Source organism: Oncorhynchus mykiss, chromosome 3 (assembly GCF_057628025.1).
Source record: "Oncorhynchus mykiss isolate SJ-2025 chromosome 3, ASM5762802v1, whole genome shotgun sequence".
Lineage (NCBI taxonomy): Eukaryota > Metazoa > Chordata > Actinopteri > Salmoniformes > Salmonidae > Oncorhynchus > Oncorhynchus mykiss.
Window position 1 is genome coordinate 67,623,317 of NC_143024.1, and position 111,237 is coordinate 67,734,553.

At 44.0% G+C, this 111,237-nt stretch overlaps 3 protein-coding genes, 2 long non-coding RNA genes and 2 other non-coding genes across 35 annotated transcripts; 6 read left to right on the forward strand and 1 right to left on the reverse strand.

Moving 5' to 3' along the window:
* Nucleotides 1-8,325: 8,325 nt before the first annotated feature.
* LOC110520240 (splicing factor 3B subunit 1) lies at nucleotides 8,326-23,894 on the forward strand. 4 transcript variants are annotated; one of them, XM_021597410.3, is made up of 23 exons: nucleotides 8,326-8,569; nucleotides 9,578-9,753; nucleotides 10,001-10,102; nucleotides 10,334-10,448; nucleotides 13,125-13,204; nucleotides 13,447-13,659; nucleotides 13,802-14,270; nucleotides 14,489-14,610; nucleotides 14,921-15,220; nucleotides 15,458-15,637; nucleotides 15,746-15,832; nucleotides 16,131-16,401; nucleotides 16,664-16,809; nucleotides 17,112-17,258; nucleotides 17,525-17,650; nucleotides 17,974-18,195; nucleotides 18,695-18,877; nucleotides 18,999-19,110; nucleotides 19,599-19,719; nucleotides 19,954-20,085; nucleotides 20,326-20,598; nucleotides 22,587-22,803; nucleotides 23,246-23,894. In XM_021597410.3, the coding sequence occupies exons 1-23, from the start codon at nucleotides 8,542-8,544 to the stop codon at nucleotides 23,402-23,404; spliced, it is 3,981 nt and encodes a 1,326-aa protein (XP_021453085.3). In that variant the 5' UTR covers nucleotides 8,326-8,541; the 3' UTR covers nucleotides 23,405-23,894. The 4 variants fall into 4 exon arrangements, with proteins under 4 accessions (XP_021453085.3, XP_021453086.3, XP_021453087.3 ...); XM_021597411.3 differs by having other exon boundaries at nucleotides 8,463-8,569; nucleotides 13,805-14,270; XM_021597412.3 differs by lacking the exons at nucleotides 8,326-8,569; nucleotides 9,578-9,753; nucleotides 10,001-10,102; nucleotides 10,334-10,448 and adding an exon at nucleotides 11,996-12,767.
* On the forward strand, nucleotides 16,869-17,007 carry LOC118964367 (small nucleolar RNA SNORA72). The gene has a single exon (XR_005051417.1). It is a non-coding gene; the product is annotated as a small nucleolar RNA SNORA72 (small nucleolar RNA).
* On the forward strand, nucleotides 18,419-18,488 carry LOC118964369 (small nucleolar RNA R38). Its single transcript, XR_005051418.1, has one exon. It is a non-coding gene; the product is annotated as a small nucleolar RNA R38 (small nucleolar RNA).
* Nucleotides 23,895-31,036: 7,142 nt separating the features above from the next.
* On the forward strand, nucleotides 31,037-62,081 carry ankrd44 (ankyrin repeat domain 44). 4 transcript variants are annotated; one of them, XM_090229975.1, is made up of 27 exons: nucleotides 31,037-31,564; nucleotides 38,814-38,897; nucleotides 40,875-40,953; nucleotides 41,198-41,268; nucleotides 41,910-42,110; nucleotides 43,832-43,919; nucleotides 44,208-44,350; nucleotides 46,147-46,359; nucleotides 47,128-47,206; nucleotides 47,294-47,408; nucleotides 48,548-48,630; nucleotides 50,058-50,121; nucleotides 50,334-50,402; nucleotides 50,926-51,066; nucleotides 52,143-52,208; nucleotides 52,493-52,604; nucleotides 52,861-52,932; nucleotides 53,180-53,381; nucleotides 53,702-53,789; nucleotides 55,517-55,634; nucleotides 55,781-56,000; nucleotides 56,720-56,807; nucleotides 56,919-57,002; nucleotides 57,685-57,913; nucleotides 59,443-59,525; nucleotides 59,668-59,759; nucleotides 60,360-62,081. In XM_090229975.1, exons 1-27 carry the CDS (start codon nucleotides 31,538-31,540, stop codon nucleotides 60,389-60,391), a joined length of 2,943 nt encoding a protein of 980 aa, XP_090086101.1. In that variant the 5' UTR covers nucleotides 31,037-31,537; the 3' UTR covers nucleotides 60,392-62,081. The 4 variants fall into 4 exon arrangements, with proteins under 4 accessions (XP_090086101.1, XP_090086098.1, XP_090086100.1 ...); XM_090229972.1 differs by having other exon boundaries at nucleotides 31,041-31,564; nucleotides 49,995-50,121; nucleotides 60,263-62,081; XM_090229974.1 differs by having other exon boundaries at nucleotides 31,041-31,564; nucleotides 49,995-50,121.
* A 284-nt stretch (nucleotides 62,082-62,365) lies between these two features.
* LOC110520241 (1-phosphatidylinositol 3-phosphate 5-kinase) lies at nucleotides 62,366-107,385 on the reverse strand. 23 transcript variants are annotated; one of them, XR_016494783.1, is made up of 47 exons: nucleotides 94,675-95,071; nucleotides 92,943-93,133; nucleotides 89,601-89,762; nucleotides 89,087-89,113; nucleotides 88,325-88,434; nucleotides 87,816-87,987; nucleotides 87,068-87,278; nucleotides 86,598-86,744; nucleotides 86,192-86,218; nucleotides 85,878-85,967; nucleotides 83,937-84,075; nucleotides 83,073-83,230; nucleotides 82,798-82,909; nucleotides 81,130-81,277; nucleotides 80,680-80,847; nucleotides 80,029-80,088; nucleotides 77,941-78,070; nucleotides 77,027-77,207; nucleotides 76,608-76,682; nucleotides 76,382-76,489; nucleotides 73,911-74,051; nucleotides 72,951-73,077; nucleotides 72,024-72,727; nucleotides 71,769-71,930; nucleotides 71,120-71,497; nucleotides 70,680-70,780; nucleotides 70,456-70,527; nucleotides 70,109-70,280; nucleotides 69,690-69,868; nucleotides 69,407-69,520; nucleotides 68,878-68,986; nucleotides 68,542-68,696; nucleotides 68,299-68,389; nucleotides 68,126-68,186; nucleotides 67,889-68,026; nucleotides 67,632-67,752; nucleotides 67,444-67,485; nucleotides 65,406-65,501; nucleotides 65,187-65,270; nucleotides 65,011-65,111; nucleotides 64,825-64,884; nucleotides 64,520-64,662; nucleotides 64,241-64,344; nucleotides 63,854-64,051; nucleotides 63,448-63,640; nucleotides 63,212-63,286; nucleotides 62,366-63,026 (listed from the first exon to the last, which is right to left on the reverse strand). XR_016494783.1 is itself a non-coding variant. In XM_090229959.1 (47 exons), exons 2-47 carry the CDS (start codon nucleotides 93,121-93,123, stop codon nucleotides 62,911-62,913), a joined length of 6,477 nt encoding a protein of 2,158 aa, XP_090086085.1. In that variant the 5' UTR covers nucleotides 93,124-93,133; nucleotides 106,548-107,385; the 3' UTR covers nucleotides 62,366-62,910. The 23 variants fall into 23 exon arrangements, 17 of the variants coding, with proteins under 17 accessions (XP_090086085.1, XP_090086084.1, XP_090086087.1 ...); XM_090229959.1 differs by lacking the exon at nucleotides 94,675-95,071 and adding an exon at nucleotides 106,548-107,385 and having other exon boundaries at nucleotides 64,520-64,696; XM_090229958.1 differs by having other exon boundaries at nucleotides 64,520-64,696.
* On the forward strand, nucleotides 98,536-104,105 carry LOC149984660 (uncharacterized). The gene is made up of 2 exons (XR_016494791.1): nucleotides 98,536-100,896; nucleotides 101,157-104,105. It is a non-coding gene; the product is annotated as an uncharacterized LOC149984660 (long non-coding RNA).
* Nucleotides 105,126-105,875, forward strand: LOC118962850 (uncharacterized). Its single transcript, XR_005050118.2, has 2 exons — nucleotides 105,126-105,231; nucleotides 105,338-105,875. It is a non-coding gene; the product is annotated as an uncharacterized LOC118962850 (long non-coding RNA).
* Nucleotides 107,386-111,237: the final 3,852 nt, after the last annotated feature.

Sequence of the window (111,237 nt, forward strand, 5' to 3'; positions counted from 1 at the left end):
CAGACCAGGTAGTCCTGAGGCATGGTCCTTCGGCGTGAAAGAGAGAGAGAGAATTAGAGAGAGCATACTTAAATTCACACAGGACACCAGATAAGACAGGAGAAATACGGGAGGAGTGATCCTGTGGTACATGTGATCTGAAGTCATCTGCATCCACAGTCATCTGCACCCAATACAGCTAGCTTTCAACGTATTCTTATAGCCTACATATTCTTACCTCTTTCTTGATTGATATCCATTAAATTGTGTCCATTTTCTGTTTTATAAAGATTTTCACAAATATGAAAAGATAGATGGTATCATCGCAAAACAATATAAATTTAGATCATACAAGGGACAAACCTTACCTTAAATTGAGGAGATCTTATCATTTTTCAGTTAAGTGCCTGCACCTGCTGTCATTTCAAATTCAAATCCAAATGTTTCAGTTGAGCAGTTAGGTTTCTGCGAGAACCCACACCATTCCTTGATGAACCCCACCTCCTGAGTGGATCTTGAAAGGGCCATTTTCAGTGCCAATAACCCTAAGGTTCTTCGAAGAACTTTGAGGATCTTAGAAGAACCCTTGTTGAACCCCTAATTTTTTTGGAGTGTACTCAGGTATGCACAACATGGAAAAGAGAAGGAACTTAGGCCGCCACATGCCATCACAAACACTGAACACGTGGGGAGATTCTCATTACGGCAAAAGTCCCCTATCCTCTGTGACCCAGAAACTGATAAATGTTGGAGGAGAGCGTCAGGAGTATGGTTACATGCACACAATGCAAATATTGTGGGTAGTCAAATGTATATAATATTTCGATTAAAACGTTTACATGTTTTGCAAGATCAACAATTTCCATATAATCCTGTTTACATGGACACATCTGAAATCAGGCTACCTAATTTTACGAGAATTTTGTTCTCAATGTTCTTAAATTGAACTTCAATTAAACTACTCAGTCTGCTACCCAGAGTTTGTAAGATTTTGGTTGAATGAAAAAGACAAGAGTCCCAGCTTACAATAGTCAGAATGTTTATTCACGAGAGCACTCTAAAATCATAAATGCAAACCCAGTCTTTATAACACACACAAACAAGTTAAAATCTTAAGCGACGTCTTGCTCAGACAGTCTGTGTTTTTCCACTACACAGATACATTGTTTCTTTAATCTGCAACATATTTCATAATCTTCTGCAAGCCTAACAGCTTCTCCACTCCACGGGTGGAGACAGAATGTCCTTTAAGGAACACAGTAGTACAACTTGTCTGTCGATAGCTCCTCTTATCATTTGTTTCACACTTGTTTCACCCTGCTTACATACTAAAAAGGAACAAAAAGTCTTTGTTCTAATTCTGACTAAACTACACACATCATCAGATTATAGTTTTATGATTCTAATACATTTCATACAATTATATGGTTTCAGGGTGGAATACTTTAATCATTACCATTAAGCATATCATTTCCTTATCACTTAATGGCACTCAGATAAAATCAGAAAATCGCCAATCAAAATAAACATTCTCCCACTGCATGTTATTTTGAGGGAGCATTTTTGATTCAGAGTTTGGACAAACATTTTGTAGGCTATGTGAAAACTGCTTATAAGGGAGCTTTCACAATGAAATGGTTTCGTGCGATTTTTCCAAACTGGTGCTTTTACCCCCTTAGTTCAGTTTGGACTAATGTGAACATTCTATCCGCACTCAGGAGCTCACTAAACGCACAGCGGTTTGCTCAAAAAGGGTGGTCTCGGTCAGATTCAAATTTGTAGTGGTGTGTTTGCTGCTGGTAAGAACACAGTCCAGACCAAACTCAGGAAAATAACCAGAGTCGCGCATTATTATTGTTTTGACTGCGAGTACTTGATGAAATGCAAGCACCATCATAACTTGATATCTCTGAAATATTGTGAGTTGCAGCACATTTATGAGTGCATCCAATGCAAAGGCCTTGTATGGTCAAGCCGACTACTCCATTGGCCATGCAGCATTTACGGTGATATGGCCTCTGCAGAAGTCAGGGCATTCATACTTCTTGCTCTTCGTGGAGCTGTTGTGAAGAAAGTGAGTTTGCATTTATACAGGACTTCCACCCTCACCTTCCGTCAACCAATCATGTCAATGCAGAGTTATACAGAGCCCTCCACATTGTTAAACAATTGGAGAGGTGCATGGGAATGCGGTATGGAGCTCAATTTGGCTTCTGCATGCCTCAAGAGGCACCGCAATTGTGCCACACCATCCATTAGGCACCCTAGACCACATTTTGGGTCAAACATATGTTGTCTTTTAGGGAGCTGGGCTATTGTACGCTATTTCCTCCCGGCTCCCGCATGTTGTTGGAAGTCCAAAGCCAAAGTAATATGAAGATTGATGATTCATGATAATAATAAATTGATTTCAAGTGAGTATTTTGTCCAATAAACAAATGCAGTGGTGATTTTAGCATGTAAATCTTGGAGGGACAAACAAAAAAAAAAATGTTTTAGTTGCATATCAGCAAAGTCACTCGTACTATGGAGTGAATCCTTACTACTGCTACATCTGGCTATCAGCAGAGCCTTGTCTGGCAGCGAAACAGTTAATTCAGCCTCATTTCCTGCCTCATTTACATGCTTTAAAAAAACTAAGCTGATATGGCTGACTTGCTTAAACCTCTTTGGGCTGAGATCCCGCTAACGGGATCGATATGACAACAGCCAGTGAAAGTGCAGGGCGCCAAATTCAAACAATCAGAAATCTCATAATTAAAATTCCTCAAACATGCAAGTATTTCACATCATTTTAAAAATACCCTTCTTGTTAATCCCACCACAGTGTCCGATTTCAAATAGGCTTTACGGCGAAAGCACCACAAATGATTGTTAGGTCAGAGCCAAGTCACAGAAAAACACAGCTATTTTTCCAGCCAAAGAGAGGAGTCACAAAAATCAGAAATAGAGATAGAATTAATCACTAACCTTTGATGATCTTCATCAGATGATACTCATAGGACTTCATGTTACACAATACATGTATGTTTTGTTCGATAAAGTTCATATTTATATAAATAAATCTCAGTATACATTGGCGCGTTATGTTCAGTAGTTCCAAAAACATCTGGTGATTTTGCAGAGAGCCACATCAATTTACAGAAATACTCATCATAAATGTTGATAAAAATACAAGTGTTTTACATGAAACTTTAGATACACTTCTCCTTAATGCAACCGCTGTGTCAGATTTAAAAAAAAACTTTACGGAAAAAGCACACCATGCAATAATCTGAGTATGGCGCTCAGAGACCAAAACAACCCAAGCAGGTATCCGCCATGTTGTGTAGTCAACAGAAGTCAGAAATAGCATTATAAATATTCACTTATCTTTGATTATGTTCATCAGAATGCACTCCCAGGAATCCCAGTTCCACATTAAATGTTTGGTTTGTTCGATAAAGTTAATCTTTATGTCCAAATACCTCTTTGTTGAGTTTATTGAGTTTATTTTATTTTTACAGGGAAAAACACAGCTATTAATTAATGAACGTTTCAGAAAAAAGTGCTGGTTTTAGCCAGCCAGCAGGTTATTAAAAACAATTACAATATAGACAATCACTGAGCAGTGAGCACACGCAGAGCAACATAGGACAAGCAAGACATAGCATACAGGCAGAGCAACATAGGACAAGCAAGACGTAGCATACAGACAGAGCAACATAGAACAAAAAGCAGAAAGACAACATTCATAAAAGCAACAAAGTGTTTCCACACCTCACAAGCTACAGAAAACAAACATGGAAAGCGGTAATACACAGCTAGGGATTATGATCACAAATCTGATTGACCTTTAGCCATGTATTCATACATTTTGTGAAAGTGTGATAGGTGGTGCAGTTATGTGTCTCTGGTGGTAGTGTATTCCATACATGGGAAGCTCTCACAGAGAAAGCGGATTTACTAAAGGTGCTTTTCCTATACAGTCACCTCTCATGGCAGACCTTGTGGATCTGCTGCCATATGTTTGGGTTTTCTGTTTAACAAAAATACTGAGTGGAGGGGGAGCCAGGCTATTTAGGATCTTGAATACAAGACATGCGTCGGTGTATTGCACAAGATTTTCCCAACTCAGGAGCTCATGCTTTCTGAGGATGTAACAGTGATGATGGCTATTGGGCTTCCTATCAAGCACTTTGAGAGCCTGTTTGTAGACAGACTGAATAGGTTTTAATGTTGTACAGCAAGCTTGGGCCCAACTAGTCAAGCAGTATGTTAAGTGGGGGAGTATCATAGATTTGAAGTACAGTTTTGCTACCTCTGTTGTCAAACAATTTCGTATAAATCAGAAATTAGCTAGGTTGAATTTGGCTATCTGAATGACCTTTTTCACATGCTTTTTAAAAGAGAAGTTGGAATGAAGTATGATGCCAAGGTACTTCAAATCAGATACCACCTGGAGCTTCTCCCCTGACACATAGACATCTGGTTCAGTAGCATCTGTTGCCCTCTTTGTGAAGAACATGCAAACAGTTTTTTTCACATTGAGATGCAAACACGAGTCACTGAGCCACTTTGTAACCTGGAGCATTACAGTACTGAGGTCTTGTGCAGCTTGTTGTTTGCTCTATGCATGCACATATATCACTGTATCATCTGCATACATTTGAATTTCAGACCCAGTACAGACAGAAGGCAGATCATTAATGTACAGGCTGAACAGGAGGGGCCCCAGTATTGATCCTTGGGGCACGCCCACATCATAGCTAAGAGTGGGCGACAGCTCATTGCTCACTCTGACACACTGAGTTCTGCCTTCAAGGTATGATTTCAGTTGAACTTGAACAATTTTGTGATGAGAATCTCATGGAGTCTCATCTCTGTTGTTAGCGCGTTCAGCCCAGTAATCCAAATTCATGACACACGAGCAGACGAAAAGTCAAAAAGTTCCTTTACAGTCCGTAGAAACATGTCAAACGAAGTATAGAATCAATCTTTAGGGTGTTTTTAACATGAATCTTCAATAATGTTCCAACCTGAGAATTCCTTTGTCTGTAGAAATGCAATGGAACAGAGCTCGCTCTCACGTGAACGAGCGTCACAAGCTCATGGCACTCTGCCAGACCACTGACTCAAACAGCCCTTATGAGCCCCCACTTCACAGTAGAAACATCAAACAAGGTTCTAAAGACTGTTGACATCTAGTGGAAGCCTTGGCAAGTGCAACATGACCAATATCCCACTGTATCTTCAATAGGGAATGAGTTGAAAAATGACAAACCTCAGATTTCCCACTTCCTGACTGGATTTTTTTTCTCAGGTTTTTGCCAGCGATATGAGTTCTGTTATACTCACAGACATCATTCAAACAGTTTTATAAACTTCAGAGTGTTTTCTATCCAAATATTCTAATAATATGCATATATTAGCAACTGGTACTGAGTAGCAGGCAGTTCACTCTGGGCACCTCTGGGCACCGTATTCATCCAAGCTTCTCAATACTGCCCACAGCCATAAGAAGTTTTAAACAAATGTGGTTTCTACTTACAATTGAGATGTACAAACTATGGCATAAGGTGATGGCGAGGGCAATCCGTAATTTTGTTGAAGATGTTAACGAGCGAGCTAGGACAGTCAGGACTATAACTATTTGTTCAGCACTTAGCGACAGTATCCAGAACATGGGCCGATCTTACAGTATTATCCCTGTACACCAAGTCAGTACCGTAGGATAAATAAAGGGGGCATATAAGTAGAAAATGAAAGCTCTTACAATATTCAATGATGACATTTCTCTAAACAGGCTATAGGCTACATGTGCACCACCAACAGCTAACCGCTTACTGCTCAACATACACTTAGTATTACTTTCTTAACTGCACTATACATATCTCCCTGGCACATTACATAATTTATGCAGCAGCCTACAAGACATTTTTGGACTCACCTTGTTGTGCTGTGCTCACTTGAAATGGAAGGTGGTGCGGCGGTCCTTCGTGGGCAAATTTTGTCATCAGACATTGTCATCAAAGTCTGGCATTCTCTGAATTTATGGTGCTTTCCAGAAATCTGGGAACTCTGAAAAAAACAAGGTTGAATCATGACGTCAGTGATCTTCAGGTCGGAGCTCTAGAAAGAGGCCCAAGTTCCTTACTTGGAATTCAGAGTTGGATGACCATTCAAAACGTATTTTCCCAGTCTGAGCTCATTTTTTTTACGACTTTCCAGTTGTCTTGAACTCAATGAAGTCTGAGATTTCCCAGTTTCCAGTTGTTTTGAACGCGGCAGAAGTCATGCTGGATTGACAGCATGGCCAATGTTGAATATTTATCCTTTTAAGCTTGGAAAAGAGACCCTTAAACCCAGATTTGGACCATACAACGACTCCATTGAATAGCAGGCTAGTGGTTGCTTTGCAAACCATTCACTGTTGAATTTGCAATTTAAAACTGGTTGTGTAATGTTGATGTCCAATGGCCGATGAGCACCGATATGATTTATCTATAATTTCTCTTCATATGACAAGAATTGAAAAGGATTTGCCAGTAGATTGTTGATTTGATTCATGATGATGACTGCTTGCTACAGTGGATATATCTGTGGCCAATGACCTTGAGCCTTCTTGGATGGGCACTTCTAATGTAAATCTATGGCAGCACCCAAGGAGCTTGAATTTTTAATCTCTCCCCGTAGATCTTGCGGCAACATAGTGTCCCCATGAGTGACAAAACACTGAGCCAATCACTGCGCAATTAGAGAACATTACCAACCCCTGCGTTCCTTATTTTCCGCTGGCTGCCCCACCACCACAGAAAGCACTGAGCTAGGCTGAAACACCTGCATTTTGGAACTCCCTTACTCAAGAAAGCAAAAAAAGAGACCATGTTTGTATGTGGCTTTATTAACTCAATAATTTTTTTAACATTGTTTGCAAACTGATATGTGACATGTATTAATGCCAAAATAACATGCAAAACAGGCAAAAAATAATTTTAAAAAAGAAACTAGGGACTGTAATGTTTACATGTGTGCATTTATTTATTTTTCTTCTTCTGTGCATTTTCTATGGGAGTTAGCAACCAACTTTAAGGTGCATTACCGACACCAAATGGACTGGAGTGTAGATCAGAGACAAGGAAGGTTTAAATCCTACCTATTGTGCTCATTTCCCTAAGAAAACAAAATACATAATGAAATACTACATCCAGGGCCGGATTAATGCAGAGGTTTAACGCAGTGGCGGTTCTAGACGATTTCAACTGGGGGGGGGGGGGGGGGGGAAGCTGGGGCCAGTTGTACTGTTAGAGGGGCCAGTTACATTAGACGTTATTGTTGTCATATCGTTTTCTTCACGGCATTGCAGGCATTAGCAGGCAAAAGACCATGTTCATAATACTTAAACAATGTTTTGCATTTTCTGTCTAATAATGGATGTAAAAAAAGAACAATAGCAAAACATTAGTTATGTAAAAATGATTTCATACTCCACATTTAGGGGGGCCAAAATGGTTTTCACAGGGCTTGTGTATGTGTGCAATTCAAAGGGTGAATGGGCAAGACAAAATATTTAAGTACCTTTGAGCGGGGTATGGTAGAGGTGCCAGGTGCACCAGTTTGTGTCAAGAACTGCAATGGTGCTGGGTTTTCCACAGTCAACATTTTCCTGTGTGTATCAAGAATGGTCCACCACCCAAAGGACATCTAGCCAACTTGACACAACTGTGGGAAGCATTGGAGTCAGCATGGGCCAGCATCCCTGTGGAATGCTTTCAACACCTAGAGTCTATGCCCCAATAAATTGAGGCTGTGTTGAGGGCAAAAGGGGGGTGTAACTCAATATTAGGAAGGTGTTCTTAATGTTTTGTACACTCAGTGTATACTGTATATATTATGTATGTAGTGTATATTTTGTATTTTTTTTTACAGCAACCACCAACCACAGGAGGACTTAGGAGCTCACTCTCAATGAGTGTCATAGGTAGTCAGCCTGCCACTCTGCTAAACATCCGCTCTGCTCTCAATGTTCAAAATACACCGGAGATCATAATTTAGTCACAGAAGATCAATAGTTTATAAAAAATTATATGAGTGGACCTAAACGATGGGGTGACCAGGGATGTTCTCTTGAAAAGTGAGTGAATTTGACCATTTTCCTGTTCTACTAAGCATAAAAAGTACTTTTGGGTGTCAGGGAAAACATATGGAGTAAAAAGTACATTATTTTCTTTAGGAATATAGGGAAGTAAAATATGTTAAAAATAGAATGAGTAAAGTGCAGATAACCCCCCAAAAACGACTTAAGTAGTACTTTAAAATATGTTTACTTTACACACCACTGTTGAACTCGAGATCAGAGTAATATTCAGAGCATATTCATTTCCAGTTTATTACTGGGTCAATCCTGGTTTCCTGACCGTTATTAAGCACCCAAGACCTTTCTCGTCCAGGACCACTGAGCTAAAGATTTGTACAACTCTCATTGTTCTATCTGTGACTAAACTGTCCAGGATTTATCAATTTTTTGCTGAACGGATATGAATTAGTTCGGACTTCCGGTTTCAGTCTTACCGAACCACCAAAATGGCGAAAGTCGCCAAAACACACGAAGGTAAGACTATTTATTTAGAAAATGTTGTAAATTGGTATTATAATTTAACTTGACGTACGTCGGGTTCCTATTAAAAAGAGGATCAATATGCATCCATTGTTTAGAAGCTAGCTACATGTTTTAGCAATATTTTCATTCGTGACAACCTAACGTTAAACGCAACGAGGACAGATAGCTAATGCCCCCCCTCCCCCCCACCTGCTAGGCTAGCTAGACAATACAACATTTCTACAACCATGATTTCCTTGATCAGTATGCTCTTCAATTATACTATTTGTGTAGGTGTTGCTATAAGAAACTTGCTATGGTATAGATATGGCTAGATTTATTTAACAGCGTCAGTGTTGTTGTAGAAACTAAAATGGCGTTGGAAGTATGGCATGATGTCGGACGGACACCGCACTGATCCTAGTATCATAACGTTTGACGTGTTCCAGATTACACGTATCATGAATACATTTTGTAGCTAAATAGCTATGATAGCCAACGTTATTTGGATAATCTAATCTTTGTCCAACCAGTACGGTCTGATTGCGCTCAAATTGAAACTAATTTACCAGGCCCTAGGTCAGCGTTTTCCAAACTCGGTCCTGGGGAAACCAAGCAAGGGTTAAGGTTTTATCCCTAGCGCTACACATCTGATTCACAAAATCAAATAATCATTAAGATTTGATTATTTGAATCGGCTGTGTAGTCCTAGGGCAAAAACGTGCCCCCCTTGGGGTCCCCAGAACCGAATTTGGGAAATGCTGCTTACTTTGTCAACACGGCGATCGATTTGAGCACAGATGAGAGCAAATGCGTGCTATACAAGCATACTAATTGATTACAATACAACAGCAGATTTTTAAAAATGAAATATGTAGCTTATCACTACTGCTGATGCTGTTTGAGTTTTTGTTAATTATCATTTGGAAATATGCTTTATCTTAGGTGATGCGTTTGTCCATATTTTTCAACACCCTGAAAGTCAATGGCTGTTGTGTTATTCTTCCCCCCTGTCCCCAGACATTGAGGCCCAGATCCTGGAGATCCAGGGTATGAAGGCTGCCCTGGTGGAGGAGGGAGCAGATCAGGGTGTGGGCCTGGACTCAACTGGATATTACGACCAGGAGATCTATGGTGGCAGTGACAGCCGCTTCGCTGGATATGTCACCTCCATTGCTGCCAATGAACAGGAGGATGTAAGTGTTGCATGTCAAATCCTGTGTTTTGATGTATGTATTCTTGTTTGTTTTCTTTTTTACTTTGAAAATGGTCAAATAAAAGTGTTTTATGTTGTCTGCAACACTGACATCCTCCTTCTTTTCCTAGGGGTGAGGCGTCATATTTTTAATGGTGTTGACTACTCCATTATGTCTTGTTTGCGAGCTGGGAGAGTCTGCCTTAAGTGGCTAGGCTTGACCAGACTCTTCTCTCTCTTATTTTCAGGATGACGAGGAGGACTCTTCAACAAGTCTACTTGGACAGAAGAAACCGGGGTATCATGCTCCGGTGGCTATACTCAATGCGATACCACAGTCAGATGAACAGGTTAGCCCCAGTAACACCATCTCCAGCTTTTGCAATAAGTGTAGAATTCTACTTTTGAGTTCAAACCTGACAGAGAACCTATTACCGAACCTTATTGCACAAGTTTTGGATTTGCTTAATTTTCCTGCTACTATCTTGTCATATACATTTTATTATGGCTAGTTCTCACATTAAATGTATGTTTACCACGATGACATGTATAATAAAATGCTGTGTTCTCTCTCCTCTCAGTACGACCCGTTCGCCGAGCACAGGCCCGCCAAGATTGCAGAGCGTGAGGACGAGTACAAGGCCAGACGACGACAGATGATCATCTCTCCGGAGCGACTCGACCCCTTTGCAGACGGTAAATTTCACCCCTCCATCCTCCCTCCATAGTGTCCTCCCCTGTTCATGTTATACCCTCTCTCCCTTATCCCATGGCTGCCTTTCAAGAGTTTCAACCCACCTCTTGTTGCTTAGCCCTTCGAGCACTGTGCAACGGCTTGCTCCCCAGACTAAGACCTTCCCGTGGTAATCTTTCCTGGCCCGAGGGCGGTTGGTTCTCTTGTCACTGCGCCTTTTATCACTCATCATTTTCTCTCAATAAAATCTCTTTGCTTTGAGGCAAACGGTCTGCGATGCAGATACAAGGTTTTTTTCTTCTTGGAAAATGACAATAATTGTAAACAGGATTTAAGTAGTATAAAATAAATGTCTGCCAGTGAGGGGTTCCATTTTGTTTTAGGGAGAGGTGGTTTGCGGTTGTCTTGGTTAGACTTTCGTACCGAACACTACATGGGTGGCAGGTAGCTTGTGTGTGTCTCGAAGGGTTAACATACCCATGTGGCTATCTCATGTACTGATGGTGGAAAGAACTGTCTTACTCTTAAGAAAGGTATTAAGTAATGTGAGTAGCAAAGAAAATAAACTTCTATATGGGGTTGATGGTCAACTTTGGGGTAATTCACCTGCTCGTGCAATATGCTGCACCCTACTGTGCCCAGTAGGCGGGAACACAATGACCCCATACACACCACCCCAGAAACGTGCTGGCTGTATGAAGCTTGGCTCCAAGTCACTGAAAGCCCCTAGATGGCAGACCACCTGGGTACAGATCTGAAGTATTTCTGTGTAGAACAAGAACACATAAAATGAGCAATGCAATCAGACCACCCCTTTTCTTCCAAGTGGCCCTTCCTTCACTACAGTATCATTGTGCAGGCTTATGGTCAGTTACCACCACTGTTGGCTTGTCAGATTTCTAGGGGTTGGGGAACTTCCATTAGAAAAGGACAGGACGTCACAAATTATGTGTATGTCATCAACATTACTGAGTTATGGTCTCAGATTTCAACACACATTTAATTGGCTTTTGGTCCAAGTCGGTTCAGGCGTCGTAACTTGGACTCCAAGTGTGTGATTTAATAGAGTGAATTACAATTGCGGTTTAATCTTTGGCAATGGGCTTGTCTTGCCCCTTACCCCTCACAGGGGCAAGGAGCCGTCAACTAGCTATATTCACATTCCTCAAAGCCTAAATGAACTGAATAGTCCATCAGTTAACAAGGAGGGCCTGTCTCTCAAAATACGGCTTGACTAGCCATTGAGCATTTGATTAACTAAGCACACACATTCTAGAATAGGATTAAGGTATTTATCTACACAATGCAACAATTTGTTTGTAGCGACTGAAGCACCCATGTCTCTTTTCTGAGATGAAGTGGCCTCAGTGCCTCTATGTAGTCTGGGTAGGCCTGTATCAAGCCTGCATGTAGACAGCTCTGTCATATACAAAGATGTTGTGTAAATATATTTCTATTTTACATCTTTGTAAAATAGAAACATATCAAGAAATCTGTGTGCCGCAATTCCACAGGCCCATACTAACTGTCCTTAATTTCTCTCCTACAGCAGTACTGCTTTGCCAGTCCTGTACTGCACTCTCTTAAGGGTGCAGCAACTCATCCTGTGTAGGTTATGGTGAACAGACAGAAGCGTGTGCTTGTCAGTTTTGTCAGGGTCCGCTGGTGGTCTGTCTGGGTGGGGGGCAGCTCTTACTCAATAAACCTCTACCATAAGAACCTTTTTAATTTTGTCTTCTACCCTAGACTTTATATCATTACATTTAAATTACATGGTAGTCTTTTGCTTTAGATTGATTTTGTAATTCGTAATGAATTTAAAGAATATATATTTTTCTAAAAAGGAAGCCAAGATCTACGTTTACGAAGTTGAAATAGTAATCGACTGATGTCAAACTACCAGCTGCTTAGTAGCAGGCAGCCTGTCCCCCCCCCCCCCCTCCTGGAACTAATCGTAGCCTTCACGGCCCCTGATGTAAACGTGTAACTACATATAGATGCTCTCCCTACCCTGGGTTACATAAAGTAGCTACACATTTATCTCACAAGAAGATTCCTAGATTTGGGAACAATTTAGATTTTAATTTTATTAATCAATACTTCACAATCTAGAGGGTATTTTACATATTTTCATTTATTTAAGGTTTGAGCCCCAGGAGGATTTTTCTTTTGAGTGACGTAAAAAGAAATCACAGGTGGTATGCTTATGTGTGTGAGTTCCAACCCTTTTCCAAAGTGTTACTAATGGTAAAGAGACATTTTCTAGGCTTCTTTTCTGCCGGTTGAAGTCTGACTGCAGAAGGACCCTTGGCACTGAAAGTGTACGTATTCTGGAGAGCACAGCCCAGGACCCCTGCATCAGTGATGGCTTTATCCTCGCCTGTTATCTCCTTAAAAGAAAGAAAAAACCCACCTCAGCTCTTTCTCAATGTATCTGCCTGTTGTTTTTTATTCAGCTATGTTTGTATGTAACGCAAGCAAGAGAGGACTGCCTGTATGTTGTGTATCTAGGGTTGTCTTGTTGTGATTCAGCTTAAGGAACTAATACAGTAAAAGTTTCTAAAGAAGTGAGGGCCTAGCTGAGCTGGCTGTGTTTTACTTGCTGTGTTTTATGAATCCGGGTCCTGGGGCGTGTTCTAATCGGCTGCCCTGTGTCTTGTTGGTGCTCTCTCGCGCAGGGGGCAAAACGCCGGACCCAAAGCTGCAGTCCAGGTCGTACATGGATGTCATGAAGGAGCAGCACCTGACCAAAGAGGAGGTAAGACAGACCAGATATACCTCCTTTGTGGTTTAGCTCAAGGGCATAACTTTGTCTTCAGGTAATGTGTCTATTAGTGGTGTATCCATAGAGGGTTATAAATATTTCATTATGTGGGTCTGTTCAGTGTGGGGTTTTGTTGCCTTCAATACACTTCTGTCCTACAAACCTCACGGGAAACTTTTCCCTGTTGTGGTTAGTCTCTGGTTCGTGTTCTCACTCTCTCTTCTCCCTTTATGCAGAAAGAGATCCGTCAGCAGATGGCAGAAAAGGCCAAGACGGGAGACCTGAAGGCTGTCAACGGCTCTGCTGCCTCCCAGGCTGCCGCTGCCGCCGCCAAGCGCAAACGTCGCTGGGACCAGACGGCCGAGAAACAGGACCAATCAGGAACCCCCAGCAACACCGGCACACCCAAGAAGATGTCTAGCTGGGACCAGGCTGACCAGGCTGCTGAGGTAAAACATTATCTTAGCTGATCAGATCAATCAAGTTTATGCTAGTGGAACTAAGGACATCAACCTGGCTTCATTTCTGGTCTGTAAGAATTCATTGATCCCTTTATCCCCTGACTCTTTCTCTCTCGCGCACTCTCCACAGCAGACCCCAGGACACACCCCTGGCCACACCCCCTCCAACAGCCGCTGGGACGAGACCCCTGGCAGGAATAAGGGCAGCGAGACCCCAGGGGCCACTCCCAGCTCCCGGATGTGGGACCCAACCCCCAGCCACACCCCGGCCGGAGCAGCCACCCCAGGCAGGGGGGACACACCGGGACACACCACCCCCGGACATGGGGGAGCCACAGGCAGCGTGCGCAAAAACCGTTGGGATGAGACCCCCAAGACTGAGAGGGAGACCCCTGGTCATGGTAGTGGTTGGGCTGAGACTCCCCGTACAGACAGAGGAGACGAGTCTGTGGGAGAGACCCCCACCCCCGGGGCCAGTAAGAGGAAGTCCCGTTGGGACGAGACCCCTGCCAGCCAGATGGGCTCTTCCACTCCACTGATGACCCCTGGGAAGACCCCCATTGGAACCCCTGCCATGAATATGGCCACTCCCTCTCCAGGTACTGTCAATCACCTAACCTGCATTTCAACCCATTTTCAATATAGAGGTAGAATATCATTTAAAACTGATAACTGTTGGCAAATCATGTTTGTTATTAGGTACTTGTTGTTCATTTATTAGTAATATAAATGACTAGTAATAGAAGTAGTAGAATGTCCCACTAAGACGTGATACTAGGTTGAGGCGTGTTTTACATTGTGTTTCCTATCCTGTCAGGTCACCTGATGAGCATGACCCCAGAGCAGCTGCAGGCGTGGCGTTGGGAGAGGGAGATCGATGAGAGAAACCGACCTCTCACAGACGATGAGCTGGACGCCATGTTCCCAGAGGGATACAAGGTAGAGTAGACTCTCTCGCACTCACCAGCACAATGGAGAAATCACATCATATCTATATTAAATGAGTGAATAGTCTTCAGTAATGATATGATAATGAGTTGGAACAGGACAGTTTGTCTCTGGTCAGTGTCACGTTCTGTCTCTCTGGGTTCAGTTCCCCACAACGGCGTGTCTCTTACTGAAGACATCAAGGCGTTTGTCTGAGAAGACCTCAATCCTGTACACACAAAGAGTAAACCGTACTGTAAAATAAGTTACCTGTATAGTAAGTGAACAGTACTGATGTTTCATCTTCCACCTCCCTCCACAGGTCCTTCCCCCACCAGCAGGCTATGTGCCCATCCGTACCCCGGCCCGGAAGCTGTCTGCCACACCCACCCCCATGGGGGGCATGACGGGCTTCCACATGCAGCAGGAGGACCGCTCCATGAAGCAGATCAACGACCAGCCCAGTGGGAACCTGCCCTTCCTCAAACCAGACGACATCCAGTACTTTGATAAACTGCTGGTTGAGGTAGATGAGTCCACTCTGAGCCCAGAGGAACAGAAGGAGCGTAAGATCATGAAACTGCTGCTGAAGATCAAGAACGGAACACCTCCCATGAGAAAGGTGAGACCAGCTGCCAACTGTCCTCATAGTTGACCACAGAATAAAAAAAATTGAACTTTCCCTGACCAAGATGACTGCCATTATCCGCACATTCTACGAGCTATGAAGGTTTATGACATAGGCTACTCTAGTGTCATATTGTATCTCTATGGTCTTTACTCCATCTTCCTTTTGGTATGGAACTCTCACCACTGAAAAGTCAACTGTCCAGTCTAACCCCATTGCGTCTCTCCTCAGGCTGCCCTGCGTCAGATCACAGACAAGGCGAGGGAGTTTGGAGCAGGGCCCCTGTTCAACCAGATCCTGCCCCTGCTCATGTCTCCTACTCTGGAGGACCAGGAGCGTCACCTACTGGTCAAGGTCATTGACCGCATCCTCTACAAGCTGGACGATCTCGTCCGCCCATACGTACACAAGGTGGGTCAGTGTGTGTGTGTGAGTGGCAGTACTCTGACTCTGTTACACTATGTCTCCTGTGCTGAGATTGGCACTGTGTGTGGTTCACTAATTGACTCTGTTCCCCAGATCCTGGTGGTGATTGAGCCCCTGCTGATTGATGAAGATTACTACGCCCGAGTGGAGGGCAGAGAGATCATCTCTAACTTGGCCAAGGTGAGCCCCACTCCCAGACCTAGTTAGGTAACATGCCTGTTGGACCTGTCCGTGGTCAGATCAGGGCTAGTACTTCGCTAGCTGAAAAACCAGCACGAGAACTAGCCAATTTGACATCCATTTCTGTTCTCACCCTGCACCCGTTGGTTACATTCCTACAGCGAGTAGAGAATATTTTTTTCTCTCTCCAGAAATCACATTAGAAAAAGACACTTATGCTGTCTATGCAAGCAGTGTCATGAACACCAATTAATCTGTTGATCTCTTTCCATGTCTCTCTCCTTCCCTCCCTTTCTAGGCTGCCGGCCTGGCCACTATGATCTCCACCATGAGGCCTGATATTGACAACATGGACGAGTATGTCAGAAATACAACAGCCAGAGCTTTCGCTGTCGTAGCGTCCGCTCTGGGTATCCCATCCCTGCTGCCCTTCCTCAAGGCTGTGTGTAAGAGCAAGAAGTCATGGCAGGCCCGCCACACGGGCATCAAGATTGTCCAGCAGATCGCCATCCTCATGGGTTGTGCCATCCTGCCCCATCTGAGGAGTCTGGTGGAGATCATCGAGCATGGTGAGCTGAGGGAGCAACGCAGATAGTATGTGACTTGAAGGGGTAGTTTAGTTCTACTATCTAGTAATAGTCATTTTGTTATTTTTGGGTGTTACTATCTAGTAAATGTGATTCGTAGTTTAGCTTTTTTATTTAAAAACAATGTGTGCTTTTTCAAGTTAATTGGCTTTTTAAGTGCATTTCACACATGGTCACAAAACACACTACCAGGAAGGATAAAATATGATCTCTTACTGACCTTAACTGTTTGCGCCCCCCTCAGGTCTGGTGGATGAGCAGCAGAAGGTGCGGACCATCAGTGCCCTTGCCATTGCTGCCCTGGCGGAGGCTGCCACTCCCTACGGTATCGAGTCCTTTGACTCCGTACTCAAACCCCTGTGGAAGGGTATCAGACAGCACAGAGGAAAGGTGAGGACAAAACACTAGAGGACCAAACTGTTGAGGACTCATTGCCTTCGGTTACATGTCTGCGAATCATTCTCGCCTGTTTGACCTATCAGTGGTCAGATCAGGGCTAGTACTTCGCTAGATTGACACCAACATGAGAACTGGCAGATGTGACATCATTTCACTTCTGTTCTCACCCTGCACTTGTTGGTTACATTCTTAAAACAAGTAGTTAATACAAGTTTACCTGAAATCACATTCAACTTTATCAGAGTATCTTGGCTGTGTCGACCTGGTAACTGAGTTAAACATCTGGGTTCCAGGGTCTGGCTGCGTTCCTGAAGGCCATTGGCTACCTGATCCCTCTAATGGATGCTGAGTATGCTAACTACTACACCAGAGAGGTCATGCTGATCCTCATCAGAGAGTTCCAGTCCCCTGACGAGGAGATGAAGAAGATCGTGCTCAAGGTGAGGGAGCCTAACTTTGTGTGTGTGTTTGTGCGCGAATCATTCTCGCCTGTTCGACCTATCAGTGGTCAGATCAGGGCTAGTACTTCGCTAGATGGACACCAACATGAGATCTGGCAGATGTGACATCATTTCACTTCTGTTCTCACCCTGCACCCGTTGGTTACATTTCCAAAATGGAAAGAAATTGCTAGCTAGTACACTTCAAACAGAATTGGTGTATGTGTGGCCTGTTTCTAACCCCCATTGTTCCCCCTCTCTTCCAGGTGGTGAAACAGTGTTGTGGTACTGACGGTGTGGAGGCCAACTACATCAAGACAGAGATCCTGCCCCCCTTCTTCAAGCACTTCTGGCAGCACAGGATGGCCCTGGACAGACGCAACTACAGACAGGTAGGTACGCACAACTCACACACACACATGACTCCATACACTAACGACATGTTGAATTTGTTTGGTCAAGTAGGCAGTTATGTATCAAGTATAAATAGAAAAGCAGAAATGAAGGTCTGTGCCAAGGCTTGTAGCAGAAGATGACTGGTGATTTAAGAGTTAGATTTACTAAGTAAAGTTCGACATTAAGTTGAACTATACCAAGCAACGATAAGCAGAAGATTTTATGGTTGGATTTCAATGTTTAGTTCAACGTTAATTAATCACTGCCGTGTTTCCCCCGAGGCTTGAACTGACCAAATTCCCCCCCCATCTCTCTCCAGCTGGTGGACACCACAGTAGAGCTGGCCAACAAGGTGGGAGCAGCAGAGATCATCTCTCGTATAGTAGATGACCTGAAGGACGAGGCAGAGCAGTACAGGAAGATGGTGATGGAGACCATAGAGAAGATCATGGGGAACCTGGGAGCTGCTGACATCGACCACAAGCTGGAGGAGCAGCTGATCGACGGCATCCTGTACGCCTTCCAGGAACAGACCACTGAGGTGAGACCTGGGGGCACGTTCAGCGAGGAACAGTGTTGTGGAGCGTTCAGATAGAAATGGTTTATGTAGAACAAATATGGCTTTATGACCTGTAGAATAAGGAATCGTGTCAGCTCTATTCATCACATTTCTATCTACAAGGTTCCAGAATGTTTGCCGACAACCTGGCTCAGGGTATAACTTTAGGGACATAACGTTGGGGAATGTTCAGATAGACATTTTGTAAAGCCTGTGATGAAACAAGTTATCCCTGTCTGAACAGCAGTGTGGACTTCTGGTAGTCTGAGGTTTGATGGGAGATTCATATTGATTGGAATGGGCAAGCGTCTGTGTCTGAAATGGCATACTATTCCATTTAAACCAGAGCCCTATGGGCTTTGGTCAAATGTAGTGCAGTATATCGGGAATAGGATGCCATTTTGAAAGCAGACACTGTCCATTAGCCTACCTGTGTAGACTGTAGACTAAGACTAACTAGTTGACCTCTGACCCTGTGTAGGACTCTGTAATGCTGAACGGGTTTGGCACGGTGGTGAATGCCCTGGGGAAGAGGGTGAAGCCCTACCTGCCTCAGATCTGTGGTACGGTACTGTGGCGTCTCAACAACAAGTCTGCCAAGGTCCGCCAGCAGGCAGCTGACCTCATCTCTCGTACCGCCGTGGTCATGAAGACCTGCCAGGAGGTTAGACTGACTCAAACAGACACACACTCGTACTCTCTCACTCATAAACTTCGCCACGAACGTCACTAAAGATGTGCAGGGTTTCTCTTCCTTTCTAAACCTCTCTTTCTCCCCTCAACAGGAGAAGCTGATGGGTCACCTGGGAGTGGTGTTATATGAGTACCTAGGAGAGGAGTATCCTGAAGTACTGGGAAGCATCCTCGGTGCTCTCAAGGCCATCGTCAACGTCATCGGTACGTAAACATCACCCTCTCACTACGACACCGGTCTTCTCTCTGCGAATCAATCTCGCCTGTTCGACCTATCCGTGGTCAGATCAGGGCTAGTACTTCGCTAGATTGACACCAACACGAGAACTGGCAGATGTGACATCATTTCACTTCTGTTCTCACCCTGCACCTGTTGGTTACAAATGAAAAGTCAATTGGCATATAGTGTCTTCCAAAACACAATTTATTCTCCTTGTTATATAGCGTAGGACACCATTCCTCTCGCTTCCTGAAACATACGCTGCAATTATTTATGAGAAAGCACTCAAGTTGGAAGAGAAATGCCTATGAATGAATTGGGTTAGTTCAGTGAAGAACATGGATTGGTCTGTACAGAGGGTTCAACACTATTAACATTAGAAGCGTGGTTATGGTAGTAGTAGTGGTGGTAGTAGTAAGACTGGTTGATATGCATCAGACATCTGATTGGTTGTCTGTCCTGTCATTCATAGGCATGCATAAGATGACTCCACCAATCAAAGACCTGCTGCCGCGCCTGACGCCAATCTTGAAGAACAGACATGAGAAGGTGCAGGAGAACTGTATTGACCTGGTGGGCAGGATTGCTGACAGGTATGTGTGTGGTGATGGCCTTGTATATTTCAATCTTTGACTCTCAATTCGACTTTCCTCGACATCCTGTCTCTTCCTTCTCAACCGTATTGGAGAAGGTTCCAGTTCCCTCTGGGAGAGGAGGAAAGATGAATTGAGAGAGCCTCTGATGCCTACTCATATGTGCAGAAATTGATACACTAGTAGATGTTTCATCAACCATGTTATAACTCCTACCCTGCTCTGTCTGTGTAGGGGTGCTGAGTACGTGTCGGCCAGGGAGTGGATGCGGATCTGTTTTGAGCTGCTGGAGCTCCTCAAGGCCCACAAGAAGGCCATCCGCAGAGCCACTGTCAACACCTTTGGATACATCGCCAAGGCTATCGGGTGAGTGCTCCAGTCTCTGGCTAATTCATGACCATACCATCCTCACAGTTTGTCATCTATTAGGGATTCGGTTTGGAAATTAAATGTCTGCTCAAGGACGTTGTGTTCAATTGAATGTTTTCCCCTCCCAAATGTGAGCATTTTCATTTGTGCTTGGTCATATTCCTTTTGCTGTTGTGTTTTTTAATGTGCACTGATTTAGCATGTGGGTGACCTCCTGACCCCTCTCTCCCCCTCCAGACCCCATGACGTGCTGGCCACACTACTAAACAACCTGAAGGTTCAGGAGCGTCAGAACAGAGTGTGTACCACTGTAGCCATCGCCATCGTGGCTGAGACCTGTTCTCCCTTCACCGTGCTCCCCGCGCTCATGAATGAGTACCGCGTGCCAGAGCTCAACGTGCAGAACGGCGTGCTCAAGTCCCTCTCCTTCCTGTTTGAGTACATTGGGGAGATGGGCAAGGACTACATTTACGCTGTCACGCCCCTGCTGGAGGATGCACTGATGGACAGGTGAAAGGATTGCAGCATTGTGATGTTTTGGCTTCAGTTCTAGTAACGCAATGAACTCCTTCACTACCCAGATAAACATAACATTTCCCTCCTAATAAGTATTCATTATATCTACAAGCAGTACATTTAACAACTAGCCGTGGTGAGTTTCAGCCCTGTATGTCAACAGTGTTGGCAGGCAGTTGACTTGGTGGTATTATGCCTGCGAATCATTCTCGCCTGTTTGACCTATCAGTGGTCAGATCAGGGCTAGTACTTCGCTAGATGGACACCAACATGAGAACTGGCAGATGTGACATCATTTCACTTCTGTTCTCACCCTGCACCCGTTGGTTACAAAGTAAAGTGTAATTCATTGTCAATGAGGATTTCACCCTCAGCCTTAGAATATACAGTGCATTTGGAAAGTATTCAGACCCCTTGACTTTCCACATGTTATGTTACAGCCTTATTCCAAAATTGATTAAATCGTCCCCCCCCTCAATCTACACACAGTACCTCATAATGACAAAGCAAAAACAAGTTTAGACATTTTTGCTAACTAATAAAAAAAACTGAAATCACATTTACATAAGTATTCAGACCCTTTACTCAGTACTTTGTTGAAGTACCTTTGGCAGTGATTTCAGCCTTGAGTCTTCTTGGGTATGACGCTACAAGCTTGGCACACATGTATTTGGTGAGTTTCTCCCATTCCTCTCTGCAGATCCTCTGAAGTTCTGTTGGATTAGGAGTGTTGCTGCACAGCTATTTTCCGGTCTCTCCAGAGATGTTGGATCAGGTTCAAGTCTGGGTTCTGGCTGGGCCACTCGAGGACAATTAGAAACTTTTCCTGAAGTCACTCCTGCGTTGTCTTGGCTGTGTGCTCAGGGTCGTTGTCCTGTTGGAAGGTGAACCTTTGCCCCCAGTCTGTGCTCTGGAGCAGGTTTTCATCAAGGATCACTGTACTTTGCTCCATTCATCTTTCCCTTGATCCTGACTAGTCTCCCAGTCCCAGCTGCTGAAAAACATCCCCACAGCATGATGCTGCCACCACCATGCTTCATTGTAGGGATGGTGCCAGGTTTCTTCCAGACGTGACGCTGAGCATTCAGGCCAAAGAGTTCAAACTTGGTTTCATCAGGCCAGAGAATCTTGTTTCTCATCTTTAGGTGCCTTTTGGCGAACTCCAAGCAGGTTGTCATGTGCCTTTTACTGAGGAGTGGCTTCTGTCTGGCCAGTCTACCGTAAAGGCCTGATTAGTGGGAGTGCACCAGAGATGGTTGTCCTTCTGGAAGGTTCTCCCATCTCCACAAGCGAACTCTAGAGCTCTGTCTGAGTGACCATCGGGTTCTTGGTCACCTTTCTGACTAAGGCCCTTCTCCCCCGGTTGCTCAGTTTGGCCGTGCGGCCGGCTCTAGGAAGAGTCTTGGTGGTTCCAAACTTCTTCCATTTAAGAATGATGGAGGCCACTGTGTTCTTGGACCTTCAATACTGCAGAATTTTTTGGTACCTGTGCCTCGACAAAATCATGTCTGGTAGTTCTACGGACAATTCCTTTGACCTCATGGCTTGGTTTTTGCTCTGACATGCACTGTCAACTGTGGGACCTTATATAGACAAGTGTGTGCCTTTCCAAATCATGTCCAATCAATTGAATTTACCACAGGATGACTCCAAGTTGTAGAAACATCTCAAGGATGATCAATGGAAACAGGGTGCACCAGAGCTCAATTTAGAGTTTCATAGCAAAGGGCCTGAATACTTATCTAAAGGTATTTGTTTTTTATTTTTAAAACATTTGCAAAAAATTCTAAAACCATTTTCGCTTCGGTATGGGGTATTGTGTAGAGATTGCTGACAAAACATTTATTTAATACAATTTATAATAAGGCTGTAATGTAACATTTTGAAAAGGTGAAGGGGTCTGAATACTTTCCAAAGGCCCTTTCCACCTTTTGATTGGACCCATGTTAACCCTGTTTCCCCACTTTCTCTCCTCCTTACAGAGACTTGGTCCACAGACAGACAGCCAGTGCCGTGGTGCAGCACATGTCCCTGGGCGTCTACGGCTTCGGCTGTGAAGACTCGCTCAACCACCTGCTCAACTATGTGTGGCCCAACGTGTTTGAGACGTCGCCCCACGTCATCCAGGCTGTGATGGGGGCCTTGGAAGGCCTCAGGGTGGCTATCGGCCCCTGCCGCATGCTGCAGTATTGCCTACAGGTAACTACTATCACTACTGCCTACATCAAGGGTGGGTGAGCTACGACCCGTGAGCCTCGTCCGCCGCCCAGATTTAAATGGCCGCTCCCTAAAAAAATCTGTGGACCTCCGACTTTCGAAATCCAGATATGGCCTGCAAGCCACAAGGTTTTCCCACCCCTGACCTACATCACTGTTCTTCTTGCTTTGGTACAGGTAGCAGACTACTAAATATGTATGTCTAAGCTAGTTCCAGAATAGCCCAGTGTTGAATCAATATCAAATGTCCAGAAAAGGATGTAAATGTGAACTTATATTTCTATCAACCGAAACCTACCCTTTATGACGTCCATGAAAGAACTGCTGTGGATATTTAGCAAAAATAACAAACGTAATGAAAATATAGTAGCACTGTAAGTACAGCCATTGAGTGTGATGCTCTAACACAGTCTCCTCTCCCCAGGGTCTGTTCCACCCAGCCAGGAAGGTGCGAGACGTCTACTGGAAGATCTACAACTCTATCTACATCGGCTCCCAGGATGCTCTCATTGCTCATTACCCACACGTCTACAACGATGAGAAGAACCCTTACCTCCGCTATGAGCTGGAGTACTTCTTGTGATTCTGCTCTTCTCACTCTGACGATTTCTCTCCCTCTTCTCTTTGTCCTATCTCTCTTTGTGTATAGGACTTGGTCCATTTTTTATATTATTTATCTCCTCTGTCTTTGTAGTGGTTGTATCCAACACAGCTACAGTGGCTGTGGCCTGAGATTGATTTTTAATACAATAAAAACTGTGTATGATAGGGAAATGGAGTATAAAATGGAACAACTTCTTAGAGCTTGTATGTATTGTTTTGTTTTCTCCTTTTCTAATCATTTCTATAAGGAATGACAGACAGTACAGTAGATGGAGTGCAGGCTCTAAGTTAGCCTTGTTATGGAATGGAAAAGCAACTCAGTGAAACTCTTTAAAATATTGTCATGGTTTCTTTTTACCGGCCTTGACCATTCCTTCTCAATGCTTTGCTCGCTTATCAGTGATCACCCCCCTGTTCTTATCAGAATGTTGCTTTATTTGACTGAATAAACGTTTGTGTATAAAATAAAACCTCTGCTTTATTGAGTTGGTCAAAGTAAAGCATGAGACATGACTACTCATAGGAGTAATAATATGGAAAGCGGTCTATGAAAAGTACCATCTTCCTTTCCCTATGTCTATGGTCATAACCTTGGAGGGAAAATAACTCCTTGGTGGAATATGTGAGAACATACCAGCATTCTCCAGATTCAAATTCCACACAGATCACCTTTGCCACCTTGTGTCACATCCTCATGTTCCACAGGCACTACTAGTCTTAGATGAATGATAAAAATTTAAAAAATGTAGTTAAATGTACACAAGCTGGGGTAGAACATCGACCATACCAAATTAGCTATATTTCACCAAGAAATGCCACAAGATTACATTACAAAGGCTACAGTTTGTTCAGAAATCAACCCTCTATAATGCCTTTTGTTCCCTTATCAGGCCCTGTCATCCTGCTGAGACATAACAGACCAAGGTGAAGGAGTGCTCCGGGTAGCTAGCCCTGTGGTTTTGACGTGGAAGCGAATGCTTGCGTGCCTCTAAGGCTATATGGGGATTCTGGGAAAGGACGTGTGTGTTTGGGCTACAGTCAGTGGGTGGGAGAGAATCAAGGGCAAGGCCCCAATAGGCCTATAGGTAAAGACTGCTGACACTTTAAATTGAGAATTTCTATTACCCATGCTTTTTAGTTCAGGACTGCTTAATCTGTCCAGGAAACAGGCCCTTTACGTTTGTGGGACACCCTCAGGTTTATGCCAGAAGCAACACTTACTCATGTATCTGTTAACAGAACCACTCTAAAGGTCTGATGATGTCATGCAAGAAGGTGCAAAGGCACCATCCTTCATAATAGATCAGTGGTACGTATGTTACTCGTCGTGTGGGTTAAGGCCAGTGGAGCGAGGCAGTGGACCTAGTTCTGTCCCCATGCTGTAACATGGCTATAGTCAACCTATCACCAAGGAAGAGCTCCAATTCTTAATGGAGACCATTTCATAGTGTGGTCCTTGAACTGGGCAACCAGCGCACAGACAGGCACCCAGGCAGTCTCCCAATCAGCCCTGATAAGAGGAACTCAGAGCTCAGCTCTCTCAACACACACACTGTCCTCAAGAGACTCAGACTATATCATAGAGCTGAGTGAGCAATGAGCTTGGTGGAGTCTGAGTCTGCCTGGAAACTGGGTCAAAGGCAGCGCATGCATGGTTCTCTATGCAGAGTAGTGAAAGGGGGGATACTGCTGAAGTGTAAAGATATAAGTGGTGGGGGAGGGTTTCCATTGTAGGGGGGATGAGGGAGATGAGAAAGAGGCCCTGGATCGAGTAGTAATCATTTGTATCAGTAATGTGAATCGTGCTCGCTTTCGAGAATCCGACTTGATATGGCACCATAAATTAGGAAGATGTACGAAGGAAGAGTTTGATTCTCTCCCTCAAGTCAAAAGTCAGCCATTCTGGCGACCATGGCAGGGGGTAGGGACATTTAGTCATGACTTTGTACTAGTGGGGCCTTTGCCAGGTCAGATGTCCCCTGAAGGGTTTAGTGTAGTCGTTGGTTAGTGTGACTGGTGTGGTGTGGCTGGCTGGCTACTAGTTTAGGGGTGGAGGTGGGTTTTATGATTTTGTCAACAGGAAATAGATCAGAGATGCAGGAGAGAACAGTAACCCCAACAATAATTGACTGTAGTGGACAAGCTACATTTGTGCTCCATAGTTCTGTGCCAAATGTCCATTCTCGTGTAACTATATAAAGAGCTATTTGATTCTCTCTAACAATCCAGAACTAGGTATGGTAATGACTGAGACATTTCCTGTTTGGTCTCCAAAACACAATAGACTCAGGAATGCATCTTCCTGAACACATGCAGTATCCTACCTGCTGACTGCACAAAAGGTGGTGTGTGTGTGTTGAGATAGGCAACAGTAAACATCTCTGTTGCTACTGTACACAGAGACTTAAGGCATAAGGAAAAGAGCATTTCAGATTGATGATGAGAAATAACCCTGTTTGTTAAAAAAAATCATATTAAATCAAATTGTATTTGTCACATGCTTTGTAGAAAACAGGTGTAGACTAACAGTGAAATGCTTATTTATGGATCCATTTTCAACAATGCAGATTTAAAGATAAAAAATAGAAATATTGACATGAGGAATAAATATAGTGAAAAACAAATAACAATAACGAGTCAAAATAACATGTCTATATACAGAGAGTACCAGTACCTAGTCAATGTGCAGGTGTACGAGGTAATAACATGTCTATATACAGGGAGTACCAGTACCTAGTCAATGTGCAGGTGTACGAGGTAATAACATGGCCATATACAGAGAGTACCAGTACCTAGTCAATGTGCAGGGGTACGAGGTAATAACATGGCCATATACAGAGAGTACCAGTACCTAGTCAATGTGCAGGGGTACGAGGTAATAACATGGCTATATACAGAGAGTACCAGTACCTAGTCAATGTGCAGGGGTACGAGGTAATAACATGGCTATATACAGAGAGTACCAGTACCTAGTCAATGTGCAGGGGTACGAGGTAATAACATGGCCATATACAGAGAGTACCAGTACCTAGTCAATGTGCAGGGGTACGAGGTAATAACATGGCTATATACAGAGAGTACCAGTACCTAGTCAATGTGCAGGGGTACGAGGTAATAACATGGCCATATACAGAGAGTACCAGTACCTAGTCAATGTGCAGGGGTACGAGGTAATAACATGGCTATATACAGAGAGTACCAGTACCTAGTCAATGTGCAGGGGTACGAGGTAATAACATGGCCATATAAAGGGAGTACCAGTACCGGGTCAATGTGCAGGGGTACGAGGTAATAACACGGCTATATACAGGGAGTACCAGTACCGAGTCAATGTGCAGGGGTACGAGGTAATAACATGTCTATATACAGAGAGTACCAGTACCGAGTCAATGTGCAGGGGTACGAGGTGATAACATGTCTATATACAGAGAGTACCAGTACCAAGTCAATGTGCAGGGCTACGAGGTAATAACATGTCTATATACAGAGAGTACCAGTACCAAGTCAATGTGCAGGGGTACGAGGTAATAACATGTCTATATACAGAGAGTACCAGTACCAAGTCAATGTGCAGGGGTACGAGGTGATAACATGTCTATATACAGAGAGTACCAGTACCAAGTCAATGTGCAGGGGTACGAGGTAATAACATGTCTATATACAGGGAGTACCAGTACCAAGTCAATGTGCAGGGGTACGAGGTAATAACATGTCTATATACAGGGAGTACCAGTACCGGGTCAATGTGCAGGGGTACGAGGTAATAACATGGCTATATACAGAGAGTACCAGTACCAAGTCAATGTGCAGGAGTATGAGGTAATAACATGGCTATATACAGAGAGTACCAGTACCTAGTCAATGTGCAGGGGTACGAAGTAATAACATGTCTATATACAGAGAGTACCAGTACCAAGTCAATGTGCAGGGGTACGAGGTAATAACATGTCTATATACAGAGAGTACCAGTACCAAGTCAATGTGCAGGGGTACGAGGTAATAACATGTCTATATACAGAGAGTACCAGTACCAAATCAATGTGCAGGGGTACGAGGTGATAACATGTAAATATACAGAGAGTACCAGTACCAAGTCAATGTGCAGGGGTACGAGGTAATAACATGTCTATATACAGGGAGTACCAGTACCAAGTCAATGTGCAGGGGTACGAGGTAATAACATGGCTATATACAGGGAGTACCAGTACCGGGTCAATGTGCAGGGGTACGAGGTAATAACATGGCTATATACAGAGAGTACCAGTACCAAGTCAATGTGCAGGAGTACGAGGTAATAACATGGCTATATACAGAGAGTACCAGTACCAAGTCAATGTGCAGGGGTACGAAGTAATAACATGTCTATATACAGAGAGTACCAGTACCGGGTCAATGTGCAGGGGTACGAGGTAATAACATGTCTATATACAGAGAGTACCAGTACCAAGTCAATGTGCAGGGGTACGAGGTAATAACATGGCTATATACAGGGAGTACCAGTACCGGGTCAATGTGCAGGGGTATGAGGTAATAACATGTCTATATACAGAGAGTACCAGTACCAAGTCAATGTGCAGGGGTACGAGGTAATAACATGTCTATATACAGAGAGTACCAGTACCAAGTCAATGTGCAGCGGTACGAGGTAATAACATGGCTATATACAGGGAGTACCAGTACCGGGTCAATGTGCAGGGGTACGAGGTAATAACATGTCTATATACAGAGAGTACCAGTACCGAGTCAATGTGCAGGGGTACGAGGTAATAACATGTCTATTAACAGAGATTACCAGTACCAAGTCAATGTGCAGGGGTACGAGGTATTGAGGTAACTATGTATTGTATACTGAACAAAAATATGAATGCAACATTTTTTTTATTTCACCTTTATTTAACCAGGTAGGCAAGTTGAGAACAAGTTCTCATTTACAATTGCGACCTGGCCAAGATAAAGCAAAGCAGTTCGACACATACAACGACACAGAGTTACACATGGAGTAAAACAAACATACAGTCAATAATACAGTATAAACAAGTCTACATACGATGTGAGCAAATGAGGTGAGATAAGGGAGGTAAAGGCAAAAAGGCCATGGTGGCAAAGTAAATACAATATAGCAAGTAAAACACTGGAATGGTAGATTTGCAATGGGAGAATGTGGAAAGTAGAAATAAAAATAATGGGGTGCAAAGGAGCAAAATAAATAAATCAATTAAATACAGTAGGGAAAGAGGTAGTTGTTTGGACTAAATTATAGGTGGACTATGTACAGGTGCAGTAATCTGTGAGCTGCTCTGACAGTTGGTGCTTAAAGCTAGTGAGGGAGATAAGTGTTTCATGCAACAATTTCAAAGATTTTACTGAGTTACAGTTCATAAGGAAATTAGTGAATTGAAATAAATGCATTAGGCCCTAAATCTATGGATTTCAAAAGACTGGGAATAGAGATATGCATCTGTTGGTCACAGATACCTTAAAAAAAATGTAGGGCTCTAGATCAGAAAACCAGCCAGTATCTGGTGTGACCACCATTTGCCTCATGCAGCACGACACCTTTGCATAGAATTGATCAGGCTGTTGATTGTGGACTATGGAATGTTGTCCTCTTCAATGGCTGTGCAAAGTTTCTCGATATTGGCGGGACCTGGAACACGCTGTCATACACGTCAATCCAGAGCATCCCAAACATGCTCAATTGGTGACACGTCTGTGAGTATGCATGCCATGGAAGAACTGGGACATTTCCAGCTTCCAGGAATTGTGTACAGATCCTTGTGACATGGGGCCATGCATTATCATGCTGAAACATGAGGTGATGGCGGCGGATGAATGGCACGACAATCTCATCACGGTTTCACGGGATCTCGTCACGGTTTCTCTGTGCATTCAAATTGCCATCGATAAAATGCAATTGTGTTCGTTGTCCATAGCTTATGACTGCCCATACCATAACCCCACTGCCACCATGGGGCACTCTGTTCACAACGTTGACATCAGCAAGCCGCTCGCCCACACGGCACCATACACGCTGTCTGCGGTTGGATTTACTGCCAAATTCTCTAAAACGACGTTGGATGCGGCTTATGGCAGAGAAATTCATATTCAATTTTTTGGCAACAGGCTTGGTGGAAATTCCTGCAGCCAATTGCACGCTACATCAAAACAGCTTGTTTATATTTTTGTTCAGTGTACATATAGGTTGAGATACAGTGACTAGACAACAGGATAGATAATAGACAGTAGCCGCAGCATATGTGGTAAGTGTGAAAGTGTGTGTGTACAGTGCCTTGCAAAAGATTTCATCCCCCTTGGTGTTTTTCCTATTTTGTTGCATTACAACCTGTAATTTAAATTGATTTCACAATAAAACATATTTTGCATCTTCAAAGTGGTAGGCATGTTGTTAAATCAAATGATACAAACCCCCCAAAAACCTTTTAATTACAGGTTGTAAGACAACAAAGTAGGAAAAATGCCAAGGGGGGTGAATACTTTTGCAAGCATGTGTGTGTATATGTATAGAGTCCAGTGAGTGTGCATAGGGTCAGTGCAGGTAGTCCGGGTAGCCATTTGATTACAGTATTTAGTAGTCTTGTTTAGAAGTCTTATGGCTTGGGGGTTGAAGCTTTTCAGGGTCCTGTTGGCTCCAGACTTGGTGCATTGGTACTGCTTGCCGTGCGGTAGCAAAGAGAACAGTCTGTGGCTTGGGTGGCTGGAGTCTTTTTGAACATTTGTTGGCTCTTCCTCTGACACCGCCTGGTATAGAGGTCTTACAGTTTAAAAATAAAAGGTTCCTGGAGTATCCTTTAGGGGTTCTTCAAATTGAAATTGTGGGGGAACCCCTATATGTTCTTAGAAGAACCCTTTTAAAGGGTTTTTCAAATAACCCCTTTTTAATTTATTTTATACATTTTACCTCCCTTTTTCTCCCCAATTTTGTGATTATGATCTTGTCTCATCGTTGCACCTCTCCAACGGGCTCCGGAGAGGCAAAGGTCGATTCATGCGTCCTCCGAAACATGACCCACCAAACCGCGCTTCTTAACACCTGCTCGCTTCACCCGGAAACCAGCCGCACCAAAGTGTCGGAGGAAACAATGTTCAACTGAAGACTGAAGTCAGCCTGCAGGCACCCGGCCCGCCACAAGGAGTCGCTAGAGCGTGATGATCCAAGTAACTCTTTCTTGGTAATTCACCTGTAGTGTAGCTAGCTGTAGGCCACTGAACATTACCAAAGCAATTTACAATTTTAGGCTCCCTAGTGGTGCAGCGGTTTAAGGCACTGCATCTATGCTAGAGGCATCACTACAGACCCTGGTTCGATCCTTGGTTCAATCGTGGGCTGAATCACAACCGGCCGTGATCGGGAGTGCCATGGGGCGGTGCACAACTGGCACAGCGTTGTCCGGGTTAGGGGAGGGTTTGGCCGGGGTAGGTTGTCATTGTAAAATAAGAATTTGTTCTTAACTGACTTGCCTAGTGAAATAAAGGTTCAATATAAAAAAATATTTTAAAAAACTATCTCTGCCATGACTAAGAATAGTTGTTTTTCCTATTCTAGCCACTGGAGGGGAGCATAGGGAGAGATCTACCGAGCGTTGCTGCTGACAATCGGCGATGACTCTCCTCAAATTCTGCATCTGAGTGGAGGAGAGAGCGAGAGGCTGGAACTTCCTGTGTGCAATCTCTGTTCACCCGTTTTACATACAGTACATATGAATATTTCCGGAGCTGTAAAGTGAGAGAGAGGGAGTGTATGGCGATTTAGAGAGAAAGTCCCCAGTGCAGAAGCAGTAAATGCAGATTGTTTACATTAGTCGGATAAGCTTTTCCTTCTTCTGCTCACTGTGGCGGCGGTTGCCTCGACTCACCTTCGCCGCAGATAGCGCCAGTGGAGCTGGCCATGGGGCCGTGATACAGCCCGGGCCCTGACCGAGGATCTGCGTTGCATGAGAAAACTAACATTATTTACTTCCCTGACTGCTGCATCAAACAAGAGCGATAAAGGAAAAAACGTTTTTTTTTTACTGAAATATTGTTCCAAGACAATTGCATGATCTGATGTTTGAGGGAGTGTGTTGATGTGCGGACCAAGCTGACCGAGATTATTATGGCTGTTCTTAAACTCGTCGAGCAGGTAGCTATGCCAATTCGACTAATAATTTATATTTCGTTTTTCATAGATGGTCTATAAGCATTACCATTGTGGTTACTCTCTAAAGAAATGCCTAAGTAAGTCCTGGGCAAGCAGAATGTTTTTGGGAACGTATTTGAGAAATTATTCTTAATGCATCGCATGCAAGCGAGAGGAAATGGATTTTCTGGTGCCTATAAGGAACAGATGTGGTCCGTTACGCGAGCGAGCGGTGTGTTATCGCATTTTATAGAGGCATTTGTAGTAGTTCTTTAGTTCTTTGTTCCGCTCACCTTTTTAAAATTAGGACAACGGATTCGGGGTGACTTCCTGCTTGCTCTTCTGATTAAGAATATGTACCCTGGTTGTATCACCGCCATCGGAATTCCGCTGTGAATTCCTTAATCGTCTCTAATGACAATGTTGCTGTCTGCCCCTGTTTGTGATATTTAAAGTTATCTCAAGTTGACTCTCTTTATGGCTACTTTTAACTCTCCATTCTTTTTCAAAAGACAGTGTTCTGCATTTTGGGCTTGCCTAATCAAGTTCCCCATTTCTTTCTTCCTCCTAAATTATATTTAGCAAGTGCGGCCAGAAACATTGCATTGTGGCCAATGGCTGTAAAAAATATTGTATATGCTCCCATGGTGAAGTTTGAAGTAACAGAAGTAGGCAATTTTTCTCAACATCCTACTCTTCTGTAGGATGTTGACAAAAATTGCCTACTTCTGTTACTTCAAACTTCACCATGGGAGCATATACAATATGTTTTACAGCCATTGGCCACAATGCAATGTTTCTGGCACCACTGGCATATTTGATTGGTTGTTCACCATGTAAGGGTCTGTTTTGGTTCTAGAGGTGCTGAGTGACAGGGTCAAAGGGATAATAATGACAACATCTACAGAGGTCAAACAAAAAAACACTGATTTCAAAGTTTAAAGGTCTAATGCAACTATTTTTTTAAATATTAAAAAAAAATCTCAAATCAAATAATTTTGGGGTAACAATGAAGTACCTTACTGTGATTGTCTTAAATTAAAATGGTAAAAAAAAATAGCTTCTTACCAAAGGGCAATTTCTCAAACAAGAATTTAGAATGTGGTCTGAGTGGGGAGGTTTGGAATCCTCTTTCTTATTGGTCTTTTAACTAATTTACTGCATGGTGATGTCACCATGGAAGGCCATAACTCCATCCCACCAAAACTTTTCAACCAGCTCTTACACTAAAAGGGTGTTATAATAATTTTCACAGTATTATTCTAACCTCAGTGTGTATATACAGTGGGGCAAAAAAGTATTTAGTCAGCCACCAATTGTGCAAGATCTCCCTCTTAAAAATATGAGAGAGGCCTGTAATTTTTATCATAGGTACACTTCAACTATGACAGACAAAATTAGAAAAAAAATCCAGAAAATCACATTGTAGGATTTTTTATGAATTTATTTGCAATTTATGGTGGATAATAAGTATTTGGTCAATAGCAAAAGTTTATCTCAATACTTTGTTATATACCCTTTGTTGGCAATGACAGAGGTCAAACGTTTTCTGTAAGTCTTCACAAGGGTTTCACACACTGTTGCTGGTATTTTGGCCCATTCCTCCATGCAGATCTCCTCTAGAGCAGTGATGTTTTGGGGCTGTTGCGGGGCAGCACGGACTTTCAACTCCCTCCAAAGATTCTCTATGGGGTTGAGATCTGGAGACTGGCTAGGCCACTGCAGGACCTTGAAATGCTTCTTACGAAGCCACTCCTTTGTTGCACGGGCGGTGTGTTTGGGATCATTGTCATGCTGAAAGACCCAGCCACGTTTCATCTTCAATGCCCTTGCTGATGGAAGGAGGTTTTCACTCAAAATCTCACGATACATGGCCCCATTCATTCTTTCCTTTACACGGATCAGTCGTCCTGGTCCCTTTGCAGAAAAACAGCCCCAAAGCATGATGTTTCCACCCCATGCTTCACAGTAGGTATGGTGTTCTTTGGATGCAACTCAGCATTCTTTGTCCTCCAAACACGACAAGGTGAGTTTTTACCAAAAAGTTATATTTTGGTTTCATCTGACCATATGACATCTTCTTCTGGATCATCCAAAAGCTCTCTAGCAAACTTCAGACGGGCCTGGACATGTTCTGGCTTAAGCAGGGGGACACGTCTGGCACTGCAGGATTTGAGTCCCTGGCGGCGTAGTGTGTTACTGATGGTAGGCTTTATTACTTTGGTCCCAGCTCTCTGCAGGTCATTCACTAGGTCCCCCCGTGTGGTTCTGGGATTTTTGCTCACCGTTCTTGTGATCATTTTGACCCCACGGGGTGAGATCTTGCGTGGAGCCCCAGATCGAGGGAGATTATCAGTGGTCTTGTATGTCTTCCATTTCCTAATAATTGCTCCCACAGTTGATTTCTTCAATCCAAGCTGCTTACCTATTGCAGATTCAGGATTCCCAGCCTGGTGCAGGTCTACAATTTTGTTTCTGGTGTCCTTTGACAGCTCTTTGGTCTTGGCCATAGTGGAGTTTGGAGTGTGACTGTTTGAGGTTGTGGACAGGTGTCTTTTTATACTGATAAGTTCAAACAGGTTCCATTAATACAGGTAACGAGTGGAGGACAGAGGAGCCTCTTAAAGAAGAAGTTACAGGTCTGTGAGAGCCAGAAATCTTGCTTGTTTGTAGGTGACCAAATACTTATTTTCCACCATAATTTGCAAATAAATGAATTAAAAATCCTACAATGTGATTTTCTGGATTTTTTCTTCTTATTTTGTCTGTCATAGTTGAAGTGTACCTATGATGAAAATTACAGGCCTCTCATCTTTTTAAGTGGGAGAACTTGCACAATTGGTGGCTGACTAAATACTTTTTTGCCCCACTGTATACAACACAGGAAATCATGTATTTGACTGTACTGGGCCTTTAACAAACCATACAACTCTATGCTCAATGACCACTTTGAACAATTTACACAGTAAAACATGTTTTACTTAAACTGTGCAGATGCAAAGTTTGGTAACAGAATTACAGTAAAGGCTCCCTCAGTTGTATTCTGTTACCGAACTTTGTATCTGCGTAGTTCTTCCTATGAATGTGTTTCTGTAACATTTTTGAAATTGTTAAAAGTAGTAATTTTGCATAGAGTTCTATGGTTTGTGAAACTTTCAAATCAATGGTTTTTGTTTGGTATACATTCTAAAGTGAAAATGTGGACTCTTGTGTAGTTCTGTTAACATGGAATTGCCCGTATGCATAATGAGTCAACTTTGAGCACTTCTATCTCCTGATTGTTCTAGTATTTAGGTCCAAAATATCACTTTCTGACCACTTCTATGTGGACAAACATGTATGCAAGGTTTTGTTCAAAACAAAAGGGGTGCAGTCCAAAAGTGGTTGAAATCATATGGAACCACCCAACGGATGTGTATGTTTGCAGAGAGACTATACAAGCATATGGCTCTGTCGTCTGTGTGTGTGTACTGTCCAGTGAGTGTTGTGTCCAGTGTAATCCCTCTTCTGTGTTAAAGGAAAGGGACAGGACGTTATTGGGTCTTATCATCCCCCTCCCCCTTTCTTCATTTTTCTTCTTCCTTGATCCCATGGGTTGTTCATCTGGGTATGTATGTGTGTGTGTGTGTGGGATCTGTGTGTGTGTGTGGGATCTGTGTGTGTGTGTGTGTGGGTGCTCATGAGATATTGTCTTGTTTTTTTCCCTTTTCCTTGTTTTGAATGCTGCTGGGCTTCCAGATAGAAATATCTCCTTAACAGGAGAAACGCCTACACAACCCATATATGTGCGTTTACTGTCATAGACAGACGCACGCACACACAGACTTATCTTTCCCCTCTCTTTCTGTGACGCTGCCAGCAGTGAGCGAAGGAGAGGGAAACACTGTCGTGCGCAGCATGGTTTTAATTCTGCAATTCATTTTTAGTGGGACATCATCGGCATCAGCAGCATTTCATTTTGGAGCTGTGCTGTGGGAGTGGATATTCAGATCTGTTCTGTACCCTTGGGCACCAATTACAATGCGGCTCTGATTATTCACCATTCTTATGTTATGGAAGAACAATCGCAGAAAAGCCCAGAAAGTGCTTTGTGTGTGTCAGTGTGGTCATGCATGGACGAACCAGATTGCATGTGTGTTGTTTGCAGATTAAAGAATGAAAACAAAGTTTTTATCAGATGCAGGAAGTTTGTGTAGGATGAGGTGAACATGGAGAGAGAGATGGAGAGCGATTTGAAGGGGAAACATCCATTTGTTTTGTCAAATGCCGGGGACCGCTATTGATTCCATTGGGAATCTTTGAGACAGGACTAGTTGATTTAAGAGGCTGGCTCTACGGCTGTTCTAAATGTAGACAAGGAAGATGCCACTCTCCTATTGGACAAAGGGGTAGTTTTGAGAACATTCGTTGGCCCTTGGAGTCAGGAGGAGGGAGGAGGATGAGGGTAGTGTGCTGTGCCGTGGCAACAATGGGCTCAGTGTTAGAGGCTTTTGGTTTGCCTGGAGGGGTGGTGGTTTGGGGAATGTCCTCATTCAGGACGGCTGCTTGCTTTCAGCCAGGACCTCCCCTCTCCCCAGCGCTTGGTAGCCCTGTCCCCCAAATCCCCAGTGCAATTACAAAAAGTGACAGACACCAGCTTTGTGACCAGTAGGTGATGCCAGCTGTTTGTGTGAGTGTGTGAGTACTTGAAAGAGACAGCAAAACATAAGGCAACATGCTGCCAAGTGCTCTCTCATCTCTGTTTTAAAGGCACAGCTCTTCTTTGCCTCAACTTCTTGTGTGATTGTGAACCATATCTAGCCAAACTATTCTCTTTAAGGACTTGTCGCCCACATGGCCACACAGATCCTGCTATTAGTTGCATTTCCTGTCTTAGTAGAGTGAAATGAATTATGGGTGTGGGGGTGTGAGAAAAGGCAGGAAAATGTTCCAAATCAATCCATAAGGAGGAGAGGCCCATTCCAATAAAACACTCCTCTGGCAGAGTGGCCCCTGTGGTTGTTTAGATCACCATGGGAAAGCTGGGATGTGGGGAGGCTGTAGAGTATTATGCTGTGGCCTGCCCGCCTCTGTCTCTCTACCTGCTGTTTCATATAGGCCTACACATTTTCTGTGCAGGTCCTTGCAGATTATAGGATCAGTAGGCTAGTGTGGGTGTGTGTGGTCTAGAAGCGGAACTGAAAATGCAGAGTTAGCTAGGCTTCCTCTCTGCGTGTCGATTCTGAGAAGGTGACAGAGTTTAACAGGAAGTCAGGCGGCGAGGTGGAGGAGGGACAGCAAGTCAAGATGCAGCAACATGGTCAGGTCTGACTGTAGTACATAGGGCTCAGTCAGTCAGGGCTCCAACTCAATCCTCTTCCTGTCTCTCTTCATGAACCTTTATGTTGTATGTAACTAACAAGCTGTGGAAACAATTTCCCGCTCAGTCATCATCACGTGACGAGGGCCTACTCTGCAGCACCCAGAAACAGCATCAATATGGAACCAGTCTGTCTCGCCCTCTGAACCATGGCTCCCCTTGTCTGTCACAAAGACTTAGAGCTAGGAAGGTCCTGTTGGGGTACTTTAAAAACTGGGCGCTCTTCTTTCCTCCCTTCCTTGAGGGTAATCGCATATCTGTGTGTTCTTGGATAAAAGAAAGGCAGAGTTTATATTACTTTGCTTTCACCAATCAAACCTGGTCAGATCAGTGACTATTGACTTTCAAAGGGGAGGGGTAGGTAGGGGTATCTCAACATTTTGGGGCCTTCCTTGAAGGAATGATTTGTAAGGAATGAATCTATTCTACAGCCTACATGTATTAGAACATAGCCAGTCCCCATCATGCCGTGACCAGTCCCCATCATGCCGTGACCAGTCCCCATCATGTCGTGGCCACATGCCGTGACCAGTCCCCATCATGCCTTGGCCAGTCAGTTAGCCCTTTCCACTGTGTTACTCAGAAAGCTGACTGAGCACGCTGATCTAAGGCCAAGTATTGATTGACACTCTGATAATTTGTGTCTGCATGCCGGCGATGTCTGGGACATTAATTTAGGTTGGGGAGAGAGAGGCAGGAGGCACTGTGACCTCATTCACCAGACTAAGATAATGGCCTCTACATGCTGCTGTACTGTTCTCTTGTTGAGTTTGAGGCCTTTTATATCCCTCTTTGTAAATAACTACATACAGTTGTCTTATAAAACCCACCACAGTCTTAACTACACCACTAGGCCTATACCAAATGTAGGCCTACAGTGAGTCTCAGTCACTAAATTCTCCAGCTTTTTAAAAACAGATTGAAGCGTCACACTGCTGCTCCTTTACAAGCATTTCGCTACATCCGTAGTAACATCTGCTAAATAAACTTTGAGGTGGAGGCTCCGTCATGATCTGGGGCGGTGTGTCACAGCATCATCGGACTGAGCTTGTCATTGCAGGCAATCTGTGCATTACAGGGAAGACATCCTCCTCCCTCATGTGGTACCCTTCCTGCAGGCTCATCCTGACATGACCCTTCAGCATAACAATGCCACCAGCCATACTTCTCGTTCTGTGCGTGATTTCTTGCAAGACAGGAATGTCAGTGTACTGCCATGGCCAGCGAAGAGCCCGGATCTCAATCCCATTGAGCACGTCTGGGACCTGTTGGATCGGAGGGTGAGGGCTAGGGCCATTCCCCCCAGAAATGTCCGGGAACTTGCAGGTGCCTTGGTGGAAGAGTGGGGTAACGTCTCACAGCAAGTACGGGCAAAGATGCACTGCAGTACTTAATGCAGCTGGTGGCCACATCAGATACTGGCCATTACTTTTGATTTTGACCCCCCCCCCCTTTGTTCAGGGACACATTATTCAATTTATGTTAGTGACATGCCTGTGGAACTTGTTCAGTTTATGTCTCAGTTGTTGAATCTTGTTATATTCCTACAAATATTTGCACATGTTAAGTTTGGGAAAGGACCACTCCCCCTCTTCCCTTGTTTACACTCACAGCTGATAAATCTGATATCTTGAGATTTATTGTAGGATCAATGTTTAAACACGTATTGGAGAAAGACCTGGTCAGTATTTGGGGAGACTTGCATTGGCCCTGCTTGTGTTTTGGACATGTATCCACGTGTGTTGATGTTTGAATGTCATACGAGGGCAGTGCAGGTTTCCTCTACTGTTCTATTATTAGGCTAAGTAGGATCGGTGAACGACCAAGGATCTATAGAGGAGGATTAGTGAATGACTTCAATCTGACCCCTTCTTCTTTCTCCCTTCAACTCAGCCTCCGCTGGTTCAGGCCATCTTCAATGGAGACCCTGAGGAGATACGCATGCTTATCTACAAATCGGAAGACATCAACGCTCTGGTAAGACCACTAGACATTGAGGCTCTACAATGAGAACGCTGTCAGTAACCAGGTTGCCTACCTTTTTATGCGATTTAAAATACATGTCGGATAGAAAATGTCAAGACCGGCCTGATGGTAAACTTTCCAAATGTCGACAAAACAAAATATGCTAAATAAGGTGTGATCTTTTTGTTTCTGTAAAATTAATTATGTTGAGAAATGGCGTTGGAAATGTTTTTATTCGCAAATATTGATGTAATAATCATAATATTGAAGTAAACTTGGAGTCACGCGATAATACGTTGTGTGGTCCTCCCACTACGACTCAGGAAAGCTTGCAGCAACAGACGAAATAAGTTATGATGAACTTCACAGGGTGGTGAAAGTGCACAGTGATGAGCTTGATACTTCTTTCCAATAAATATCAAGGTTCTGATTCTGGTGACATGATGATCGATTCTTGGCTGCCGTTTGACAAGTAAAATTACTCTTTTTCTCTTTTGTCATTAATAGTCTCATCATGTAGGCTATACACTCGCTGTATCTTCCAGCTGTTGGCTGGAGCGCACGTGCCAAGACCACAGTGAGCACATTCGCTATTCAGTATAACACGGAACCCAAACTGTGCGTGCGCCATCGTGCATAAATGTATTTTGTCCCCCCACACCAAACACGATCACGACACGCAGGTTAAAATCAATATCAAATATTCAAATATCAAAATCAAAACAGACTTTGAACCAATTATATTAATTTGGGGACAGGTCGAAAAGCATTAAACATTTATGGCAATTTAGCTAGCTAGATTGCACTTGCTAGCTAATTTGTCCTATTTAGCTAGCTTGCTGTTGCTAGCTAATTTGCCCAGGGATATAAACATTGAGTTGTTACTTTACCTGAAATGCACAAGGTCCTCTACTCCGACAATTAATCCACACATAAAACGGTCAACCGAATCGTTTCTAGTCATCTCTCCTCCTTCCAGGCTTTTTCTTCTCTTGACTTTATTGCAATTGGCAACTTTCATAAATTAGGTGCATTACCACCACTGACCTTGTTCGTATTTTAGTCTCCCACGTGGGTATAACCAATGAGGCACCAATCAAGATGGCACGTGGGTACCTGCTTCTATAAACCAATGAGGAGATGGGAGAGGCAGGACTTGCAGCGGGATCTGCGTCACAAATAGAATTTACTTCTATTTTAGCCCTTGGCAACGCAGACGCTCGTTGGCGCGCACGAGCAGTGTGGGTGCAATAATTGAATAATATAGATTTCTACATCTATTTTGCGACGCGAGCGGTGTAGTCAGCCTGTTACGCAACATGTTTTGTGACAAAACTATCAGTGGAGTTGAAAATGCGATGTAAACCCATTTACCTCTTATGTTTTATCCTGTACATGGGAATTTAACCACACAAGTTATTTTATGTGTTCTCCGTCACCACACACAGCCTTTAATCTGCAACAAGTCAATTTGATGCAAACACATCTCTGGTGGGAAAATGCACATATTGTTTTTATGTGTATTTTAGAATATTTGCATGAAAATATGTTGCCAATTTGATGGAAGCCTAGCCAGTGTCCAGTTTTAGATGTGTTTTTTTGTTTGAGAGGCAGTGGAGTGCCGGGCCAGCTGGATTTGAGGGGTTGTTTTGTGTGCTAAATGGCCAGTGGCCACCAGGATAATGGATATTTTGACACAGCGCGCAGTAACCATTTGCTTAGCTCATCGCATATATTAACTGTTAGAATTAGCCTAGCACAGAAGAGGCTCGAACTCCACACCAAGCTAACTGTCATACCCATGGGCTCTGAAAATGTTTCCCTTGCCATTGTAGATGGAGTTGGGCTCTTTGGCCTAACTCTGCCTAAAATGTCTGACTTCAGTTGGGTTAAACTGTACAAAAAATTGTACCAGTGCTCCTGGATGTTGTACACACAATATATATATATATCTCCTAATAAATCTCCCTCCCTACCACTCTCATCCAGGATGCAGACAAGCGTACCCCGCTCCATGCTGCAGCCTTTCTGGGTGATGCTGAGATCACTGAGCTTCTCATCCTCTCCGGTAAACCAACTTCGTTCCACGGTCTTTCTCCTCCTCTCTCTCGCTCTCCCTCTCCCCTCACACAATATCCCCTGTTTTACAGCCTTAGCAACAAAAAAATAAGAATTTATATGGTTACAGTGTGTGGAGTAGAAAGTATCTTTTATCACATTGTTTGGAGAATGTGGCTCTACGATCTTTCGTTTTCCCTCCCTGCTAATGCTAGATTGCTTCTCTTTATATTTCTCTCTGTCTCCATCTGTAGGGGCGCGGGTCAACGCCAAAGACAACATGTGGCTCACCCCTCTACACCGCGCGGTGGCATCCCGTAGCGAGGTGGGTCGGTGGATACACACACACACACACACACACACACCCACCCACCCACACTGCATGGGGTCTACTCAGTGTACTGTGGCCCTGACACACACACACACATTTCTCATGACATACAGTGACAGGCCAAACAGCATGGCGACACATTCTCAGGGCCCCATGCTGAGACTCAGGTGGTAAGATGCTAAACTAAGCCAAAGCTGCCAAGCAGGATCTGTGGTGGAGAGGAGAGGACACTCGACTACCGTCACCAGTCTGACCATCGTCGAACACTCTCTGCACATTCAGCATAAAAACTAGAACCAGACCGATAGCAGAGCCGTATCAATTTATCAACACAGCCAACACAATACTCTTGTGTCAGTCCCCTGGAGTGAAAGTGGTAGTTCAACATGGCTAGGATAGCTTAGGATCGACTGAATCACTAATGTGTGTGCCTGTGTATGAACTATGAATATGTGCATCTTGGTTTATGTCTATAAATGAATGCATAGGTTTATTAAATGCCTAGTTGTTGAATGTTTGCATGTTTTTAAAGGCATTTCCTGTATACATGTTCGTCTCTCTATGCTGCTTACAGAATAAACACATTGTACCATCTCTCCTCACACGTCATGTTGTTCTATCATGCTGGTCTACAGGAGGCCGTTCGCGTGCTGATCCGTCACTCTGCTGATGTGAATGCCCGGGATAAGAACTGGCAGACGCCGCTTCACGTTGCCGCGGCCAACAATGCCCTGCGCTGCGCTGAGGTCATCATCCCCCTGCTGAGCAGCGTCAATGTGTCGGACCGCGGGGGGCGCACCGCCCTGCACCACGCTGCCCTCAACGGGCACACTGAGGTACTACAGACTGGGGGATATTTTTTTTTTTTACATCTCTTATGTACAGCCATACAAATGCTCACAGTTAGGCTCAGGCCCAATGCATTTCACTTCCTGAAATCAACCTCCAGTGAGACTATCACCTAGGGCCTAGGCACTCCATGTACACTGAGCAGAAATATAAATGCAACATGCAACAATTTCTAAGATTTTACAGAGTTACAGTTCATATCAGGATATGAATCATTTGAAATGAATTTATTAGGCCCTAATCTGTAGGGGTTTTACATGACTGGGAATACCGATGCATCTGTTGGTCAGAAATACCTTACAAAAGGTAGGGTAGTGGATCAGCAAACCAGTCAGTATCTGGTGTGACCACCATTTGCCTCATGCAGCGCGACACATCTCCTTCACATAAAGTTAATGAGACTGATGATTTGTGGAATGTTGTCCCACTCCTCTTCAATGGCTGTGCGAAGTTGCTGGATATTGACGGGAACTGGGACACGCTGTCGTACACGATCCAGAGCATCCCAAACATGCTCAATGGGTGACGTCTGGTGAGTTTGCAGGCCATGGAAGAACAGGGACATTTTGAGCCTCCAGGAATTGTGTACAGATCCTTGTGACATGGGGCCATGCATTATCAGGCTGAAACATGAGATGATGGTGGCGGATGAATGACACGACAATGGGCCTCAGGACCTTGTCACGGTTTCTCTGTGCATTCAAATTGCCATCGATAAAATGCAATTGTGTTCGTTGTCCATAGCTTATGACTGCCCATACCATAACCCCACTGCCACCATGGGGCACTCTGTTCACAACGTTGACATCAGCAAGCCGCTCGCCCACACGACGCCATACACGCTGTCTGCGGTTGGACGCACTCCCAAATTCTCTAAAATGACTTTGGATGTGACTTATGGCAGAGAAATGAACATTAAATTCTTTGGCAACTGCCTTGGTGTACATTCCTGCAGTCAGCATGCCAATTGCGCGCTACCTCAACTTGAGACTTCTGTGGCATTGTGTTGTGTGCCAAAACTACACATTTTTAGAATGGCCTTTTATTGTCCCCAGTACAAGGTGCACCTGTTAATGATCATGCTGTTTAATCAGCTTGTTGATATGCCACACCTGTCAGGTGAATGGATTATCTTGGCAAAGGAAAAATGCTCACTAACAGGGATGTAAACAAATTTGTGCAAACAATTTAAGGGAAATACGCTTTTTGTGCTTAGAAAATCACCAAAAATGTCCATATTTATTTATTTCAGCTCATGAAACATGGGACCAACACTTTACATGTTGCGTTTATATTTTCATTCATTGTAGATCTGAAAGACTTGGATAGAGGTGTAGGCAATGTGGTAATGGTGCCATCTTGCCCTCGGAATGGCTAGTGAGTGACAACAACTGTATTAAAATATTTTTGTGTCCAGAAAAAAACAGTCCCACACAAGCATCATAGTAGGTAGTAAAGGTAAAGTCACACAGGCACATATTTGAATTGCTGTTTTTGCTTAAACACTAGTCTGATTGACGTATTTAGAATGCTTACATAAAGAGCCTCGTCCACTCTTGGCCCTCTGAGGCACACACACACACACATACACATACACATACACATACACACACACAGACCTGACTCACCACTGAAAAACAAACCGCTCACACTCCCTCCTTTCCACTCTCTTTCTGTCTCTCACTATCTTTTCCCCTCTCCATTTCAGATGGTTAACCTGCTACTGGCTAAGGGAGCCAACATTAATGCCTTCGATAAGAAAGATGGCCGCGCCCTGCACTGGGCAGCATATATGGGTGAGACATATATGCCTCTTTGTACCAAGTCAGCCTCAGGCATTCATATCTTCATTCGTGAAACGGAAATGATATGTATGAGTCATCTAATAGTCAGAAAACAGAGCCAAACAACATTGGTTGCTTTCTTGTGGGATTGCTCTTATCCCTGAACAGTTGATGGAGACATTATGATTTTGAATGGTTACTTTCTTGTAAGATTCCTCATATTGCTGAACATATGATGGTAATATGAGTTTTTTAAACGGAGGACTGTACAGTGAGTGTGCTGTGGTGTGCCCCCTGCAGGTCATCTGGATGTAGTGTGTCTGCTGGTCAGCCAGGGGGCAGAGGTCAGCTGTAAGGATAAACGTGGTTACACCTCTCTACACACGGCCGCTTCTAACGGTCAGATCGCTGTGGTCAAACACCTGCTCAACCTGGCCGTGGAGGTATGGGGAAATGGACACACACACATGCATACACACACACATACACACACACACATGCAGACACACACACATGCACACATACATACATACATACATACATACATACATACATACATACATACAGTGCCTTGCGAAAGTATTCGGCCCCCGTGAACTTTGTGACCTTTTGCCACATTTCAGGCTTCAAACATAAAGATATAAAACTTTATTTTTTTGTGAAGAATCAACAACAAGTGGGACACAATCATGAAGTGGAACGACATTTGTTGGATATTTCAAACTTTTTTAACAAATCAAAAACAGAAAAATTGGGCGTGCAAAATTATTCAGCCCCCTTAAGTTAATACTTTGTAGCGCCACCTTTTTCTGCGATTACAGCTGTAAGTCGCTTGGGGTATGTCTCTATCAGTTTTGCACATCGAGAGACTGACATTTTTTCCCATTCCTCCTTGCAAAACAGCTCGAGCTCAGTGAGGTTGGATGGAGAGCATTTGTGAACAGCAGTTTTCAGTTCTTTCCACAGATTCTCGATTGGATTCAGGTCTGGACTTTGACTTGGCCATTCTAACACCTGGATATGTTTATTTTTGAACCATTCCATTGTAGATTTTGCTTTATGTTTTGGATCATTATCTTGTTGGAAGACAAATCTCCGTCCCAGTCTCAGGTCTTTTGCAGACTCCATCAGGTTTTCTTCCAGAATGGTCCTGTATTTGGCTCCATCCATCTTCCCATCAATTTTAACCATCTTCCCTGTCCCTGCTGAAGAAAAGCAGGCCCAAACCATGATGCTGCCACCACCATGTTTGACAGTGGGGATGGTGTGTTCAGCTGTGTTGCTTTTACGCCAAACATAACGTTTTGCATTGTTGCCAAAAAGTTCAATTTTGGTTTCATCTGACCAGAGCACCTTCTTCCACATGTTTGGTGTGTCTCCCAGGTGGCTTGTGGCAAACTTTAAACTACACTTTTTATGGATATCTTTAAGAAATGGCTTTCTTCTTGCCACTCTTCCATAAAGGCCAGATTTGTGCAATATACGACTGATTGTTGTCCTATGGACAGAGTCTCCCACCTCAGCTGTAGATCTCTGCAGTTCATCCAGAGTGATCATGGGCCTCTTGGCTGCATCTCTGATCAGTCTTCTCCTTTTATGAGCTGAAAGTTTAGAGGGACGGCCAGGTCTTGGTAGATTTGCAGTGGTCTGATACTCCTTCCATTTCAATATTATCGCTTGCACAGTGCCCCTTGGGATGTTTAAAGCTTGGGAAATCTTTTTGTATCCAAATCCGGCTTTAAACTTCTTCACAATAGTATCTCGGACCTGCCTGGTGTGTTCCTTGTTCTTCTTGATGCTCTCTGCGCTTTTAACGGACCTCTGAGACTATCACAGTGCAGGTGCATTTATACGGAGACTTGATTACACACAGGTGGATTGTATTTATCATCATTAGTCATTTAGGTCAACATTGGATCATTCAGAGATCCTCACTGAACTTCTGGAGAGAGTTGCAGCACTGAAAGTAAAGGGGCTGAATAATTTTGCACGCCCAATTTTTCAGTTTTTGATTTGTTAAAAAAGTTTGAAAAATCCAATAAATGTCGTTCCACTTCATGATTGTGTCCCACTTGTTGTTGATTCTTCACAAAAAATACAGTTTGAAGCCTGAAATGTGGCAAAAGGTCGCAAAGTTCAAGGGGGCCGAATACTTTCGCAAGGCACTGTACGTACATACATACATAAATACATAAATCATGTGGATGTTGACTTGCTCTCCGCTCCTCTGTGACTGCAGATAGATGAGACCAATGCGTTTGGTAACACAGCTCTGCACTTGGCCTGTTTCAACGGTCAGGATGCTGTGGTCAGTGAGCTGATAGACTACGGGGCTAACGTCAGCCAGCCCAACAACAAGGGTTTCACCCCCCTGCACTTCGCTGCAGCCTCCACCCACGGAGCCCTCTGTCTGGAGTTCCTGGTCAACAACGGGGCTGACGTCAACGTCCAGGTGAGGACAGACACTGTTTCTATCTTGGAGAGAATGGATGGTCAGACTAGCTAGGTTTCCATCAATTTGTGGAAAGATTTTCAAGTGAATATTGTAATATTCGCACCAAAAAATGGGGATTTTACCAGCGGAGGTGTGTTTCCATCAAACTGGCTTCTTGTAGTGCACATAAAAAGCACTTTGTCGTGTAACTGTTCATTGACCAAATAAAAAGCAGAAGTTCTATCAGACTTTTTAACTCTATCAGTGGTTATAACTCTATCAGTGGTTATAACTCTATCAGTGGTTATAACTCTTATCAAAATGTCTGTGATAAACAGCAAATGTGGCCACTGGTCTTGCCACATGCGCTCCAGCCAACAGCTGGTAGATACAGTGCAGACGTACATGATGAGATTATGTATAAGAGCAGGATCATTTGTATTTGTCAATTGGGAGCCAAGCACCGATCATGTCACCAGCATACAAATGAAGACCCTCAATATTTATTGGAAAGCAGCATCAAGCTCATCACTGTGCACTTTCACCACCTGTGAAGTTCATCATAACTTATTTCATCTGTAGCCTAAGGAAGTGTGCATGCTTTTCCAAGTCGTAGCAGGAGGACCAGACATTATAGCATTGTGGGTCGGCAAGTTTACTGCGTCATGGTTATTCTATCAACTGCCATTTGTCGGGTGATGGATCGGTCTTTCTGTGACTGACTCTCCTGTTAGTCTTTATGTCAGTCTATTCCACTGTGGGTATCACTCCCATATTTTCTCTTAGAGTCGGGATGGGAAGAGCCCCCTCCACATGACAGCGGTCCATGGCCGCTTCACTCGCTCCCAGACACTCATCCAGAATGGTAAGACCTGTGTGTGTGTGTGTGTGTGAGATCAGTAGTATTATTATAAGTATCCTTATTAACCAAACTGTGCTGTCTGTACTGTAGGTGGGGAGATTGACAGTGTGGACAAGGATGGAAACACTCCTCTTCACATCGCTGCTCGCTATGGTCACGAGCTCCTCATTAACACACTCATCACCAGTGGAGCCGACTGCACAAGGTGTGTGTGGAATGGATACTTGGATCCCTTTTCCTTCACTTGTTTTGGTGTATTTAATATAGCAGTACAGCATGTATGTATAGTAAAGACCTCACCTCGCTCTCTGTCTCGCTCTCTCTCTGTCTCGCTCTCTCTCTGTCTCGCTCTCTCTCTGTCTCGCTCTCTCTCTGTCTCGCTCTCTCTCTGTCTCGCTCTCTCTCTGTCTCGCTCTCTCTCTGTCTCGCTCTCTCTCTGTCTCGCTCTCTCTCTCTGTCTCGCTCTCTCTCTGTCTCGCTCTCTCTCTGTCTCGCTCTCTCTGTCTCGCTCTCTCTCTGTCTCGCTCTCTCTCTCTGTCTCGCTCTCTCTCTGGCTCGCTCTCGCTCTCTCTCTGGCTCGCTCTCGCTCTCTCTCTGGCTCGCTCTCGCTCTCTCTCTGGCTTGCTCTCGCTCTCTCTCTGGCTCGTTCTCGCTCTCTCTCTGGCTCGCTCTCGCTCTCTCTCTGGCTCGTTCTCTGGCTCGCTCTCTGTCTCGCTCTCTGGCTCGCTCTCTGGCTCGCTCTCTCTCTGGCTCGCTCTCTCTCTGGCTCGCTCTCGCTCTCTCTCTGGCTCGCTCTCGCTCTCTCTGGCTCGCTCTCTCTCTCTCTCTCTCTCTCTCTCTGGCTCGCTCGCTCTCTCTCTCTCTGGCTCGCTCGCTCTCTCTCTCTCTCTCTGGCTCGCTCGCTCGCTCTCTCTCTCTCTGGCTCGCTCGCTCTCTCTCTGGCTCTCTCTCTCTCTCTGGCTCTCTCTCTCTCTCTGGTTCGCTCTCTCTCTCTGGTTCGCTCTCTCTCTCTGGTTCGCTCTCTCTCTCTGGTTCGCTCTCTCTCTCTGGTTCGCTCTCTCTCTGGTTCGCTCTCTCTCTGGTTCGCGCTCTCTCTCTCTGGTTCGCTCTCTCTCTCTGGTTCGCTCTCTCTCTGGTTCGCGCTCTCTCTCTCTGGTTCGCTCTCTCTCTCTGGTTTGCGCTCTCTCTCTGGTTCGCGCTCTCTCTCTGGTTCGCGCTCTCTCTCTGGTTCGCGCTCTCTCTCTGGTTCGCTCTCTCTCTCTGGTTCGCTCTCTCTCTCTTTCTCTCTGGCTCGCTCTCTCTCTGGCTCGCTCTCTCTCTCTCTCTGCCTCTGTCTCTCTGCAGACGAGGAGTCCATGGTATGTTCCCTCTGCACCTGGCGGCAATGAACGCCCACTCAGACTGCTGCCGGAAGCTGCTCTCCTCAGGTAACCTACCAGCACCAGCACAAAGCCATTGGCTGTGTGTACCCTGTTTTACCCTCTTCCTTGGACGAAGAACAGGAATGTCTTATTGCTGCTTTCCAGTCCTGAATTCCTCTACAGGGGGAACTATTCAGCCTGGGTCAGATTGAAGTCACATTGTTCCTCTAACAGCAATACAAGGCAATGGGCATACAAACACAGGCAGGCATTGGGCCAGCATACAGAGATGGTCTGATCAGGCATTGGGCCAGCATACAGAGATGGTCTGATCAGGCATTGGGCCAGCATACAGAGATGGTCTGATCAGGCATTGGGCCAGCATACAGAGATGGTCTGATCAGGCATTGGGCCAGCATACAGAGATGGTCTGATCATGCATTGGGCCAGCATACAGAGATGGTCTGATCAGGCATTGGGCCAGCATACAGAGATGGTCTGATCATGCATTGGGCCAGCATACAGAGATGGTCTGATCAGGCATTGGGCCAGCATACAGAGATTGTATGATCAGGCATTGGGCCAGCATACAGAGATGGTCTGATCAGGCATTTCTAGTGGTTTCTCTCCTTGCAGACAAGACTTTGGCTAAGCCAGTGCTCCTCTTGAAATAAGAGACCTGATTGTTTGATAGATACTGGCAAACCTCTATCTAGAGACAATTTTGGCTCCAGTCTGGAAGTCTCAGGCTCTGTTTGAAAGGAGCTGTGCAGTTTCATTTGACTGTGGGGTCAGACACATACGGTAGGAGGAAATTGAGCTCTGTGAGGGCTCTGAGGCCTCTACTGTAGGAAATCAACAAAGGAAGGCCTTTGATGTTGAGTGATTTACATGAGCTGGAGCACTCTGTGCAGCTGCACAGTTTTATTTGTGCTGAGGAGACAGCTGGCTTGAACCTCAGGGTTAGAGGGGTGGTTTAAGGGCAATATTCATAGCCTTCAGTATCCATAGCTGTTAACCCCCCTCCCCCTTAATTGACTAGAATGGTTTGACCCAGCATACTCAGATTCTAGGTAAGACCAAAGTGTGACAGCGTGATGGGGATGCAAATAGAACTCTGCACGAACACTCCTTAACTTATAGCATGCTTCCCCTGCCTACAGTCTTTCTCTCTTTTTCTGTTTTGTGTGCTTTCAGAGTATAAGTACGTGTAGAAGTAAGAGTATTAGACTATCTCAGCATGTGTGTTTTCTAGCCTGCCTTTCTCTCACCTTACCTCACCTTGTAATCCTGTGTGTTTTCCTGCGTTAACAGCCGTCTCTTTCTCCACCTCCCTGTCCTGTGTGTCTCTCCCACTTTCTTCCTCTGTCTGTTTTCCCTGCTATGTGGCTGTATGTTGCCTCTCTCTCTGTGTACATCACCCCCTGTAGGAAGGAGGTATAGCATAATGTGTCCCCTCAGTAACGACCCCTCGTCCTCGGCTCTGTCTGCAGGCTTCCAGATCCACACCCCAGACGCACTGGGGAGGACATGTCTACACGCTGCCGCCGCCGGGGGGTGAGTGTGTGTGTGTGTGTGTCTGAGTAAGATAAATACCTGCACACTAGTGTGTATGCTCCTGTACATTATTTCAACATTTCTGTCAGAAGGGCTTCATCGGGTGTTTGTGTCTGTACATTTTGCTTCATGTCACTGTACTCTTCAAAACAGAATTTGTCATGATTCTGAAATGTCTTCTCCTCTTCCTCTCCCTCTGTTTCGTTCTGCAGTAATGTGGAGTGTGTGAAGTTGCTTCTGAGCAGCGGTGGGGACCATAACCGGAGGGACAAGTGTGGCAGGTGGGTTCTCTTAGAGGGCAGGTAGAAGGGTGGGGGAGGTCTGAGGTAGGGCCAGATGAACGGGGCCTTAGTGGGGACAGTGAATTGGTGTGTATGGACGACAGTTGTTGAAAGCTGTTTCTTACTGAGCTGAAGACCCTGCTGAAAGGAGATCTTGGAGAAAGAGAACAGAGCTTAGAGTGGGGGCTGCATCCGTTTGTGGTCTTTTTCTGTCAGTTCCTCTCTCCAGTTCCTGTGTAGGTGTGTTTGTGTGGTCACAGCCATTTCCTCAGTCCTCTGACTCAACACTTTAGTTAACTCTCTTCAACCTTTTTAGATCTCTAAAGTGTGACTCAAATCAATGTGCAGACATTTACGCTGTCCTTCTGTGTGTGTCTGACCATCTCTCTGTGTGTGTCTGGCCATCTCTCTGTGTGTGTCTGGCCATCTCTCTGTGTGTGTCTGGCCATCTCTCTGTGTGTGTCTGGCCATCTCTCTGTGTGTGTCTGGCCATCTCTCTGTGTGTGTCTCTCTCTCTCTCCAGGACCCCTCTCCACTATGCGGCTGCCAGTCGTCACTATCAGTGCCTGGAGACCCTGGTGTCGTGTGGGACCTGCATTAATGCCACTGACCAGTGGGGGCGCTCTGCCCTGCACTACGCAGCTGCCTCCGACCTGGACAGAAGGTGAAGCTCCCTGACCAGACTTAGTGACGAATCCTAACTTCCGCATTAGAGTTAAATTCCCACTTAGTCTCCCATTTACAGCAATGCATGACTAAGTGAACATTTGCCTTACATGCACACCTCACAAAGCGTGCACGAGCTTTGCAAAATAAACGTACACTTGTTATTCAATAGTTTCACCCACACCGCTCGCTCATGTGAACGAGTGTCTGCGTAGCCAAGTGCTAAAACATGGTTCTAATTGAGAGGCTCGATGCGCTGAAAGTCCCCTCATTGGTTATCAGGAAGATACAAACCCACGTGGATGCTTGAAAGACCAATGAGGAGAGATTCATTAAAGATGACTAACTATGAACTAACTAGGTGTCTGTACGTACTCGGGATGGGCACAGTTATTCGAATATCCGAATGGGCGTTAGTATTCGATCGCGTGTGATTATACATTTTTATAGTTAGCACTGTCAACAGCCTACAGTTCTGAGGACGCACAAAGTAATTGTTTTATTTTCAAGTTAATTGTCTCTCCTGTTGCGCTTTAGATGAAAAGGCATTCAGTGCATTTCACCCTCCAGTCAGCCCTGACAACGGTAGTCTGTTGTATTTTCTTCAAATAGCCTAGTGATAACAGGCACACATCGAACGGAGATTTCACAATACCTGACACAGATCAATGCAGAACGTTTTTGGAAAGGGACTCTATCACAGTGGACATCAGACATCTCTGTCACTGTTGCTGACTGTTAGCTGAAAACTGCCAGAGGATACAAGTCAAAAACCTATCTGGATATCCAAAGAAATGTTATAATATTATTTGAATTGTGAAGTCATTTCAAATGTCCATCCCAAGTCTGCTGCATAGTCTGTCCAGTGTTCACACCCCTGAGTAGTCTTAATACCAGGACATTTAGCACAGCTGTAAACGCCTGATGACCCTGAATACGAACCCTGAATTCTAGATGGAGGGTCCATCTAAACCCCACTTTTCTCATAGGTTTTATTTTTGCATAAGCTATTGTCAGAAAAAATGGTAAATGCAGAATGTCTTAATATTTTTCTGCTGTGTGTGTCTTGTGAAGGCGACGTCAGGCTCTGGAGCCAGAGAGTGAAGGGGTGCAGGCAGAGAAGGAGAAGGAGGCTGCACTGTGAGTACACAATTTTATTTCTACGAGTATTATTCTATCTCGATTTGAGAACGACCCTATCTCTCTCTTTCTCTACTCTGTGTACACAGACCAGTTCAGACAGACAATACCTTCTGTCATTGTCTCTCAGCTTGTTTGAATAGCTTTTGCATGTGTCTGTTGAACATGTCTGACTCTCTCTCTCTCTCTCCCGCATATCACCTCCCAGTCTGAGGCTTTTTTCACTTTTGAAGGAACCTTTTATTTTAGTGTTTGCGTCTGACGATGTTGTCTTTTTCTACTAGATGTCTGGAGTTCCTGTTGCAAAGTGGTGCTACTGCCTCTCTGAAAGACAAGCAGGGCTATAGTCCTGTCCACTATGCTGCAGCCTATGGCCACAGACACTGTCTAGAGCTGGTGAGCACACACACACTCTCACGCTTATGCAAAATCTGCGCAAGCCACACATGAAGAAAATCTATTTTTTGAGGGTTATATAATCTAGAGATGGCTCTTGTCATTTGCCCCATCCGCTAGTTAATGGAATCTGTGTGTAGAGCTTCAACTACAGTTTCACAAGATATCGCCAATACACGCAGCTCACAAATACCACTTAGGGAATTTAAATGATTTGTTTTGATGTGAACTGTGTAGTCTGTGGTTGTGGTTTCAGCTGTTGGACCGAGACGAGAGTCACCAGGAGCACCCAGAATCTCTGTGTGCCAGGAGCCCCCTGCACCTCGCTGTGAGTCATTATCATACGCAGGCATACATTATCACATATCCACTCTAGCCATGCATTATAAAGGGGGTGAAGAGGGTTTTCTTCCTGGTCTTTTGACCTGAGCAGGAGAAAGACTAGTTATTTGGTCAATGGATAACTGGCGTTATCACTTACATACAGTACCACAGATTATACATTGCAAGGACTGTGTCTTTGAAAGCCAACAGCTGGCATGTGTGTAATCTGTCTGTGTCTCTCCATCCTCCAGGCGTACCACGGCCATGCCCAGGCTCTGGAGGTGTTGCTGCAGGGGGAGAGGGAAGTGGACCAGGGGGACGAGGCTGGTCGTACTCCTCTGGCCCTAGCGGCCCTCAGGGGCCACACGGACTGTGTCCACACCCTCCTCAGCCAGGGGGCCTCGCCACGCACCACAGATACCAACAGGGGACGCACCCCTGTACACCTAGCAGGTAATGGAGACCAGTGTGTGCGTGTTTGTGAGAATTTGAAATACTCTTTTTTTTTTTTTGTGGTCCTGTCACAGGAGGTTGGTGGCACCTACATTTGGGAGGATGGGCACGTGGTAATGACTGGAGCTAGAGTGGAATGGTATCAAATACATCAGACATATGGTTTCCATGTGCCATTCCATTTGCTCCATTCTGGACATTATTATGAGCCGTTCTCCCCTCAGCAGCCTCCACAGGTCCGTGTGCACTAGATCTGTACTCAGTTTCCTCTGTCTGACTTTCTCTCTCTCTCTCTCTCTCTCCCTCCTCTCTGTCCTTAGTGATGAATGGCCATACCTCGTGTGTACGCCTCCTGCTGGATGACCAAGACAGTGCAGACCTGGTGGATGCTGCAGACTCTCGGGGACAGTGAGTTGACCAATCCATTCTTCTATTCATCTATTGTACATCTATTGGATTGGTTTTAGAAACATGTTAACCATTCATGTACAATGAACAAAAATATAAACACTACTTCTGAAGTGTTGGTCCCATGTTTCATCAGCTGAAATTAAACATCCCAGAAATGTTCCATACACACAAAGCTTATTTCTCTCAAAGTTTGTGCACAAATTTGTTTACATCATTGTTAGTGAGCATTTTTCCTTTGCCACACCTGTCATTCACAAGTGTGGCATATCAAGAAGCTGATTAGACCGCATGATTATTACACAAGTGCACCTTGTGCTGGGGACAATAAAAGGACATTCTAAAATGTGCTGTTTTGTCACACAACACAAGGCCACAGATGTCTCATGTTTTGAGGTAGCGTGCAATTGGCATGCTGACTGCAGGAATGTCTACCAGAACTATTGCCAGATAATGTAATGTTAATTTCTCTGCCATAAGCTGCATCCAACTTCCTTTTAGAGAATTTGGCAGTACATCCAACCACATGTAACCACGCCAGCCCAGGACCGCCAGATCCGGCTTCTTCACCTGCGGGATCGTTTGAGACCAGCCACTGGGACAGCTGATGAGACTGGGTTTCCACAACCAGTCAGAAACATCTCAGGAAAGCTCATCTGCGTGCTCGTTGTCTTCACCAGGGTCTTCGATGTCCACTGGCACACTGGAGAAGTCTGCTCTTCACGGATGAATCCCAATTTCAACTCTACTGGGCAGATGGCAGACAGCGTGTACGGCATCGTGTGGGCGAGCGGCTTGCTGATGTCAACGTTGTGAACAGAGTGCCCCATGGTGGCAGTGGGGTTATGGTATGGGCAGGAATAAGCTACGGACAACGAACACAATTGCATTTAATCGATGGCAATTCGAATGCACAGAGAAACCGTGATGAGATTCTAATGTCGTGCCATTAATCCTCCGCCATCACTTCATGTTTCAGCATGATAATGCATGGCCCCATGTCACAAGGATCTGTACACAATTCTTGGAAGCTAAAAATGTCCCAGTTCTTGAAAAAACAGCATACTCACCATTCATGTCACCCATTGAGCATGTTTGGGATGCCCTGGATCGACGTGTACAACAGCGTGTTCCAGTTCCCGCCAACATCTAGCAACTTCGCACAGCCATTGAAGAGGAGTGGGACAACATTCCACAAGCCACAATCAACAGCCCGATGAACTCTATGCGAAGATGTCGTGCTGCATGAGGCAAATGGTGGTCACACCAGATACTGACTTGTTTTCTGATCCACGCCTTACCTTTTTTTAATGTATCTGTGACCAACAGATGCATATCTGTATTCCCAGTCGTGAAATCCATAGATTTGGGCCTAATTAATTCATTTCAATTGACTGATTTCCTCATGTGAACTGTAACTCAGTAAAATCTTAGAAATTGTTGCATGTTGCGTTTTTATATTTTTATTTAGTATAGTTATAAAGGGACTGGATAGGTATATATTATATGGTAATATCTTGCGCTCACCTTTCTCTCCTGATAAGCGAGGTAAAACGTGGGCTGTATGGCTTACACTCATCTAATCCTTTCAGATCTGATTGGATGGATGGAAGTAATATGATAAATTCCACCGAACCTACAATACTAGTACATGGGCTTTGATTTGGGATTGTGTGTGTCTACCGATCCGTTTGTCCTACTCTGAATGTCCCCTCTGTCCCTGTCAGGACTCCTCTGATGCTGGCGGTGGCAGGGGGACATGTGGACGCTGTGTCTCTGCTGCTGGAGAGAGAGGCTGCTGTAGACACAGCAGACAGCCATGGCCTGACTGCCCTGCACCTTGGGGTGAGTGTGTGTGTATGGCTGTGTGTGTGATTGTACTGAATTCTGGGTAGCTTGTAACAACATGATCTCTTTGTCCAGTCTAAAAGTTTAAAGGTGATCTCTGTCTCGTACCCATTTTCTCCTCTTTCTTCCTCCTCCTCTCCCAGCTGCTGTGTGGTCAGGAGGAGTGTGTCCAGTGTCTGTTGGAGCAGGAGGCCTCTGTGTTGCTGGGGGACTCCAGGGGCCGAACAGCCCTCCATCTGGCTGCAGCGAGGGGCCACGCATCCTGGCTTGCTGAGCTGCTGAGTATCGCTTTTTCTGAACCGCCCACGCCCCGCCTCCGAGACCACCAGGGGTACACCCCCCTGCACTGGGCCTGCTACTATGGTCAGTCACTAGACCTACCTACTACACTGGGCCTGCTACTATGGTCAGTCACTAGACCACCCCCCTGTACTGGGCCTGCTACTATGGTCAGTCACTAGACCTACCTACTACACTGGGCCTGCTACTATGGTCAGTCACTAGACCACCCCCCTGCACTGGGCCTGCTACTATGGTCAGTCACTAGACCTACTTACTACACTGGACCTGCTACTATGGTCAGTCACTAGACCTACCTACTACACTGGGCCTGCTACTATGGTCAGTCACTAGACCTACCTACTACACTGGGCCTGCTACTATGGTCAGTCACTAGACCACTCCCCTGGACTGGGCCTGCTACTATGGTCAGTCACTAGACCACCCCCCTGCGCTGGGCCTGCTACTATGGTCAGTCACTAGACCACCCCCCCGCGCTTGGCCTGCTACTATGGTCAGTCACTAGACCTACCTACTACACTGGGCCTGCTACTATGGTCAGTCACTAGACCACCCCACCGCGCTGGGCCTGCTACTATGGTCAGTCACTAGACCTACCTCCTGCAGGCCTGCCTCAAACCATTCATTTTTAGTCTGAATCTCCAATCAGTGTGCCTGAGGATTTTGTCTCTACGTGTATATTTTATGTGAAATACCTTTTATGTTGGCATGTTCTAATAATATTGTGGGTGTGTGTGTGTGTGTGTGTGTGTGTGTGTGTGTGGGTGTGTGTGTGTGTCCAGGTCACGAGGGCTGTGTGGAGGTACTGCTGGAGCAGAAAGGTTGTCGCTGTATCGATGGGAACCCCTTCACTCCCCTGCACTGTGCTGTGTAAGTCTTCACATACATGTACAAATTGCACAGTATTGCCCATAGATGTCAGTGTTGACTGTGTTTTGCCTCATGGACAACAGTGTTTACATTCTGTGTTTCGCTTCCCAGGGTGAATGATCATGAATCCTGTGCCGCACTACTGCTGGAGGCCATGGGATCAGACATCGCCAGCTGTAAGGATACTAAAGATAGGTAGGTCGTCACCAGTGGTGGAAAAAGTACCCGATTTGTCATACTTGAGTAAAAGTAAAGAAAGATACCTTAACAGAAAAGTGAGTCACCCATTAAAATTCTACTTGAGGAAAAGTCTAAAAGTATTTGGTTTTAAATATACTTAAGTATCAAAAGTAAAAGTATAAATAATTTCAAAGTCCTTATATTAAGCAAACCAGACCGCATCATTTTTTATTTTTTATTTTGTATTCACAGATTTCCAGGGGCACGCTCCAACACTCAGACATAATTTACAAATGAAGCATGTGTGTTTAGTCAATCTGCCAGATCAGAGGCAGTAGGGATAACCAGGGATGTTCTCTTGATAAGTGTGTGAATTGGACCATTTTACTGTCCTGTTAAGCATTCAAAATGTAACGATTACTTTTGTGTGTCAGGGGAATATGCATGGAGTAAAAAGTACATTATTTTATTTAGGAATGTAGTGGAGTAAAAACTGTAAAAACTGTAAAAAATATAAATAGTAAAGTACAGATGCACCAAAAACGACTTAAGTACTTTACACCACTGGTCGTCACACACCCGATTCAGATACATATTGGAGTTGCCCTGGATCAGATGGAGCTGTATCTAACACAGCCTCAATCTCTAACTTCTGTGTTCTCTTCCTCCTTCTGCTTTCCTCCCCTTTCTCTCCCAGGACTCCACTCCATGCTGCAGCATTCTCTGGTCATGTGGACTGTGTCCAGCTGCTTCTGTCCCATGATGCACCTGTGGATGCTGTGGATCAATCAGGGCGCAGTGCGCTGATGATGGCTGCAGAGAAGGGAGGAGTGGGGGCTGTAGAGGTGCTGTTGACCAGTGCTAACGCCAGCCTGGGTTTGGTCGACCAGAATGGCAACACAGCCCTCCACCTGGCCTGCAGTAGCGTGAGTGTCCTCTAGGGAGATTTCTCTCCCCATTTCTTTGACATGACATTTGTACATACCACATACAAATACTAAACTCAGCAAAAAAAGAAACTCACTCACTGTCAACTGCGTTTATTTTCAGCAAACTTAACATGTGTAAATATTTGTAGGAACATAAGATTCAACAACTGAGACATAAACTGAACAAGTTCCACAGACATGTGACTAACAGAAATTGAATAATGTGTCCCGGGAACAAAAATCAAAAGTAACAGTCAGTATCTGATGTGGCCACCAGCTGCATTAAGTACTGCAGTGCATCTCCTCATGGACTGCACCAGATTTGCCCGTTCTTGCTGTGAGACGTTACCCCACTCTTCCACCAAGGCACCTGCAAGTTCCTGGATATTTCTGGGGGGAATGGCCCTAGCCCTCACCCTCCGATCCAACAGGTTCCAGACGTGCTCAATTGGATTGAGATCCGGGCTCTTTGCTGGCCATGGCAGTACACTGACATTCCTGTCTTGCAAGAAATCACGCACAGAACGAGCAGTATGGCTGGTGGCATTGTCATGCTGGAGGGTCATGTCAGGATGAGCCTGCAAGAAGGGTACCACATGAGGGAGGAGGATGTCTTCCCTGTAACGCTGAGATTGCCTGCAATGACAACAAGCTCAGTCCGATGATGAACATGACGGACCGTCCACCTCCAAATCGATCCCGCTCCAGAGTACAGGCCTCGGTGTAACGCTCATTCCTTCGATGATAAACGCGAATCCGACCATCACCCCTGGTGAGACAAAACCGCGACTCGTTAGTGAAGAGCACTTTTTGCCAGTCCTGTATGGTCCAGCAACGGTGGGTTTTGTGCCCAAAGGTGACGTTGTCTCCGGTGATGTCTGGTGAGGACCTGCCTTACAACAGGCCTACAAGCCCTCAGTCCAGCCTCTCCAGCCTATTGCGAACAGTCTGATTAATGATGGAGGGATTGTGCGTTCCTGGTATAACTCGGGCAGTTGCTGTTGTGATGTTTGGATATACCGATCCTGTGCAGGTGTTGTTACACGTGGTCCGCCACTGCGAGGACGATCAGCTGTCTGTTCTGTAGCGCTGTCTGAGGCGTCTCACAGTACAGACATTGCAATTTATTGCCCTGGCCACATCTGCAGTCTTCATGCCTCCTTGCAGCATGCCTAAGGCACGTTCACGCAGATGAGCAGGGACCCTAGGCATCTTTCAGAGTCCGTAGAAAGGCCTCTTTAGTGTCCTAAGTTTTCATAACTGTGACTTTAATTACCTACCATCTGTAAGCTGTTAGTGTCTTAACGACCGTTCCACAGGTTCATGTTCATTAATTGTTAATGGCTCTTTGAACAAGCATGGGAAACCGTGTTTAAACCCTTTACAATGAAGATCTGTGAAGTTATTGAGTTTTTAAAAAATTATCTTTGAAAGACAGGGTCCTGAAAAGGGGCCATTTCTTTTTTTGCTGAGTTTATATTTACAATCAGTGCATAATATATTCATTTGGCTTCACCCCCCTTCAGGGAAAAGAGGATTGTGTTCTGTTCATCCTGGAGAGGCTAAAGGATACTGTTCTCATAGGTGCCACAAACGCAGCACTGCAGACGTAAGTGTTCGTCAGATAGCCCATGGTTAGTCTTGGAACCGAGAACCAAATATTATGTCCGCTAGCAACCTGAATTTATTCTGGGGTGGATATGTCTAGCCCCTCCCCACTACAAACCTTCTGATTGGTTTGTCCCTCCCAGGCCGCTCCACCTAGCAGCTCGTAGCGGTCTGAAACAGGCTGTCCAGGACCTGCTGTCCAGGGGGGCAAGTGTTCAGATGTTGGATGAGAATGGTAGGTCTTAAGGTCTGGTCTGGGCATGAATCAGTACCAGTGTGTTAAAGGGATCTAACTGCATGCTGCTATTATATCAGCTGCCTGTGGTGTTGGCATGTCTATGTACATTAGCTAGCTACAGCGGTCTCTTTCTCTTTGCTCTGGTAGGCTCGAGAGTGTGTGTGTGTGCATCTAACTGGTTTGTAGCTCTCTGTCCCAGTTCCACCTGTCAAGTATTGTTATTAGGGCCAGGAGTTTTTCCTTATCTCTATAATGAATTAGGTTTAGGTTGTACGCATTCCCTGTCTGCTTGTCTGTGTACTGTCTGCGCTGGCTGTGTACTAATGGAATGCTGCTTTCTCCCGTTGTCCTCTCTTCCCTTGTCGCTTTGCCCTCCCCGCTTCTTCCATGTTTACTCCCCCCTCTTTCTCTCTGTCCATCTTCCCTTCCTCTTCCCTACTTATTTCTCCCCACCCTATCCTCTTCTCCCTATTTCTCTGCCCTCCTCTCTCTTCCCCCAGGTCTGACGCCTGCTCTAGCTTGCGCTCCTAGCAGGGAGGTGGCTGACTGTCTGGCTCTCATTCTGGCTACCATGATGCCTTTCTGCTCCCCTTGCAGCTCCGGAGTCCCCTCCCCAGGTTCCCTCCTGAGGGCCCTATCCAGGCAGAAGGGTTCGCGGGACCCTCGTAGCCCCAAGGCCCCCTCTGGCCCCTCCAGCGAGGGAAGTGCCAGTCAGGGCACCACTGAAAACGACTCAGACTCAGAAACCTTTTGACCCCTATGACTTTTAAAAGACTACCAGGATGTCTGCAGAGCCGCAGTTTCCCACCACCACGAATCCCTCGCTTGTGTCCCAAGAGTAGAACCTGTGTGGGGGCTTGTACAGGACTTTGTCCCCCCCTAATGGCTGGAGCTCAATCATGTGATCCTAGCTGCTGGTGTTTCTTATCCAGATCAATCTAGGTACTCCGTCTCAGCTTGGCTATCTATGACAGCAGCTGAGACTTTTCTAATTAAAGCCATTTTGTTTGTATGAAAGAGGACCTTTTAAAAAAAAAAGTTTATTTTGGTTGATTGATGTACCAAATATTGACATATACCGGTAGTTAACACAAGTATATGTATATTTTTGTGTCAGCGTTCATACTTATCTGCCCAGAGATGTGAGTATAGCACAAACCAACTAAAGCACAATTCTACAATTGACTTAAATCTATTATAAAGAAACATGATGGCATGAGGCGGATAGAAGTGGTACCCTTTCAACTTCTTGTTTCCACACCAATAGAAATCACCCACGTCAACTAACCTGGAAAAGCTCTGGGCTGTAGTTATTGGCTATAGGTGACTAGGACTGTTCCTGATCCTGTCCCTAGTGTTACAGGACCACAGTGCTTCAGTAGTTTACATGATCAGGTCTCCAGTGAAGAGGTTGACACCTGTATGGTATTTATTAACGCTTATATTATGGTACAGAATACTGCTTGCACTTAAACTGTAAAGGAGAGCAGGACCTTGACCTCTCTCCATCCCCCTTTCCCATCTAGTTTGTCTACCTACCAGCAATGTGCCAGTCTAACTTGTCCAGTGCCTTGTTAAACCTTTGTATTCCTTTTTTAATTTACATTTTCCAAAAAAAGTGTACGCATTCTTCTGGTGCGTGTGGTGTCTATTCAATCCGTATCGCAGAAGTTCAGCTTTACATTTAAAGGCAATGTTCCTGCTTGAGCGGAGACGACCGTAACATTTCTATAGCGGAATCTGTCACGCTTCAACTGTACAGATTGAATAGAGCCCTAGATTGTGTATTATGGATGTATGTGACTGAGATGAGTTGATTAACTCTTGGGGTCATGTCACTTCTAACCCTGAAGAAAAAAAACCACACCAATGTTTTTACACTCCTATGATCAGAGACGTGTGTGTATGTCTGCAACAATATGTCGTTCTGCATGTCATTGTAAAGCACAGCCTTGTCTGTAATAACTCTACCCCATAGCACACACTTTTTAAAAAGCACAGTGTTAGTTTAAACACCTCAAGGCTTGTTGATAATGAAAGTAACAAGAGATTGGGTCTGTGTCCCAAATGGACCCCTATTCCCTACATAGTGTAATACTTTTGAGAAGAACCCTATGTAGTGCACTATAGGGAATATAGCCATTTAGGATGCTGCCATGGATCAGTATTATGCCAGAAGGAGCATCACACCACCAGTCAGTTGTGACAATCGGATCAGATTGATTTTCATACCAGTTCCTGATGCAGTATGAAATGCTCAAGGCTGTTTGTCTTTTTATGAATGAATTGTACAATAATATAAACATCTGTTTTAATTTAGTGCTGTGTGTCATGTCCGTACTTTCCTATTTGATATCAAGTTAAAACATAACTTCTTAGTAATGCCAAAAACATGAGAATGGATCCTCCATTTCGGCCTTAGAACCCTCAAATGCCTCTACATAGATTGCAAGGAGTCAACATACCAGTAAAACAATTCCCCCTTCATGTGAGCATTTCATGGTGAAGTCTAGTCGGGACATCTGAGCTGATGAACAATGACTATCCTCATCTATGTAGTTTCACAAGATGGGACAAAACAAAACATCTCATTGACACGGAGGTTTAAAACATTTGTGAAATCAGTGTTAATCTTTAATTACATACTCTCTGTACATTTACATCACATTTGTTCACCAAACTAGGACCACCAAGTAAGATTTTTTTTTTTCAGTGCCATCTCACTGTGCCCGCGTGAAACAGTTTGACACGTCAAGATTAGGGAATTAAGTTCTTTCCATGTCAGGATAAATTAGGGCCCAGCTTTTACTGGACAGTCATGACTTCCAATAATACTCTAGAGTCACTCGTTTACAGTCTAGTAGATCATAATAATACTATGGAATGATTGAGTCGTTGTATACTGGCCTTGCATTACTCTTCATCAATCCTTCCAGTATGCTTTTATGGTTCCTTATTGGGCAAAGGGTTTTTCTGCATTGTAATCTCCTGTCCCCCCTGGTAACTGATGCCCATGTTGTGTTCTGCAGCTAGCAGCGGAGTCCCAGATCCGTTTATGCTGTGTTGCCAAACATGCCGTGACAATGACAAAGGAATTGGCTAGACGACACAAACAGATCTGGAACTCAGGCTAGCTCCCTGGTGTCAGTTAGCAGTTGACCCCTAGACCTGTCCAGTGGTCAGGCACCATGAGGAAGTATTTGTCCATGGCCTCACAGAAACGCGATCGGTACAGCTCCGGAGACACCACTGTGGGCATCTTACCTGTGAGTGAGACACAAAACACCACAATAGCAATTTTCATTTACAGGAAGAAATCAAAAGGTCTTTGTATAATAAAAAAACTAACTACTAGAGATCTCAAAGCTAAATGTGAAAGGGCACAACCTAAAAATAGACTTCAAGGACTAATGTAGGGGGAAGGTGACATCTGACAGATGATGAATTACCTTGCCCTCCCAGGATCCCTGTGGATTTCACCACCATCTCCAGCTTCTTATCCCATGTGAATGTCCGAATGTAATCTGACACAATGGAAGGAACGTTTCTTTTATAAATACAGCAGAGTACAAATTAATTTGCATGCATGGAGAAATTAGATGTTTTTTCTGTAAGCACCAGCAAACAGTTATCAATGTTATAGCCAATGAAAATACATTTTCAAGTTTGAAAGCTTTTCTCGCACCTATGATTCCCACCACCAGCTGGTCTGTGGTGTCATCTCGTCCAACCAGCAGAGAGTAGTCTATGATCAGGTGACTAGACAGGAAGTAGGCATCACTGTGTATGGCCGCCCTCAGGATGGCCTTGCAGTGGGCTCTGATGTACAGAGGGTTGTCATGGACCAGCTTCAGTAGGTTCTCATCCAGCAGAACCACCTAATATAGAATGATGCCATTTAGCTGATGCTTTTATCCAAAGGTTATTTCAAAAGAGAATGTGTTCTCAATGACATACCTGGTCAAGTAAAGATACATGCATAAATAAACAAAGCTACTGACTGTACAGTGAGTGCATACATTTATGTTGTATGTGGCCTCAGCGGGAATCAAACCCACAACCCGGTGTTGCTGGCCTTGTGCCATGCTCACCTCACAGCTCTCCTTCCCAGAGTCTGTCTTAACGTTGCGGTTCCTCAGAGAACCCTTGAGGTCGAACACCTGGGCCATCTTCCTGCCATAGAACAGGTTCTCCATGACCAGCAGATCCAGCTTCTTCTCTGAGTTGTTCTGGGAGTTCTTGTAGCCGATCCGGTACACACCCAGGATCTTAGCCAGGGCAGTGGGTCGCTGTGGGACAGACAGGGGGGTTTAGGATAGGAATGTGTTCTAATCTCAGAAAATAAACATCCATCACACAGACAATAGGACAACTCCTTGAAAAAAAATGTATAAAGTAATTTATTTGAGGAAATTCGATCACCAAAATAGTTCATATTTATCTAAGTCAAATGTAATTATATGGGTAGTGTAGTTTACCTTCTGCTGCACAGCTCCGGTGATGTAGGTGAAGTAGTGAGGGGCAAAGTCCAGGAAGGACTGAACCTCTAGTCTGGGCATCTGCTTCAGGATGAACCGGTCATCTGAGTGAGGGAAGGAGGGAGAGAGAGTGATAGGTATAACCACTACAAATAAATAGCACTACAGGTGGGTGACATGGACAGCACATATTTAAAGGAGTTATCTTGCCCCCAAATAGGACTTCCTGGTAAATACAAGTTAAATAAAACAATATGACTCTGGTGTTGAGGGTCACACCTTCGGTGGCGTAGAAGACGGCCCCAGACTTGCCGCCACGGGCCTGCCAGTTGACGCAGTGGGAGAGCGAGCGGACAAAGTCATCCTCCGTACTGTCCATGATCTCCTCTCTCATCTTGTGGAACTCCTCTGCATAGTAGATCCTGCAGTAGAACTTAGCATTGGCATCAGAGAACTCTACGAATGAGAGAGAGAGAGATTACTGACTAGGCCTTATTGTTGTTATTGAGAGAACGTTTGCGGGCTAAGCACTTCACAGGTAACGCCATCCCAAAGGGCACATAAATCAAATGAGAAACACTCACGTAATTCGATATGAGGGTTTCCGGCTGACTTCTTGTGCTTGTCTCCTATGTCTGCATCTTCTGTTCAAATAAAAATAAAAAGGATGATAGGAATGCCATTAGAACAGAAGTGAACTGAGGTACAAAATACTTTCTAGCACCCCCCTCCCATGTTTCCCGTTTACCCTGAGAGGATCCACTACTCACTGAGAGGGTCAGCGTCCATGCTGCTGCGGCCCGGACCCATCTGGGAGGAGGCCGTCTCATTGGGCTTGGCTGGGCTGTTCTTGGCCCGGCTCTCTCCGGAGCTACACACCGACAAGATGAGACATTATACATCAGGTAACATACACACAGTCAACATCAGCAGAGTTTGTGTGTACCTGATGGTTTGGGTGGTGTCCTCGCCTCCAGCCTTCACCGTTGTCTTTGACAGCTCATCCAGAGCGGTCTTATACTCCTTACAGCTAGAGGTCAGGCCGAGGTCATTCAAATAACATTAGAACACTATAACAACAATAACTTCAGAACAACAAGACAACATAACACATCAGTGAGTAAGACGTGCAGAGAATGGAGAAGAAATAGAGCGGAGTGGTTACCTGAGAGCGAATGCAATGATGGAGCTGGGTTCTCTCTCACACACGGCTATGGGCACTCTCTCATGCTCATACATCAGGTAATGCTTGTCTGGGTCACTGACAAACAAAGATCACAACAACGTCAGAAAACACACAGGGCTCAATAATACAGCACACTACTTATCTGTCCATTATACAGAGGATACAACCTGGGGTTGGAACAGATTCAGGGAACAGAACCGAAAACTGTAAAAGAACGTTTTTCGAAGAACAGAACCGAGAACAACAGGGATCTATACTGTTCTGAAACAGAACTGTTATTTCAGAAGCACAGGAACTGGTTAAGAGCGTTCTTTTACATTCCAGGAAATTTTTTCAAGTCCCACAAAAAACACAAAGCAACTCTGCATAGCCCTCACTGTCACTCAGAAATTATTCCAGTGTCTGCCTGCTGAAAATCCTTCCCAGTGTTTGTAGGCTACCTGCCCCTCCCTCCGAAGCATGCATAGTTTAATGTAGCCTACTGACGTTACGGCAAGCGGTACCGGAGCGCCAAGTCTAGGTCCAAAAGGCTCCTTAACAGCTTCTAACCCCAAGCCATAAGACTGCTGAACAATTAACCAAATGGCCACCCAAACTATTTACATTGACACCCCCCTTGGTTTTTACACTGCTGCTACTCGCTGTTTATTATCTATGAATAGTCACTTTACCCCTACCTACATGTATAAATGACCTCAACTAACCTGTACCCCCGCACATTGACTCTGTACCGGTACCGCCTGTATATTGCCTCCGTATTGATAAGGTCTACACACCTGTTGTATTCAGCACATGTGACAAATAAAATTTGATTCGATTTAAAAAAAAAAAAAAAATAGATAACAGATTCACTTTTCCAATGCTAGTTAAGGCTATTATAGTTATGACGTTTCACATTGATTTATTAGCTACAAAAATACCTTTTTAATTCTGGTGCCGCTCTGAACACACAAGCTTGTTCGCTAGCTCTGGTCTAGCTCTCAAACTCTAGATGGCATTATGTGTAATGGAACTGAGAGTCATCATCAAGGGCTAGCTCTGGTCCAACGTTAGTTAAGCCAACTCTCTGAAGTTCAAAGGCTTTCAGAGATCCTTCATAGAAGCCGCTCCTTCGTGGGTATAATTTTGTGGACCTAAATTCAGATAATGCATGTCATAACAACAAGATTCCCAGCGATTCATGCCCAGCGCTCTCCTCACCTGCAAAAATTCAGTCGCATATCACACCCTACACTACACTTGTCTGTCCAAAGCATGTACCTAGAGCAGCTTGCTATGGAGCAGGCAAGCTATCTACTGGTGAAGAAGTGTCATGTTGAGCTAGATGTAGAAAAATATATATAAAAAAATTAAAAGAGGTTTAAAAAGGAACAGAAAGGAATGATATAAACTATTACTTTTTTGGTGTTCGAACTGGTTCACAAACCATCTTTTAAATTTGTTTTCGTTCCACAGTTCCGACCAGCAAAATAATTGTGAACCAGTTCGAAACCCAAAAAAGTAATGGTTTATCATTCCTTTCTGTTCCTTTTTACACCTTGTTTTAAATGTATTTTTCTACATCTAGCTCAACATGACACTTCTTCACCAAGCAGCTCTAGGTACATGCATTGGACAGACAAGTGTAGTGTAGGGTGTGATATGCGACTGAATTTTTGCAGGTGAGGAGAGCGCTGGGCATGAATCGCTGGGCATCTTGTTGTTATGACATGCATTATCTGAATTAGTTCCACAAATTATACCCACGAAGGAGCGGCTTCTATGAAGGATCTCTGAAAGTCTTTGAACTTTAGAGAGTTGGCTTAACTAACGTTGGACCAGAGAATGAAGACAATTGGAAAATAATTTTGGTTCCGGTCCCTGGATACAATGGACATTTGTTATTTTGGCTTTCACAGTGCTCAGCCCCACCACAAAACAACAGCACAGGGTCAGCGGCAGAGCAGCGCAGAGCTCTCTCTGGAGCAGGTTAGAGGTTACGTGCTTTGCTCAAGGGCACATCGGCAGTAGGTGGCACCTGATATAGTGGTGATTTTTCCCGTCAACACCGGGATTCAAGCTAAACATTACAACAAAGTAAGAAAATGAACAGGGCTCAATATAGCATTGGCATTATATCAAATGCTATCTTATATGGCTGATCATGAATTAATTTATACTACAGGCAAAAAGCTTATTCAGATGTGAAGGGCATACTGTACTCACAATGGGAATGGGATGGGGTTGTAACTGTTGCCTGGCAGCAAGTTGGCTAGAATGGCCTTCATAGTGGACTTCTCTTTCACCTGGCTGTCATTGGAGCCCAACAGGTGTCCATCAAACACATCTAGAAGACAACAAGAATGGAGTTAGACCAGAGAGGTCTGTATTTAGATACACACTGTAGCTCTAGAGAAAGTGAATGGTAAGCGTACGTGGGGGGTTGTGTTTGTGATTCTACAGGTGTGTGTGTGTGTGTTCACCCTCTGGGATGCTGACAGAGTCCTGGTCAGGAAAGGATGGTCCAGACGAGAGGGGTTCTGAGCCTGGTTCCCCTGGTGACGGTAACGTTAGCAATGACGACCCCGAGCTCGAGGGCAGGGTAGTGAGGTGACGGTCCTCTGTCAATTGAAAAACAGACACGCCCATCAACTACTGTCAACCAATGAGAGAAGTACTATAGCATTCTGACTGAAAGCTGGGGAAAAAAATCCCCTCACCTTTGTCACCATTTTGTACCACAGGGGAGGGGTTGCGTGGAGAAGACTCCAGAACACTGGTCTGTTAAACAAAATAAATACGTAACATTCCATCCTTTATGATACACTAAGTCCTTATCATATACTGAGCTCATCCTATCATCTGAATCATATCAGGTATATATTGCACTGACCTTGCTGTCGTCTGTCGGTCTGTGTCTCCCAGGGCTGGCTGGGACAGACAGACGCTTCCTGCCCTTCTCCTGCTGGAATAGGTCCTGCAGCCTGGAGGTTAAATGGTTCAACAAATTAATTATATGAGATCAAAAATGAAGCCTAGTACTAGACTAAAAACGCGTGTTTATTGGAGATTCATTTATCTGTGTCTAGGAAACCACCCCTAACATTAAAAGCTGCTCCGATATCAGTGTTCTCACCTGCTGTTCCAGGATTGCAGTGTTTCACACAGGCTCTGTTTCTTCACTACCACTGATTCCAGTACAGTCTGGAGCTGCTGGGGGGAGTCACTACCACAAGCCTGGAGACGAGCCTGCAGCTTCTCTATCCAGCTACGCAGCTCTGCCTCCTCCATCTGAACACACACAAAGAAAACTGATGGGAACCATGTGTTTGATACCTTTCCATTCAATCATTATAATGAGCCCGTCCTCCGATTTACAGTGACAACACTGATGAAAAGTCAGCCTCCACTGCACTATACATACACCAGACATATTTGGAGTGTAGCTCCCACCCTTCGAGGGGGAACCTACGTCTTTCTGTGCAAACAGGTCCTCCATCTTCTCTTCGCGTGTCTTGCTGAAGGTGTCCGTCTTCAGGGAGGTGAGGCGGTCCTCTATGGCCAGGTACACCTGATTCACCCTGACAAGAGGGAGAGAATGGAAAAGGACTGGTCAGAACTAGAAAGAAGGTAAAAACCTAGTCAAACTAGATTATTCCGATTCGTCAGTTGGAGCCTGGTCCCAGATCTGTTTGTACTGTCTTGTCAACTCAGAGGACAATAACCATAGGACTCAGTTATACAGCACAAATGGCACAAATGGCAGGTAGCCTAGTGTTTAGAGTAGTAACCGGAAGGTTGCAAGATCGAATCCCCGAGCTGACAAGGTAAAAATCTGTCGTTCTGCCCCTGAACAAGGCAGTTAACCCACTGTTCCCAGGCCGTCATTGAAAATAAGAATTTGTTCTTCACTGACTTGCCTAGTTAAATAAAAGGTCAAATAAAAAATACAAATCTGGGACCAGGCTACTTAAGGCCATGGTAGACAGGTAGACAGTTACTTCTGTGAGAAGTCCTTGAGGTCCTGCTGCATGCTTGCCTTGGAGGGCCCCTGGTTCCTGATGAAGATCTTAGGAGGAGGGAGGCAGATCTCCAGCAGTCTCACTGAGATGTAGCTGGGGGTTAGACAAGTGGAATGGCATGGGCATATACAGGTTGAAGATGTTTTGAATTGATGCAAAAATGATAAGAAAAAAATTGTAGGAATGATAAATGATGGATAGATGTATGAATGGATGGCAGGTTGGATGGATGAAAATAAAAGCCTTGGCCTGTGTTTCCCACCTGAATGAGGCCACCATCTGGTTGTAGGAGAAGTACTGGTGGTAGTCTTTGTGGATGGAGTGGCCACAGGGCTCAGCATTAGCCCTCCTGGTATACTGGTGACCATAGAACCTCAGCTCCAGGTACTTAGCAAAGGACATGGACCACGAGTCATTGGACAGGGGCACCACAGGAGTCACCTACAGAGACCGCAGAATACAAGGATCAAAGCTCTGTGAGCGATAGAAACTAAGCAGACCTGGACAGCAGCTAGTTGCTCGAGCCAAAAACTGGCAATTCTGATTAGCAAGAATTTGATTAGTTGAACTAGGTTATCTCGCTATTAACTAAAACAAACAGTTAGGTGTGATAGCTATAGAGCAAGTCCTGGGGTTAGTCATGGAACAGATAAGGAAACGCAGATGAACAAGTTACTGTACCTGTTTGCATATGCGGCACCAGGAGTAGTTGAGGATGGTGTGTTGGTATCCAGGCACAGGAGAGTCCAGCTCCTTCAGTACGATCTGAACACAGCCACTGCCATGGACAAATCGCCGCACATGGTGCACCATGGGAGTCTCACAGAACATACTAGGGCACTGATAGGATGGCCTTTATCATGCATTCACAGACACACGCACGCACACAGACAGACAGACACGTCAGGGCAAAGAAGAGGGGTTTCATTGAATGACATTTTATTACATGTCAATGACACACTTCATGGTCAAATATTTTATCGGAAATTCAATAAATAATTTGTCAGGTTCTGATATTTCTCCCTCACCTGAAACAGTATCTCTCCAAGAATATTCCTAGTGTCAGGTCATTCTTTCCGTAGAACTCCATCGTGACAATCCTGTTGAGAACAAATAAGTCTTTGTGAATAGCTGACCTTTCAGAGTTCAGTCAGCTGGTCTTTCACAGCGGGTTCACAAGATTTCTATTGCTCCTAAGGGGATAAATAAAGCTGTACTGAATTGAAGACCACCAGGGTTGAGTGGGGTTTACCAGGGACTGACGCAGGGGTTGGGGGAGTTGTTGGACTGGGCTGAGGAGCTGCTGAACAGAACACACAGTCTCTGGTGGTTCACCGGGTTCAGGCAGTCCAGCTAAAAACACAGAAGTAATGGTGGTCAACAACAACAAGCACATATGCTTTACAATTCAAGAGCGCACTTCGCCTCTTCAGACCTCCCCTAATCTCTCTGGAGAGTGAGTGAGGTGGTGTGCTCATCAATGGAACACACTGAGCAGTAAACTAGCACTGACCAAGGGAGATGTTAACATAGGTTGTCTGTAATGGAAAAACCCTCAATATACATCAGAACAATATCTAACGCCACAGATACATCAGTGAGACTGTTGGAGATCTGTCTCCCTCCTCTGCCTATCTGTCCCATCCATCTCCTATTATTGTGGTGTGTGGATGTGCTAACTAGCTGGCTCACCTTGGAGGCCCAGGTCATGTCGTTCTGTCCTGCTGGTTTCTCTTCCTCACTATCAGCCTTGACGGGGTGCTTGGGCGGTGGAGCCTCCCGGACTGGTGGCTGAGGCAGGGGCTGGGTGAAGGGGTCTGCCTCCTGCCGGAGGCGGCCCCCCTGGGCACGGTAGTCTGCCAGCATCTTGGCCAGGTCCTGGCTGCTGCCCAGCTGCTCTGCGATGCGGGCGCTGGTAAGGTGGTGGGAGGGTAACACCTGGAAGGGGCGGGGGGGAGGGACTCCGTTGGCGATGCCTCCACCTGACGGAGCGGAATCTTTGAGGAGTTGTCGCTTACGTCGACAGTCCAGTTCTTTGAAGTCCTTGTTGAGCAGCGGGGAGAGGTACACCTGCACGAGGAACTAGTTTGTTACATCTCAAATACGAAAATAGCATATCGGCTCATTCGCCTAGCACTTAAGTGTTATGAGATGTGTGTAATGCATACGCATGACAACAACTATTTTGGTAGACATCTCCACTATAACTAACAACTGAGTGCAGAGGAATTAACGGTCACGTGAACAGATGACCTGATATTTATTGTACATTACTGAACTACATTGAGCGAATTGATATAAAGCAGGTTGAAAAACCTTCAGTGAATGTAAACCAACAGACCTTTTCAGGAAAGTAGTCTCTGCTGGGGCAGCGTAGGCCAGCAGGCGTGAGGAGGAAGGGCTCTCTAAAGGTGATAAAGGGGGAGATACAAAGGATGATGTCCTTCAGCTCCTGTTTGAAGCCTGCCGTAAGCGTCTTGAGACGGTCGTCCGTTGAGGCCACCTGCTCGGTGGCAAAACAGAAGAGGATATTGTAGGGCAATGGAAACCAACATGTTTCTGTCTGTATCCTTAATCAGTTTTTTTTCTCCCTCACCTGCTCTGTGACAAACAGCCCTGTGTCATCCTGAAGGGGGTCTCTGAACAGCCTGGGGGGCGTCTCTGAACCCGAGCTCTCCTCCCGCGACTCACCCCTCCCCAGAACCCCCGACCCGCTCCCCCCCTCAGTCTCCCCCTTCCCCGACCCAATCTCATCTACCAACTCCTCCAGGTCATCAATAAGATAGGGTGGGGACACTGGAGGTGGCAGCACCTGGCGATTGGACAACGGCGTGGAGGTCATGACCTCTGCTGACTCCACCCCCTCAGCCCCCAAGGAGGAAGAAGAGGACAGGAAGTGTTTTTTGTTGACTTTTGCACCATGGACATCTTTAGGCGAGGATGACTCTGATACAGATTTCCCAAGGGAAGACTTCTCCTCCTCCTCCCCCAGCACAGTCTCTCCTCCCTGCGAGAGGGTGCTCTGGTCGGTCCCATTTTCCTGGCTCTCCTCCTCCTCCTCCTCAACAGTAGTGCTCTCCAGGAGACAGGGGAAGGAGTTGGTCTTGGCCAGGCTGGGAGGCATGGCAAACTCATCCATGAGGAAGGATATCTCTAGCTGGGAGTGGTAGGCCACACACACCATGAGGATGATGATCTCTTTAACCCTGGCCAGCTCATACTCAGATGCCCCGCGAAGCTTTATGGTACAGCCCAGCTGGGGAGAGCAGCCCTCAAAGAACATGAGAGTCTTCAACTCATCTGTCACAGAGAGAGAAGGGAAGAGAGGAGAACACATTACATAGTTGTGCTGTGGAACACAGGGGAGTCAGAAGGAGGAGCCTGGAGATAATCTAGACTGGGCGGGAGGAACTTGTGAATGAACGCACCTGGTTGCAGTAGGTTTCATGTGTTGGATTATTTAAGTGAATTAAGTTTTATGAACGGCTTACAATATCTAACAGACAGAGTAGTTTCCACTCACTATTGGCCAGCTGGAAAGAGTGTAGGTAGAACTTTTGGCAGGTTCCCAGTCGAGGCTTGGTGAGCAGCTGGTCCATGGACATGACTAGGTCCCCCTGGGTCATACGACTCACCCTGTCCAAGACTTGCTGCAGAGAACCAGAGGTGGGAAAGAGAGACTGAGGGCAGGTACGGCTAATAGACAGTTGAATGGGTTAAGCAGAAGAACAGGCTAACATGGCTAAAGACACCATCAAAAGAGTTAAAAACAAAAAGCTAACAGCTACATGAAGGTAACTGCCAAAATAATGGGAACACTTGAGTGAATGAGGGACACAAAGTATATTGAAAGCAGGTGCTTCCACACAGGTGTGGTTCCTGAGTTAGTTAAGCAATCCCATCATGTTTAGGGTACAGAAATGCTGGGCAGACTCACAGGGCATGAGAGGTCACTGAATGGTTTGGAGCATGAAAATGACGTAAACCATATGTAATGGCCATCTCAGTCACCAGATCTCAACCCAATTGAACACTTATGGGAGATTCTGGAGTGGCGCAGGAGACAGAGTTTTCCACCACCATCAACAAAACACCAAATTATGGAACTTCTTGTTTACGAATGGTGTTGCATCCCTCCAATAGAGTTCCAGAAACATATAATCTATGCCAAGGTGTATTCTGGCTCGTGGTGGCCCTATGTTGGTGTTTCCTTTATTTTGGAAGTTACCTGTATGTAACATGTTCTAAAGCTAATTAAGGTGTGTTTGGAAACATAACCCATGCTAGTACGGTAACTAGTACAGAGAGCTAGAAAGACTGGCTGACTGGTTTGAGGTCAATAACCAGCAGTAATGTAAGTAGTGACAGAGGGCAGAACAGAGGGCTAGAGAAAGCTAGTGAGATATCAGTAATGACTGGTTTGACATTGATAACCACAGCTAATAAGGTAACTAGCAGTACAGAGAGCTAGAGAGGTACTGACTGGTTTGACGTTGATGACCAATGTGATCCCGTGCTCCAGCAGCATGTCCTGAGCGATACGAGACACAGTCTTCTCTACCAGCACCAGGTTGGGACGCACGTCCGCTATACGCTGAACATAGTTCTTCAGAAACTCACGCTCCTGGGGAACAAAGACAGACAAAGATTTGTTTCCTTTTCTTAATTTCTAGAAATTATGGATGGGTGTCAGCAAATTAGGAATTAGTGAAATATACAGTGCCTTGCGAAAGTATTCGGCCCCCTTGAACTTTGCAACCTTTTGCCACATTTCAGGCTTCAAACATAAAGATATAAAACTGTATTTTTTTGTGAAGAATCAACAACAAGTGGGACACAATCATGAAGTGGAACGACATTTGTTGGATATTTCAAACTTTTTTAACAAATCAAAAACTGAAAAATTGGGCGTGCAAAATTATTCAGCCCCCTTAAGTTAATACTTTGTAGCGCCACCTTTTGCTGCGATTACAGCTGTAAGTCGCTTGGGGTTTGTCTCTATCAGTTTTGCACATCGAGAGACTGACATTTTTTCCCATTCCTCCTTGTAAAACAGCTCGAGCTCAGTGAGGTTGGATGGAGAGCATTTGTGAACAGCAGTTTTCAGTTCTTTCCACAGATTATCGATTGGATTCAGGTCTGGACTTTGACTTGGCCATTCTAACACCTGGATATGTTTATTTTTGAACCATTCCATTGTAGATTTTGCTTTATGTTTTGGATCATTGTCTTGTTGGAAGACAAATCTCCGTCCCAGTCTCAGGTCTTTTGCAGACTCCATCAGGTTTTCTTCCAGAATGGTCCTGTATTTGGCTCCATCCATCTTCCCATCAATTTTAACCATCTTCCCTGTCCCTGCTGAAGAAAAGCAGGCCCAAACCATGATGCTGCCACCACCATGTTTGACAGTGGGGATGGTGTGTTCAGCTGTGTTGCTTTTACGCCAAACATAACGTTTTGCATTGTTGCCAAAAAGTTCAATTTTGGTTTCATCTGACCAGAGCACCTTCTTCCACATGTTTGGTGTGTCTCCCAGGTGGCTTGTGGCAAACTTTAAACAACACTTTTTATGGATATCTTTAAGAAATGTCTTTCTTCTTGCCACTCTTCCATAAAGGCCAGATTTGTGCAATATACGACTGATTGTTGTCCTATGGACAGAGTCTCCCACCTCAGCTGTAGATCTCTGCAGTTCATCCAGAGTGATCATGGGCCTCTTGGCTGCATCTCTGATCAGTCTTCTCCTTTTATGAGCTGAAAGTTTAGAGGGATGGCCAGGTCTTGGTAGATTTGCAGTGGTCTGATACTCCTTCCATTTCAATATTATCGCATGCACAGTGCCCCTTGGGATGTTTAAAGCTTGGGAAATCTTTTTGTATCCAAATCCGGCTTTAAACTTCTTCACAACAGTATCTCGGACCTGCCTGGTGTGTTCCTTGTTCTTCATGATGCTCTCTGCGCTTTTAACGGACCTCTGAGACTATCACAGTGCATGTGCATTTATACGGAGACTTGATTACACACAGGTGGATTGTATTTATCATCATTAGTCATTTAGGTCAACATTGGATCATTCAGAGATCCTCACTGAACTTCTGGAGAGAGTTTGCTGCACTGAAAGTAAAGGGGCTGAATAATTTTGCACGCCCAATTTTTCAGTTTTTGATTTGTTAAAAAAGTTTGAAATATCCAATAAATGTCGTTCCACTTCATGATTGTGTCCCACTTGTTGTTGATTCTTCACAAAAAAATACAGTTTTATATCTTTATGTTTGAAGCCTGAAATGTGGCAAAAGGTCACAAAGTTCAAGGGGGCCGAATACTTTCGCAAGGCACTGTATACATTTTTTTTTACCCCGTTTTCTCCCCAATTTCGTGGTATCCAATTGGTAGTTACAGTCTTGTCCCATCGCTGCAACTCCCGTACGGACTCGGGCGAGGCGAAGGTCGAGAGCCGTGCGTCCTCCAAAACACATCCCAGACAAGCCGCACTGCCTCTTGACACAATGCCCACTTAACCCGGAAGCCAGCCGCACCAATGGAAAACATTGTTCACCTGGCGACCGTGTCAGCATGCACTGCGCCCAGGCCGCCACAGGACTCGCAAGTGCGCGATGGGACAAGGACATCCATGCCGGCCAAACCCTCCCCTAACCTGGACGATGCTGGGCCAATTGTGCACCGCCCCATGGGTCTCCCGGTCGCAGCTGGCTGCGACAGAGCCTGGACTCGAACCCAGAATCTCCAGTGGCACTGAGATGCAGAGCCTTAGACCACTGCGCCACTCAGGAGTCCAGGAATTAGTGAAATATGTATTCTAAATGTGTTTGTCTTAATGCCTAGCTCTTGATTAGGTTATTTGACATTATACTTGTCATCTTGTTAATTTAGCTACATAAATCATTCATGCTTTAAATCAACAGGACAGCACAACCCACTGAGTGTCTGACTGACCTGAAGCACAATGGGGTCAATGCAGGTGAATTTGGTCTCCTCTCTATAGAGATACTCTATGGAACACTTCAGCAGCAGGATCTTGGGGTTCTTGATGTACGAGTTCATCTAAGACAAAATGATACTTTATTGAGTTCATCTGCACATAGACAAGCAATAAACAGTGTCGTTCTGGCTCGGTTTACAGTGAGAGATGGTGCTTATTTTTACAGGAGAGGGAACCTACCTTTTTGTGGGCAATGTTCTTGGTACAGACAAAGCCATTCACTACGGCAGAGTCAAACTTCTTCCCTCCAGGAATCTAAAAAAATAAATAATAATAAAATAGCCATTTTGGTCACGTTAAATTACTCAAAATTCAACCCCTACAGTGGGTGCAGTATAAGTACAGATACATGACAAATAACCTGATTCAGAGTTGAGATAAGTGCAGGCAACTCGGACTTTAGCGTAAATCTTTGATTAAATTCAATATGGAGACTTGCACAGAAAGTCAAGTTAATCACCCAAATCCCAAGTCAGAATACCTCCCTGAAAGCACTGTGAGTGTAGCCTCTTAATTACCTGACTAATTACAGCTGTGCTACAGAATGTAAGCTTGTGAGACTTCTGGATGGTTGTATGAGGTTACTGTCAGTGAGCTACCTTCTTGATGTGGACCAGTTGTCTGATGTCCATGTCATCATCACAGCTGCGAACGTCTGGCCGCACCGTCTGCACCACTTGCCTCACCACGGGAACAATGATGTCACGCCAGGAGAGGGACAGGGACTCACTGTACAGCAGCTGCTGCAGCAGCGCCATCATGTGACTGTGGTTGGCAGAGCTGGGTAAGGGAGGGAAGAAAACAGCAGTTTAAGGCCAGTACACCATGTGGATTCACCAGCTAAATATTTTACATTTTTATGTAACTAGGCAAGTCCGTTAAGAACAAATTCGTATTTACAATGACAGCCTACCCCGGCCAAACCCTAACCTGGACGATACTGGGCCAATTGTGCGCCGCCCTATGGGACTCCCAGCCTGGAATTGAACCAGGGTCTGAAGTGACGCCTCTAGCACTAAGATGCAGTGCCTTAGACCGCTGCGTCACTCTGGAGTCCAAAATAACACCATAGTATGCTCCAATTCATACTGAGATGTTGTTTCATCTAAAAGAATGACTCAAATATGTTCCACTTCAGTTCCAGTTTTACTTCACTTCACTAAGCTAAAGACTAGTCTTTAGTTTCCAAACATCCAACATACCAGTTTTACTTCACTTCAGTAAGCTAAAGACTAGTCTTTAGTTTCCAAACATCCAACATACCAGTTTTACTTCACTTCAGTAAGCTAAAGACTAGTCTTTAGTTTCCAAACATCCAACATACCAGTTTTACTTCACTAAGCTAAAGACTAGTCTTTAGTTTCCAAACATCCAACATACCAGTTTTACTTCACTAAGCTAAAGACTAGTCTTTAGTTTCCAAACATCCAACATACCTATAACAAATAAAGAAATGGAATGACAAAAACATTTGAGCAACTTTGAAACCTCTAAGTTATCGGACTGTACTCACAGTAGCCTCTCCATGGCCTTCTTCTCTCCATTCTCCTCTCTGAGCTGGTCCAGGGAGCTGTGGTGCCAGCCCAGAGGAGTGAACAGCATCTCTTTAGGCTTCTCCTCCACACGACGGTTAAACAGGGACTCTACAGCACACACACAGACAGAGAGAAGAGTGAGAGAGCACGATATAGAGAGAATGTTAGCTTGGCTTACAGCTACAATACATTAGGTTCAGTACCAACTTCTTGTTCAACAGAAAGAATACACAGCTGCAAAAGAGTTGAAAAGGAAGCAACACTTGAACTAAATAAGGAAGTGGGGAATTCCTGGGTCATTCCATGAAAATAGTGCCTTTTGCGTGCATCCCATTGATATTTTAAGTAGAAATTGTGCACAAATATTGAATTTTAAATGCCTGTTATATTAAATGAAGTGCCCTTTAACATAGATCACATGGAGAATTCAATAAAATAAAAAAATATGATTAAAGGCTCTCTTCATCGACCCCATGGCATCACTTCTAGGAAGGTTTCAACCCACTTAATTCCAACATTCTCCAAGTTTCAACATCATTGTAAAGCCCTAATTATTTTGTTGCTTTGACGAAGTCATTTCTGATGATGATTATCTATATGTGATTAATTTATGTCTGTCCCTCATTTTAAGGTCAACCCTGTTATGTGAACTGAACTGTCGTTTTAATATGGCGAACAGTGGCGGCCCGTCCATTAGGGCATTAGGGGTAGTGCCCCACCTTTGGTTGGTTTAAACAAGTGAAAAATAATAAATAGAAAAAAATAAAAAGTTATCAACTGCTCTGCCATCAGCAGCACTGGGCATCCGGCCTGCCGCACATCACTCGGATTACATTGCCAGCTCTTACATTGCTTGGTATTGAGTCTGCTCACTCTGCAAATGACCTAGTAAATAAATAATCATGATAGTCATTGGGAGCCTGGGACCTAAACCGGACATCCACATCCATCACCAGTTGAAGGACAAAGGGATAAACTTGCTAAGACCTTCTCATGGATCTGATAGGACAAAAAAAACATGGTTCTATGCCCAATTCGCAACACTATTTTGTGTTTCCTGCTGTTAGATGCTAGCTAGTGGGTACTAGCTACCGTAAAGCACGCACACCGGTAGCTAGCTAGCTTGCTCGCACACCGCTAGCTAGCTAGCTAGCTAGCTCGCACACCGGTAGCTAGCTAGCTCGTTCGCACATACACCGGTAAATAGCTAGCTCGCTCGCACACCGGTAGCTAGCTAGCTCGCTCGCACACACACCGGTAAATAGCTAGCTCGCTCGCACACACACCGGTAAATAGCTAGCTCGCTCGCACAACGGTAGCTAGCTAGCTCGCTCGCACACCGGTAGCTAGCTTGCTCGCACACCGGTAGCTAGTTAGCTCGCACACCGGTAGCTAGTTAGCTCGCACACCGGTAGCTAGTTAGCTCGCACACCGGTAGCTAGTTAGCTCGCACACCGGTAGCTAGTTAGCTCGCACACCGGTAGCTAGTTAGCTCGCACACCGGTAGCTAGTTAGCTCGCACACCGGTAGCTAGTTAGCTCGCACACCGGTAGCTAGTTAGCTCGCACACCGGTAGCTAGTTAGCTCGCACACCGGTAGCTAGTTAGCTCACACACCGGTAGCTAGTTAGCTCGCATACCGGTAGCTAGTTAGCTCGCATGGCATCAACTCCAACTAAAGTTACTGGTGAGTTCATCATGCTATCTAGCTATCCCCAGTTAGACAATTTGTTTTCACTTGTCGCATGTGCTTTTTGTTGCGTTTTCCCTTCGATGCACTCGTGAGCTGGCTGCAAGCTGCTTGTTCTAAAAATAACTTTGTTATTCAAAACAGTGGCAGCATGTGCAGCAGAGATGATTCAGTTTTTACATCCAAAAATAAATTGGTGTATTTATGCTGTTGTTCAAATGCACAGATCACTTTATACATCTTCCCAAAGAAACAAGTGGTAATTTGAAAACTTGTGTTAATAATTCTGTCATGCTCCTTTTGTGACAGTATGACAACTCCCCAGTTGACAGTAACACTTCTCAAAAGGCACCGAATTTGTGGAACGGCCCTCCTACCTTTGATGAAAGCGTCGCTAATGGAGATATTCTGTCCTCCTTCCTCTGAGACCAGGTACTCTGATAGGAGAAAGCGGAGAAATGCATCAACACACGCACAACTCCACCTTCCAAAAACATATACCCATTATGGAAACTGTCTACGCAAACTTTGTGTGCTATCCTATATTTCTTTCTGAACGCCACACTCATTTATATGCATAGCTCATTTCCTGTCACTGTTCCTTTAAATGTTGGGGTGGTTGTTGTTGTAACAACAGGTCATGTGCAAAATTCCCACTTTAGAGCAAAACAAATCTGAATTGAGCTTTCACACTTAGGTCGCATATGAAACATCGGAATTGTATCAGGATTGCGTTTACAGAGGCAGGCCCAATTCTGATCTTTTGCCCAATTATTGGCAAAAGAGCTGATCTGATTGGTCAGAAGACCAATTAGTCAAAAAAAGAACCGAAATGGACTGACTGTTAACACAGCCATACAAATGTGAACTCAACAGAACAAATTCTAGAAAAGATAAGGAACAGATATGCCAATACATCACATTTTGGGTGATTGTGTAAACACAGCCTTAGTATAAAGGTGTTTGCCTACAGCAAGACAACAGCAACTAATCATTATTTTTGTGTGTTTGTGTGTGTGGCTCAGTACCTTTCTGCTCCGTAGGGTGCGGGGGTACATGGGGGTACTTGGACTGTTTCTTGATGTGGAAGTTGACATTGTCCTGCTCCATATTGAGATTGATGGAGGCAGCAGAGTCACTGTCCACCGCTGACTGGAAACTGCTGACTGACGTCCTCTTACTAGGACTGGACGAATCTGATGGGGGGGCATTAATTGATTGATCTTTATTAGTCATGTAAAAAAATAATAATATTTGTCTTCTTGATGCATAGCAGCATGGAGGGGGATACACATGAAGGGACATCAGAGCCAATACAAAAGGGATCTTAGACTCCTTTATTAGTTCAAGATAAACACAAAGAAACATCTCAGACATTACAGAAGGACTCAACTACCTATTATTTAGGAAAGCAACAGACATGGACATGAGGCTAGTTGTTGTAATGCAAGAGTCACAAGGCATGCAGGGATACTTACTGGGCATGACATAGTCATTCTCGTCAGCCACCTGGTCTGTGTCACTGTCGTCAAACTTGATGTCTTTAAACCAGGAAGGTTCTGAGTGTCCCTCCAGAGAGTTGACACTGTCACTGTCAGGAGACGGGGTCTCAGAGAAGTCTGTGCTCTGTGAGGATAGAAGACACCTTCATCAGTCATGAGCAACAGCGTCACCAACATCATTATTATCGTCATCAAAAAAATGATCAACACTATCATCAACTACACAATCATCATAATCTTCACATCATCGTCATAGCATCACCATCTTCACCACTATCGTCATGATCATCACCCTCACCATTATGACCATCATTGCAAAAATCATTGCAAAAATCAGAAACGTTCTGTCCAAAAATGATGCAGAAAAATTAATCCATGCTTTTGTTACTTCTAGGTTAGACTACTGCAATGCTCTACTTTCCGGCTACCCGGATAAAGCACTAAATAAACTTCAGTTAGTGCTAAATATGGCTGCTAGAATCCTGACTAGAACCAAACAATTTGATCATATTACTCCAGTGCTAGCCTCCCTACACACTGGCTTCCTGTCAAGGGAAGGGCTGATTTCAAGGTTTTACTGCTAACCTACAAAGCATTACATGGGCTTGCTCCTACCCGTCTTTCTGATTTGGTCCTGCCGTACATACCTACACGTACGCTACGGTCACAAGATGCAGGCCTCCTAATTGTCCCTAGAATTTCTAAGCAAACAGCTGGAGGAAGGGCTTTCTCCTATAGAGCTCCATTTTTATGGAATGGTCTGCCTACCCATGTGAGAGACGCAAACTCGGTCTCAACCTTTTAAGTCTTTACTGAAGACTCATCTCTTCAGTGGGTCATATGATTAGAGTGTTGTCTGGCCCAGGAGTGTGAAGGTGAATGGAAGGACTCTGGAGCAACGAACCGCCCTTGCTGTCTCTGCCTGGCCGGTTCCCGGCTCCACTGGGATTCTCTGCCTCTAACCCTATTACAGGGGCTGAGTCACTGGCTTACTGGTTGCTGGTACATGCCGTCTTACTGGTACGTGCCGTCCCTTGGAGGGGTGCGTCACTTGAGTGGGCTGAGTCACTGATGTGATCTTCCTGTCTGGGTTGGCTGGGTTATGCTCTCTCTAATTCTCTCTTTCTTTCTCTCTCTCGGAGGACCTGAGCCGTAGGACCATGCCTCAGGACTACCTGGCATGATGACTCCTTGCTGTCCCCAGTCCACCTGGCCGTGCTGCTGCTCCAGTTTCAACTGTTCTGCCTGCGGCTATGGAATCCTGACTTGTTCACCTGACGTGCTACCTGTCCCAGACCTATTATTTGACCATGCTGGTCATTTATGAACATTTGAACATCTTGGCCATGTTCTGCTATAATCTCCACCCGGCACAGCAAGAAGAGGACTGGCCACCCCTCATAGCCTGGTTCCTCTCTAGGTTTCTACCTAGGTTTTGGCCTTTCTAGGGAGTTTTTCCTAGCCAACGTGCGTCAACATCTGCATTGCTTGCTGTTTGGGGTTTTAGGCTGGGTTTCTGTACAGCACTTTGAGATATCAGCTGATGTACAAAGGGCTATATAAATACATTTGATTTGATCAACACCACCCCCATCAGCATTGTTAATGTACTCTTCCCCTTATTCCCACAAAACAGTATCTCACCTGGAGGGGGCGATAGAGAGCGTACTCATCTCTGAACAGCTGGTCGTGGTGAGTGACACAGTCCAACCAACGACCATCTACCAGAGCCTGACCAATGGCTATCGCCTGTGCCCTGCAAGAGTGTGCAAGAGTGTGAATGAGCGATAGAGAGACAGAGAAAGAGGATGGATGAGGGAAAAATAACATTAGTAACTCATGTAATCTCTGCTTAATACAACAGGATGCTTACTCAGACATCCAGAATGGTTTTCACTCAGCATGATGTCTGTCTTTACCTTGTGGAGATAGTTCCATTCCTTAACAGCCAGTTGACCAACTCCTTCCCCACAATGCAGTTGGGGTATGTACGGAGCCAGTAGCGGTGGTCCTGGAACTCCATACCAGTAGTGTTGTGACAAATCTTCTTCCACAGGTCTTTGAGCTGGGATGAGTCCTACATGTCATCACAGTCAGTCAAAAATGACTTATGTTTGCTTTGTCAAGAATGGATTGTAAATTGGACAGAACAAATTATACAGACAGAGATATAGGGAAAGATTGAGGATAGAGGGAAGCAAGAGAGAGAGAAAGCGAAAGAGTAATTGCGAGATGGAGAGAGAGGGCGAGCAAGTGAGCGAGAAAGAGTGTCAGAGTGAGAGAGCAGGATACAGAGTGAGATAGAATAAGGTGAAAGGGGCCCTCGAGTGGCGTAACTGTCTAAGGCATTGCATCGAAGTGTTGCGGCGTCACTACAGCCTGGGGTTCGATCCCAGGCTGTGTCATAACCGGCCGTGACCGGGAGTCCCATAGGGCGCACACAATTGTCCCAGCATCTTCCAGGTTAGGGGAGGGTCTGGCCGGGGGGGCTTTACTTGGCTCATCACGCTCTAGCGGCTGACCTCGGTGGTCAGTTGAACAGTGTTTCCTCCGACACATTGGTGCGGCTGGCTTCCGGGTTACGCGAGCAGGTGTCAAGAAGCGCGGTTTGGGGGGGTCATGTTTCGGAGGATGCATGAATCGACCTTCGCCTCTCCCGAGCCCGTTGGGGAGTTGCAGCGATGAGACAAGATCGTAATCACGAAATTGGGGAGAAAAAGGGGGTAAAAATGAACAGAGAGAATAAGGGGAAAGAGGGAGTGAAAGTAAGAGAGCATCATTACCAACAGTATCTTCCTCTCCTCTTCGCTGTGGTCAGGTTTTGGCATGGCCCTGCTGGTCTGGGGGCTCACTGAGCTGTCATAGGAGGGCACCATGGAGGAGCCAGACCGGTCCAGGGACAGGTTGGTCACACTGGCTGACCTAGATAAGACAGGGCTGGCATTACAGGGCCATCACTCAATAGATGCAGCAACACATTTTCATTCTGTACCTTACTTCTCATTCTATACTATATTTCTCTAACTTGTGTGTGTGTGTGTCTGTGTCTCTGTGTAATAGGGATTAGAAATTATTTCACTATTCAAATAATATTACTTTTTTTCTGAATAATTGAAATACATGTTTTTTTTTTTTTTTTACTTCAATGGGGACTTGCTTGTGCAACCCTTGAGAGCCGGCGCGATGAGCTCTGCTTGTTCCAGCAGAAGGGTGGGGGAGGTGCGAGAGAGAAGCAGGGGCCAGTGTGTAACACAGAGGGAGAGAGAGATAAAGTAGCCAAAACGATTCACGCAAGTTGGACAAACTTGTTGCTGCCATAGGTTATCTACCATACCATCTGGTAGTGTCTGTCTTGGCTGCGTCAAAGCATTGTAAAGTAGCAAGGCTAGCTAATGGAGGCTATTTTGCTGCGCTCCCCATCCCTGTCTACAACAACTCCATTTATATTAAACAACAGCCTACATGTTGGTGGAACATTGTAGCCTACTCCATCAGCCAATTGAATTCCGTCATTTTAATTCCATTATGCATTCATTACGATTCTCCCACTACACTTGCTACACATGACCTCTGACCTTGATGACAATAACAAGCTACACGTGCGAAACGTGTGTAGGCTACCAGTGATTTTTTTGTTAATGGGAGGCACTCGTAAAAAATGTCATAAAACTATTGTTTTAATAAAATTGGAATGTAATGGTCCATCCTTGAAGGCTATGTAGCAATATCACATAAATAATTATACTTAATTTCAGACAAAGTCTTTTCATTGTTAAAATAGGTCTATATTTTTTTTGTTTCTCAAAAATGAATACTCTCCCAAGTAATCTAATACTAACGTCCTGTCGGATATTACAATAACTGTGCCAAACCCCTAGAGTGGAAAGGGAGGGAACTAATAGATGTCAAAAAGGGTCCAACAGAAATAGAATGAACACACTATTATAACTATTCTAGATTTTATTTAACCTTTATTTTGACAGGGACACTAGGCTGTCTTTCACAGACGAACCCTGCATAAATACATCAAACATATACAATATACAAAATTACAAGGCAGATAGACACATTTATCAACGTAGAAGTCTCTGATCATGACTCTCAACTGACCAACTGGGACCAGAACATCTCATTTCAGAGAGCTCTGGAAGTTGTTCCACATAAAGGGCCCAAAAAAACTAAAAAAATCAGCTTTACCCAACTATGTAGAGACCGAAGGGGCCTCCAGGGTTATCCAAGCCTGAGACCGGGTTTGGTCATTTGGAAGTCTAAATGTAATTAATGATAGGATGTTTCTGCATGAGTGCTTTGTAAATAAACAAGAAAATGCTGCTCTCTCCTTACATACAATGAGGTACAATCCACTTTTTAATACAAAACACAATAGTGAATTCTAGAACCATGACCAGTAATAAACCCGAGGGCATAATGGAAAACAGCATCTAGTGGTTTAAGTGTAAATGCTGCTGCATGCATATAGATAATGTCCCCATAATCTAAGAGACAAAAATGGCTTGGACAATTTCCTTCCTATTAACTAAAGTCAGACATGCTTTGTTTCTGTAAAAGAAACCAACCTTGAACTTCATAGAAATATCTCTCTGTGGGATGCACTATCAGAAAATAGGGCACCAAAATACAAACCCTAAACATAGCTGGAAGAATGTAAAAGAAGCTGTAAAAGGGTTCTATATAAAGATGTTGGACCAAAAGCAGACACTCACCGCTTCCTTATTGGGGACTTGCCTCCATCCTCTTGTAGCGTGCTCCGTCTAGAATTCATGCCACTGTTCTGAGAGTCCTGGTGAATCAAACTGACACACAGACATACATACAAACAAATTCATTCTTGAACTAAATCATTTCACATCCATCTTTGATGTCAATAGAACACTACCGGAACTTGCTATGGTAGACGCATGCAGAAGTCTCAATATGGTAGGGCTCGAATGGTAAAGCTCAAGTCAAAAATAAAAAATAAACTGTTACAAGCTGTCAGAGAAGTTGGAACGTTAGTAAAAGTAACAGCAGGACTCACTTCTTTCTCATCCCAATGGGAGTTTTTCTATGCCAGGAGAGAAAGGGGAAAATATTTCATTTGAGCAAGAGCGGAACACTGAAAATGGGATCAAAGCTGGTTATATAGTTCAAAGGGATGGCATTTTATTAGAGCTAAACAAAATATAAAAGCATGCTTCCCTGTCAAAATCAAACAAAGGGATGTATTTGAAAAATAATAGGAAAAGTATGTTCAATCGAATAATAATACCTCTTGGTATTCTTTGTTTTTAAAGTCAAACATTTATTTGAAATCCCTTTTGCTGAGAAATGTACGTTTTTCAAAGGCACCCCTCTCAAAGGTAATATGATTGATTGATTGGTTAAGAGGAAGTAGAGCGCCAATAAAACCATGCACGTGGACCAAGCAGGGATAAGGAACCCACCCAGTATACAGGGGAAGAAAAGGAGGGCAGACAGAGGAGACAGGAGAAGGATGGAGTGGGCAGGGAGGGAGAGGAGAGGACATGGAGGGGAGAGGATATAGGGGATGAAGAGTGCTGAATGTTTCTCTCTTCTCTGTCTCTTCAACTCTGCATTTGAAGGAAAAAACAAAGATATGAGAGTAGGGATACACAGAAAATCATGCAGGATATACACAGACAGAAATAAATACACTGTGGACAAGAGAGGTGAAGAGAAGACAACAAAAGACTAGAGGTCAATGCGAAGGAGAAGTGCATGCATTGTTCGTAGGACAGGAAGGGGACAAAATTACTAGAGTAAGGATGCAAAAGACTGGAGAGTGCATGCATGGTTCCTTCCACAGACTTAAACCTATGATTTATCTCTATGGTTCCTCCTCTCGGTCTGTGTTCTTAGGGTTGGGGCCATTTGGGATGCACCCTTATTTTACCTCTGCCAGGCCAGGTCCTCCTCCAGGAAGATGTTGCGGCTGGCCTTCCGTCCACCGACCGGGGTGCGAGGCTCACTGGGCTCCAGGACGCAGGTGGAGCAGGGTGAGGAGTCAGACAGAGCAGACAGGTCCTCCCCTATGGAGCCAGAGTCTGCAGAGTGGGAGTAGCTCAGAGCAATCTTACGGCAGTAGGTGCAGGCCCGCAGGTCTCCTAGACAGACAGACAGACAATGGCGGGAGGGAGGGAGACAGCGAGACGGGTAGGAGTCAGTGAGAGGAAGAGCAGGTCCTGCTATGATCTAGGATGGAGGCAGTATCGTGGTTACTGTGGTGTTGTCACTGCATGGCATGGTTAGGTCACAGCACATCATCATCAAAGGACAAACATGCTATTGAATAGATATCTTGGTCTCAGATTCTCACATCACAGCAATGTTAGCTCAAAGGTCACTGGTCAACTTACCCAAGTCCAACTTTAGTAACACACACAACCACAGCAGAAAAAACACCATGCTGAGCACCCATAGACCTCTGTACATACACGTGATCTCAGCAGTGGCTCAACTAGATCTCTTCCATTGGACCTCTCTAACACATTGTGACCCTGCTTTGGGATCATTCTTTAGGGGCTGTCTTCCCTCTCCTCAGGAGGTCACTAGGGATAATGATGATGATGATGCAGGCAAAGGGTAGGCATGGTCTTGAGGTCATGCCCCCACCCCCTCCTGTGAGTCCCCAATGCACTCACCCGTGTAGCCCATGAACTTGCCAGGGATTTCCTGGTTGCAGCAGCGGCTGCAGAAGATCTGGCCACAGAGCCGGCAGTGGTGGCGGCGGCGGAAGGTGGTGAACTTCTCATTGCAGTCGTAGCACTCCTTACATTGGCTGTCTGGCATCCAGTACTGCTTCAGGTCACTGTCCTGCAATATGCCTTCTTTATTTAGTGGACCAATTAACACTGAGGTATAAAGTAATGCTGAAGCAATCTTTTCAAAGTATATGAAAACTATATTTCACTGAAATTAAACAGTTAGATGAAACAATAACAGCCTACTTTGAAATAAATAAGAGGTGTCTTTACATGTTGTCCCATATTTGGAACAGTTGCCTGTGTGTGATTGTGATAGTAAGCTAAGTTATATTTCTCCAAGTAAAAACAAGCAGCACTAGAGTAACGGTGTGTAAAACAACAGCAGTGTAATGTGAAGTACAATAAACAACAGCAGCAGTGTGATTGTGAAATGGTATGGTAGATACCTGGCTCTTTCCCTCCATGATCTCCTTGAGTCTCTTCAGAGCAGTGCGGAGCTGAACAGCCGTACGAGGATCGTGAGTGCCCAGGGGGGTTTCCGATTTCCTACGGCCCTCTAGGAGCGCACACACACAAAAAGAAACACACATGGTGCAGCCATTCAACACACACGTCATAGCAGATTTCGTCTAACCATTCACGTCATGCAAATGCTCCCTTTTCATGCAAATAAAATGCAGAAAGGTAAAGGAGGGAGACTGGGAGAGACATTTTTTTTTATACCTCTCTTAGGTAGGTTATAGCCCAAAACGGGCATGGAAATTGACAATCTCTACAAGGATTTGCTTTGATAATGGCAGGTTAAGTTAAAAAAGGATTGCACAATAACACAACAGAAGCTTACCAGTATATCAGTAGCCATAAACTAGGCTCTAGTGAACAATTATGGTTATGAATAAAATTATACAGATAACGCAAATTGGACAAATGCCATTGAATGAGAAACAAAAAAAAAGGTAGTATGATGTTAGTTCTTATACCATTATGCAAACACATACAACTGATCAAATATCAGTGTTGGCAACAAAATAACATCAGAAGGCACTTTATCCATACATGCCAAAAGTAGCTAGATCAACCACACTCACACCAAAACCACTCAGGTGCTTGGGTTAGCCGCCCACTCTATGAAACCAGGTTGTTAAAAAAATCAAGCGCAAAAAACATTTCAGAATTCTTAGCAAACACACAGTATAGAAGGCCCTCACCCTCACCAGGCCATAATGGCCAGTCCACTGCAAAAAGAAAAGACATACATCAGCTTTTTTGAATAGACGTCATGTTACTCACACTGTGCATCCATTCTTATCTGCACGTCGCTAACTTAAAACTAGAAAATGTCAAAATGGATAGCCCTCCCAAAAAGAGCACTAGTTCAATACGTATTCTAGCCCATGGTAGAAACACAGCAGCTCTCCTTTAAGCTTGCCTAGTGGATATAACGCCTCCAGTGACTCGGATCTCTGACTGATGAGTAATCCTATCAGCATGAAACGTTCATCACCATTATCAGGTCGAGCCAGAGAGACAGTTAATGCAATCACTCCAAATATAAATGAAAGCACAAAGAATCACTCAAGTTATTTTTGTCACATGCCTAAGTACAGTGAAATGCTTAACTTGCAAGCCCTACCGAACAGCGCAGTATTCAACCCCCCACTGTATAAGTATACTGTACATCTGATGTATTAGAATAAATGTGTGTGTGTGTGTGTGTGGTACCTGAAGCAGTAGAAGTCCTGCGTAAAAGATCGTGGTGTTGTTTCCTATGCGCCCCAGAGCCGTGGATTGAGTGTGCTGGTATGGTCCAGTTCCTACGCTCCCCAGTGGGTGACGCCACAACCACATCCGGTTTCTCTGTCACTGAGGGTGGCCGCCCCTCCTCTGTACACATAGATTAATTAGAACAGGTCATTTAAAGTGACACTCCAGTCTCTTTTTTACCTAATTGAACACCTGATTTACTTAACAAAAGTAACATCTTTAGATGGCACAGTTATCCTCATGACATGGGGGGGGGGGGGGGTTATGGCATTTAAAAAAGCACATAAAGGCTACATAATTCAGAAAGGTCATGTTAACTGACTGAAATCTCATAGAACAAAATGTTCTAAGCCTGTGTCAACCTCGGACCTTATTTTCGGTATTTATCCCAAAACCCTATTCTTTCCCCATTCATTTTCCCCGTATGAATAGCTGAACAAACCAGAGGCAACTAATTTCCGTTTTTTAGGACAACACGCTCTATTGTTCCCACAAGCAAAGGGGAAGTCGATACCATCAAAGGGTACCATCAGACCAACTCCTTGAATGTCCTACTCCTTGAAGTTTGCCTTTGCGTCTAAAAAAAACACTACTTTACCCTTAAAGGTGCACTATGCAGAAATTCTAATAGTTCTAATATACACTACCGTTGAAAGGTTTGGGGTCACTTAGAAATGTCCTTGTTTTTGAAAGAAAAGCACATATTATTTTTTGTCCATTAAAATAACATCAAATTGATCAGAAATACAGTGTAGACAATGTTAATGTTGTAAATGACTATTGTACATCAGTCTCAACTTCAACAGTGACGAGGCGACTACGGGATGCTGGCCTTTTAGGCAGAGTTCCTCTGTCCAGTATCTGTGTTATTTTGCCCATCTTAATCTTTTCTTTTTATTGGCCAGTCTGAGATATGTCTTTTTCTTTGCAACTCTGCCTAGAAGGCCAGCATGCCGGAGTCGCCTCTTCACTGTTGACGATGAGACTGGTCTTTTGTGGGTACAATTTAATGAGGCTGCCAGTTGAGGACTTGTCCTCTTGCTCAGTTGTGCACCGGGGCCTCCCACTCCTCTTTCTAGTCTGGTTAGGCCAGTTTGCGCTGTTCTGTGAAGGGAGTAGTACACAGCGTTGTACGAGATCTTTGGTTTCTTGGCAATTTCTCGCACGGAATAGTCTTCATTTCTCAGAACAGGACTAGACTGACGAGTTTCGTTCTTTGTTTCTGGTCATTTTGAGCCTGTAATCGAACCCACAAAACCTGATGCTCCAGAAACTTAACGAGCCTAAAGGCCAGTTTTATTGCTTCTTTAATCACAACCACAGTTTTCAGCTGTGCTAACAGAATTTAAAAATGGTTCTATTGATCAATTAGCCCTTTAAAATGATAAACTTGGATTAGCTAACACAACGTGCCATTGGAACACAGGAGTGATGGTTGCTGATAATGGGTCTCTGTACACCTATGTAGATATCCCATTAAAAATCTGCCGTTTCCAGCTACAATAGTCATTTACAACATTAACAATGTCTACACTGTGTTTCTGATCAATTTGATGTTATTTTAATGGACAAAAAAAGCAAGTATAATCCTTGTACCATCTCAACCGCTGTGAAATATATTTTCCATACCCCAAAATATTGTATTTTCAGCTGGTGTACAAAACCGAAACTTAAGAACAGGAAGCATAGAAATAGTGCACAAAGAAAGTTAAGCTATACCGCAGATTTACAAATCAGATTTCTATGTGAATTTGGTTGAGTCACCCAAAAAGTTACATATTGCAGCTTTAAGTGTGTGTACATGAATGTACTTATATGTGTATGCATTGCTGGTGTCCATAATTGTTCCCTTGCTCTCTCTAGATCTAATCTTATCAGCGTAAAGTGATTCACCATCCCTCTAATGATTCCATTAAATAAAAAAATATATTAAAAAAATAATTAAAAAAATGTGAAATAGAATGTTAAAGCTCCATGCTACAGTATATGAGCAGAGCCCTGCTGCCTTGGTGAGGGGCCTGCCAGTAAGGACGTGGCCTGGAGAGAGGGAGACATGATGGACCATGTGGTTGGCCGGCCCCTTCCTTGCACCTAGCCAACAGGCAGTGTCACATCACATGACCTCATGGGACATGGGCTCTGCTCTGAGTTGCATTCTGTTCCATTCTGCTTCCTGTTAATCTTAAACTGACTGTAAACTCAGCTGGTGGTCAAGGCTACAGTACCTTTCCCTGCATCCTAGGGTACAGTACAGTAGCTTAGACTGTACAGTACTGCATAGACTGCTATAGGGCAATGGACGAATCTGGGTTTGGTGGATGCCAGGACAGCGCTACCTGCCCTAATGCATAGTGCCAAGTGCAAAGTTTGGTGGAGGTATAATGGTCTGGGGCTGTTTTTTATGGTTCTTAATGCTATTGAATACAATGACATTCTAGACGATTCTGTGCTTTGTGGCAACAGTTTAGGGAAGGCCCTTTCCTGTTTCAGCATGACAATGCCCCCGTGCACAAAGCGAGGTGCATACAGAAATTGTTTGTTGAGATCGGTGTGGAAGAACTTGACTGGCCTGCACAGAGCCTCAACCCCATCGAACACCTTTGGGATGAAATGGAATGCTGACTGCGAGCCAGGCCTAATCGCCCAACATCCCTAATGCTCTTGTGGCTGAATGGAAGCAAGTCCCCGCAGCAATGTTCCAATGGACAGCCTTGCCAGAAGAGTGGAGGCTGTTATATCAGCAAATGGGGGACAAACTCCATATTCATGTTGATGATGACTTTGGAATGAGATGTTCGACAAGCAGTTGTCCACATACTTTTGGTCATGTAGTATAGTTGCCACAAAGTTGGAAGCACAGAATCGTCTAGAATGTCATTGTATGCTGTAGCGTTAATATTTCCCTTCAATGGAACTAAGGGGCCTAGCCTGAACCATGAAAAACGGCCCCAGACCATTAAACTGACTGACTGTAAACCCGGCTGGTGGTCAATGCTACAGTACCTTTCCCTGCATCCTAGGGTACAGTACAGTAGCCTAGACTGTACAGTACTGCATAGTATTGACTGCTATAGGGCACTCCACAGAATAAGAAATAACAGTGTGACAAAACAACGACTCAATTATTCCACTTTTTTGTCTTGTCTCCTCATCTTAATGCACAGGTCTACTAGATGACTGTCAACCATCTCAAAACAATTACAAATAGTGTCATTTAAGTAAGTTTGTGTGAATGTCTGCAATCCCTGAAATCTTGTCTGCTTTCATCATGCGTATCACGTGTGTTATCTTAGTAATGACCTTTGTTAAAGCGGAACAGGTTGACAAAGGAGCTGTATGCTGATCGGAGCGGGGGCTCGTCCTGCTCTGGAGTCAGGGGTTTGAAGTGTGTCAGGTGAGATGGGCTGCCAGGGGAAATAGGAGGCGCCACACTCCAATCCAGCGTAGAGGATGAGGAGGAGGATTTGTCGTCAGCAGCCATGTTACTGCTCCTGTTGGAAAGACAAATGATCACATGAGACTGGAACATTGTGGTGACATGGTGATCCTCTGCTTAACCGTGTGTAAACAGGCAGCCCTAAACTTAGGCATTGCCTCTAACATTTCAATGATCATGGTAAACAAGTTACACTTTCTTGCTATTCAAACTATTACTTTGGAACAGTTTACCTGTGATTTGTTCCTCTAGTCTGAAATAAGCAACTTCAATGATTCCTCAGTAGTCTGTCTAACTGAGCTGCAAGTGAGACATTTTAGCCTCTGACCTGAGTTATTCTACTTCTCATTTCAGCCACTCACCTTTCCACAATACCCATTTAGTTGTTTATTGAGAACCAACACCAAAATAAACATTAGTACTGTTATTTCTACTAAAACTGAAAATATTTTTGGTGGCAGGTTTTTAAAAGTACACAAAATTGTGTGATTTTATTTGACAATGGAAACCTGCAATTCTGGTTTAATAAAATTGAGCCCATAGCTTAGGTAGGTCATAATTCTAAGAAACTCAATGACTGCAGAACAGCCCAGAGCTACTGTCGGTTGCAAACCATGCTTTACAGGCTTACCCTCAACAAAGACACAAGATTCACTCTCAGCGTATTTTATAATAGAGCAAAGAGGAACTCAGAGGTGTAAAGAAAACAGTGTCACTGTGAAACACATATCTGAAAAAAATAACAATAAGAAAGAAAATCCTGTCCCTTTTAAAAGAGAATGTAGACAATCTTGTTTTCCACCAACTACAGAGAGAGAGAAAGAAAGATGGAGAATTAGAAAGCGAGAGAGAGAGAATTAGAGAGAATACACTGTCACTGTACTAAGGAACGTTTAATGATGGAGCTAAGTTTATAAAATGTCAATAAGGCTAAAATTAAGCTACTGTTTGATAAAAACAAATGGGACTGACTTTTGCTGTTTTTCTTCAAACTAAGATAAAACGTTGCTCTTGACAGCAGTAGATGCCACCGGTGAGGGATGGACCAGAGGAAAATGAAAACCTCACCAGCAATAATTTCCACCCCGTCATGTGACCATAGGCCTGATGATGGCAGCTGAGTTAACCAGCATCAACAGCCTTGAATGCCCACGGCCTCACATTCAGCTAAAGAGGCAACTAGGTGAATGTGTGTAAACTACATAGCCATACTGTTGGTGTATAATACTACAAACTGACTAATGTTAGCGTGCATCAAAGCAGCAGTAACAACACATATAGGGTTAATTATAACAAATATTTGGTAACACAGCTAACGTTCCCTTGCTATCACCGCGAAACCGTGCAAGAATACAAACATAAATTAACCCAACTAACCACTGCAAAGAAGTATCGTGCAGATAAAAATCATTGATCTGAATAGCTGTCACATACTAACTACAGTTGCAGACTCTGTGTTCGCTACTGTGCCCGGCAAGTCAGTGAGCTAACGTTAGCTAGCAGTTAACGTTAGCAGGCCCACTGTAGTTAGCTAAATGAAGGAAGAGTGAAGTGAACACTCATATAATCGAATTTCCACTAAATAACACAAATTACCTGTGTGTTGGTCTCCTTGGACATCCCTGTATGAATAAATTACATTAGGTAAATTCCTGTGAAGTCGAGTAGCCGCCCTATCTTGAGATATGTATTTCAAGCAGTCAGACTAGTCCTGAGCAAGACAGGACAAGTCGTGACCACAACAGTTCGATCAACTGTTGTGATCGCATTAGTAGAAACCAAGAGTGTTCTCAGGGCAGACCTGGTTGTAGCTAGATACAGTATGTTGTGTGTTTTTGCATTTTATCTAACCGTAACCATTTTCCTAAACTTGATCGAATTATCATAACCTGCCACGAAAAGTAACTTCTGCTAGGTCAAAACCGGCAGACCCGCCCTGAGAACAGTCTTGGTTTCCACTACAGCGTTGTGATTACGAAACAAGGCAGCGCGCATCTACTACCTATTTAATCGATTGACATGACACGTTCACTACACACACCATAGCATGTTTTACTTAGTTTCTTGTGAACAGACACTTTCAGAGAACAACAATTGCCATGTAATTTAGCTATAAGTGAAAACTTTAGTATACCTGAGTTGTGTTACTTGTGGATGTTTTTGTCCCCATTTATTGTAAAGATAAAAATATCATGAATATATCTGTCCTTAGTGCCCTGTGCACTAATATGTATCAATAAATGACTGCATATCTCCACAATTACTTTATTCAGAGTATTGCTTGAGGTATGCCAAATATAACCTACCTGAGCCTGGTTATTCTGCTGTTTTGGGCCAGTAGCTATGAGCGCACAGAATCCATCCCTGCTTTACTTTGAAGAGATCATGAACTGTGAACAACCTATTTTCTGGTCAACCCATCTACTATTTCATCAGTCATTGCAGTTTTGCTTATGTGACTGTCATGTGATATCAGTTTATAGTTATCCATGAATGCCTCTAAAGGAAATTAGTTATTTAACCTTTAATGGTTCAAACTGCTTTCAGCTACTGACTGTTGCGTGGTTTGAACTTGTTTATATTAAATCACATTTTATTTGTCACATGCTTCGTAAACAACAGGTGTAGACTGAGAGTGAAATGCTTATTTACAGGTCCTTTTCCAACAATGCAGAGTTTAAGATAAAAAAATAAAATAAAACATAGAAATAGTGACACAAGGAATAAATACAGTGAAAAAACAAACAATAAAAAGTAAAAATAACATGCCTATATACAGGGAGTAGCCATAACTACATACGAGGACACCTGTAATTCTTTATAATTTGGTGAAAGCCCCCCCCCCCCACTATATATACAAAAGTATGTGGACACCCCTTCAAATTAGTTGATTTGGCTATTTCAGCCACACCAGTTGCTGACAGGTGTATAAGATCGAACACAGCAATGCAATCTCCATAGACAAACATTGGCAGTAGAATGGCCTTACTGAAGAGCTCAGTGACCTTCAACGTAGCACCATCATAGGATGCCACCATTCCATCAAGTCAGTTCGTCAAATTTCTGCCCTGCTAGAGCTGACCCAGTCAACTGTAAGCACTGTTATTGTGAAGTGGGATCTCCCAGGATCAACAATGGCTCAGCCACACAAGCTCACAGAATGGGACAGCCGGGTGCTGAAGTGCATTGCGCGTAAAAACCGTCTGTCCTCAGTTGCAACACTCACTGCCAAGTTTCCTCTGGAAGCAACGTCAGCACAATAACTGTTCGTCGGGAGCTTATTGAAATGGGTTTCCATGGCCGAGCAGCTGCACACAAGCCTAAGATCACCATGCGCAATGCCAAGATTTGGTTCATTATTCCTCCTCCACCAGACTTTACAGTTGGAACTATGCATTGCAGGAGGTAGAGGTAGAGTTCTCCTTGCATCTGCCAAACCCAGATTCGTCCGTCAGACTGACAGATGGTGAAGCGTGATTCATCACTCCAGAGAATGCGTTTCCACTGCTCCAGAGTCCAATGGTGGGGTGCTTTACACCACTCCAGCCGACACTTGGCATTGTGCATGGTGATCTTAGGCTTGCGTGCAGCTGCTCGGCCATGGAAACCCATTTCATGGAGGTCCCGACAAACAGTTATTGTACTGACGTTGCTTCCAGAGGCCATTTGGAACTTGGTTGTGAGTGTTGCAACTGAAGACAGACAACTTTTATGTGCTGTGTGCTTCATCACTAGGCAGTCCTGTTCTGAAAGCTTGTGTGGCCTACCACTTCACAGCTGAGCTGTTGTTTCTCCTTAATATTCCCACTTCACAATAACAGCACTTACAGTTGAACATGCAGCTCTAGCAGGGAAGAAATTTGACGAACTGACTTGTTGGAAATGTGGCATCCTATCAAGGTGCTACGTTGAAAGTCAGTGAGCACTTCAGTAAGGCCATTCTCCTGGCAATATTTGTCTATGGAGATAGCATGGCGGTTTGCTCGATTTTATAGACCTATCAGCAAAAGGGTGTGGCTGAAATGGCCAAATCCACCAATTTGAAGGGGTGTCCATATACATTTCTATATATAGTGTATATGTAGTACACAATAAAGACAATCAATTACGGGTCAATATCTGAATATTGCTCCCAGCATTGATCAAAGCTCAGAACGTTTATATGATTGATCTGACTGAGTTCTAATCGCGCCTGCCTCTTCGCGTTCGAGTGGAATTATGAACAGTGGCTTGCTTGTTCACTCTCAAACTGCTAACTCCGCCCTCTCGCCACACAGGCTGAGGGCCTGAGACGTGAAACCAGCTAGCAGTCGGCTCTAGTTGGCAACTAGAGATGCTGCTGACAGTGTGATTGCTCATCAATTTGTACCTTCACCAGCCTGTGAAGTAAATCATATTGGTTTCTAACAGGGTTTCCATCCGACCTTTTTATGCGAGTAAAGTACATGTTGGATAAAAAATGTAATTACAGGCCTGATGGAAACAACACATTTGTTGATAAAACAAGTTTTGCTAGACAAGGTGTGATCGTTTTGTTATTGATAAAGTCAATTATGGGAGAAATGAAGGTGGAAACGCTTTAATGCGCAAATATTTATATAATAACCATCATATTGAAATAAACGTGGAGTTAAGCGATTACGTTATCCTCGCACTATACGACTTTTCGGGAAATCGTGCAGTCTATTAGGCTAGAGATTAAACTATGATGAACTTCACAGGGTGGTGAAAGTGCAAGGTGATGAGCTTGATGTTATTTTCCAATAAATATCGAGGGTCTTATTCTGGTTGATCGAGGCTAGGCTGCCATTTGACAAGTAAGGAATAATCAAAGAGGGGCTATGCTTTAAATAATTATGTGGAAGGTGTGCTCCACACCGCGCTAGAGGAGTTGATCTGATCTTCCACAGAGTTGCATTATTTTCCAGAAAATAAGAGCCCCTAGTTGATTATCCTTTTTATACCAAGGCTACAATTGAACACATTTGCCACTAGAAATATGTTCATTTGCTGGAAGAATAACACGTTTACCAGATCGCTACAGTAGTTGTCGTGGTAACCAAACAAACATACATGATATATTTTTGGCTAACCAAACTTTAATTTTTAAAATGTATTTTTAACCAAACCATCCGAACTAGCTTGCTATTATGAGCATCGAATTCAACAATACCGATTCTGTTTCTGGTTAGCGAAACATAGCTACCGCCTTGTGTAGCCCCGCCCACTTGACACAGTTCCATTCGAACGCGATTGTGTTTGTTTCCGTTTTACAACTTCCGTCAACGCTAGCGAATTACCTCAGAGCGGTGGCTAACACATCTTAGCAAATAAACAAAAACAAAACATGGTTCACATTTGGGAAAACACAAATAGTTTCACCAGGAGGAGGGAAAGGGATTAGTATTTTTGAAGGCAGATGTTCAGCCCAGCCAATCAAGCATCAATCAATTTACCACTCTACTTGGGTACTTGTATCCTACAACGGATCAGTAGAGACAGCTGAGGGATTTTACAGGCATGCTGGGAACATGAGCGAAGACATAACTAGAGGTTTGGGTGGGTAATACCCATGCGAAGGAGATGGGAATGTATGGAAGGGAGTTTAGCCCAACGGTAGCTATTCCTGTAAATCCACCATGGCTACTCCCACCTCCAGTAGTAGATCTAAACGTATTGGAGAGACTACAGAAAGATAGGGAGGGTGTTGATCCATCTGATTTGTTTAAGAGAAGTCTTGATGCTGAGTCTCCAGTCCTTTTATATCAAGACAAGACCTGCTTTACGAGGTGCTACAAACCCATGGCAGGAGTAAACAAATGGATATACAGCTAATATTTACATGGGTCCCAGCTTATGTGGGAGTGCAGTTGATATACTGGCTAAACAAGCACTAAGTAGTGGGGATGTTGATGTGGTAGTTTCAATGAGCAAGGCAGAAGCAAAAAGTGATGGTGGAGAAATGGCAAGAGCAGTGGAATAGAGATACTGAGGGCAGGCATTTATTTCAAGTACAGAGGAAAGTTGGGGAGGGGAGAACGGCAGGAAGAGACAGAAGAGAGGCTATATTTACAAGATTAATAGTGGGACACAGCCAGTTGAATAAGACCTTACATGTGATAGGAAAGCATCCAACAGGAAAATGTGAGTATTGCCAGGAAACAGACAGTGGAGCATGTATTGCTACAGTGTGGACATTGGAGGGAAAGAGGGAGGATGAGATCTAGAAGGGGGGGATACAGGAATTAGTTTAAATAGTATATTGAGTAGAAAGTCATTAGATATAGTCTCAAATATTTTGTTATTTTTTAAAAGAGCAACGGGGCTGGCAGGTAGGATTTAGTTTCTCCCTGTCTCTGGCCCACACTCCAGTACAGTAGGTGTCGGTAATGCACCATAACGTTGGATGCCAACCGCCGATAAACCCCACCCTAGAAGAAATAGAGCTGGCTGGATGATTTTCGTAAGCAAAGTCACTTGCATTTCTATGTCTAACATTACTCAACATAAGCGATTACAGTTTACAAGCCGCCTACATGTGTTGTGGTGACAGGTACTACAATCCATAGGCTAACTTTATGATAGAGTTCTTAGATGATATGATCAATCTTCGCATTACTTGGTCATGTAATTGATGTTTATAGTCTATTTTCTTCGTTCCTTTTATAGATGAAAGTTCGCAATACTGCCATATCTAGACACAGAATGATAAAACAGTCAGGCTTAACATTTTTATTTTTTATTTAACCTTTATTTAACTAGGCAAGTCAGTTATTAAGAACACATTCTTATTTACAATGACGGCCTACCCCGGACAAACCCGGACAACGCTGTGCCAATTGTGCTCCGCTCTATGGGACTCCCAATCACGGCCGGATGTGATACAGCCTAGAATCGAACCAGGGACTGTAGTGACGCCCCTTGCACTGAAATGCAGTGCCTTAGACCGCTGCGCCAGTGGCCAGTGACCAATATGCAGAAAAGTGTACCCTGCTTCCCACTCCTACATTCCACTCGTAGGAGGAATTGAATAGGAGCCTGAGACACCTGAATCTGCCTGTGGGGAGTCTGCTCTATAAGTGTGTTAATGCTGAACCAACAGTCAGTAGCATCCCAGGTAAAATTGGACTGAAAGGAATATTTATTTGTGGCTGTACCATTTTAATGTATTTGAAGATAATGAGCTGATGGCCTCCCAGTGGCTGGAAGACTGTGGATACTCTGTGGACCACATAGTTACTTTTGTCGTGTGTGGGACCCTTACGTCACCTCACAACTTTGCTGTCACTTTGAGAAACATGTCGAAGAGGCCGTCAGACGGGCAAGCAGTAAAAAAAAATATCAACCCTAAATTCAGAGCAGAGCAATACCCATTGTACTATTGAGTGAGGCGATAAGCTGTTTTGCAAATTCTGTCAACATACTATTGATTGGACCCGTAAAAATACGTGTGATGAGAACTTAAAGTCAAAGTCCATGTGAAGAACAAGGAAAAGCACAGTCTTAGCCAGAGCAGGCCTCTTGAAACTACCATTACTAGTGCAAACACATCAGCAGATTCAAGACTTGTGGCTGTGTGCACGGTGTCTGACATCCCCTTAGAAAAGATAAGAAAGCTACAGCTGTTTCTAGTGAAGCATTGCAGACAGGGAGGATCGTTGCCCGAAAATGAGTGCAGCATCTGTCAAACTCAACTGCCTGATGTGTTCGACCAACATATGACTGCCGTTCTACTGAAGATCCGTGGGAAGAAGTTTGCGGTGGTTGTTGACGAGACAACAGATGCAAGGGATTACAGCGTTCTAAACATCGTCATTGGTGAGTTAACTTAACAGCCTATTAGTATACCGTTGCAATAGGGTTCATTTACATCCTGCAATGTGAATTGTCCGCATGCAAATTGTGAAATTCCAAACGACAAGCTGTCGTGGTGAAATATAGCGATGTATAATGTCAGCAGCTGTCTGCCTCTCCATCTAACTAACTATAGCTGTATCTACATTGTGTTTACACTTAATTTAAATAACACTCATTTTGGTTAAAACATAATTCAAGTTATTCCTTATCTTTCATTGCAGGTGTTGAAAACCAATACTTTCTGGTGGATGTCATTTTCATGGACAGATGCAACTACTGCACGTTTTCCCAAAGCTATACTAGCCTCCCTCCACAGCAACGATCTGAACCTGAATGATGCCTGAGCAGTGGTCACAGATAATGCCTCCTACTGCCTGAAGGCATACAAGGAGGTTCTGAAAGGAGTGATGGCCAACAGTGTACATGTAACCTGTCTCTGCCATGTCATCAATCTGGTGGGTGAGACCTGGCAGCACTACAAATACGTCTCTTAAGTTGGATCACTTGTGACATGGATGACATCTGTCTTCCTCAAGAAGCCTGCCAGAAAGAGAAGATGGGTGATGACAGCTCTGTCACTCCTGGAAAGAACCCACCATCCCACAGAAGTGTCTGCATACAATGTCATGGAGGATCTGGGCTCTTACCTAGTGAATGGAACAGCAAAAACATGTGGGTATGGTGCCAAGACAGATGAGCTATTGAGAAAGATGGGGATTGGAGAGAGGTGCTTGACCTTCTCCATGATGCATTCCACTTGGCCTTCAAAGTTGTCAAAGCACTGGGACACACATCCAGCCAGGGAGGTCTACAGGCTGGCTAGGGTGTTCGTTCCTAGGCAGGCTCCAGCCATGGAAAAGTAGATTGAAAGCTTGTCATGAGAATTTTCAATCCCAATGATAATAACAATCAATAGCTTTGACCAATCCCCAAGGTTTGTAAGACCATAGGTTTAATAATAATTAGTCAAAGACTCAGCTTATGCAAAAGGTCAGTACAGTTTATTCACGAGAACGTTCTAAAGTCCACTATACAAAGACGTCAATTTTATAGCGCCGCAAATACTTCCACACAAACAGTAGATATCATACGCACCTACATACACACGAACAGTAGGTATCCTACGCACATACTTTATCAATACCCAGCCGACAAAGATTAGGGACCGTGAGAAGTACTCCCTGTCCTCCCTCATCTCTCAGAGGCCCCTAGCAAGGTCGGCACCGAATTTTGCTCAGACAGTCTGTGTTTAAGATACTAAAGAGACATATTGTACATACAGTGCCTTGCGAAAGTATTCGGCCCCCTTGAACTTTGCGACCTTTTGCCACATTTCAGGCTTCAAACATAAAGATATAAAACTGTATTTTTTTGTGAAGAATCAACAACAAGTGGGACACAATCATGAAGTGGAACAACATTTATTGGATATTTCAAACTTTTTTAACAAATCAAAAACTGAAAAATTGGGCGTGCAAAATTATTCAGCCCCCTTAAGTTAATACTTTGTAGCTCCACCTTTTGCTGCGATTACAGCTGCAAGTCGCTTGGGGTATGTCTCTATCAGTTTTGCACATCGAGAGACTGAAATTTTTTCCCATTCCTCCTTGCAAAACAGCTCGAGCTCAGTGAGGTTGGACGGAGAGCATTTGTGAACAGCAGTTTTCAGTTCTTTCCACAGATTCTCAATTGGATTCAGGTCTGGACTTTGACTTGGCCATTCTAACACCTGGATATGTTTATTTTTGAACCATTCCATTGTAGATTTTGCTTTATGTTTTGGATCATTGTCTTGTTGGAAGACAAATCTCCGTCCCAGTCTCAGGTCTTTTGCAGACTCCATCAGGTTTTCTTCCAGAATGGTCCTGTATTTGGCTCCATCCAGCTTCCCATCAATTTTAACCATCTTCCCTGTCCCTGCTGAAGAAAAGCAGGCCCAAACCATGATGCTGCCACCACCATGTTTGACAGTGGGGATGGTGTGTTCAGCTGTGTTGCTTTTACGACAAACATAACGTTTTGCATTGTTGCCAAAAAGTTCAATTTTGGTTTCATCTGACCAGAGCACCTTCTTCCACATGTTTGGTGTGTCTCCCAGGTGGCTTGTGGCAAACTTTAAACGACACTTTTTATGGATATCTTTAAGAAATGGCTTTCTTCTTGTCACTCTTCCATAAAGGCCAGATTTGTGCAATATACGACTAATTGTTGTCCTATGGACAGAGTCTCCCACCTCAGCTGTAGATCTCTGCAGTTCATCCAGAGTGATCATGGGCCTCTTGGCTGCATTTCTGATCAGTCTTCTCCTTGTATGAGCTGAAAGTTTAGAGGGACGGCCAGGTCTTGGTAGATTTGCAGTGGTCTGATACTCCTTCCATTTCAATATTATCGCTTGCACAGTGCTCCTTGGCATGTTTAAAGCTTGGGAAATCTTTTTGTATCCAAATCCGGCTTTAAACTTCTTCACAACAGTATCTCGGACCTGCCTGGTGTGTTCCTTGTTCTTCATGATGCTCTCTGCGCTTTTAACGGACCTCTGAGACTATCACAGTGCAGGTGCATTTATACGGAGACTTGATTACACACAGGTGGATTGTATTTATCATCATTAGTCATTTAGGTCAACTTTGGATCATTCAGAGATCCTCACTGAACTTCTGGAGAGAGTTTGCTGCACTGAAAGTAAAGGGGCTGAATAATTTTGCACGCCCAATTTTTAAGTTTTTGAATTGTTAAAAAAGTTTGAAATATCCAATAAATGTCGTTCCACTTCCTGATTGTGTCCCACTTGTTGTAGATTCTTCACAAAAAAATACAGTTTTATATCTTTATGTTTGAAGCCTGAAATGTGGCAAAAGGTCGCAAAGTTCAAGGTGGCCGAATACTTTCGCAAGGCACTGTAGACTTTTCTATTGTGTTATAGACTGTACGTTTGTTTATTCCATGTGTGTTGTTGTTTGTGTCACACTGCTTTGCTTTATCTTGGCCAGGTTGTAAATGAGAACTTGTTCTCAACTGGCTTACCTGGTTGAATAAAGGTGAAATCCAAAAAATCAAATACTGTATGTGGGAATGTCTTACGTCCGTCCTACATGTAGTGTTGGTACATGTTATATTCCTCAACTGCATATATCATAAATTGCTATTGTAAATAAAATTATTATGTTCAACAACTGACATTTTCAGATATTATTTTGACAAACACACTTTGGTGCTTACAATTCATTCTCTATTGTCATAGATTTGGTGGGCACTGTCATCTGTGATCTTTGTGATATTACTTTCTTTAAGCACGTACTGATGAAACTGTTACTTACTATTTTTTTCTTAAAGTCTACAAACGCTCTACATTTATTCACTCTGTGATAGGGTTGGATCCTATATTGGATCCTATATGCTACTTTTATTATTGTCCTGTAAATGGTTCAGTGCCTATAATTTAGGCTGTGTGTGTAGAATGGGGCATAAAGGAAATTACCTCTACTACTAAATTACTACTAGATTATAGTGATAAGGAAAACAGCATACAAATTTGGCTTGCGTATTAATTTGCCTATAACTAGGCAGAATTCCTTTATGTTTACATAAAAAGGAGAATATTTCAAAATGAGAAGATCCTGCCATGGAAAAGATGACTGGGTGGACATTTTTATTTATTTATTAGGCAAGTCAGTTAAGAACAAATTCTTATTTTCAATGACGGCCTAGTGCCTGTTCAGGGCAGAATGACAGATTTGTACCTTGTCAGCTCAGGGGTTTGAACTTGCAACCTTCCAGTTACTAGTCCAACACTCTAACCACTAGGCTACCCTGCCACCCCATAAAGTGTAAAGGAGGGGAAATAACTCACACCATGCAGCAGGACACCTTCAGCTGTGGGGTCTTTATAATGCAGGTTTGATAGTTATATTTTCAATAATGAATGGTTAGCTGTTATGTGACAATTAGGTAAAAAAAACTATTTTATTTTTTGGTGTAGATGGCCAAGGAAGTTGCACAGAACTTCCCCAACATCCCCTTCCAAATTCATATGGAACCTTCAAAAACATATGGAGCAACTGCGAAAAGAAATGGCTGAGGATATTCAAAAAATGTCTGGTATGTAATGACTTTAAATTCAAAGTAAATGTAAATTCTTTATTTTTATTTGTTGTGTCGGACAGCCATATGTTCAGTTCATGCCTATGATTTCAGAGTTCAACAAAGCCAACAACTGCTTCATGTGTGCCACTGATAAAGAACCTGGATATGGCCCAAAGACTGACTGGGTTAATCTTTTGACAACAGTGATGGCATGTAAGACAATTTATGATATAACACAATGGATGGCTAATTCATCATTCGTCATACTACATTGATATTTGATATTATTTATAACGTGTTACGCTTTGTTTTGTTTTAGATTGAATGTTTGCATGCCAACGGTGGTTCCATGTGCTGTAACTAGGAATGAAGACAAAAGAGTTCAACAGAGTAAAGAACACAAACTGGAAGTACAGTCTTTGTTGTTGAAAATGTATGCTATACCCCATCCACACTGAAGAGGCTCTGAAATGTACATCAACCAGGGATAAAGAGAAAGTTAACACTGTGAAATGTTTCATACTTATTTGAAGTTAAGTGTCTGTTGACATGTTGGAAAGACTAAAGGTCTACAATTTCTGTTTAATTTGTCAATATTATATTTTTATTAATTGCTTTACTGGCCACCATTACCATGGTTACATGTTCAGTATATGTATTGACCAGCCTACCTCACTAGCTCACTCTCCATCCCTGCTTTGGACAATTAATAGCATGACTCTCGTACTTTGCTCTTTTCCTTTATAGTTGATATTAACGATGAAAGGAGATATTATCTGTCTCTCTCCTATTGTTGTTAGCTGTTAAATACTGTGGAAAAATAAAAAAAACTGGGAAAATAAGTACTTAACTACCAATTTGTATAGATAAATATTAAAGAAAAGGGTAAACACAACACTGGACTGACCCCCCTAATTATCAAACTAATATTAATGTACAACAATATAGAAGAGACATACGAGGTTATGCATTATGGGTGTATATCCACTGCACGCTTCTTAGGTGTGTAATTGATATGACCAAGGAGCTATTGATATTTAAAACTGAAAAATGTACATTAAACCGCGTTATTGTACAGTACACAAACAAGTGTGCAATACAGAAGGGTACATTCTGCACCACGTTTGAAGTAAGTAGGTCACATGACCAAGGAGCTATTTAAATTTGGAAAAATTCATGTAAAATGAGATGAAAATGGAAAATGGACTAACTAAAGGGTGTGCAATATAGAAGGGTCGTCAGTGGACATACTGAACCTTGTTTGAAGTCATTAGGTCACATGACCAAGGAGCTATTGAAATTCAAAAATGTAAACAAATAATTGAAAATAGTGCGAGATGCAGATCGACAAAAAATAAAAATGTGCAATGTGTGTCTATGCCATTGGGTTAGCTAGAACTAATTTAATGGTAATGGTTAAATAGCTATTGAAATTGGGAACATTTGATTTGTCACTATGTTGACGGTCCCTAACTGCTGTTGGTAAACGTAAGGAAAATTACAGGCGAATATCCAACCTGAAACTTTACCTCGGTGTATTGGGCTCCACGGGTACATTGGGATCGACGTAGTGGTGGTTGGTGTTCAAAACAATGTAAAAACTGCCTCTTCATCCAATTATTGTGACAGCCTCGTACTGAACATATAATGCTTGTCAGGTTGATCGATTTTAGGATTTTGTGCGGTTCTGTCAGTGAAAAACTATCAAGCTCTCAACGAAAGTTCCACTCTTGCGTGCGCTAGCGTCACGCGAATGTTGCCGGAAATAAAAACACTATTTTATTTTTTTTAAATAAAAACACAATTGCAACGAACTCGCTTCGACCACTGACGTTCCAGAATAAGGCAAACAGCGAGTCTGTTTGTAGCTATACTGTAGCTACCTAGCACACTTGCTAGCTACTTCAGTGAATGTTGAACACATTTCTAGTGGAAAACGTGTTCAATTATAGCCATGGTATGAAAGGGATACTCAACTTGGGGCTCACTGCGTTCTCTGGAAAATGCAACTCGGTGGAAGGTCAAACACCTTCCACGTCATTCATTATTTTCCGTAGAATTTACAGCCCTTGGACCAAGGCTTGGTTGAGTATCCCTTACATAGGTTGTGTTCGTAAATTCACTCTGGCTATCTACTCCGATTTCAGAGCACTCTTGTTTGAGTGTGCAAGAATAATTTAATAACTGATGAATTAACGAATGCGCAATACTCAGTTGAATATGACTGAAGTTGTTGGTAAAAGTAGGCAAAACAAACGTAATTCAATTGTTGCAAGACGCAGTTAGTCACCAACCAACGCTATAGATAAGATGAAAACAACCTCATCAGCTCTGCTATGGCGCTCTGAATTTGCGAACATCAAGAGCGCACTCTGGCACTCCAAAGTGAATTCATGAACGCACCAACTCATGAAGCCTGTAGGCCTAGCCCAACTGTAGACGATCTACTGCCAGGTGATGGCTAGAGAGCACATGTCAATACCAGAGGGTATGTTCGATATATAATGCAACAAAAATGTGACAAAACCATCAGAGTTTAAAATGCGATAGGAATTTAACCACAACAATTATTTGTATTTGCACTAGGTCATCATCACACGTACCAACATACGGGTGGATCGTTCTACAGTGGTTCCTGTAGTATATGATCAAACCGGTGATTAGAACGCTTATTTAGAACCTCCAGTTTCGGTATGACGCAACAATCAGTATTTGAGCTGGCCACACTTTTTTCAGAAACATTTTGCACAAACACAGTCCTTACAAAGTCCAGAATGTGAGCAGTTTATTTTTTGGATGCAATGTTCAGACATTCACAGAAGTAGCTACAGCATAATACAATCATCCAAACCGGAAAAATGTAGGCTACATTTGTCCTAGCACTAACAGAGGAAAGATTGACAAAACACAAGCGTCATATTTTAATAACTCTCGGCTGACAGAAACTACAATATGAATTTGCTAATAGCAATTACTATCTATAATTATTCACATCACGGGAAAGCTCACCATTGATCGAAATAACTGACACTCTCTAGAAATCGAAAGTAATCTGACGATGGATAGTTTCCGGGCGCCGCCATGCTTGTTATTTTCGCATGAACCAAAGATAATAAGAGGAGACAATGGACCAGTAAACAATGGACCTGATCGCACAGCTCAGAGCTTCTGCTCGTTTCTGTCCATAAGAAACAAATGGATTGGTGGAAGAGGCAGGGCAGGCCAGGAGCAAGGAAGGAGGGTGTGGTCAAGCAAGGCATCCCCCGAGGCTAGATGCCCTAAGGTTTTTATCAGAACAGGCGTAGATTAGTTTTAAATGTTTCTTTTCCCTAGTTTGTGGAATTTAAAATAAAAAAATCAATTAAAATTATAGCTCACAACTGTGAGGGGGGAGAGGGGTGGGGGCGCTAAGGATTGCCGTCACATATATCTATCTACACATTATCATACAAATACATTTTTTTGTTTTTTTGTATTTTTTTGTATTTGTATTTTTTAATTATTTTAATTATTTATTTTCTTCTAAATGCTTCTTACGAAGCCACTCCTTCGTTGCCCGGGCGGTGTGTTTGGGATCATTGTCATGCTGAAAGACCCAGCCACGTTTCACCTTCAATGCCCTTGCTGATGGAAGGAGGTTTTCACTCAAAATCTCACGATACATGACCCCATTCATTCTTTCCTTTACACGGATCAGTCGTCCTGGTCCCTTTGCAGAAAAACAGCCCCAAAGCATGATGTTTCCACCCCCATGCTTCACAGTAGGTATGGTGTTCTTTGGATGCAACTCAGCATTTTTTGTCCTCCAAACACGACGAGTTGAGTTTTTACCAAAAAGTTACATTTTGGTTTCATCTGACATTCTCCCAATCTTCTTCTGGATCATCCAAATGCTCTCTAGCAAACTTCAGACGGGCCTGGACATGTACTGGCTTATGCAGGGGGACACGTCTAGCACTGCAGGATTTGAGTCCCTGGCGGCGTAGTGTATTACTGATGGTAGGCTTTGTTACTTTGGTCCCAGCTCTCTGCAGGTCATTCAGTAGGTCCCCCCGTGTGGTTCTGGGATTTTTGCTCACTGTTCTTGTGATCATTTTGAGCCCACAGGGTGAGATCTTGCGTGGAGCCCCAGATCGAGGGAGATCATCAGTGGTCTTGTATGTCTTCCATTTCCTAATAATTGCTCCCACAGTTGATTTCTTCAAACCAAGCTGCTTACCTATTGGAGATTCAGTCTTTCCAGCCTGGTGCAGGTCTACAATTTTGTTTCTGGTGTCCTTTGACAGCTCTTTGGTCTTGGCCATAGTGGAGTTTGGAGTGTGACTGTTTGAGGTTGTGGACAGGTGTCTTTTATACTGATAACAAGTTCAAACAGGTGCCATTAATACAGGTAACGAGTGGAGGACAGAGGAGCCTCTTAAAGAAGAAGTTATAGGTCTGTGAGAGCCAGAAATCTTGCTTGTTTGTAGGTGACCAAATACTTATTTTCCACCATAATTTGCAAATAAATTCATTAAAAATCCTACAATGTGATTTTCTGGATTTTTTTTCTCATTTTGTCTGTCATAGTTGAAGTGTACCTATGATGAAAATTACAGGCCTCTCATCTTTTTAAGTGGGAGAACTTGCACAATTGGTGGCTGACTAAATAGTTCTTTGCCCCACTGTACATACATACAGTGGGGAGAACAAGTATTTGATACACTGCCGATTTTGCAGGTTTTCCTACTTACAAAGCATGTAGAGGTCTGGTAATTTTTATCATAGGTACACTTCAACTGTGAGAGATGGAATCTAAAACAAATTTCCAGAAAATCACATTGTATGATTTTTAAGTAATTTTATTTTAAGAATGTGTAATGTCAGAATAATAGTAGAGAGAATGATTTATTTCAGCTTTTATTTATTTCATCACATTCCCAGTGGGCAAGAAGTTTACACTCAATTAGTATTTTGGTAGCATTGCCTTTAAATTGTTTAACTTGGGTCAAGCGTTTTGGGTTGCCTTCCACAATAAGTTGGATGAATTTTTGCGTATTCCTCCTGACAGAGCTGGTGTAACTGAGTCAGGTTTGTAGGCCTCCTTGCTCACACACACTTTTTCAGCTCTTCCCACAAATTTTCTATGGGATTGAGGTCAGGGCTTTATGATGGCCACTCCAATACCTTGACTTTGTGGTCCTTAAGCCATTTTGCCACAACTTTGAAAGTATGCTTGGTGTCATTGTCCATTTGCAAGACCCATTTGCAACCAAGCTTTAACTTCCTGACTGATGTCTTGAGATGTTGCTTCAATATATCCAAATAATTGTCCTCCCTCGTGATGCCATCTATTTTGTGAAGTGCACCAGTCCCTTCTGCAGCAAAGCACCCCCACAACATGATTCTGCCACCCCAGTGCTTCACGGTTGGGATGGTGTTCTCCTCCAAACATAAATAAAATGAAATCTAATTTATTTATATAGTCCTTCGTACATCAGCTGATATCTCAAAGTGCTGTACAGAAACCCAGCCTAAAACCCCAAACAGCAAGCAATGCAGGTGTTGAAGCACGGTGGCTAGGAAAAACTTCCTAGAAAGGCCAAAACCTAGGAAGAAACCTAGAGAGGAACCAGGCTACGTGGGGTGGCCAGTCCTCTTCTGGCTGTGCCGGGTGGAGATTATAACAGAACATGGCCAAGATGTTTAAATGTTCATAAATGACCAGCATGGTCAAATAATAATAATCACAGGCAGAACAGTTGAAACTGGAGCAGCAGCATGTCCAGGTGGACTGGGGACAGCAAGGAGTCATCATGCCCGGTAGTCCTGAGGCATGGTCCGAGGGCTCAGGTCCTCCGAGAGAAAGAGAGAATTAGAGAGAGCATACTTAAATTCACACAAGACACCGGATAGGACAGGAGAAGTACTCCAGATATAACAAACTGACCCTAGTCCCCGACACAAACTACTACAGCATAAATACTGGAGGCTGAGACAGGAGGGGTCAGGAGACACTGTGGCCCCCATCCGATGACACCCCCGGACAGGGCCAAACAGGAAGGATTTAACCCCACCCACTTTGCCAAAGCACAGCCCCCACACCACTAGAGGGATATCTTCAACCACCAACTTACCATCCTGAGACCAGGCCGAGAATTTTCCAAGCTGTTTAAAGGCACAGTCAACTTAGTGTATGTAAACTTCTGGCCCACTGGAATTGTGGTGCAGTGAATTATA

Coding starts and splice junctions, on each gene's coding strand:
- LOC110520241 (XM_090229959.1), bottom strand. CDS start 93,123: ATGGCTGCTGACGACAAATCCTCCTCCTCATCCTCTACGCTGGATTGG. Junction 69,869..70,108: donor GGTGCCGCATATGCAAACAG/GTACAGTAACTT, acceptor CGGTCTCTGTAG/GTGACTCCTGTGGTGCCCCT. Junction 68,187..68,298: donor GACCGACAGACGACAGCAAG/GTCAGTGCAATA, acceptor TTTGTTTAACAG/ACCAGTGTTCTGGAGTCTTC.
- LOC110520240 (XM_021597410.3), top strand. CDS start 8,542: ATGGCGAAAGTCGCCAAAACACACGAAG. Junction 20,086..20,325: donor TACATCGCCAAGGCTATCGG/GTGAGTGCTCCA, acceptor CTCCCCCTCCAG/ACCCCATGACGTGCTGGCCA. Junction 20,599..22,586: donor GAGGATGCACTGATGGACAG/GTGAAAGGATTG, acceptor TCCTCCTTACAG/AGACTTGGTCCACAGACAGA.
- ankrd44 (XM_090229972.1), top strand. CDS start 31,538: ATGGCTGTTCTTAAACTCGTCGAGCAG. Junction 42,111..43,831: donor CCCTCAACGGGCACACTGAG/GTACTACAGACT, acceptor TCTCCATTTCAG/ATGGTTAACCTGCTACTGGC. Junction 57,003..57,684: donor TGTAAGGATACTAAAGATAG/GTAGGTCGTCAC, acceptor TTTCTCTCCCAG/GACTCCACTCCATGCTGCAG.